This window comes from Saimiri boliviensis, chromosome 8 (genome assembly GCF_048565385.1).
Source record: "Saimiri boliviensis isolate mSaiBol1 chromosome 8, mSaiBol1.pri, whole genome shotgun sequence".
Classification (NCBI taxonomy): Eukaryota; Metazoa; Chordata; class Mammalia; order Primates; family Cebidae; genus Saimiri; species Saimiri boliviensis.
Genome location: NC_133456.1, coordinates 11,447,036 through 11,567,003, shown reverse-complemented (window position 1 = coordinate 11,567,003; position 119,968 = coordinate 11,447,036). Strand labels below are relative to the sequence as shown.

Sequence of the window (119,968 nt, the reverse complement as noted above, 5' to 3'; positions counted from 1 at the left end):
CAAGAACCAAATTGCTCAACAGTATGTATGTTTAGAGGGGTTAGACTCCTTTTTAAAATCCGGATATCTAACCTCCTACTTAAATCTGCTCTGATAGTGTCAGATCACCCCCATCCTCCATCCTCCCACCCCCAAGAAAAAGAAAAAATGCTCCTGTTAAATGAAGGCTCTTTAGGGGTAGGTGCTAGGTATACTCTTGGCTAGACTGATTCAGCTGAGAGTTTTGACCTTTTAAAGTGAAGTCCTTGTAGTCATATGGTTGACTTGAAGGGTGAGGTGGTATATGCATTTATGAGCTTTTCCTACCCCCCTGAAGAAACTTCATTGGCCTCCTGGTTACCTTGAAGAGAGTACCATCTATTTTAGTGAAAAAAACACATCTGTCACCTAGGACATGACATGGTTGCAGTTGGCAAGGGAAAAAAAATCTCATTTAGCTGTTTTAGAGTTGGTGGCATTCAGAATAGTCCCTCTTGAGAAAGAATTGTAACCAGATTCCCTTTATAAATGAGTTCCCCTCCCTTTCCCCACAAAGGACACATCCTGAAGCAGAAGGTCAGAGTGGGGAAGGAGAAACATAAAGGCTTTTACTTTGTGTAAGGATGGGGGACTGGGGAAAAAGTGAAGCAAAGCCCAAGGACTCCGTGCTAAGAGCAAAAGTAGGAGACAATCTCAGAACTGGGAGAGTTGTGTCTTCTGCTTTTTGAAGTAGACTATCACACTCAGGCAGCCTGTCAATGCTGAATGTTAGGACTTCTGTCTCTGCTGGAGACACGGCCTGGTGCAAGTCAGCGTTTAGTGTTTGACAGCTTTCTCAGCACTCCCTGACTCCGTTTACCTTTACTCCGCATCCCATTCTCTTACTGCCTATCTGAAGGATTGGATGGGCAGAGTATAGGTGGCGGTGGTTGGTCCTCCCCGTATGTTGTCCATTTAATTCCAGAGCACTGATTTTTCCGAAGTGTGCTCTGCCCTGGGAAAATGGACACATGCTCCTCACAATGGGAATAACTAATTACTTCTTTTCTTACAGAAAAAGTTGGTGATTCAAGGAAAGCACATTGCAATGCATTATAGTAATCCCAGACCTAAGTTTGAAGATTGGCTTTGTAACAAGGTAAGCATATGTTCTCAAATAGACAAAACTCCTTTAGGATATTGCTGTTTTTCTATTTATTTGACTGTCCAAACAAGCATATTAGTACTCAGTCACCAATAATATTCATGCTTTGTGACTTTCCTTGGGTCCTCCTACACTGGTACTAGATAATAGAACTAGAGGTTTTATTTATTAAGATGCATGGGCAGTCTTGCTAGGCATCGTGGCTCATGCCTGTAGTCCCAGCACTTTGGGAGGCCGAGGTGGGTGGATTGCTTGAGGCTAGGAGTTCAAGACCAGCCTGGCCAACATGGCAAAACCCCATCTCTACTAAAAATACAAAAATTAGCTGGTCATCGTGGTACATGTCTACAATTGGAGCTACTCAGAGGCTGAGGCACGAGAATCACTTGAACACAGGAGGCAGAGGTTGCAGTGAGCCGAGATCATGCCACTGCACTCTAGCCCGGGTGACAGAGTGAAATTCTGTCTCAAAAAAAAACCCAAGCCGGGCGCCGTGGCTCAAGCCTGTAATCCCAGCACTTTGGGAGGCCGAGGCGGGTGGATCACAAGGTCGAGAGATTGAGACCAACCTGGTCAATATGGTGAAACCCCGTCTCTACTAAAAATACAAAAAATTAGCTGGGCATGGTGGTGTGTGCCTGTAATCCCAGCTACTCAGGAGGCTGAGGCAGGAGACTTGCCTGAACCCAGGAGGCGAGGTTGCGGTGAGCCGAGATCGCGCCATTGCACTCCAGCCTGGGTAACAAGAGCGAAACTCCGTCTCAAAAAAAAAAACCCCAAAAAATGAAAAAGATACAGGTTCTAAGCCCAGTGATTAAGATTTTAGGTGTGTTTCATGTTACTGTTTATTGAATTCTAGAGCTCTCAATTTTTGGTGTCGTCTTTTAGCTGTATTAATCAAAATAGTTGAGAACCCTGCTAAAGTTATATACAATTTACCATTTTGAACTTGGATGTTGACATTGATATTTTTGAGAGTGCTCAGACTCTGTCCCCTGTCCCATAGGGAACTAGATAGTGGTTAATTTACCTTGTGTTTATATTTGTAGAATGGTCCGTATAGTGCTCTGTTGATAAAAGGAAAAACCTCACCAGTGACTTAACTGTAGAGTTTTCAAATGAACTGAACACTTTACTCGGCTTGATGAAAATGGGATTCTTCTTCAAAATACAACAAACTTTGTTTTTCGTGGGAGATTTTATAGTGTTAACATTCTGAATTTTTAGTTTATATCCCCATGTCTCAGCTACATAAGAATTTCTGCTTTTCTGTTAGTTACTGGGACCTACCCATGGCCCTATTGTTACTGTTACTAGAAAGCCTGGCCTAATGTGAGAAATAATTACAGATAAAACTTTTTTTTTTTTTCAGTGCTGCCTTAACAATTTCAGGAAAAGACTAAAATGCTTCCGATGTGGAGCAGACAAGTTTGGTAAGACTAGATTCAGCTGTTTGCAGTATGCATTAAAACCTGACTAATTGGGGCAGGGAGCAGTGGCTTATGCCTGTAATCCCACCACATTGCAAGACCAAGGTGGGAAGATCACTTGAGGACAGGAATTGAGTACCAGCCTGGCAAGAGATAGCAAGACCCTGCCTCTACAAAAAAAAAAAAAAATTTTTTTAAATTAGCTGGGTGTGGTGGCACACACCTGTAGTCCTAGCTACTTAGGAGGCTGAGGTGAGAGGATTACTTGAGCCCAGGAGTTCAAGGCTGCAGTGAGCTATGGTCATGCCACTGCACTCCAGCCTGGGCAACAAAGCAAGACCCTACCTCTAAAAAACAAAACAAAAATCAGATTAATAGGGCTGTTCACTGTGAGCTTGAGGAAAGTATAGATTTTAGTGTACTTAAGTAACTTGTCCGTTTTCTTTAAACCTTTTCCCTGAGATTAGGTAATGCTGCTCATGATTGTGAGAGCACAGAAAGTTCTTTTGTTTTCCAGAATTAAGTCTGCTCACCTGGTTTGCATTCTATGTCTGCCTTTCTTTAGTGCAGCGGAGTGTCAGTCACACTCTTGCACAGTTTTCACATTCTGCATTAACCGTGTCAGAGTTAATGAGGTTTTACTATAGGCACAAATGCTTAAAAAAGAAAAAAACTGATTGTTAGATGTGGTTAAAATAAAAACTTTGGCCGAGCACGGTGGCTCACGCCTGTAATCCCAGCACTTTGGGAGACCGAGGTGGGTGGATCACGAGGTCAAGAGATCGAGACCATCCTGGTCAACACGGTGAAACCCCGTCTCTACTAAAAATACAAAACATTAGCTGGGCATGGTGGTGTGTGCCTGTAATCCCAACTACTCAGGAGGCTGAGGCAGGAGAATTGCCTGAACCCAGGAGGCGGAGGTTGCGGTGAGCCGAGATTGCGCCATTGCACTCCAGCCTGGGTAACAAGAGCGAAACTCCGTCTCAAAAAAATAAAAATAAGCCGGGCGCGGTGGCTCAAGCCTGTAATCCCAGCACTTTGGGAGGCTGAGGCGGGTGGATCACGAGGTCGAGAGATCGAGACCATCTTGGTCAACATGGTGAAACCCCGTCTCTACTAAAGATACAAAAAAATTAGCTGGGCATGGTGGCACGTGCCTGTAATCCCAGCTACTCAGGAGGCTGAGGCAAGAGAATTGCCTGAGCCCAGGAGGCGGAGGTTGTGGTGAGCCGAGATCACGCCATTGCACTCCAGCCTGGGTAACAAGAGCGAAACTCCGTCTCAAAAAAAAAAAAAAAAAATAAATAAATAAATAAATAAATAAATAAATAAATAAAAATAAAAATAAAAAAATAAATAAAATAAAAATAAAAACTTTGGGGGGTTTTAATGTATTTCTTTGGTGAAAATACATTAGTTGTTTGTCTTTAATTGGATTACTTTCCCTTCTAGACTCTGAACAGGAAGTGCCTCCTGGAACCACAGAGTCGGTTCAGTCTGTGGATTACTACTGTGATAGTAAGTTCATATATGATTTTTTGGTCTTTATGTTAAAAATTTGCCTCACTTGGAAATTTCTGTTCTATTACCCTTTTTAAGGAACAGCAGCAGCTTCGGATTGTCCCATAAAAGATTGGGTTTTTAGAGTCTTTTCTGTGTCAGGGTGGAAAATACACTAGGAACACCACAAATGGATTTGTTTGTACTTGACCCTGTCTTGGAAAACATTGGTGATGGGAATGCATGGGTTATGTCATTTGTCTCATTTGCCCCTAGCAATCATTCTTCGGAACATAGCTCCGCACACTGTGGTGGATTCCATCATGACAGCACTGTCTCCTTATGCGTCCTTAGCAGTCAATAACATTCGCCTCATAAAAGACAAACAGACCCAGCAAAACAGAGGCTTCGCATTTGTGCAGCTGTCTTCTGCAATGGTGAGGTTCTCATCGATTCTTTCCTTTTTAAAAGAAACAGCTTTAAGAGGCAAATGTGGTTCATCCAGTTTTGAAACTATGTCTGAGGCTCCTGAAGCCCATAATGACAGTTTTTGCACTGCTACATTACAGGACTGATAACTTCAGTAAGTAATAAAAATAATGTGTATACCTATAGGCAGCTAATTGGCAGAATTTTTGAGCCACGTTTTAGTCCTTTGTACTTTTGTTTTTTGTTATTGTCCTTTTTTGAGATGGAGTCCTACTCTGTTGCCCAGGCTATAGTGCAGTGGTATGATCTTGCCTTACTGCAACTTGCACCCCTGGGGTTCAAGTGATTCTCCTGCCTCAGGCTCCCGAGTAGCTTGGATTACAGGTACCCACCACTAGGCCTGGCTAATTTTTGTATTTTTAGTAGAGATGAGGTTTCACCATTTTGCACAGCCTAGTCTCAAATGCCTGACCTCAGGTGATCCACCTGCTTCGGCCTTCCAAAGTGCTGGATGTACTTGGTTTTAAATTGGTTCAGCATTTTCTTTTGTGGTAGTACTGGTAACCTTCACATCCTAGAGGAAAGAGAGGTATTTCTTATTCTTGAGGTTTCATATCTGCAAACACAGTAAGGAATTAATTGCCTTTTGTTTGTTTGTTTGATAGAAAACTATTTCTTTGAATGGGATAGATGGTAGGGAGAGATTTTTAATTACAAAATTGTTTTTCTTGACATTCTTCTTTAGGATGCTTCTCAGCTGCTTCAAATATTACAGAGTCTTCATCCTCCTTTGAAAATTGATGGCAAAACTATTGGAGTTGACTTTGCAAAAAGTGCCAGAAAGTGAGTGGCATCATTGTCCTTATTTCAATCTACTGCATCTGCACATTTGTACAGCGTGCCAAGTGTACACCAAGCCTGTACCCCAAGTATATTGAGACACTGTGGTCCTCCGTGATTGCCAAGGCCGGGAGGGACACGTTTGTCGTCTTTTAGAGATTATTCCCTCCTGTCCTCTATAACCTGTTGATGAAGTTGCCTGAAATGGTTTCAGATCAGGAGAAAGCCAAGCATGGCAGATGGGTTGAGAACACATGCTTTGCAAACTGCAGCAGTGTAGTGCAAACCCATCTGGAAATAGTCCTTTCCTTCCAGAACAGCATGCTAGTAGCTTTGTGTATATAGTGCTTAATTCTAGTACCGTAAATTTCCCTTTTTTAGTATCATTGCACATCCAAAAAATGCTTTATTAGATGACAGGTTACAAAGTAGAACAGTGATACTACAGGGCCACTTTCTCACTCAGGAATTTCCCCAAGAAGAGCCTTACCCCTATGAAATGTGGCCTTGCTGGCTTTTGAAACCTGCCAAAGGGTGGAGCGAATCACTGTTTCTTTGGTGGTATAGGGGCACTAATTGTGGGAATACTGAGATAGAATCACATGATTGGACCTTTGTGGTTTCAGAGACTTGGTCCTCTCAGATGGTAACCGGGTCAGCGCCTTCTCTGTAGCTAGTACAGCCATTGCTGCTGCTCAGTGGTCATCCACCCAGGTAAGATGAAGGATCTTTTTGCTCAGGGTAGTGTGGTGGTGGTGCCCAGATTCATAGACATGACCTCTCCTGTGGTACTTGGAATACGATCTCTTTATTTAGTTTATTTATTTATTTTTTTGAGATGGAGTGTCACTCATCACCCAGGCTGGAGTACAATGGTACAATCTTGGCTTACCACAAGCTCCACCTCCCGGGTTCAAGTGACTCTCCTGTCTCAGCCAAGTAGCTGGGATTAGAGGCACATGCTACCACACCAGGCTAATTTTTGTATTTTTAGTAGAGACAGGGTTTCACCATGTTGGCCAGGCTGGTCTTAAACTCCTGACCTCAGGTGATCTTCCCATCTCGGCCTCCCAAAGTGGGATTACAGGTGTGAGCCACCGGGCCTGGCAGTATGAGTTTATTTTTAGGAAATTCTTCTGAGTTTTTTTTCCTCGATGTCCACTAAATTTGTCTTTGTCTCATTTTGATGTTTTATAGTCTCAAAGTGGCGAAGGAGGCAGTGTTGACTACAGTTATCTGCAGCCAGGTCAAGATGGCTATGCCCAATATGCTCAAGTAGGTAGATTTTAGCAGCATTTAACTTAGAGTCTTTCAGAGTGTGTCTGAGAGTAGCAGCTTAAATGGTGGACTTTTCTTCAGTACTCACAGGATTATCAGCAGTTTTATCAGCAACAAGCTGGAGGATTGGAATCTGATGCATCATCTACATCAGGTAGTAAACTTTGTCTCTCTCTTACCTTTGTTTAAGTACCTATGGTTGAAGAAGTATGACTAAATGTCTTAACTGGACCAAAAGCTACAAGTCCATTTCTCTAAATATAGGGGGCATAGCCGGGCACAGTGAATCATGAGGTCAGGAGTACAAGACCAGCCCGGTCAAGACGATGAAACCCCATCTCTACTAAAACTACAAAAATTAGCCAGGCGTGGTGGCAGGCGCCTGTAATCCTAGCTACTTGGGAGGCTGAGGCAGGAGAATTGCTTGAACCCAGACAGGAGAGGTTGCAGTGAGTTGAGATTGTGCCACTTACACTCCAGCCTAGGCGACAGAGTGAGACTCCCACTCTTTAAAAAAAAAAAAAAAAAAATGTAGGGGACATTTTCTTAGCCAGAATCCTTAACTTTGTATATCATATCTAGTAGAATTAAAAGAAAATGAAAATGTTACAGATTCCAGGATACGTAGGAACTGACATATATAATGACAAAAGGCTAGATTGGGCATTACAAATGAAGATGTTTGGCTTGGTGTTCAGTGCCTTGGCTCTCCCTAATCCATGTGTTTATCATCAGGCACGGCAGTGACCACCACCTCAGCGGCTGTAGTGTCTCAGAGTCCTCAGCTGTATAATCAAACGTCCAATCCACCTGGCTCTCCGGTAATCCTGTTGTCCTCTATACAGAACTCGTGGCTGATGGGGAAACTGTTTTTTGCTGTATGAGTATTACCCTTTCCTGTCATATGAGCCAGGATTGAGTAACATACACATTTCAACCTTATTTTTTTCTATCATCTTACAAATATTAGATAATTTTATATATATATATATGTGCATATATTTTTTAAATATAAAATTTCACCTGTGTATTTATACTTTCTGCATGCTTCAACTTGACCTTTAGAAAGAAAGTTGTCGCCGAGCATGGTGGCTCATGCCTGTAATCCCAGCACTTTGGGAGGCCGAGGCGGGCGGATCACAAGGTCAGGAGTTCAAGACCAGCCTGGCCAACATGGTGAAACCCCGTCTCTACTAAAAATAAAAAAATTAGCTGGGTGTGGTGGCACACACCTGTAATCCCAGCTACTTGGGAGGCTGAGGCAGGAGAATTGCTTGAACCTGGGAGACAGAGGTTGCAGTGAGCCAAGATTACACCACTGCAGTCCAGCCTGAGCAACAGAGCAAAACTCCGTCTTGAAAAAAAAAAAGAAAGTTGTCAACATGTGTTTTGCTGAGGGATTGCCTTAGATTATTGCTACAGTGTGTCCCAGGGGAGCCCTTCGTCCTGGATGATTGCAGTGATTTAGCTCTCTTGAAAGGCTTTACAGTTGAAATTATATTGAAGCTGCTGTTCTTTCCAGACTGAGGAAGCACAGCCTAGCACTAGCACAAGTACACAGGCCCCAGCCGCTTCCCCTACTGGTGTAGTTCCTGGTACCAAATATGGTAAGCCAAACCTCATGGGGCTGTTGACAGTTGGAAGGTCTTAGTTGTTGTCTTTGTTTAGTAAGAGTTCTCCCTTTGCGGGTATCAGAGGGACACTTGGGGATATGAGACGGAGAAGAAACATTAGGCCTGCTGCATCTTACTGACTTAGAATTTGAAATAAAGCCAGTTCTTACCTGGAATGACTGTGTACTGGATTTTGTTTTTGCAGCAGTACCTGACACGTCCACTTACCAGTATGATGAGTCTTCAGGATATTACTATGATCCGACAACAGGGCTCTATTATGACCCCAACTCGCAAGTAAATGCGCTGCTTTCCTCCTCAGTTTCACTAGAAGTATCTTAGTTTACTTAGTGCATTTATAGGGCATAAAATGAACTCTTTCCTGCAAAAGAATATATGACTGATTAGTTTTAACTTCTTCAAAGCCACTAAAATGGAATTTTTATTTGGAGAGTATGTTTTAATTTTAGGGTTAAAAATGTTTTGGGGTGACCGGGCGCGGTGGCTCAAGCCTGTAATCCCAGCACTTTGGGAGGCCGAGGGAGTTGGATCACGAGGTCAAGGGATCGAGACCATCCTAGTCAACATGGTGAAACCCCGTCTTTACTAAAAATACAAAAAAAATAGCTGGGCATGGTGGTGCATGCCTGTAATCCCAGCTACTCAGGAGGTTGAGGCAGGAGAATTGCCTGAACCCAGGAGGTGGAGGTTGCGGTGAGCCGAGATCACGCCATTGCACTCCAGCCTGGGTAACAAGAGTGAAACTCCGTCTCAAAAAAAAAAAAAAAAAAATGTTTTGGGGTATAATATACACATAGAGAAAAATACAAAACTGAAATGTGCAATTCTTTAAATGTTTACATGTATATACATTTGTGTATTACATATGTGTATATATCACCACTTATTCCCAGCCCACCTGGTCCTCCTGCCCATTGCTGGTCAGTATCCTCTTCAGTAACCACTATTTTGATTTGAATTGCCATAGATTATTTTGTCAAGTTACAATTTATGGGAAGACCTAGCTAGAAACTTTAAATTGTGGTTTTTCTCCCTATTAAATTTACTATTTTAGAGTGTACAAATCAGTGGCTTTTAGTGTATTCACAGAGTTGTGTAATCGTTACCACTGTCTACTTTCTCTCTTTTTTTTTTTTTTGAGACGGAGTTTCGCTCTTGCTTGTTACCCAGGCTGGAGTGCAATGGCACGATCTCGGCTCACCGCAACCTCTGCCTCCTGGGTTCAGGCAATTCTGCCTCAGCCTCCTGAGTAGCTGGGATTATAGGCACGCGCCACTATGCCCAGCTAATTTTTTGTATTTTTAGTAGAGACGGGGTTTCACCGTGTTGACCAGGATGGTCTCGATCTCTTGACCTCGTGATCCACCCGCCTCAGCCTCCCAAAGTGCTGGGATTACAGGCGTGAGCCACCGCGCCCAGCCCACCACTGTCTAATCTCACAACATTTTCATCACTCCAGGAAGAAACTCTACCTGTTAAGCAGTCACTACCCATTCTGTTCTCCCCTCCAGCAACAACTAATCTACTCTCTTTCTCTGTGGATTTGCCTGTTTTGTTTTATTTTTGTTTTTGAGATAGCATCTCGCTCTGTCGCCAGGCTGGAGTTCAGTAGCTTGATCTTGGCTCACTGCAACCTCCAACTCCCTGGTTCAAGCAATTTTTCTGCCTCAGCCTCCCAAGTAGCTGGGATTACAGATATGTGCCACGTAGCCCAGCTAATCTTTGTATTTTTAGTAGAGACAGGGATTCACCATGTTGGCCAGGATGGTCTTGAACTCCTGACTTTAAGTGATCCACCTGCTTCAGCCTCCAGAGTGCCAGGATTACAGGCATGAGCCACCACGCCCAGCTGTCCTTGACATTCCATATAAATGGAGTCAGACAATAGATGACCTTTTTTGTCCAGCATCATTTACTTTGCCTCCCTGTATATTCTTCAGGGTAGAATTTAGCAGATGTATGGAGTGATGTTTTTTTATTTTTGGTGGCATATGTAACTTTTAAAAGGGAAAACAAACAACTTTAACACTCCATAAATAACTATTTATGACCGGGAACTGTATATATAGAATAGTAAAATAAGTATTTTTAACAGGAACTTGGCATTAATAACTTGTGGTTTCTGAGAGATTGAAGTGTGAAGCTGTGTGCCACCTGCCTAAGCAGGCCAAGTCTCTGCATGCTTCTTCCACTTCTCTTGTTTTTGAAGTCTGGCCATTTATTTCCTTGTCAGTTCTCCTTGGTGGCCTTAGAAGTTGTGTCTATGGCCAGGCGTGGTGGCTCACGCCTGTAATTCCAACACTTTGAGAGGCCGAGGTGGGTGGATCATGAGGTCAAGATATCGAGACTAGCCTAACCAACATGGTGAAACCCCATCTCTACTAAAAATACAAAAATTAGCTGGATGTGGTGGCGCACACCTGTAGTCTCAGCTAGTTGAGAGGCTGAGGCAAGAGAATCGCTTGAACCCAGGCAGCAGAGGTCTCTGCACTTCAGCCTGGCTACAGAGTGAAAGGAAAAAAGTGTGTCCACCACCTTACCCAGAAAAGACAGACACTCTCCCCACTGGGCATGGTTTCTCATACTTGTAACCCCAGCACTTTGGGAGGCTGAGGTGGGCAGATCACCTGAAGTCAGGAGTTCGAGACCAACCTGACCAACATGGAGAAACCTTGTCTCTCCATACTAAAAATATAAAATTAGCTGGACATGGTAGTGCATGCCTGTAATCCCTGCTATATTTGGGAGGCTGCTGCAGGAGAATAGCTTTGAGCCCAGAATGCGGAGGTTGCAGTGAGCTGAGACATTACACTCCATCCTGGGCAACAAGAGCAAAACTCTGTCTCAAAAAAAAAAAAGGCACTGTCTCCTGGGTCCCTGTTAAGCAGATAGAATGAGTGACTGGAAAATAGAGGATATGTGACACCTTTCCTCTGCTGCAGTTTCTGCTAAGCTTGGGTTCCTTCACCAACACCTCCTTCCAGCTCCAGGCTAGTATTTACGCCCTGTATGCGGTTGCCTGGTATCCAAAGGATTCTACGTGGATGAGCCTGATGATGAGCTGTTGTCATGGCAGATGTGTGAATTCCATGACACGTCCACCTGTTCTGGCTGCCTCGTTTATGTAAACAGTCTGTGGAACAGAGTGAGATAAATTGGGTGCCTTCTAGCTAGGCCCAGGGATTAAATTAATGGGAACTAGACTTTTTTTATTTTTTTTTTTGAGACAGAGTCATACTCTGTTGCCCAGACTCACTGCCACCTCCATCTCTCAGGTTCAAACAATTCTTGCCTCAGCCTCCTGAGTAGCTGGAATTATAGGCATGCCGTAACGCCCAGGTAATTTTTGTATTTTTAGTAGAGATGGGTTTTCACCGTGTTGACCAGATTGGTCTCCAACTCCTGACCTCAGGTGATCTGCCCACCTCAGCTTCCCAAAGTGCTGGGATTACAGGCATGAGCCACTGCACCATGCTGGGAACTAGACTTTTTAAAGAAACCATATTCTATTTTTATTCTAGCAGTGTCACACCTCTTTGCTAGAGTTAAAAAAAAAAAAAAAAGAGAGAAGAAGGCTAAGTTCATCATCTTAGCCTATACCAGGTGTGCCAAGGGTCTTTCTGGGCAGGAAGTATCACTAGTCCACACATATTTTATCTTTTTTTTTTTTTTTTTTTTTTTTTTTGACAAAATATTTAGTTGACTGAAATAGCAGAAAGTCTGCATTGTTTTTGGTTTTTTGTTTTCTAGTACTACTATAATTCCTTAACCCAGCAGTACCTTTACTGGGATGGGGAGAAAGAGACCTACGTGCCAGCTGCAGAGTCAAGCTCCCACCAGCAGACAGGCCTACCTCCTGCAAAAGAGGGGAAGGAGAAGAAGGAGAAACCCAAGAGCAAAACCGCCCAGCAGGTCAGAACATGACCCATATTTCTCTCATTGAGGTATTTGGCTGAACTCTTGGTTTGGAGGTTATAGCATTTATGTCAGCATTATTTGCATTCTTAAAAATTGGGCTCATACTAAGTTCTTAGAGCATTTTGCAGTGTCTTATTGTTACCATTTCTTGACTGTCAGTTAGCCTATGCACTTAAGAAAAAAAGCCCTGGAAATCTCAAAGCCTTTCAAGCAGTATTCATGAATGACTTTGGTTACATGTGATAGCATCTAATGGAAGTATTTGTAGGTGGAAGTAAGAGTAGAAGGGGTTTGTTACAGGGCATGTAGTTGAGATAAGATCCTTAATGGCTCATTCTCATGGCACAGGGGATTAAATGTTTTTTGGTGGTGTTTGTCGTTTGACATTAGATCGCCAAAGACATGGAACGCTGGGCTAAGAGTTTGAATAAGCAGAAAGAAAACTTTAAAAATAGCTTTCAACCTGTCAATTCCTTGAGGGAAGAAGAAAGGAGAGAATCTGCTGCAGCAGACGCTGGCTTTGCTCTCTTTGAGAAGAAGGTAATAGCAGGAATGGCCACTACGTCATGTGATGGGAACTTACCTTAAACTTGAGGCTTATGACTTGTCCTCTGTTTCCCAGGGAGCCTTAGCAGAAAGGCAGCAGCTCATCCCAGAATTGGTACGAAACGGAGATGAGGAGAATCCCCTCAAAGTAAGGAAGTACCAACAGTGTTTTAAAGACCCTGTCTGTGGTTTGTGTCTCACGTTAAGGCTCAGCTGCATCTTAGCTAATATGATTCCTACTTAAAACCAAATGTGAATGGCCGGGCGCGGTGGCTCAAGCCTGTAATCCCAGCACTTTGGGAGGCCGAGGCGGGCGGGTGGATCACGAGGTCGAGAGATCGAGACCATCCTGGTCAACATGGTGAAACCCTGTCTCTACTAAAAATACAAAAAAATTAGCTGGGCATGGTGGCACGTGCCTGTAATCCCAGCTACTCAGGAGGCTGAGGAAGGAGAATTGCCTGAACCCGGGAGGCGGAGGTTGCGGTGAGCCGAGATCGCGCCATTGCACTCCAGCCTGGGTGACAAGAGCAAAACTCCGTCTCCAAAAGAAAAAGGAAAACCTAGTCACCCAGGAATCCATTTCTTAGCCTCCAAAAATGTTGGTACAGGAGGCTGTCAGGCCTACCACTCATGGACCTGACTGCTCCATGCAGTTGACAAAATGCGATTTAGTATTTGACATAACAGTAATGAGTATTCACTACCGTTTTGGATGAGGCATACTTTATGCAGTTACATAGCCATAGCCATCTTCCTATTGTACATTTCCAGTGACTTATTGTACATTTCCATTTTGTTCGCAGAGGGGTCTGGTTGCTGCTTACAGTGGTGACAGTGACAATGAGGAGGAGCTGGTAGAGAGACTTGAGAGTGAGGAAGAGAAGCTAGCTGACTGGAAGAAGATGGCCTGTCTGCTCTGCCGGCGCCAGTTCCCAAACAAAGATGCCCTAGTCAGGCACCAGCAACTCTCAGACCTTCACAAGGTGGCCATGCTTTTCTGAGCTGAACTGAGGGGGTGAGGGGAGGCAGTGAGACAATTTGAGTGCCCTAACAGTGCTGACAGTTCCATAAATACCTGCCATCGTATGATGGCCTTACAGAAATCGTTCCCAGTGATGGTGGAGGGAGTCTGGCAGCCCCACACACATCAGACTCTATAGTTTTTATGTGATTGTGTATTGGTTTGGGCTTCGGCTCTTAAAATACAATCATGTTACTAATGTTAGGACATTTCAGATTAAGATGGTCTGAGTCCTTACTGCATCTTTAAATTTTTTGTATAGCAAAACATGGACATCTACCGACGATCCAGGCTGAGCGAGCAGGAGCTGGAAGCCTTGGAGCTAAGGGAAAGAGAGGTGAATGGAAAACTCTGCCACTAGGAAGAGCATGTTGGGATAATCACCTTTAGCTTTTATTTCTAACATTTAGTTCCAGGTCCCAGGGGTAGGATAGAAGGATTTGTCACACCCTTATCATCTGACTGTTGTAGTTCATGTAGCCTAGACCCAGGCTCTGTGTGCCTTGTGAGCCTCACATTGTTCCTTCATCATGAAGCTGCACAAGGCAGAAGCACACTGCAGAGACTGCTCACAGGTCTTGAATGCCAGAGCTCACTGCTTAAATTCACTGGATTTTGTTGTGGAGAGAGGGTCTAGTTTGGCCTGGGCAGGGAAGCCTTCGTGGGCAGTGAAGGGGGCTTCAAATTAATCCCAGAGGACAGCAGGACATGAGGTTATTGAAAGGAAGGATGGGATATGAAAGGAATGGTGGGAAGAACATGGCCAGTAGATGTGGGAACAAAGGCAAGAGAGAAGCCTGTGACACAATAAATGGGCAGGCAGTTAATGCTGTGGTTGGGGCAGGCTGGCAGCCAGGTGGACAGGGATTTAAATGCAAATACAGGCCTGTGAGTTAAAAATGAGCAAATGGGTTAGAAATCTCCCACCCTGAGATAATTCTGAAGTGTCTGTAGTTAAGGCTTTTGCTTTTCTTCCCTGCCTCCCCCACCCCACCCATCCCACTATCTATGGTTCCACCTCCTCAGGGACTGCTAAACAGGTCTCTGGAAGCCTCCTTGATGTGGGAGTTACGCCTGTCCAAATGCTGAGGGGAGCAGGCAACTCCACCTTCTCCTTGGCAGACAGTACCCATGGCCCAGTGGGCTGGTTGAAGAGCTTGATTGGGGGGAGCGGGGGGAGCTAATTAAATAAAACTGCTTATTGGAGACAGTTCTACCCCTGCTTGCACACAATTCATATCTACAAACTTAACATTTTAGATATGATGAGGGGAACGAGGGAATTTGGTATTTCAGAGCAGTCTAAAAAAAGCATTCTCCAGATTTAAAAATAGAGGGGGGATAGTTTTGAAGAATAGTTGCATTAGATGGTTATAGGTTGAAGTCTGTGAACATTTCCAGCAGTGTTTTTTTCCCATGTAGATGAAATACCGAGACCGAGCTGCAGAAAGACGGGAGAAGTACGGCATTCCAGAACCTCCAGAGCCCAAGCGCAAGAAGCAGTTTGATGCCGGCACTGTGTATGTGATGTGCACATTTTCCAGTTCGTAAGCTGGGGCTCTGGCTATTTTAAGTAACTGTGTGTTTGCCACTGGCAGGAATTACGAACAGCCCACCAAAGATGGCATTGACCACAGTAACATAGGCAACAAGATGCTGCAGGCCATGGGCTGGCGGGAAGGCTCTGGTTTGGGACGAAAGTGTCAAGGCATTACCGCTCCCATTGAGGTAAGCAGTAGGGTCAGGCCTCGGTGTGTGCCAGACTTATAGGCTGGTTCCAGAGATGAGATCAGAGCACTTTTAGAGCCTGGGATCCAGAAGCAGCTTTACCTTAGCATTGCCAGTGAGTGGGATTCTTGTTCCCTCCAGTCTTCCTTTTAAGGAGGGAAGAATGGGTGCAGTACCCCTACTTGATTTTTCTGGCCCGATTTTTGGTATCTTTGGGTAAAACCCACTTCTAAAGATAGTATCTTTCTAGTTTCTTTGTTATAAACAGACCCTATCACTGAGAATGCTTACATCCTTAACGTCAGCATAGACCTACTTAGCTTTTTTTAAAAGGCACTATAATTTTTTTCTAAGTGATTTTGATTATGTATTTTTAAAAAAAACAACAAAATTTAGTAGGGTTTTCACAAATGATAAGAAATCCAGCCGGGCGCGGTGGCTCAAGCCTGTAATCCCAGCACTTTGGGAGGCCGAGGCGGGTGGATCACGAGGTCGAGAGATCGAGACCATCCTGGTCAACATGGTGAAACCCCATCTCTACTAAAAATATAAAAAATTAGGCCGGGCGCGGTGGCTCAAGCCTGTAATCCCAGCACTTTGGGAGGCCGAGGCGGGTGGATCACGAGGTCGAGAGATCGAGACCATCCTGGTCAACATGGTGAAACCCCGTCTCTACTAAAAATACAAAAAATTAGCTGGGCATGGCGGCACGTGCCTGTAATCCCAGCTACTCAGGAGGCTGAGGCAGGAGAATTGCCTGAACCCAGGAGGCGGAGGTTGCGGTGAGCCGAGATCGCGCCATTGCACTCCAGCCTGGGTAACAAGAGCGAAACTCCGTCTCAAAAAAAAAAAAATATATATATATATATATATATATATATAAAAAATTAGCTGGGCATGGTGGCGTGTGCCTGTAATCCCAGCTACTCAGGAGGCTGAGGCAGGAGAATTGCCTGAACCCAGGAGGCGGAGGTTGCGGTGAGCCGAGATCGCGCCATTGCACTCCAGCCTGGGTGACAAGAGCGAAACTCTGTCTCAAAAAAAAAAAAAAAAAAAATCCTTAACTTGGTCAGAGCCCAGATTGAGGCATCATATCCCAGGATCAAGAGGCCCCCTACCCACTGGCCTTCTAGGCAGGAGCTAACCTGTGATTGTCCCTGCTCTGTCCTGGGAGCACAGCTTAGGTCAGACTTGTAGACCATGTTCATCCTGTTTATCTGAGTTCTGCTGACATCAAGCTGTCCTGTGTAATCTGTGCCTGTAATTACCAGGCCTTCCCATGCTTCAGAAGAGTACTTTGGGGCCCTTTCCTAGGCATGAATGCTTGCTAAGCAGGCATTCAGGGGTGGGCGATTTGCTTCATCTGCCTGTATTCCATAGCCCATTTTATTCCTCCAGCCCTTACACTTGCTCCTGGTCTTTTCTGGAGAAATCCTTGTCTTCATATGCAGTTTCCTCTCTTCCATCTCCTGGTGGGTGGTCCTGCTGGGTAAGGAGTGGGTTTGGTGAGAGGTGGAGCGATCCATACCCTACCTGCCAGCTGACAGTCTCTGTGTTTCCCCAGGCTCAAGTTCGGCTAAAAGGAGCTGGCCTGGGAGCCAAAGGCAGCGCATATGGGTTGTCGGGCGCCGATTCCTACAAAGATGCTGTCCGGAAAGCCATGTTTGCCCGCTTCACTGAGATGGAGTGAGAGAGATGACAAGGAGCACAAGACGTGGTGCATCTCCTGAATTCGCTCTTACCGCCTGTCTCTCTAAGGGCATGCCTTGTGCTGTTAATAGATCTTAGGGAGAACCACTTCATTCTGCAGGGTTCTCCCTCCCACCTTAAAGAAGTTCCCATTATGTGGGTTGTCTGGTGAATGGCCTTCCTTCCCGCCAGAGAGCTTGTGAACAGACCTGAGAGGACAGTGGGTTTTTTTATACTTACGTGTACATAGTGTAATGTAGCGTGTTTACATGTGTAGCCTATGTTGTGTCCCTCAGCCCCTCACATTCCTAGGGGTTTGAGATGCCCTGGGTGGTATGTGACACCAGAGCCACCTCTGTCATTTGTTGTTGTGATGTCTTTTCTTGGCAAAAGCCTTGTGTATATTTGTATATTACACATTTGTACAGAATTTTGGAAGATTTTCAGTCTAGTTGCCAAATCTGGCTCCTTTACAAAAGAAATACCTTGAAAAATGGGTGTTCTGTGTCTCTTTATTCTCGGGTGGGTAGGTGGGTCAAGCATGTGTGAGCCTGGTGATGAAATCAGTTTATTACTTGCCCCCATTACCATGTTCAGATTTTTTTTTTTTAAGACAAGTTTTCAATTTGTTGTCCAGGCTGGAATGCAGTGGTGCGATCACCTCACTGCAACCGCCACCTCCAGGCTCACTCGATCCTCCCACTAAAGTGTTGTAAGTATCTGGGACCTACAAGCCCATACTACCGTGCTGACTTTAAAATTTTTTTGCAAAGATGGGGCCTCACTATGTTTCCCAGGCTGCTCATGGTATGTTCATAGTTTTAAGTTCAAGAGTTTAACATGTTTTAAAACTCTTTTTTTTTTTTTCTTTTTTTTTTTTTTTTTTTTTGAGACGGAGTTTCGCTCTTGTTACCCAGGCTGGAGTGCAATGGCGCGATCTCGGCTCACCGCAACCTCCGCCTCCTGGGCTCAGGCAATTCTCCTGCCTCAGCCTCCTGAGTAGCTGGGATTACAGGCACGTGCCACCATGCCCAGCTAATTTTTAGTATTTTTAGTAGAGACGGGGTTTCACCATGTTGACCAGGATGGTCTCGATCTCTCGACCTCGTGATCCACCCGCCTCGGCCTCCCAAAGTGCTGGGATTACAGGCTTGAGCCACCGCGCCCGGCTAAAACTCTTCATGGAAATCGTGGAAACTTAGTTTTTATACTAAGACCAAAGATAGCATGAGCACTTGTGCCTCTCCAGTTTTCACAGACTGTATTCCAGACATGCCAAAGTGGAGTTAACCACTGCACTGCTCTGCAGGGCAGATGCTCCTTGCTTTTGGCCATGATACAGATGATACCTGGTCCACCCTTTTGCTGCGTTCAGAATTAAGGTTATCTCCCCCTGGCAGCACTTCACTCACTTTCTCTTCTCAGCTGCTAAGGAGGTCCTGGGTACATTGCAGAGTTTTCTGTTTTGAATGATACTTCATCCTTGGTGCTCTTCCACAGGGCAGAAAACACCATTTTGACCCAGAAGATTATGCCTGATAAAGGCAGGAAATGTGCCTGGATCTCAGGCTGTTCTTGGGACCAGGTGATGTGATGGGGTGTTCACATTGCCTGTCTGGCCAAAATGAATGCTTGAGCTTCACAGATTGGGCATGCAGTTAGGGAGAGTGGCCTTTTCTCTGCAGTTTGCTTTTGAAGCTAGACTGGCTTTTGTGGGTGATCACATTTTCCTCTTCAGGCAGGCCTTTAAGGAATAGAAAATGCTCAAGAGGTGCTTTGAAAGCACAGGTCCTCACCCTGACCTATAGGGTGGTGCTTTGGAGAAGTTGAGCCTAATCACACAGCTCTGCTAAGTAGAGGTGAAGGCAAGTGCAGAAGCCCAAAGCCTGGATGTCTGGAGAGTAAGGCTTGGAAACCTCACAGATGACCTATGCGCCCAGAGCTGGAGTGGGGAGTGTGTCACAGATCTGGTCTATCAGAGTTGGAGAAGAAACCCAGCCTCACCTCCAGATCCCTTACAGCATCCGGGAGATGCTGGTGTTCCTCAAACCTGAGCAGCAGTCCTGAGTAGCCTAACTAGACCCTTTTGACAGCTGCCTGGAAAGCTCTTAATTACATGCACCCAGTTCAGCAAAGGCTGGGTGGAAGTGTCTTCCCTAGGGGAGCCACGGCCAGGCACTGGCAGGAGAGCCAGCTCTCCAGCAGCCTCAGATTGACTTCCCTGTTCCCAGAAGGGCACTTGAACCTATCCCCACACTGCTGGTCCCTACAATCAACTGTTGAAGCTGCTTAAGGTTCTCCCGTGTGTGTGCTGTGGACCACAGCATCTGTTGTGAACACCAGCGTGGTTTTTCCTATGAACATGAAACAGTTCCTGTGAACGTGAGGGTCTCAGCCAGCCCCTCAGAAATGGAGGCTCCCTTCTCTTGCCTGCTCCTCCACAGCCGCACCTGTTACCAACATACCTAGCCAGGTGACTGCAGCCTTCAACCTGCATCTAAACTGATGGCCCCAGTTCTTGAGGTTTGACAGGCTGTTATCTTGGGCCCAGGTATCCTGCAAGACCATATTTGGGTGATCCTTCTGGTTTGGAAGCACTAAGATCCCAAGCATCCCCCTGACTGACCCATCAGGGTTTACTCCAATCCCAAGCCCGGTTAAGTGTGCTGTGTACTGCCCACAGGGCCACCATCCCTCCTAGCCCTGTCTGACATGGGGGTGTTGTGAGAGTAGTGCAATCTTCTCAATCAGGGGAACCCAAATCCTGAATTTGAAAGGACTCTTACTGAATTAGAAGGAGCCTCCGCCGGGCGCGGTGGCTCAAGCCTGTAATCCCAGCACTTTGGGAGGCCGAGGCGGGTGGATCACGAGGTCGAGAGATCGAGACCATCGTGGTCAACATGGTGAAACCCCCGTCTCTACTAAAAATACAAAAAAATTAGCTGGGCATGGTGGCGCATGCCTGTAATCCCAGCTACTCAGGAGGCTGAGGCAGGAGAATTGCCTGAACCCAGGAGGCGGAGGTTGCGGTGAGCCGAGATCGCGCCATTGCACTCCAGCCTGGGCAACAAGAGCGAAACTCTGTCTCAAAAAAAAAAAAAAAAAGAAGGAGCCTCCAAGGGTTCCTAAATCCAGACTGCCCTTGGCCAGGACAGCTGCTACAATGTGCAGGGCTTTGAGGGCTGTCCAGGAGCAGCTGTCATGGCTGTGCATCAAACAAGTTTCAAAGCCCAGATGAGCAGCTCAGTCTGAGCTAAGCTCCCCAGGCATGCAGAGTCTGGCTGGGGGGTCTCAAGGACACCCGAAGCCCAGCCACCCTGATTCAGGATGGACGAATGCCCTCAGGGACAGGTGGGGTGTGGGGGGAGAATCCCCCTAGACCAAACCCTGGAGGGAAGGGTACTGTGCTGCTAGTGGCCACCAGGTGGCAGGACTCTATCATCTTTCCAGCCAGGCTGGTGTAGGTGGCAGTCCTGAGGTACCGGACGTTCCCAGGGGCTCTTTCCTTGTCTGTGGGACTCAAGGAGACCTGGCTAGAACTTCGGCCTTGAAACTCTGTGGAGTCAGGCAGGTGCCAAGTCTGCTTGCCTTGCAAGTTCCTGAGGGTCTCTGACCCCCACTGACTAGATGGTGAAGTCGTCCCCACAGTGCTCCACGGGGCAAGAGCCAGGCTGACCCTGTGCACAGTAGGCGCTGTCCTCTCTTAGCAATTCTTTCTGACCCAGGTAAATGATTTCTGCCGTCAACAAAGTGCATTTCTCCCTTTCCCCACCACGTTATTGACTCAGAAGCACAGTTGCTAGAGCATCAGACCCTCAGCTTCTATCCTTAACAGCCCAGGAGGAGTTGGAGCCCAGCTTGTCCAGGGCTCCCAGATGGAAGCAAGGGATGCCCATAGCCCCTTACCCAGCCTCGCAGAAGCTGGCAGGAGAGAGGTAGACTCATGGACTTGGGTTAAGGTCAGAACCCTATGGGGTGGGCCACACCTGGCCAGAAAGAACTTTCCGGCAGAAGGCATGAGCCAGGGGCAGGGCCCTCCCATCCTGTTTAGTCCAAGCTGCACTGCCATCCCATTTAAAGAGGAAACAGACTCAGCTGCTGCTGGACTGGGCTGCTGCTGGCAACTGCTACGCTGTCCCTGCTCTGGTGCAGTGGAGATGGGCCCCCGGTGCAGGTACAAGGTTGGGGTCCAGCAAGATGCACTCCACCCTTAGAGTGAGCTGGGCCTTGGGATGCCTCCCAGTGCCCTGGGGAGAAAGGAGACAGAGAGGGAGAGGCAGGAGAAGACAACCAGAGGCAAAGTGAGGCTTAGAGGATGCTGGAAAGAGGAGCTGGAAGTCTGCAGCAGCCACAAGAGTCTAGAAAAAGTTAAGAGGGAAAGATAATGTGGGGTGGGGCCGCCAGGTCTGGAGGAGTTGGTTCCGCTCTGCCCACAGCTGCTGAGAGAGGCCTCTGATCTTCCTGGGGTGAATTCTGCACACTGATTGGGGAAGCTGAGACAGGTGGCCAAGAGAGGAGGGGCTAGGGTGCCTGCTCTCATTCCCTGCTGCTTTTCTGTGCAACAGAGGCTCCAGGAACCCCTGGCTCTCAGCTCTGGGCAGCATCACCATCCTGAGTCTGGCCGGACAGGAGCTATTTGAGAATGATTGATGGATGCAATTAAGCCTCCCCCCACCATCCCTTAGCTTGAGTCTGGATCGGGGGCAGGTGCAGGTGTGGGAGCCCTGCCCAGCCTGTCCTGCAGGGTTGGGTTCAGCCCAGGGAGCCCAGGCCCAGCACAGCCCACCACCACTAAGGATACCAGCCTGCATCTGTAAGACCTGGAGTAAGGCAGGGGCAAGCCCAAATCCTGAGGGGCATCAGGGCTGGGGCTTCCTCTCCCTCTTACCCCTGACTCTTTGGCTGGGCTGAGGGGCCACCCTCAGCACTCATAAGCATGCCATGTGTGTGCATGCACACTCAGCACAGGTCAGGCTGCAGCAGGCAGCGTGCATGCTTCCCCAGCACCCTCAACATGTGTTGTGGCGTTACATCCAGACCCTGCAGACCCCCTCCCTGGTTGGTGTGTGAAGCACGCACACTTACTTGTGCATAATCTCAGCTGGCCACTGGCACATAGAACTGCACACACACGTCAGGCACAGAAACGAGCAACTGCGCAAGTGCAGCCTGGCTCCTGCCCAAGCAGGCAGGAATGAGGCGTTCTTGCTACCCCTGCGGAAGGAAACCTGGTCTGGCAGCCTGCTGCGAAGGGGGAGGGAGCCCCCAGGGCCACAGCATGGCAAAGCACAAGCTGCCACCCAGCAGGCACACCCTTGTGACACAATGTCATTCTGAGGCTGTCCCCTTGCCAGGTGGGTGGATCTTACGGTTGTCTACCCAGAGCAGGCTTCTGAGCTCACTGAATAGGTAGGTCCAAGTATGCCAGCCATGGCACAGCTCTCTGGCAGAGCTGGAGGAAGGGAAAACTGAGGAAGGGGCATTATGGTCTCTAAGACTGGCTCAAGGTTCAGTACCTTCCTTTCTAACACCTACAATCATACCTGCAGGGAAGACGGGGAGCAGAGGGAGCAGCCTTCTCAGACAGACTGGGAAACTGAGGAGCAGCAGCACGCCCATCTCATCCAAACCCAGGGCCCCACTCCCTGACCCAGTCATTTCCACGTGCTGGCATCCTATCCCACCTGAGACTTAGCTCTGCCATCCCCTCTGCCTGGAAGGCCCTAGGACCTGGGCCTGCCACCCTGCTCAGGCTAGGAGTGTCCAGAAGCAGCTGGGCTCCACCTCCTCCCTCCAACGTGAATCCCTCCAGGACTAGATGGATCTACCTTCCCCCCAGCACGTCGGCACCCGGCTTGGCTGGGCCTCTCTTATGGCCTCGAGCCCCAGCCTGAGCCCCTTAGCCTCTACCAGACAAACCGTGAGCAGCACGCACGCCCCAGCCGCCCCCACCCCCGGCCCCACCCCCACCCTGTAGATTTTTCTGGTTCTTATTAATGTAAATGAAATCTGCTCAGAGCGTCCTTAATGGAAAGCGTTCCTGGAATTTGTGCACACGTGGTGGGGAGGGGGGGAACACCCTGAGATTAACTCTTGTGCTGCCAGACCCAGACTAGTCAGGCTGTGGTGACCCTGGGGCTGGGGAGGGGACTGGTGGGGACCAGGACATTCACTCATCCCCTCCCAGAACTGTCCTGACAACATCAGGGGTGGCAGAGGCTCATCCATATTCTGCCCCCTGTCCTGGGCCCAGCTGGGCAGCTCCGGAAGTGCCTCAGAGCCTGAGGAAGGGGGTCTTGAAGGAAATGGGGAGCCCTGGATGGCCCTGATCAAGGAGGAGGCTGGCCAAAGACAGGGGCACAGGCTGGAGAGGCAGTTGACAGACTACGAATCTTGTCCTCATCTGACTCTACCCTGATTTGGGAGGGGGACCCAGGCAGACCCTGCCTCTCTGGACCACCCTACAAAGAGAAAGCCCAGCCTCTGAGATCCCCTCCCCTGGCCCCTGCCCACCACACTCCTGAAACAGATCTGCCAGGACGCTCATCTTCATGACTGTGGGACAAGAACAGGGAGTTTGAGGCCCAGGAGTGGATGCCCAGGGCTGCTGGCTGCAGGGGATGGGGGCGGAAGAGCCTAGCCTGCGCGGCTGTGTGCCCCCCCTGGCGTCCTCCCCACATCTGGATGCTTGTTCTGGCACAGCCCCCAGCCTGGCCCAGTGGAGCCGCAGCGGTGTTCTGCTGCCTCGTGGCCGGGACAGGGATGTCTACTTCGTTGGCGGGGGTAGGGAAGAGTTTAAGATTTCAATTTCTCCCAGGTGTGGCTCAGTCTGGAAGGTGCCTTGGGGAGGCTGGTTCAGGGGCCGGAACCTGGGGTGGAGGGGTGAGTGTGTGCAGAGTGGGAGAGGCGGCCTTAGAGGGGGGGTCTCAGGGAGGAAAAGGGGCTCAGAGTGGGAGGTCCCTGGGAGGAGGCAGGGGCTCTGTGAGGAGCAGGGGACTCAGGGAGAGGGGTTGGAGGTACAGGAGGCTTAGAGGGGGCTTAGGGGGCAGGAGCTCCAGGAGGAGGGCTGGAGGGGCAGGAGGTTTTGGGGGTTGGGAGCCGAGGGCTCAAGAAGAGGGATTGAGGACCAGGGGGCTTAGAGGAGGGTTGAGAGAAGGGGGCTTTGGGAAGGGTGTTGAAGGAGCAAAGAGTTTGTGGGGGTTGGGAGCAGGAGCTTGGGGAGGAGGTTGGAGGGAGAAGGGACTCAGAATGCGACTTACTTCACTGGGGGACAAGGAGCTGCCAGTCCTTCCACCCATACCGGTCAGGTGGCTGGGGGAGGGGCTCTGACCCACTTAGCTGCCTCTCCCCCAGGCTTCCACTAATGAGCGCTCTGGGCTTTGGGAGGCAGCCTTCCCCTCCAGGCTGTGCCTCAGGCTGAACAGCCCCTCATTATCTACTGGGGGTGTTCACTGGCTCAGACGCCCCCCCTTATCTTCAGCTGTGCTTGCCTGTGGCAGTGAGGAGGAGGCCCTAGGCCCCAAAATGCACCCTCTTTGCCCCTAGTTCCGCTGCTCCCCCAGGACTGAGGAGACAAAGGCTCCCAGATCCCTGCCATGTAGCTCAGCTCTGAGTAGAGCTTTGATTCCACCTGTGGGTCCCCCAGCATGCTGATGAGGGGGGGCTGTGGCGCGGTTCACAGGAGAGCTAGAACCCAGGCGCTGACAGGGCCCCGTGGGGAGTCTGCTCTGCCAATCCTTCCACAGGAGCACCTGCGATCAGGAGTCCCATTCCTCGAGGAAAGGAGCTCACGCAGGGTGAAGAGGGCTCCTCGATGTGTGGGGAGCACAGGTCTGAGGATGCAGAGTCGGGGCAGCACAGTTCTGGGAGGAAGGTGTGGGGTCAGAAAGGATGGTGGGAAAAGGGGAGAGGGCTGTGTGGGGTACAGCTTCTCATGGACACAGCCTTGCAGGGACAGACAGCCCATCTACAGGAGCGCAGCTCTGGGTGGGCGAAGTAGGGGGAGGAGAGTGCGGGCACCATCTGTGGGGAGGATCAGGGTGGGGAGCCTGGCTCTCGAGGATATCCTATGGGAGGACAATCCAGTGAGGAGCCCGCCTGTCTCCCACAGCCTTGGTCTCTCCAGACTCCTCCCCAACATTCCTGGGGTGCATGGGGAGGCTGGCTGGCTGGATTATGCCTAAGTCCCTGAGGCTTCCTCTGATTCTGTCCCGCTGTCCATCTGTCCTCCCTCCCCAAGGATCCCAAGGCCCAGGTGGCACTCTCTCTCACAGTCTCCTCATTAGGGATGGGCTTTGAGATCCTTCCGCAGCATCTGCCCCCACCCCCACCCCCACCGCCCAGCCAGCTGCAGGCCTGGCCCCTGGAGCCTGATAAATATTTATGATGAGATAAGCAGGATAGGCCAGGACCCAGCCCGAACCTTTGTCCTGGGAGCAGAAGACAGAGGCAGGACTTGAGCTTCCGGGGGCAGGCTGAGTCTCAGGGCTGTGGTAGGTCTCCTGGGCTCTACCTGGGAGGGGACTGGATGGGACAGGGCTCAGGAGCTGGGGGTGGCGAGGGGGCTGCCTGCTCTCAAGGTGCCACCCTGGCCAAGTCTGCTCCCCACCGGGCCCCTTGCCTGGCCTGTGGCAATGCTGCTGGCCCACTGCACGGCTGGGTCTGTCCGGACGAGGCCACCTGGCTTCTGGCTTTCTCTAGATCTTGGTGACTTTAGCAAGCTCCCAAACCACGACTACCCTGATCAGTGGGGCTGGAGCAGGGCTGGCAGGAGGGCCACCTTGGTATCCCTCGAATTGAGGCACTCCAGCCTCCTCTCCATAGGCCCCAGGGCTCTCCTGTTCCCAACCTAGGACAGGCTCCTGTGGGCTGGCCCACCTTCCCCTCCTTCGTCCCCCAGATGTCTCCCCTTCTAGGTGCCAGGACCGACCACAGGACAGTCTGAGCACTCCAAGAGCACGAGGCTGAGTGGCACTGCAGGGAGGGCAACGCCATCCTCGTGCTTGAGCATTAGTACATTCTGTGCCCCAGAGCTGGCCACACACTGGACCTTCATGAGGTTCGCTCCCAGGCCAGGGTGGGGTCACCTCTTAATAGTGTCACATGGGGAAGAGAGAGACCAGAGTGGAAATAAATACTGTACCCAAGGGCAGGCAGATCCTGCACTCGGCATCCCTGAGAGTGAGACAACCCTGTCCCGCAGTACGCATGGCTGAGAATCGCACCCGAGGAATACTCTAAGTACAGGGGAAGAAAGCAGCCAGCTTGGGGCAAACACGCATTGAGGGAAGGAGACGAGTCTGTCTCCCAGTCTAGGCCAGTGGAATGCGGGTAAACTTGAGTGCTCTCAGGACATAATATTGCACCTGGGTCATGGATGTATACATGTCATCTAGATAGTGATGAAATACGATATACTGGGCTGGGCATGTTGGCTCACTCCTGTAATCCTGGCACTTTGGGAGGCCAAGGCGGGTGGATCACCTGAGGTCAGGAGTTTGATACCAGCCTGGCCAACATGGTGCAACCCCGTCTCTACCAAAAATACAAAAAATTAGCCAGGTGTGGTGGTGCATGTTTGTAATTCCAGCTACTCAGGAAGCTGAGGCAGGAGAATCACTTAAACCGGGAGGTTGCAGTGAGCTGAGATCGAGCCACTGCACTCCAGCCTGGGCAAAAAGAGCAAAACTCCATCTGGGGTGGTGGAGGTGGGGGGAAGAAGAAATATGATATACCCAGGGCCCGAGTGAAAATTGCATGGGAGTGCTGAAAATAAGGTCTTGTATTAGGGGCATGGGTATATGCTGCACTTGGCACACATTGAATTCCTGCTGAAGTGAGGACAGCTGCTGAACCCAGCCGTGGGTTGGTGACACACATAGCAACAGTCCTCAGCCGGGGCTTTCAAAGCAGCCTGAAGCAAACCCAAAAGGGAATGTCATGGATGGTGAACCCAGTGAGCCTCTGGGCATTCCTGGACCAGGAGCTGGGGTCCAGGTAACTCATGGGGACACCCATGGATTCCAAATCTGCCCACAGGGTGCAGTCCTCACAAAGCATCTAACCCAGCTCTGCCAAGCAGTGCTCATGGCTGAGATGAGGAGGAGGGGCAGCCTAAAGGAGGCTCAGGGAGGAGGCCCTACCTCCCTCACCCTCTGGCTTAGGCAGCCTGGGAGCCGTCTGTTCAATCTCTCTGAGAGAACCTTCAGGTCCATTTGGTGCCAAGCAGAGCCAGCAGAGGTGCGTCCTCAGCTCTGAGGAACCTCTTGAGGTTCCAGGTGCTCCTGTGTGTTTAGATACAGGCCCGACTACTACAGCACGCCGTTTGTAGACTGTGGGACTGCAGGGGCTGCACCCCAGGTGGCATGGTCCTGGTGGGTGAGAAGGTGAGGGTGGAGACCGACACGGGCACCAACCAGGCCAGCCTGGCCTGGGGGCAGCTTGAGAGTCCCTGCTCTGCAGAGAAATCTCGGCCACCTTGGGGCAAGCAGTCCATTGAGGCTGGAGGGCCAGTACCAGACAGCATGGGCACTTTCCCTTTTGTTTGTTTTTTGTTTTTTGAGACGGAGTCTTGCTCTGTTGCCCAGGCTGGAGTGCAATGGCGTGATATTGGTTCACTGCAAACTCCGCCTCCCAGGTTCAAGTGATTCTCCTGCCTCAGCCTCCTAAGTAGCTGGGATTACAGGCACCCATCACCACAGCCAGCTAATTTTTGTATTTTTAGTAGAGACAGGGTTTCACCATGTTGGCCAGGCTGGTCTCAAACTCCTGACCTCAGGTAGTCACCTGCCTCTGCCTCTCAAAGTGCTGAGATTACAGGTCTGAGCCACCACACCTGGCTTGTGTGGGCACTGTCCACCTCCTTAAGGTCTCTGAGTGTGTGTGCCCTTGCGTGTGAGCTTGTGAGCTCGAGGCGTGGTCTGGGTGCATGAAGCCCCCACTCCCTTCTGGCATCAGGACCGCCCCCTACCTTGTATGGTAAATGTACCTGATAGCAATAGCTTAAGCGTACCCTGAGAATGACCCTGTTTGGAGATGCACCTGAATACGTGGTCTGACCTAGGGAATCAGGGAGTGGCCAACCCAGAGTTTTGTTCCTTGTCTATGAGGAACATTTGAGCCCCCATCCTGGCCTATGGAACAAGGCCTAAATGTTAGGTTAATTGAAGGTTACTAGGTGGAGGTCATGGGGAGGGATGTTAAGGAAAACGCTCTATAAACCGCATGCTGTTCAAAAGCAGTTGCAGTTTTCCTGTCCAGCCTACTGCTACTGGACTCTGTCCCCTGTATATAAGTCGCCAGTAAAACCTCATGTCGCCGGGCGCGGTGGCTCAAGCCTGTAATCCCAGCACTTTGGGAGGCCGAGGCAGGTGGATCACGAGGTCAAGAGATCAAGACCATCCTGGTCAACATGGTGAAACCCCGTCTCCACTAAAAATACAAAAAAGTAGCTGGGCATGGTGGCACATGCCTGTAATCCAAGCTACTCAGGAGGCTGAGGCAGAATTGCCTGAACCCAGGAGGCGGACGTTGCGGTGAGCCGAGATCGTGCCATTGCACTCCAGCCTGGGTAACAAGAGCGAAACTCCGTCTCAAAAAAAAACACAAAAACCTCATGTCTTTTTCTTTTTCTTTGAGACAGAGTCTTGCTCTGTTGCCCAGGCTGGAGTGCAGTGGCACAATCTTGGCTCACTGCAATCTCCACCATTCTCCTGCCTCAGGCTCCAGAATAGCTGGGATTACAGGTGCCCGCCACCATGCCTGGCTAATTTTTTGTACTTTTAGTAGAGATAAGGTTTCACCATGTTGGCCAGGCTGGTCTCAAACTCCTGACCTTAAGTGATCCACCTTCTTCAGCCTCCCAAAGTGCTGGGATTACAGGCGTGAGCCACCGCTCCCGGACTTTTTCAGCCTCTTGAATCTGCCTTCCCTATTGAGGTTGACAGGGGCTCAGCACGACATACCCCCAGCCTAAATCCAGCCTTAGTGGTTCCCTTTCCAGCTGCCTTTCAAGGGCCTTAGCACGACCAGGATGGCTTTTATGCCATGGGCAGTCAGGACCCTGCAATTTGTTAACCTGGTCTCATGGGGAGGCAAGATCTTGAAGGGGCAAACTAGGCTAGTCTCCTCCTTCATTGGCTGGGCCTAGCAGCTTGGGTGGGTGTAAGCCCCTTCTGGTCTCAGTCTTCCTACCTGTGATGGGGCGGTTGGGTTGGGGGAGCCCCTATCCAAGGTACTGACTTGCCCTTGGACTGAGGAAGCCCAGGCAGGAATGCCTCCTCCTCCCTTTCACCCATCAGTTCACAGCCTTCTGGGAAAGCAGGCCAAGCCGGCCTTTTGAGAGAGGGCAGGAGGCCCTAGAGTGCCTTGGGTTTGTTCTTACTTCTCCAGAGTCAGGCAGCATCTCCTTTTCGGTTCCTCTCCCTAGCCCAGGTAGCCCCTGGGTTTACCCAGCCCACCTAGGCAGCCCAGGAGGAAGCAGCCCACCTGAGGCTCCAGTATCCCCTTGGAATTCTTCTGCCCAGGCCAAGTTCTCAACAGAGGGGAACCTTGGGGGTGGTTCTGGGAATTTGGATTTTATTTGTATTAGTATTATTTTTTTGAGATGGGGTCTTGCTCTGTCACCCAGGCTGGAGTACAGTGGCACAAACAGGGGGTTCACTGCAGCCTTGACCTACTGGGCTCAAGCGAATCTCCCCACTCCCAAGTAGTTGGGACTATAGGCACACGCCACTGTGCCTGGCTCTTTTATTTTTTTTTTATTATTATTTTTTGAGATGGAATTTTGCTCTTGTTACCGAGACTGGAGTGCAATGGCACGATCTCGGCTCACCGCAATGTCCGCCTCCTGGGTTCAGGCAATTCTCCTGCCTCAACCTCCTGAGTAGCTGGGATTACAGGCACATGCCACCATGCCCAGCTAATTTTTTGTATTTTTAGTAGAGACAGAGTTTCACCATGTTGACCAGGATGGTCTTGATCTCTTGACCTCGTGATCCACCCGCCTCGGCCTCCCAAAGTGCTGGGATTACAGGCGTGAGCCACCACGCCTGGCCACCTGGCTTATTTTTTATATTTTTTGTAGGCATGGGGTTTCACTATGTTGCCCAAGCTGGTCTCAAACTCCTGGGCTCAAGCCATCCTCCTGACTTGGCCTCCCAAAGTGCTAGGATTACAGATGTGAGCCACCACACCCTGCTGGTATCTAGTGTTTTTTTGTTTGTTTGTTTGTTTTTGACACAGAGTCTTGCTGTATCACTCAGGCTGGGGTGCAGTGGTGTGATCTCAGCTCACTGCCACCTCTGCCTGCTACCTTCAAGCACTTCTCTTGCCTCAGCCTACTGAGTAGCTGGGACTATAGGGATGTGCCACCACTCTGGGCTAATTTTTTGTATTTTTGGTAGAGATGGGATTTCATCATGCTGGCCATGTTGGTCTCGAACTCCTGACCTCATGATCTGCCCACCTCCGCCTCCCAAAGTGCTGAGGTTACAAGCATTAGCCACTGTACCCAACCTAGAATCTAGATTTTAATAAGTCAGCTTGAAGCTGGCAAGCTGGGGGAGTGGTTGGGATACCCCAACCTCCTTTGCTGATTTCCTGCATGTGGGCATACATGTGAGCATGCAAGGAAACACACATATACACATGTGTGGGCTTACACACGCATGTACGTGCGCGCGCGCACACACACACACACACACACACACACACGCAGACACACAGCCACATCTCCAAGGGCACAGGCAGCCCATATCATCTCCAAACCTCAGAAACAGTAATGCATTAATGGAAGAGCCCAAGGCTGCAGGAGCCACGATGCTCCCAGGTGTGTCTAACAAGCATCTTGTGGCGTCACTGGGCAACCCAAGAGACTGACTCTGATGGTAGAATGTCAGGCCATGGGGCCAGTGAGCCTGAATGTCCAGCCTCTAGCATGGGGCCTGTGGGTGTGAGAGGGTCAGTTGGGATCCAGTGACTGCACAGGTCAGTCCTGATCCTGTCAAATATCACCTGTGGTTCTGGCTGCCAGGCTGTTTGGGGCTTCCTGAGAGTGTCCTCAGTAGTGGCAGAACAGGAGCCTTTCTGTTCCTCCCTGAGACCTCACACTAAATCAGGAGAAGGACAGATCTCCTCCAGCCCTGGAGGCTAGGTCCTTGGAAGAGATGACTGTTGCCTCGAGGAGCCACCTTGCAGGTATGTGTAGCCACCAGCCCGGTGTATACAGCAACCCTCTAGGTGTGTGTAGATGTCTTCAGAGTTTTACATGGAGCTGATCTCTGGCCATGCGCTGCTGCTGCTGCTGCTGCTGCTGCTTCTGCTTCTTCTTCTTCTTCTTCTTCTTCTTCTTCTTCTTCTTCTTCTTCTTCTTCTTCTTTCTTCCTCTTCTTCTCCTCTTCTTCTTTTTCTTTTTTGAGACAGATTTTCTCTCTTCTTGCCCAGGCTGGAGTGCAATGGTGTGATCTCAGCTCACTGCAACCTCTGCCTCCCGGTTCAAGTGATTCTTCTGCCCCAGCCTCCTGAGTGGCTGGGATTACAGGTGTGTACCACCACACCCAGCTAATTACAGGCACATGCCACCGTGCCCAGTATATTTTGTATATTTAGTAGAGATGGGGGTTTCACCATATTGGCCAGGCTGGTCTCGAACTCCTGACCTCAGGTGATCCACCGGCTTCTGCCTCCCACAGTGCTAAGATTACAGGCATGAGCCACCACACCCAGCCTGGTCATGTGCTCCTTCTTTCTCAAGACCATGACCAATGACACTGACTCCCAGCCTGTCACTCCCTGAGGTCAGGAGCTGAGTTCCACGGTTTCCAAGCTCCAGGCTCTGGCTAGTTAGGAGTCCAGTTAAGCAGACTCATGACTCTACCCTAGGCTTCCAGAATGGAGATGGTGCCAGATGGGTGGGAGCTAGGGGATTACTCCCAACAGTCCATTCTCCTGTGACTCTACCACCAGGGAGAATGGGCCCAGCCTGGCCTTCTGGCCCCCTGGAAAGGGAGGGGTAAAATTATCCCAGGCTGGATAGTTCCCCACCCCCAACTGTTCTATCCCAGCCCAGCCTCCTCCGTTAACCCCCTCCGGCCACATCCCAAATCCCCAATCCCAGCAGCAGACCTTGGTGTTTGCCTGTTGCCATGGTGATGGGATGCACCTTTCTGTTACTATGGCAACCAGCCAGGGGTTTTTAAAATTCAGTTGAAGTAATTTCCACCCCTCAATCCTCATCATCAGACACCTAGTTTCTTCTTTCTTCTCTGAATCTTAGAAGGGTGGTGGGAGGGGGCCTGTAGCCACCAGCCAGAGATGGAGGGTCAGACGGGCTGGTGGGAAGACTTGGGCCAGTTCCTCCCTGACTCCTCCACCCAGACTAGATACAGAATAGGACAGCTTCCTCCCCGTTCCCTCCCCAGGGCAGTATCTATGGGGAGAAAATGAGGGCTACACATCTCTTGACAGGGATAGGCCAGCACACCTGGGAGGCCCAGGTAAGGGTGCGGCCTGTGTGGCCCTGTGCCAGGAACAGGGAGAGTCAGCAGGGGTCCTCCCCATCCTCCCCACTGTGTCCTCAGGGCTCATCTGGGGATCTCGGGACAGTGGGGATCAGATCCTGGGACCACAGGGGACAGATGTTGTTTATGATGTGTCCGGTGCTAAGGAGCTTAGCTCAGTGGAACCCCAGGCCGATGGATTTGGACAGAGGGCCTCTGAGAAGGCTGGCGGGAAGGGGGGCGCACAGGCTCTCCAGTACCTCCCCTCCCCCCGCTGGAGCTCTCAGTCCCTGGGTGCCTGCTTCATGAAGTCTAGGCATTGTACGTTCATGAGGGTCAGCACCCCTCCCTGCCCCTACCTGCCTCCTCACTAGGAGAAGAGGAGCTGACAGCCTGGGACAGGCAGGTAGATGCATCCCCTGTCCCCCCACCACACCAGCAGAGCAGTCTGGGACTAGGGGCAATGGAGCCCTAGGTGCCATGCACTGCCCAGCCCTCATCAGCAGGTTAACTCTTCCCCTGCTTGACTTGTCTCTAGCAGGCAGATGCTCCCACAGGTGGGACCTCCCCCAGAGAAGAGGTTTTGAGGAGGGAGGATCTGGGAGAGTCCTGCAGCAAGGATGCCTCCCCACCTGCCCCCACCTCTGATCTGGGCCTGTCTTCCCATCCTACCCGTCAGCTGAGGAGGGGCCCTTCCATCTCAGGATGGACGCTGAGAGTTGCTGTAACTCTGGCAGCCCCACGCCTGGTACCCCAAAGCAAAGGACTACAGGGCCATCAGATGGATGTCAGAGCCAAAGGGAAGTCGCTTCTTGCCTCCCTGTCCCTTAGGCACAAGGGCCAAGACCCTATAACTGTAGCCAAGGAGTGGGGGTACAGATGAGCCAGCCAACCTTGGGAGGTGACAGAGAACCCCTGGGTGAGGTCCCGCCTATTCCCACTCCTCCTTGCCCAAGGCAGGGATGTCCCAAAGACCAGAAGGTTTGTTTGGGGTAAGCATTGCCCTCCCCAGTCTCTTTTACAGAACAGCAGCCCAGAGTTCACTCCACCTGGGGAAGGGGTCCCTACTACCTGACCACTGACACCCCACAAGGCCTTTACAAGGGTCCACAAGTGCCTGAACACCTGGGTCTGCAGCCCCATGTGCAAGATAATAGTCTGTGTTTGACACTTCTCATGAGTTATTATTCCTACCAGCCCTCTAGGCTCCACTGGCCCAGACAAAGCCACAGGGTTCTCCATGGCAGGCATCGCTAATTCTTTTCTGTCCTGCGGCCAGCTGGTGGGAAGGGTGAGGGAGGAGGTGTTACTGGGACCCCTGGTAAGAAGGTGATGGGGGCCAGGCTGGGGCAAGGATGGAGGAGTGCTGTGTCCACCCCCCACCCTCCACCTCCTGCTCACTGTTCTTTCTACCCTTGCTCCTCCCAAGCTCCCAAACCAGAGAAACCCCAGGCTAGGGCTGGGGAGGAGGGAGCCCATAGGTGAGAGTGGGGATGTCCTATGTAGGAAATCCTGGTCCTGAGCCTTCCCTCCCGACTCAGTGAGGGCTCCAGCAGCGGGGCAAGCAGAGGTTGGTGCTTATCTCCCAGGTCCCTCATAACCCTCTTGAGTTATGGAACCCAAGGAAGGAGGGTCCTTTCTCCCCTAGCAACCTGTGGCTCCCCAGCTCTCCAGAGGGCTCCCAATATCAGGGAACTGATCCTGAGCCACTCTACAGCTCCTCCAGTGCCTCCATGCTTGAGACCCTATGGCTGAAGTCCTGGGGGTCAGGGCTGCTGGGGGCTTCTCATGTGAGCAGCAGGTATCTGGTCAACCCCTCAGTGTGGTCTGCCTGTGCTTGGCATCGGCTAAAGCAACAGCCAGCAGGGCAGGCCCTTCAAGAAGGTTGGCTGGCCCCAGCAGGCTTGTGCAGCCACTTTAGCCCCTGTCCAGTCAGACAAGAAGTGCAGGTGAGAGAGGGACTGGAAGGGCAAGGCAGGGCTGATGCAAGTCCCTCTGCTGGGGCAGGAGAGAGGTCAGCAGGCTCGGAATTAAGGCAGCTTCATCCCAACACCTGATGGCTTAGATTCTGGCACTGCCTAGACTCCTGGCACCTTTAGGTTCCTCCTTTAGGGTCAGAGCCAACAGCCTGCCCTCTACATCCTGTATATCCATATCATGCGGGGCTCAGGCCTCAAACTCCTCCAGACCAGTGTCCCTGGACTAGCCTGATTCCTTAACATCAAGAAACAAGCCAGACGTGGTGGCTCACGCCTGTAATCCTAGCACTTTGGGAGGCCGAGGTGGGTGGATCACCTGAGGTCAGGAGTTCAAGACCAGCCTGGCTATCATGGAGAAACCCCATCTTTAAATAAATAAATAAACAAATAAATAAATAAATAAAATAAAGAAACTTGAATTGCTCTGTCTTAGTGGAGCAAGGTCCCTGGGGCTCCAGGATCAGGTATCAGGGCCCAGAGGCCTTCCTCTCAAGGAGGCATTTAAAAAAGAAGTGGAGGAAATGCCCACACTGTTTATAGCCTGTGTGATGTGTCAGCCCAAACCCAGGACATATGGCCTTGTCGGGAGGCCAGCCACCTGCTGGCCAAGACGTCAGCATCCCAGCTTTAGAGCTGGGAAACTCAAAGGTTCAGAAAGGACAGGAGATTTGTCCGAAATCCCACAGCTCATGATCTGCACAGCCTTGGGAGCTGGACAATGGGCCAGGGGGCAAGGCCTAACCAGAGCACAGGGAGAGGCACTGATTCAGGTCACCAAGGCAGAGATCTCCACCGCACAGATGGGTAGAATGGGCCTCCTGGTAGGGGAGCAAAGGCTGTGTGGAGCTGAGGCTTTCAGGGGATCTGTCTGCGTGGGTAGGGGTGGTTGCCAAGAGATGGGGTAGATATGCTGTACTGTCAGCTGCTTAGGCGACCCTGGTGCACAGCTGAGGAGGAGACCAGAGCTGGGAGTAGGGGGCTACTTGGGGGGCATTGAGGTGGACCTCACCGCTGGCTGACCAAGCTGAAGATGAACTGCCAAGAGGCTTCCTAGCACATCTGACAATACCCTTCTCCCTGAACTTCCTAGAGCAACCCCAGCCTCAACAGCCTGCCTTGGTCTCTTGAAACACTGATGGGCCACCCATCCTAGGTCTCTCAGGGACCTCTTTCCTTGCCCCCAGTCCTGTCTTCCGGAAGGATTCTGAGCTCCCTGCAGGCAGAAACCACATCTGGCCCATGTCCACCACCACCTGCCCCCACCCCCTCTCCCCAACCCCCCTACCCTGTAGGCCTGGGAAAGGGAGGGCCACACAGGACTTTCCATGAGGCAGTGTCTTCCATAGAGCTTTGGAAATGTACCTTGTGATCAGTCACTAGGTTGGGTGACTGAGCTGTTACCCAGGGTTGCCAGAATCTGGGGACCAAATGTGACTGCGCCAGAGGTGGTGGCTGTCCTCCCAGAGTTCAGAGTCTCTTGGAAAGGAGGACAAAGCAGATAAAGAGTGGTCCGACCTGTGATGGAAACCACAGGAGCTTTGAGAAGTCCCTGAGTTGAGCTAGCTAGGTCCAGGGCTCTCCAAGTGCAGCCCAGAGCAAGAGGCTCTACAAGGACCTCGGGGAGCCCCTCATGGCTGGAGCTGTCGAATCAGGCTTTCTCTGAGAGCTGGGCTCAGGGGAAGAGGTTGGGCAGGAGCTCAGAGCAGAGGTGCCAGGGCACTGCCCGTCCACCGTGGATAGTCTAGGAACGTGCGGCCAGGATTCGGCGGAGGCAGGGCCCTGGGTCACTGCCCATCAGGAATTTGCAGCACAGGCCCCCTGAGATCTCACTGGCAGCAGGCTCCATTCATCCTCCTGGAGACTGAGACTGCAGCCAGGGAGGGATCAGAGGACATTCAGGCCAGGAACGTTGGAGGAGCAGACTCGGGGGGTACTTGTCACCACAGCCCTGCCTGAACTCAGCTGTGTCACTTCCCAACAGGCACAGCACCGGTGTTGCCGTAGCAGGCACCCCATTCCCCGGGGGCCTGCCAGGGTGGCCCCACATGCCCTGCCCTGGCATACACCTGCCCCACCACCCACTCCTCCCAGACACAGTGTCAGTTCCCCCATATCTGGGTGGGGCAACCTGCATTTCAACAGCTGCCAAAAGGGACCCAGTGCCTTCTTTGGAAGTTATCTGCCCAGCTCAGGGTGACTGAAGTGACCATGGGGCTGAGGCCCTCGGTGGGATGGGACTGGAGAAGGTGAGGGAGGAAGCCCCTCAGCCCTGCCCTGGAGCTCACATGAACTCTTGCAGCCATCCATTGCCCCAGTCTTGCCTGATGACCACATGGACCTCTGAGCCCCCAGCCTCATGGCTGACCACTGCCTGCCCCCATTCAGCCAGGCTGAGGTTCTCCGGGGCCCTCCCCAGACAACCTGTCTCCTCTCCTGGCTCACAAGTCGCCTTTGCTTCCTACGGCCCTGCTTTCCCCACCACCACACTGACTGAGCCAAGCTGTTTCCCAGTGTCCCAGCACCCACCCCTGCCCCTATAGCAAGGACAGGCTGGCATACCAGGGGTGCACCGTGAACATCGTTATCCCTGGCAGTGATGCTCCAGGACGGGTGCTCCCAGGGATATGCCTGACCATCTGGGACCAGCTGTGCATCCTGCTTCTCTAGCCCTGGCTCCAGTCCCCCTGGCTTTGCCAGGCTCCGAAGGCCTGATCTAGACTCAGGGGCCCATCCGAGGCCCACACTCAGCTCAGCTGTCCCTGCCCTCGCTCACCTGGAGAATGAAGACCCTGGCATGTCCTCTCGCATCTGGAGTTGGCCTTGTCGGGGCCCTATAGTTGGGAGAGGAGCTAGGGCAGCCTGGCTAGGTCTCAGAGCTCTCTCTGCTGAGAAGTGGGGATGGCGTCCCCCATCTGTGGGGTCTGGGCCTCTGCTGGTCGGTGTTGACTTCAATGCCTCTCTCCTCTGCCTGACGTCAGTGCTGCCTGTGTCCTGACGGAGACTTTCAGCCAGCGCAGGGGGTGGGTTGTGGGGTCCTGCTGCTGGTAGAGCAGTGTGGAGCTCCTCCATGGCCTGAGGGCACACAGGGCTCTCTGACTGCACTCTTCCTGGTAGACCCTGTGCCAGTGGGGAGTGAGAGTGTGCCAGCCCCTCCCTCTGAGTACTCCAAATACACCCCTTGGAGAGTGAGAACGAACCCCTCAAAGTTCATTTCCCATTTCCTGTGGGTTGGGTCTCAACCTGACAGGCATCTTCTCTCACCTCCCGATCACCATTTCCCTCCACCCTTTCCCCTTTTCCCCCACCTAATCAGAATCTGCCCCCACCCCCACAGAGTGGCTTCCCCTCCTGGCTTCTCATCCCCCCTGCAGCGGGGAGGGGCCAGCATCCCCAGCCCCCTGCCTCCCTGCAGACCCTGTCTTCTCCCCTCTGCCCTTCAGGGAGTCCCCACCCCATCCTGAAGTGCCCCACCCTTCTGAGTCCCCCTCTCCAACCTGGGGTTCAGTGTCCCGGGGCCCCCACCCCCAGCAAACTTGGCTCCTTTCAGCTCCCCTCCCTTGCGGGCAGAGGCAGGGCGTTCAAGTCCATTTAATCTTGGCAGAATGCAATTTCCTGCTTCAGGGAGCTGGCGGGTTTAGGAGGCTTAATGAGGGGGGAGGGGGGAGACAGGGAAGAAGAGAGGCTGAGACGGGGCTGGGAGATGGAGACGGAGAGTCCCTGAGAGGGGTGGTTGAGGAAGTCTCAGGGATGCGTGTGTCTGGGGGTTGCCCCGGGGTCCTTGGGATCACACAGGGGTCAGCTCTTCCACGTCAGGCTCTCACTGGTAGGTCAGGGGCCCCTGGGTGAACCTCCCCAGCCCCTGCTCTGTACCGTGGGAAGGGGGGAATGGGAAGGGCCTCAAAGTAGTTCACTGTCGGCAAGTAGAGGGCTGGGGTAATGAGACGCGTGTCTGTGGGACGTGTGCCTCTATGGCCAAGGGGGTGGGAGGTGCAGGTCCCAGTGCGAAGGTTGGGGAGGGGTCCTGGAGAGAATGTGCAGCTGGGGGCACTGGGAGGACCGGACACTTTGGGTGGGTCCCACGGCAGGAGAGAGTGTGTAGCTGGCAGGTCCCAGACCCCCAGGTGGTAGAACGGGCAGCCAGGCTGGAATTTCAGCCCCAAATGGGATGCTTATCTGTGCACTGCTACCAAGGAGGCAGAGAAGATAGAGGACAAAGGGGCCTCTGAGCTGCCGGAAGCCCCACACCTGGTGGGGGTGGGGCAGCCCAGAGCCCTGTCTGACACCTGGAACACAGACAGCTCCTGGGGCAGACTGAAGCCTCTGCCCTGCAGCCTGCCTGAAACCCTGACTGCATCCCTACCCCTGTCCCCCAAAACTGGCTTTCCAGAGAAGCCCTTGGGGGAGCCGCAGCCCCTCTGGGGAGGGACCCCCAGGCAGGGCTTGGGGAGGGTTAGGAATGTCTCAGGACCACTCCCCAGCCCGCTCTTCCTTCTAGGAGTGCTTGTGCATGGGGGTTGGGAGAAAGGCTGGTGGAGCCCGGGGAGGCTAAAGCCCTCAGCTCCTTGGTACTCTGGGCACAGACTTCTCCCTCAGTGTCACCATTTATGAATAAGGGCACAAGGGCAGAGTCTCTGAGGAGTAACTCTGCCCCCTTGGAAGCCAACGGGCCCTGCCTCAGTGCAAGAACCCTCCATGGGTGTGTTTGAATGGCAGCCAGGAGTGCAGAGGAGGATGTTGGGAAGCTGGGGAGGGCTGAAAGTATGAGAGGGACCCCGCCTATGGCCTCAAGGCGCACCCGTTTACAACCCTCCTGAAAGCAGTATGTCCTGCAGATGGGATGTCCTGTCCCTCGGGGGAGGATGGGTCTCAGTTGGCCAACAGAGTCCTCACAGAGGCAGCAAAGGCTCCCCAGGCTGGCAGTCTCCAGCAGTGCCCAGCCCTAGCCCCTGGTTCTGAGCACCTCTGCTTCCCAGGGCCAGCTGCACCTGCCCGCCTGGCACTCCCAGCCAGGTCCTCCCCAAGGACTGTTCCAGGGCCCGCGGCTGCCCTCACTCTGGCTCTCTGCTGCTCCATCCAGCACCCCCGCCCTCATCCTTGGAAGAGCCAGGCCACGTGAAGCTCATGTGCAGCACTGCCTCTGCCCTCACCCCGTCACCTGTCGCTAGTAGTCGTGAAGCAGCCTGAGTCCTGTGCCAGACAGCACCACGCTCTGACCCCCAGGACACACCATGGCAGGGCACGCCTCCAGGCCCTCCCGCCGGCGGCTGTCACTCCTCCTTCTGGACAGGAATCCGTGATGCCTCCTTTAAGACTCAGCAGCAGGGTCACCTTCTGCAAGGCAGCCTTCCTTCAGTTGCCCTCTCAGCCCCAGGGCACCCTCTACACCCTGTCCCCTGACACCTCCCTGCTGACTCAGGGCTTCGTCTTCTTGCCCCACGGCTCCTGGTGCATAATTGTTTGCAGGAAGTGTGGGCTGGGGTCAGAGCTACTGAACTGTTGGGGTCAGAGCCAGAGTGGGAGAGCCAGAGTGAGGCTGGCCGTTTTTTTTTTTTGTTTTTTTTTTTTTTTGAGGCGGCATTTCTCTCTTGTTGCCCAGGCTGAAGTGCAATGGCATGATCTCAGCTCACTGCAACCTCCGCCTTCTGAGTTCAAGTGATTCTCCTCCCTCGGCCTCCCAAGTAGCTGGGACTATAGGCATGTGCCACCATGCCCAGCTAATTTTTTGTATTTTTTGGTAGAGACAGGGTTTCACCGTGTTAACCAGGATGATCTGGATCTCCTGACCTCGTGATCCACCCGCCTCGGCCTCTCAAAGTGTTGAGATTACAGGCATGAGCCACAGAGACTGGGGGCTGGCCTATTTAAGGAGGGAGAGAGGTGGGGGCCCAGGAGACCCAGGTGGGCTGCCATTCCCATGACAACCCACAACATGCTGGTCCCTCCTCCCCACACAGCAGCCCCCTGGAGGACAGTGAGGTTGTCTTTGCCCGTGTAGGGTCCAGTGGATATAACATGTGTGCTGGGCAGGCCACTGTGAGGGCCTGGATGCCAGAAGAGCAGAGGCAGTGGTGGAAGACAGAGTCAAGGCGGAGCAGCTGAGGACTGCCCCAACCTGAGGGGACTCTTCTATTGGATGAGAAGACAAATGCCCCCCAGTCTGCTGGGGCCGCAGCAGAGCAGTTCCACAGCCTTGTGCCCCAGTGATGGCATCTGCATCTCCCTGTCATCTGCTGGGGAGGACTGATGAGTCATAACAGAGATGACTCCGGGAGCCTGCGCCCAACGCACTAGATGCTGCTCCCGGCAATCTGTGGCAATCTGTGCTCGGTGGCTTGTTTGATCCTCTCGGCACCCCATGAGGAGAAACTTACTCTCATTTTACAGCTCAGGAAACTGGGGACAAGCGCATACCCATGGCGGGCGAGAGCCTCATGCAGCCCAGCCTCAAGCCGGGGTCCGTGATGGGGCCTGCAGGAGTCCTCCATGCACATGTATGCACATGCACCCCAGCGCCAGTCCCGTGACTGTCTCTCTCTCTTTCTTTCTCTGTCTTTCTTCCTTCTTCCTTTCCTTTTTTTTCTTTTTTTGAGATGGAGTCTCTGGCTGTCACCAGGCTGGAATACAATGGTGTGATCCTGGCTCACTGCAACCTCTGTCTCCCGAGTTCAAGTGAATTTCCTGCCTCAGCCTCCTGAGTAGGGGGATTATAGGCGCCCGCCACCATGCCCAGTTAATTTTCGCCTTTTTAGTAGAGACCATTTTGGCCAGGCTGGTCTTGAACTCCTGACCTCAAGTAATCTGCCTGCCTTGGCCTCCCAAAGTGCTGAGATTACAGGCGTGAACCACTGTACCTGGCCCCAGCCTCATGATTCTGATGTTTGGGTAGGTCGAGTGAGGCCCAGTGGGGTCTGAAGAGCTCTGTGGACAGCAAGGCTGGAGCCGTGGGGCTTCTATCACCGTCCAGGCGCCACACTTCTGAGGGGCTCAGGCTTCCCTAGATGCCAGGCCCTTTTCTGCCTGGAGTCTATCTCCCAGCTCTTAATAGGATTCTCCAAGGTGTGGGGTCTGGTTGAGGCCCAGGCTCTTAGGGACTCAAATTCCCCTAACTCTAGGCCATCAAAGTCTCCCATTCTGCCTTCCTGAAGTGGCTCCCACCCCTCGACTCTAGGCCTGCAGGCCTTGCCTACCACTACTCCAAGAAAATTTTGTTGAAATTTCAGACCAAATTGGAGTGGAGAAGTCAGCCTCTGTAGCCGGTGCCATCACAGGGTTGGGCAGACATGAGGTCTGCAGAATGAATGAATGACATCTGACCAAGACACAGCACATTTGAACCAGGCCGGAAGGACCAGGAGAGCCCCCCCCCCCATGGAGACAGGGAAAGGCATTCCTGGTGGGAGGATAGCTTAGGCAAAGGCTTGGGGGCAACATGGTAGAAGATGTGATGAGGGGCCCTCCAGAAACCATAGAGTGACCTAAGGGCTTCCAGGCAATCTGCTGCTCCAGAAACCCCCCTGCTGCCTCTGCCTGGGCCACAAAGCAGGCCAACTGTGCTTTGCTTGTTCTGACTCAGACCTTCCACATGACCCTTTCAGGGCCCCTGTTTTCCCTGTCAGGTGATACCTTTGTCTGAGGTCTGGCCTGTACAGGGTGAGGGGTCCCTGGCATGGGAAGATGTGGAGACCTCATCTTGAGGCCCTGTGGGGGCAGCATGGGTAGGATTGGGTTCTCTTGAGTCTAGGACCCACAGGCACGCAGACCTATCTTTCTTGGGGGGTGTCCTTGATCAGCAGGCGACACAGGGATCAGGAACTGCCACCTGCCCAGACAGCTGGAATGCCCAATGTTTCCGCCCCACAATGAGCCCCATTGTAAGAAAACTCTAGGAACAGCTAGGGGGATGTCCAGGTGTTCAAGACAGAATTTCCTCTCAACTCTGGCTGGTGGCAGGGCTCACATGTCTTGTGCCCCCACCCCAGCCCAGCCCATGTTTTCCTCTGAGGCCCCTTCCTTACCTGAAAGCCGCAGAGTGGTGAGGGTCCAGCCTAGACACTGAGCCAGAGATCTGAGTAGGTCAAGGCTCCAGCACTGGGTCCCCTCTCTGAATAACTACAATTCCAGCAAGAAACACCCGTGTTATTGAGAGAATAGGCCCCAGGCAGCCCTGCCTGGCCCCTCTCTGGAGAACTGGGCCCCCATAGTCTAGCCTAGGCCCAGCCAGACCCTTAGCTGGGAAACCTGGTTTCCTGAGGCTGTGGTCGATCCAGGGCCTTGGGTTGCTATCTAAGGGCCATCCCAGCAGGTTATGACTCCTCTTGGTCTGGGGTTCCCATGTCCTTGGCTATAGAGGATACTGACTGCTGGGTACACTCAGCTGGTGGGGCAGCTGGGGCAAGGGAAGGGTCAAGCCTAAGGCAGGCCACTCCCAGGGAGTGAAGGTGGGGCTGAGCCTGGTGATCTGTGAGACCTGTCCCTCAGGGGAATCTGGGAGTGGCAGATCAACCCTTCCCCCAGGCCTGGCTCCATCCTCAGAATCTAAGCACTGAGACTGAGGGGGTTGGCACAGAGGAGCTGAGTTTCTTCCTGGTCCCAACCACCCAGATTTCCACGTGTCTCCTCTTCCCTGGGCAGGAGCAGGGTGAACAGAGAGAAGAGGGGCACTGAGGACCACAGAGAGGAGTGGGGTGGGAAGAGGCTGGGCAACCGGGGCAGGAGGATGGTCCTGGGGGTGCTTTAAGAAAAGACAAGGCATGGCTGGGCGCGATGGCTCACACTTGTAATCCCAGCAGTTTGGGAGGCCAAGGTGGCAGAATACCTGAGGTCAGGAGTTCTAGTTCCAGCCTGGCCAACATGACGAAAACCTGTCTCTACTAAAAATACAAAAAATTAGCCAGGCGTGGTGGCAAACACCTGTAATCCCAGCTATTCAGGAAGCTGAGGCAGGAGAATTGCTTGAACCTGCAAGGTGGAGGTTGCAGTGAATCGAGGTCACCACACTGCACTCCAGCCTGATGACTGAGCGAGACTCTGTTTCAAAGAAAAAAGAAAAGAGGCCAGGTGCGGTGGCTCATGCCTGTAATCTCAGCAGTTTGGGAGGCCGAGGTGGGCAAATCACCTGAAGTCAGGAGTTTGAGACTAGCCTAACCAACATGGTGAAACCCTGTCTCTAATAAAAATACAAAAATTAGCTGGTCGTGGTGGCAGATGCCTGTAATCCCAGCTACTGGGGAGGCTGAGGCAAGAGAATCGCTTGAACCCAGAGGCAGAGGTTGCAGTGAGCCGAGATCACACCACTGCACTTCAGCTTGGGGAACAGAGTGAGACTCAGTCTCAGATAAAAAAAAAAAAAAAAAAGAAAAAAGAAAAGACAAAGCAGAGGGATTCGGGTATACTACAGGCCTCAGTTTCCCCTCAAGGACTGTGAGTGGTGGGGGAGGGCGGTTGCCTCCCTCTGTGGCAGCATTGCCCCTCTGTGCTCTCTACTGCGGTCCTGGGCAATCTGGACCTGTCCAGGGCCGGGCCAGCCAGGGCTGCTGCTTGAGCCCGGAGACTTCCTTGTGAGCTGTGACCATGACTAAGGTGGGGATGGGGGTGGTACACAGTAGGTGTGCAGGCAGGTTATGGCTGATTGAATGCATTCCTCTGGGTGGCAGGAACTAGGTTTCCCCTAGTTAGTCTGGGGGTGCTGGAGCCAGGCAAGACAGAGTGTGAAGTCTGGATTTATGCGTCTCCCCATGCAGCCCTCCCCAATCCCCTTCTCAACCCTCCTCTGTCGCTCATCCCTCCATCTAGGTTGGTCCCTGCTCCTTCTGGCGGCAAACACGAGCTTTGCAGAAACTTGTCCTCAGATTAAAGCTTAAACTACTGTCTCAAGAGAGGAGGGTGGGGAGGCCAACCCGGTGGGCCATGTGTCCAGGGTATATAGGAGCTAGGGAGGAGGCCTCTCTCCCCACCTCAGAATTCTAGGTCAGGCCCAGTGGATGGGCTTCCAGGGAAGGAGAAGGGAACCTGGCCAAGTCTGAAGGTACCCGGCCGCAGCAGCCCCCACGTTCTAGGCGATCCCTGGATACCCACAGCCTCCTCTCTGGCAACCCAGTAGCCAGGGGATCTTTTAAAACCTGAAATCAGACTATGGCGTGCCCCATCACCCTCAAGACAGCTCTTGTTCTTTCTTCTTTCAGAGGTTACACCCCAACATTCCAGGGGGTCCTAGCCTGGAATCCCCAACAAGGTCATCCAGGCCCTTACTCCTCAAGGCCTCGGTATTCCCCTCTATTAAATGGGTACACAATGATGTTCTGGCCAGGTGAGCCTGAGGCCTAATTCTTCCCAGGAGTTCACAGATAGCCAGTGGAGCCTCCAATCCCTGGGTGAAGGGTCAGAGGTCAGGAATGGCCAAGGCCCCCACTCTGCCCAGTTATGTTTGAAAATCAAATCCTAGGACAGACAGTCACCAAAACTTCAAGATAGGATCACAGGCTTGGCCTTATTGCCCTGCCAACCACAGCACAGGGAGCAAAAGGGTTCATCGTTCTAGGTGGAGTGCTTAGGAGCAGGCACCAGGCTGGCCAAGGCAGGTCTGGCTCCCACCCACCTGGCACTGGCCCTGCTTCCCCGACCCTCCTTCAAGGCACTGACGCTGTGTGCTGTAAAGAGGAGATTCTCTGGAGGGAGCAGTCCTCACTGGCCAGCCCCAGCACTGCTGTGCACAGAGGTCTTGCTGGTGAAGCCTCTCCAGCTCCTGGCTGGAGGAAGCTGGAGACCAAATAGGATGCTCTGGGCTCAGAACTCTGGTCTGGGTGCAGGGACAGAGATCTCATATCGCAACTCCTCCTTGGGCATAACCTGGAACCAGGCTTAGGGAGGAAGGCCAGGATGACAGGGTGCCCAGCGTCTGCCCACCAGCCCCTCCCCTGTTCTGAGGGGCTGCCTTCATCTGGGCCTCACTCCCCTGCTGGGAGTGAGGAACTAGGGAAGGCCACACCACCGCTGTCACGGAAGGGACATTCCCCAGTCATTTGGAATTAAGTAAGTCCAGATCCCAGCTTGCAGTCCTGGCTGCAGGACCCTCCTCAGGCCCCCCTCCAGGACTGTGGCCACATAGACACATGGAGGGAGTGTGTGCAGCAGATGCAGGCCTGGGAGGCAGCTGGAAACCTCCCAGGATCAGACCCTGTCACTGTCAGCTTTGTCAGGGAGCTGCCTGGGTCTCTCCTAGCCCTGAGGAACAACTCTGCCTAAGAGACTAGGCCCGCCCCTGGAGAGCTCACAGTTAAAGCTGCAATGCCTTTTAAGTTAAAGCGGAGTCTACTGTGAATCCTTGCTGCTCACTTAAGACGCTCTCTCCTCCGTGCACCTCTTCGGCAGCACGGGGAAACAGCAAGTGGGCGCTTCTCCATGCCCCATCCTCAGCTCCAGGCAAGGGTGAAAGGGGAAGGCAGCTCACAGCCCCATTAAGTATTCATTCAAGCCTCATCGAGTTATTTATTCAACACCTACAACTTGTCAGTCTCCATTCTGTGTGCTGGAGACGGAGCATAGATAAAACAGACAACGATCGCTGCATTCTTGGCTGGCAGTTTAGCATGAAAATAAGCAAATTATATCGTATGTTGGGATGGGAAAAAGAGAGGGAAGGTAAGAGAAGAAAAAGAGAGGGACAGTAAGGGGAGATGGAGACTGCTGGGGACGGTGGAGGTCAAGATGGGCAACGCTAAGGAGGTAATATCTGAAGGAGGGGAGGGAGAGGCCATGGAGGTGTCTGTGGGCCGGGCATCCAGGCCAAGGAAACAGTTGCTTCAGGCCCTGAGGCTGCAGTGTTCCTGGAGTGGGAGGAAGAGCGAGGAGGACACAAGTCAGAGAGGTGGGGAAGAGGTGGGTGGGGTGGGGCAGGGAGGGTGACGACCACTGCAAGGATTTGGCTTTATTATTTTTGATTTGTTTGAGTCTCACTCTGTGGCCCAGGCTGGAGTAGCCTCAGCCTCCAGAGTAGCAGCGGCCACAGTTACATAACATCACACTCAGCTAGTTTTTTGTAGTTTTTGTTTTGTTTTGTTTTTGAGCCGGAGTCTTACTCTGTAGCCCAGGCTGGAGTGCAGTGGTGCAGTCTTGGCTCACTGTAACCTCTGCCTCCCAGGTTCAAGCAATTCTTGTGCTTCAGCCTCCTGAGTAGCTGGGATTGATTGCAGGCATGTGCCACCACACCCAGCTAATTTTTGTACTTTTTGGTAGAGACGGGGTTTTACCATGTTGGCCAGGCTGCTCTTGAACTCCTGACTTCAGGTGATCTGCCTGCCTCGGCCTCCCAAAGTGCTGGGATTACAGGTGTGAGCCACTGTGCTAAGGATTTGGCTTTGACTCTCAAAAAGTAGGAGCCATGGAGAGCGACGAGGAAGAGGGGGCAGGACCTGGCTTCCATCTCAGCAGGGCCCCTCTACCAGCCCAGGAGGTGAGAAGTGGCCACCTGATATTTTATGTATTTTGAGGGTGAAGTTTAACATATTTGCTGATGGTTTGGGTGTGGATGAGAGAGAAAGAGAGAGTCAAGGCTGAAGGCTAGAGCCGCCCCCGCTGAGCTGAAGCAAGCTGGGAGGTTGCTAGTGTGGGCCCCTGTTTGAGGTCCTGATGCAAGGTGTGTTCCACACAGGCAGGGTCTCCTCACTAGGTCCTGTCTACCTCCCCTCACCACTTTCATGGCTCGGGCTGCCCAATCATTACTGACCTTGGGCCTAGGTACTCAGAGACAAAGCCCCCGCCAGTGCTCCCACCCCGATTCTTACAGGGGAGGCCTCTCCACAGCCAGATACAGCCTGAGCTCTAGGCCCAGGACTGGGCTCCCCAGTAGGGGCTGGGCAGGCCCAAGGGAGTGAGGGACGGCTGTCTGGCCTCTGTCTAAACAGGATGTACTCAGAGTGGCCAATGGTCACAGGTCACTTCGAAGCCAGCCGAGCTTAGGCCAACTCAACCCTACCTCCTTTACTGTCCAACACACACACAGACACACACAGACATACAGACACACATGCATAGACATGCAGAATGAGGGGTGTGGGGTAACAGGCAAGGATCTCAGTGCCCCCTGTCCCTTTCTCTACTACACGCTCTGAACTCACATGGAAGCAGTTGCTGATAGATTCATGTGGGGCCCACTGGGAGAACACAAAGAGGTCTGGGAACCCAGCGCAGGATCTTTCAGTGTCTGAAAAGGAGTGACAGACCTGCAGAGGCCCAAGGAAGCTCCTGACCCAGCTACGAGGACTGGCTTCCTGGGAGATGATGCCTGTCCAGAGGTCTGAAGGATCTGGAAGGATACAGGGAAGCCATTCCAGGTACAGGGGAACAGCATGTGCAAAGGCCCAGAGATGAGAGTGTAGAGCTCCTGGAAGAGGCTTGAGATGCCTGAGGGGCCCAGTGTGGGAGGAGGATGAAGAAGGGAGGCTGAGCCTGTGCCGAATGGGGCAGTGTCTATAGGTGAGGAGGCGGCCAGGGGCCCAGGCCTAGAGGAAACACAGGGTTTAGACTGGCAATGAAGTCCGGGAAGAACATTCATGGTAAAGAGAACAACAGCAGAGAAGGTTTGAAGACAGCTTTGGGGAGCAGCCAGGGAGGTGGGTCATTCCAGCTTTTGATTGGCTCAGAGCCAGCCCCTGGGGCAGGCCGGGCAGGAGACGGCTGAACACGGAAACTCATCCTGGCCCTGGGCCACAGTGAGTCCCTATGGCCTGCTCCCTCCGACCTCCGAGTGCTGCCCAACTGGCTGCCCCAAGTGCCTCCTCCCCAGCTCCCTTTCCAACACTCCCCACTCCCTGGGATCCAGTTCCGGGTGGGTGGGGGCTGGGCCAGAGAGCAGGCAGCAGCGCCTGGGGCCGGGGAGATGAGAAAACCAGAAAGGAGGAAACCTGAGCCAGCGACGCTGGAGCTGGGCGGGCCGGGGCCTGCTCAGCCTGCCAGGCCGGGGAACAGGTTCCCCCCTAAGCCTAGGGCAGGGGAGCAGGGGAGGGAGTGCCGCTGTGGCTGTCACCTTCATCCAGGGGGAATGGAGGGTCTCTGAGGCCCAGGCCCTCCAAGGCCAGCCTCCGTGTGTGGAGACCAGGAGGGCAGGCCCCAGTGCCCCGCCAGGCTTCCCTCTTCCCACCTGAGGTGAGCCAGGCTGCAGTTCAGTCCCCATGTGTCCTGGAAGAATGGGAAGGAAGAGAAACAGGCACAACCACTGCCAAAGTCCAGGCCAGGGTGAAGGGCAGGGAGTATTTGCGGGAGGAAGCCTTCAATGTTTTCCTGTCCCTGACTAGCACCATCATGCAGGTGGGGGCTGGGCCAATGACTTCCCAGCTGTAACCCTCACTGTTAGCTTGGTCACCCCTCAGAAGCTCCAGGAGGCCTCACCATGAGCCCAAGACCACTGAAGTCCACCCTGAAGCTGGGTCAGGTTGGGGAACCTCTGTCCTCCTGAATTCACCCAGATCCTCTTCCAGTAGCTGTTATGCAAGTGCAGTGTCTCCCAGGCACTCAGGGCCTGTTTCCCAGGCACTAGGAGCCCATCTGGGAAGGAGGAGGCTGCCCCAGGAGGGGATTCCAGAGGGGGATTCAGTTCGGGAGCTAGACCTTGCCTCATTTGTGTCTGCATACAGCCCTTCACCTATGTGACCAGACTAGCACCAGGGTGGGCCATGGGGGTGGCTGAATGAGACCCAGGCCTAAGATCTGAGCATCCTACCTGACAGGAGGAGGCCAGGCTGGTGGGAAGCCAGCCTGGCTGTCTCCCTTCAGATGACCCCACACGGCATCCTGGGTGGCTCTCAGCCAGGAGGAGAGAAGGATAGTGGGTGGCAGGGAGAGCACAGGGTGGGGGCAGCCAGTCCAGGGGAGCTGGGGGTAGGGCAGGGAGTTGATTCCCTAACTCTTGGCTTCTTGGCTGTGTTCCCTCTCCAATCTGGTGCTGCAGGGATTTGTTCTCTTATTCATTTGATAAAGACGCATGGAGTTCTGTGAGCACCACGTTGGATCCGAGCAGGCATCGCCAGCTCCTGAGCGCTATCAGGGTTGCAGGCCCTTGGCTCCACGTGGGCCCTGCAGCCTGGCTGTCCTCTCCCAGAGCTTTCTCACAGCCACTGAAAATGCCTTCTCCAGTCATCAGAGCCTGGTGGCTCCAGGCCTCTCCCCACTTCCCCACTCTCCTCCCTCTTCCTCAACTGTACAATGGGAATAACAGGGCCTGCTTCTCAGCCCAATTGTGAAGCACCTGGGGTGAATAACCACAAAACTTGCTGGCATGCGGAGCCTCCCAGCCTGGTATCCAGGGCTGGTTCCAAGGGGTCTCTGAACTCCTGAAATTGAAGACAAAATTGTGAAAAACTGTACACTATTCCCCTGAATAATATAATATACCTTGGAGATATGGTAGGTTTGGTTCCAGACCACCACAATAAAGCGAACATTGTAATAAAGCAACTCACAATTTTTTTTTGGTTTCCCAGTGCATATAAAAGCCTCGTGTTTACACTATACTGTAGTCTATTAAGTGTGCAATAGCATTATGTCTAAAAAATGTGCATACCTTAATTAAAAAATATTTTATTGCTAAAAAATGCTAACGAAGTGAACACATGCTGTTGGAAAAATGGTGCTGATAGACTTGCTCGACACAGGTTGCCACAAACCTTCAACTGCAAAAAAACACAATATCTGCAAAACGCAATAAACTACAATAAAATGAGGTCTGCCGATATGTATATGCACATACACACACGAACAGTAATAACAGCATATTATAATGATACAAAATGCTCAGCCCAGCACTGATGCAGAGCAAGGGCTCAGTGTGGATTCACTGCTGCAATAACAATTTTTTTTTGTATGATTGCTCAGCCCTCTCAAATTGCTTAGGAAGGAATTGGCATCCCACCCCATGTAGCCAGGCTCAGTTCTAGCTCTTTGCCCTCTTCATGGCTCCCATTCCCTGGACCCCTGCCATTGAAGGCCTCTGTGTGCTGGGTCTATTCTATGTGTCTAAATGGAGCTTCATGAACAGGTTAATTGAGCCTCTTTTCCTTCTCAACCTAGTACCCTAGAGTCTCTGGCAAGTCCTGACAGCCTTTCGTAGTGACCAGCATGATGCTGATGATGCTGGGGGTAGTGACAGAAGTGGCCAGGCTATGAGGGGACCGTGGAGGCTGTGAGAGGATGGAAGGGATGGTGTTGGAAGCTGTAGGGATGGTGGCCTAAGCCACACTGATGATGGTGGTGCAGTGGTGGTAAATGCAGGGGTGACCCTGGCACAGATGAGTGAGGATGAGGAGAGATGATTTTCACAGTGCTTTCTTTTTTTTTTCTTTTTTCAGCAGGTGAGTTGTTATACACTCCTTAGTGGATTCGACTTCCATGGCCACCATCCTGCTTTTTCTTTTTTTTTTTTTTTAATAGAGATGGGGTTTCACCATGTTGGTTAGGCTGATCTCGAACTCCTGACCTCATGTGATTCACCTGCCTCGGCCTCCCAAAGTGCTGGGATTACAGGCGTGAGCCACCGTGCCCGGCCTCTTTTTTTTTTGAGATGGAGTTTCACTCTTGTCGCCCAGGCCAGAGTGCAATGGTATGCTCTCAGCTAACTGCAAGCTCCCTTTCCTGGGTTCAAGTGAGTCTCCTGTCTCAGCCTCCTGAGTAGCTGGGATTACAGGTGACCACCACCATGCCCAGCTAATTTTTGCATTTTTAGTAAAGACAGGGTTTCACTATCTTGGCCAGGCTGGTCTCGAACTCCTGATCTTGTGATCCACCTGCCTCGGCCTCCCAAAGTTCTGGGATTACAGGTGTGAGCCATCGAGCCAGGCCTGTCATAGTGTTTTCAATGAGGCGTGACAAAGGGGAGAGGTGCAGGTGCTGTCACAGCAGCTTCATAAGCCCCAGGCTGGTGTTTGCTAACCTCAAATGCCCAGCCTCTGCTTGGAGCTTGAGGCAACACTCCAACTCCTGAGTCAGGAGACCCTCAGCAGGATCCCTAGTGCCTGCCCTACCGTGCACTTGCAGTCAACCAGTCAATGAGTCAGAGGAAGAGACATCTTTCTTTCTTTCTTTTTTTAAGATGGGGTTTCACCATCTTGGCCAAGCTGGTCTTGAACTCCTGACCTCAGGTGATCTACCCACCTCGGCCTCCCAAAGTGCTAGGATTACAGGCGTGAGCCACAGTGCCCGGCCTGAGAGAGATCATTTCCTGGAGGTCTTGCTGGCCACGAAGAGAAGGGGGAGGAGGAAGAGGGCAGAGAGGAGGAGTGAGAAGAAAAAGAGAAATGAGGAAGAGAAGAAAGAGCAGGAAGAAGGAGGAGGAGGGAGAAGAGAAAGAAAAGCATGGGATGGGGGAAGAGGAGGGAGAGGAGGAGAGGGCAGAGAAGGAAAAATCTAGGAGAAGGAAGGAGAAGGAGGAAAAGGAAGGAGATGGAAAAAAGGGAGAAGAGGAGAGAGAAAGAGGGAAAAGAGGGGAGAAGGAAGGAGAGGCAGAGGGAGAAGAGGAGGAGAAAGGGGAGGGAACAGAAGACGGAGGAAGGAGAGGACAAACGGCCAATGCCCCTAGGGGTCTCAGCAGAGTGTCTGGGGCAGGGCTGAGAAGTGGTCCTGGCTGGTGAGGCCCTGACCTTAGGAAGTTAGATTGGGCAGAGGGTCCTTTCCTGGGGTCAAGGTAGGCCCTTCTCAGTTGCTGAGCCCTTGGCTCATCACTAGGCCATTTGAAAGCGAGTGTCGCCTTGAGGAGAGAAGGTGCTGCCTCATCTGGCTTCTCTAGGATATGGAACTACAATGGGAGAGTCTGAGGAAGCTGCCGGCTCGAAACAGGGCTGGCGATTGAGGTGATCACCGGGAGTCGTTGAATGGTTGGAGAGAATTGTGTGCCTGGGCTGCCCAGACCTAGCCTAGGCTAGAGGCTGCGGCCCGCAGGAAGGTCTGGCGGTGCCAGCCGTCCCAGGGGCTGTACCGCCACCTGCTGAGCAGCCTGGGCAGTCAGGGGTCCTGCGCCGCGGGGCCCACGCACGGGACCAGGGGCGTGGCCGGCGGCGAGTGGGGATGTGGGACGCGGAAGGGGCTGCGCAGGTGAGCGCAGACTCATTGCTCCCCGGCGCGCCTGCCCTTCTCGCCAGGGAGTTGAGTGCCCGGGTAAACACCAGGCGCGATGTGTGCGGTGTATCCACAGAGACAAAGCCAGGGCGGGGCGGGGGCGCCGCCCGCGAAGCGGGGGCGGAGGCGCGGGGCGCAGATTAGCCTACCCCGGCGCGGGGTGCTCTCTGCCTGGGAACCCTGAGCCCGGCCCGCGGACAGGTGGAGCGGGGGCGGGGCGGTGGCTGGGCGGGTCCCGCCCCGGGGGTGGGGCTGGGCGGGCCGGGCGGGGCGGGGCTGCGCTATGCAAATGTAGCCCACGGGCGGCCAATTGCTGGCGCTCCCCGCGCGGCTCTGAGCGCCCCGTCCCGCCGGCGGCCGCGAGACCAGAGCGAGCGAACGAAGCGCGGCGGTCCGGAGAGCCCCGAGCGCAGCGCAAGGCCAGGGCACGCCGCGAGGAACCGTGCAACCCAGCGCGGCCGCCCGGCCCGGGTCCAGCAGCCAGGAGAGCGCAGCGCTTCGAAGCCGAGCGCGCGCCACCGCCCGCGCCCCGCGCTGGGGAATGCGCCCTCGGCGCGCCGGCCAGGGGGCGCCCGCAGCCCGCCACGGGGGAGGCGGCCTCGAGCGCCCCTGAGCCTTCCCATGGCCCGGGCTAGGGCCCGGGCCCTCGGCTGCTGACGCGCCCAAAGCCCGCGGAACCGGTTAAGCCGCAGCCGCGGCGCCAATCCCAGCTGAGGCGCAGCGGCGAGAGGTCGCGGGCAGGGCCATGGCCCCGGGGGGCCGCTAGCGCGGACCGGCCCAACGGGAGCCGCTCTGTGCCGCCGCCGCCGCCCGGGCGCCGAGACCCCGCCGCCGCGGAAGAGGTGAGTGCAGCGGGAACCGGGAGGGAGCGGGCAGGCGGCCGGGCCACCCCGCGATCCCTCTGGGACCCTCCGCACTGCAACTCCGCGGAAGTGTCCGGGGAGCGGGGCTCATCGAGCCGGGGGGCTGCCCGCGGACATAGAGACAAGACTAGGGTAGGATTCTTACCTGTCCTGGCGGCCCGGACCCCTTACCTCCCGGGCGGCGTGTGGATGTGTGGATGATGTGGCCTGCGGGGTCACCAGTGTGCAAAGCAACTTTTTCCTGCAAGGTTCTGGGTGGGTGCTCTCATACACCCCAACCTTAACGTTTCTGGAGCGGGAGTTCGGATCCCCCTTCTCCCGCCTCAGCTGTTTCTCCCATTAACGCCTCAGGCAGCGCTCTTCCCCGTAGGTGCGCCTGCCCTGCCTCAGTGTCCCTTATTGAGGACTGGTCAGCCGAAGGGAAGCACCATACTGGCAGTCCCCACATGGGGGGTCTCCCAGATCAGCAGGGTGGGAGGACTGCCAGTCCCGAGGCATTTCTCCTAGCATTGTGCCAGCTGCGTGACCCCCAGCTGCTACCTTGGGTTTGCTCTACAGAGTCCTGCCTGGATTAGGGGCATGGCTGTATGGAGGGTGTAGGTGAGCTTGGAGAGCCTGCAGTCGAGCCTTAGTTTGAACCAGGGGTCCCAGTGAAGTGAGCTTGCCCCAGCAGATGGGACAGGAGGGTATTAAAGTGGCCTAGGAATGAGGCAGTGCTGGCAGGAGTTGGCTGGAGCTGGGGCTGGGGGCCCCGCTGGATAAATAACTCCTAATTCTTGAGATAGCTGTGTTTTGTCACCAGCACATTACTGCTTAGGGGAGGTAATGGGGGAGGGGGAGTCGGGGGGCACCAATCAAAGACACCAGTATGTCCACCCTGAAGCTGGGCCAGGTTGGGGACTTCTGTCCTCCTCAGTTCACCCAGATCATCTCCCAGTAGTTATCCTAGTTGCAGAGAAAGGAAAACTGCACCCAGAGGTTGGGAGCCTCATGTCAGCCAGGGGGTTGGATGGAGCTGAGGGCTCTTCCCAGGCTACCCAGGGGGTGTGCCAGGACCTGTAGGGTATAGTGTCTAGGCAGGCGGGGGCACAGGCATGCCTACTCCTGCTGCTCCCCCCTCAGCTCCAAAGGAGCCAGGCCCGGAAGTGGGGAGGTGGGGGCCAGAGAGAAAGCAGGGGCCAGAGAGAAGGCGGTAGCCCAGCCTCAGCCCCTTGCTGCTCAGCATACCTTGGGGGGAGGATGGAGCCAGGCTCAGGTGACCTTGACTGGGAAACCCGGGCCACAAAAGGGGGGTTTCAGTCCCAGCTATGCTGGGGTGGCTCTGCTTCCTGGTCCTTGAGGTGTTGGGGGATGGGGAAGCTGAAGAGCCAAGAAGGAGTCGGAGCCCTTGTTGAAGAGGGGAGGGAATCTGAGGGGCTGGGGAGCGGGTGGGGTGCTGTTGATAATCTCCCCATGTTCCCCTACAGCCCTGTTCCTGCGTCCCTTCCATCCAGGCAGTCCTCAGTTCAGAGGAGCCAAGCTCCCTTCCTGGAGGCAGGCTGTCCACCCCCACCCCCAACTCCAAGTCTGGGAGGTCTGGATCCGGCTGGACAGTTTGACCACCTGGTCCCCTGTCCCACCCCAGGTGCCTCTGGACTCCTTCCTCTGGCCGCCCCTTTCCTGCACCCCTTGCCAGCCCCAGCTTCTCGTTTCTTTGTTCCGAGCGTCTCTCCTCTGTCCCTCCCTCTCTCCTCCCTCTCTCCTCCTCCCTCCCGCCTGCCTCCCTCCCTTGCTCCCTCCCACCAGCCTTCCTTCCCTCCTTCCCTGCTTTCCTCCTGGTGGGCTCCCAGGTGGCGGTGGCTGTTCCTCCTCTGTCTACCCACCTGGGCTTGGTGTGACTTGGGGGTTTTTCTGGGGCTGGGGCTGGGTGATAGTCATCTCAGGCCGGCGGAGGGGAAGGCACTGTGGGAATGCTCTCCCTTTCCCTCTCTGTCCATCTTCTCCTTTTCTTTCTTCCCTCTCCTTCTTTCCCCCACCTGCCAGGCTGCCAAAGAGGGAGCCTGGACTTGAGACTGAGGCCCCAGCAGACTTGAGCACCCCTCCATTTACCTCTTTAAAGGGCCAAAGCATTTGGATGGGAGGTCCCTGTAGAGGCCCAGTAGAAAGACTCCCCACCTGCCTGGACACACCTGACTCCAACCCTGTCCTTGGTGACACTGACTTCGTCACCGTGAACATGGATGAAGGAAAAAATGAGGTCATGGTGAGGGGGGAGGTAGGAGGCAGGTTGACACTGGCCCCCTGATCCATAGTATCGAAGCTTTCCAAGGGACTCAGCCTGCATCTTGCGCCAGGACAGTATCTCCCAGCTCCCCTGAGCCCCACCCCACTAGCAGGTCAAGTTCTTGAGCAAACTCATGCTTGTGAGGACGTGTGTGGGCCTGCAAGTGTGAACATGTGCATATCCACAACTGTTAGCAGGGGCCTCCCAGGTGCACCTTGAGGGTGACGGAGGCTGCACAGCCCTTTCTCCTACCTACCCCCCTTCTTGGACTCTGCCATTCAGTTAGCACTAGCTTTGTGTGGCTCAGACCTGGGGAGGGGCTGGTTCTGATTCCTCCCTCCCCCAGCCAGCTCCCAGGAGGGAGCATCTGTGATGGGGGATCTGGAAGGACCATGAGTGGTGTGCCAGGTCCTTAGGAGAGAACATTCACATAGAGGGCACCACATAAGGAGTGGGCCAGGAGGCTGAAGCTGTACTTCTTGTCTGAGGACATATGAGTGGTTTTCCTTGGCAGGAGAGGCAAGGGCTAGGGGAGGTGGGTCTAGTAGGGATGTCATCAGGGTCTGGTGAGTGGGGCCTAAGAGCCTGAGTCTTGCCTCAGCATTGAGCAGCCGTGGCAGGGGAGTCCCAGGCCATAGTACTGCCAACCCCCATCCCAGCATCCTAGAGATGGGCCTGGGCTCCTGCCTGCCATGGAAGAAGGGAGTGGACAGGGCAGATCTGGGGGTTGGGGCTTACATTTGCAGTCTCAATGCCCCACCCACAGTGCATCCGGCTGGGGGGGCGGGTGGTAGGAGTTGGCGCTGGTTTGTGCCGGGAGGGAGCAATATGTTCTGACAACTGGTGCTGGGCTGCGTTTACCCAACAGCCAGCCTGCCTGGGGAGACAATATTTGAAAAACACAGTATTGAAACTTGGACCTGCTGAGGATGTGGGGAGTTCTGAAGGGGACAACGCCACTGGCCCAGATCCAGCCCCAGGCCTGCTGGTCATCCCAGCTTCCCTTCTTTGCCCTCTAGAGGCAAAGCTGGAAGTTTTCCCTGGCAGGAAGTCCTTCTGCCTGTCTGACCTGGGTCTCTCCTGCTTTGATTTTAGTAAAAGTGGACCCTACTTTTCTCTGCCTTTCCTTTTCTGATTGCTGCTCCCTCCCTTCCATCTTGGGCTGTCTGCATGTGTCTCATTCATTCCTACACTCTTTCCCATGCTTTCCCTCTACTGCAGTAATCAGGTCCAGGTTTCTCTATACTGGGAGACCTGTGGCTAGAGCAGGCAGGGGTGCAACCCATCTGTTGCCCATTCTTCAAGGTGGGAAGGAGAAGGAGTATCCCACCTTGTTGGGCATGGATGCAGGGGAGAACACATGCTGGGAGCTGGAAAGGGACCTAAGATCATCTGGTTGGGCTGAGCCCTGTGAATGAAATTCAGCATGCAATGAGGGATGGGGTTTGAGTCTCTAGTAGCCCCGATCAGTTCTGGTAACCTCAGGCTGGAGCCCATTGGTAATGTCTCCCCGGACAAAGGCAGGCAAAGAATGTATAAAGTTTGCACACAGGGGCATTCATGGCCCAGGCTGAGGGTATAAGCATGGAGATACCCATAAACCTCTTTGTTCACCTTAGATAGAAACTGAACAGGGGAAATGTTGGTAGGGCAGGACTCCCCCATCTGCTTCACACATTCCAATCTTGGTTCCTGTTCCCAGGTGTCTAGAGAGTGGAGTCTGCTTCCTGGGCCCTAGGCCCCTCCCACAATGCTTGTCGCCGGTCTTCTCCTCTGGGCTTCCCTACTGACTGGGGCCTGGCCAGCCTTCCCCACCCAGGATCATGTCCCAGCCACGCCCCGGGTCAGGCTTTCATTCAAAGGTAAGAAACTGTCTTGTTCTTCCCCAGAAATCATCCTCTCTTTACAATAGCACTTGGCTTTACTGCGCAAGAGAGAGAGAGGGCAGATCAGGACAAAACCAGGACAAAGTGTACAGCCACATAGGTTGCTCTGGATGTGTGGGGGTGAAGGGGGACCGGGGAGGTGGTGACTTGCTGGGAAGGGCTGGAGAACTGAGCTACTTAGACACTTAGCAAAAGGGTCCAGAGTCTGGGCATCTTCCAGAGTCAGACTATATGTTCCTGGGCTGGGTGGCCTGGGGTCTATAAGGCATGTTTGTCTGTATGATAATTGGAGAGATGGCAATGTCACTCCTTCCAAACTTGCATCTGCTGCGGCCCCTTCTTGCCACTGCTATGCATCTGATCCTGCCCTGAGCAGCCCCTGGGGTGGAAGGTCAGGCAGTTGGGCAGACACTGGAGTCTCTGGAAGCTAAAAGAGCAGGACCTGCTCTCCTGGGGTGTGGGTGCTCGAGGAGCCTTCCTGTGGGTCTCCAACTGGGAAGGATTCCTAGAATCTGGGATGGCACTGTTGGCTGTGACTGGCAGGGAGGCCGCTGGCAGGTTCAGGCAGAGCACGTGCTGCTCTGAGGGCCTGAGCTGCTGAGCTCCAGTGAGTACTTTGATGGGAAGTTGTGGGGAAGTTTCAGGGATAGGCTGGGGTCTGCAGAGTGAAAGACTGGTCCCCTGCTCCATCACCTTTACTCTTAACACACTGGGCAGGTGCATGCACACAGTACACACGTGGGTGTACAAATGGCTCACTTGAGAGCCACTTCCTCAAGGGTGTGTGTGGTCTGAAGAGTCTACCCTGGGCCTGGGGTGAGGGGCAGTGGCCATGCTAGGACCTGGAGGACCTGGGGTCACTGGGAGTTCTCAGCCTTGACCCTCCTCTGGCCAGAGATAACTTCATCCAGCCGCCTGCCCTGGGTGGGGCCGACTCAGCCCAGGCTGGCCAGATTTCCGGGCAGCCATATTGGGGTGAAAAGCTGGGCTGACCTTTCCTTCCTTCAGCTTGGCTGAGGCCCAGCCTCCACCTCACCATGTCCCCCAGCAAGGCCCCTCCCCTGGCCTCGTCCCACCCCTGCCCCTTGATGGGAGAAGTAGGGGAGTAAGCTGCTGATCATTGGCTCTTCCCAGTCACCCAGCTCCTGGAATTTCTGAGGCTGTGCTTGGAAGGAGTCCCCTGCAGGGCCTGAGAAATGGGCCGAGAAGAGTTCATTGGTTTGGGCTGGAAAGCACACCCCTTCCCCGGATCTGGGAAGGTGAGATATTTATTCTGCTGATACCTCCACCCTTGCCTGGTGGAATTCTTCGGAGCAGATTAATAAATCTTGAAGGGGCCAGTTCCCCTGACACCCTCCCTGACCCAGAGTGCTGGCAGCAGGAGTAGAGTGGCTCCTTCCTTGACTGGGGAAAGGAGGGGTGGCTTGGTCTCCACACCCCTGGGACCTTGCGTCCACTCTGGGTATTGTTTTTGTCATCACGCATGCAAGCAAGCAGAAGGGACGAGACAGCGAGAGGTCTTCTGTGTGCTCCTTCTTTTTTTTTTTTTTTTTTTGAGACAGAGTTTCACTCTTGTTACCCAGGCTGGAGTGCAATCTCAGCTCACTGCAACCTCCGCCTCCTGCGCCTCCTGGGTTCAGGCAATTCTCCTGCCTCAGCCTCCTGAGTAGCTGGGATTACAGGCACATGCCACCATGCCCAGCTAATGTTTTGTATTTTTTTTTTTTTTTTTTGTATTTTTAATAGAGACGGGGTTTCACCATGTTGACCAGGATGGTCTTGATCTCTTGACCTCGTGATCCACCCGCCTCGGCCTCCCAAAGTGCTGGGATTACAGGCTTGAGCCACTGTGCCCAGCCTGTGTGCTCCTTCTAAATCTCCCTCGACCTCCAGGGGCAAAGGCTTTTATTCCTGTTTTCCAGAGAGAGAAACTGAGGCTCAGGCAAGGGCAGGGTCAAAGTCAGGCAGGAGGCAGAGACTAAGCCAGAAATAGAACCCTGGTGTTCTGGCCTTGCCGGCGCCCACATTGCATCGGGTCGATTCCCTCTCAATTAACTCTGAAGCTGACACCCGCAGTGACTAAAAGCTGAGCTCGCTGGCAGCCAGCCTGCGTGCTGCCTGCTGTGGTGGCCTAGGGTGGGGCTGCAGCGCGCCTGGGGCCACCCATCCCGGGGCCTCTGTGCCTTTGCACAGACAGGTTCCCCTGCCCTGAGTGACCCTCCCTGTCTGGCCTGGCCTCGTGTCCAAGTTTTGTGCTTAGACATCACTTCCTACTATATGCCAGGCCCTGTGTTGAGTGCTGGGGACTCTGTGGTGAACAAGTTGTGGGGGGTGCTCACAGTCAAGCTGGTGGAAAAAGCAATGGATACCCAGTTGGTCAGGGCCACCTGGGAGCCCAGCACCTACTGTGTGCACCTACTGTGTACCAGGCCCTGTGCATTCCCCTGCACTGGGTTGTCTCAGCCTGGTGATACACACATGAAGCGGCCCTCAGGGAGGAGCAGGCCCTCACCAAGTGTGTGTGGAGTGAGAATGGAGGCCAGCACCTCAAGAAACTGGGTTCCCACCATCTTCCTCCCAGGGTACACCTGGGTGGCACGGAGAGCGTCACTCTCAGAAGCACTGGTGATCCCTGTGGCTCCATGTCGTAGTTTTTTCATCTGTGCCTTGCATGGACATGGCAGTTGACACCCCAGGCCTCAGGGGCTCAGGCTGGGCACTCCCTGCCCTGCCCTGGGTCCTGCTGCAGTGGGGAGGTACCGGTTCCCGCCTGGGTAGGGCTGGACCTTCCAAGCTGGAGGTCCTGGCATAAGGGGCCACACTGCCCAGGGTAGATAAAGGAACAAAGGCAGGAACTGGGCCAGGCTTGAGTTTGCTGCCCTCCCATCCGCCTGGGCACCCCAGCCAGGTCTAGAGCCAGGAGGGTATGAGGGCCATGTGGCCTAGGATTCCCTCAGATTAGGTGGGCTCCTGTGGCCCATCTTCTGGGCTTCAGCAGCACAGCCAAGATCAGGCAGAAGTGAGGGTCAAATGGAGAAGATTTCCAGGAGCAGGTGAGGTGTTTGTTGATTACTCACTCTTGAGAGAGTGGAGCCTGGGGCTGGAGCGCCTGGACAGACCCTCCTTCCTTCACCCATCCGTGCTTGGACCTGGAGTCCCCTTTACCCCAGAATCACTGCCAAGCCTCAGATAAAAAACTCTTCCTTCCCCAACCGTGAGATGACCTAGGCTCTGGGGCACCACCTCCCTCTGTGGCGGCAGCAGGGAGGTGTGAGGGCCCTGCCAGGCCCTTTGTTCAGCCTGGGGAGTGTTTACTTTTTCCCAGGAAGCCACCCTATGACACACTGCTGTTGCCTGGGCTGGCTTTGGCCAGGGTTTGGGGCCAGGAGGTGTTTGGTGGGGTAGAAGGATCCTGTGATGACATGAGAGAGTTGTGCTGCTAGGGAAGCTGAGGCAGGAGTAGGGAGAGGGACCAGAAGGTCACCCTGCCAGGGGAGGTCAGGAAAGATGAACATAATCAAAATTGCAGTAGGGGCCCATGAGGATAACCAAGCAGTGGTCCCTCCAAGGCCTGAGGAGGATCTGCCTGGGTTTCCTGTAAGGATGGAGGCTTGCGGGGGCCCAGAGACTTTCCAGCTTACTCAGGAGCAGGGCTGAGATGGAGCCTGGCTCCGCATGATGCCTGAGCTGTCCCAGGACTGAGAGTGGAGGGCAGGGATGGTGGAGGTGCTGGAGACACAGACCCTTTGCATCATCTAGGAACAAGGGTCCAGCATCCTATAGTGCCGGCTTAGCCTTTCTAGCCTCGTTTCCCAAAGAAAGGGCTGGGGTTGCACTGTGCAGGCTCCCCATGCCGTCTGTCTGCTGAAGCAACAGAATTGGGGTTTGCTTTTTTCCAGGCTGTAAATTTGGCCCTCCATCACTATAGCCCTTCCACTGAGCAGGGTCCCTAGGAAGGCCTCTCACGTGAGAGATGGGAACACCATGGCCCAAGAGAGAAAAGGGCTCCTGTTCCAGAGCAGCCTGGAGTTTGGGCCCTCTGACTCCAGGAATACCTGGCTTGCTCAGAGGGGAGGGATGCTCTGCTGGTGAAGGGTGAATTGTTGGGTTCTGGTCACTCCCCGCCCACCCACTCGGCTGGACCTCTGAGCCTATAGGGCCAATGGCCCAGATCACTGCCACTGCCCACATCATTTGCATGTGGCATCAGAGGACCAAAGCTGCCAGATTTGGAGATGATGAGGTTGGCGGTTAGGAAGGGTCACAGCCTGTCAACTTTCCCCCAGGAGTTGGTGTGGGTCGAGGTGCCTGTAGCAAGCCTTGATGGGGCCTTAGCCCTCAGGCCTGGTGCAGGAGTTGGGGTGGGGTTGGAGAGCTAGAGGACCTGCTCTTGCCCCCTAGGGGCTCCTTGGTCAGCCAGAGCAAGGCATGGGGCTTCAGTGGGGATGAGGGGGAGAAGACCCAGTAGCTTTGAGGCCAGTGTGGCACCAGGGAGCTGGGTGGGGGTCAGATGGCTCTGGCAGCTACAGTGGGGGGTCAGAGCTCACAAGCCAGGGAGGGGTGAGTGTTCCAGGGAGGGGTGAGGGAGGAAGGAAGACCCAAAGCATGAACTTGAGCCCAGATCCCTTCAACCCAGATCTGGGGTTTCAGTTTTCTGGAAATGGGAGCTGCCTTACTCCTGAGAGAAGATACGGAAGTGGCCACTTTGGAGTTGGGAGGTTCTGGAAGCTGCCCATCCCCCTCCTGGCTAGGAATTGGCCTTTGGAGAGAATGGAGACAGGATCCTCGTGCTTGCCCGAGAACCTGCCTGACACCCTGCCTGGGCCAGACAGGTCAGGGGCTGGGGCTTTTAGTTGTGGCCTTCCAGGTCCAGTGGAGCTTCAGATGGGACCGCCACTGGCTGGGCCTCCGCAGCACAGGCCTTGTCTCTGGTTCCCTGGCATGATGCCCACCCTTCCCTCCCGAGCTCCAGCTTCCCTTGGCACTAAGCGAGGAGCTGGTGCATGCTCAAGGAGTAAATCATGTTCCTTGGCAGTCCCCGCTGCTTCGTAATCGTAAAGAATTTAAAGAGAAACCACCAAGATAAAAATCTCACCCTGGCCCATAAAGGCATCTTTCACCCTGCAGCTTGGGAGACAGTGAGCCTTGGCTGTCTGCACCTGTGTGTGTGCCCCTCTGGTCCCTGGACCCCTCCAGAGGTGGTAATAGCTCAGAAGGTGGGCTTAGGGCTATGGGTACCTGGTCCTTGACTCTTGAGAGACCTCCATCTCCTTACTCAGGAGAGTAGGGTGCTTACATTTGATGTAATGCAGAAGTGGTGGTGGTGGTTGAGCTGGCTGGTCCGGAAGGCAAAACCCAGTTCTACCAGTGTTAGCTGTGTGAGTTCAGCCAAGTGGCTTAGCCTCTCTGAGCCCTGGTTTCCCCTGTGTAAGGTGGGAATGGCAGTGGCCCTGTGGAAGCAGCATCGTGACAGCTCAGACTGTCTTGCTTGCATCCTGGCTGTGGGTAGACCTTGCTTGGTGAATGTCATTCTGTGTTCCCACTGCCTTTTCTGGAAAATGGGAGTAAGAATAATACTGGCCTCATTGTGTTGTCAGTAGGATTAATTGTGTGAGTATGGTCACTGTGGAGGAAGTCTCAGTCACCAGGAGCAGTCCTGATGCTGGTGGGCAGCTGAGGGTGGGTCCAGGGGCGTGCCCCAAGGAATCCCACACTGTCTCTTCATCCAGAATTCTAACTTTTGGTGGGGGAGGTGGTATTTGGAAAGGACTCCAGGAAGGACACTGAGCCTTGGGGGGTGGGTGGAGTATGGTCAGGAGGAAGAAAATTCTTACCATGGGTATCTGGGCAGGCTTCATGGAGGGGGCTGCATCTTGAGCAGGAGAGGGGAGATTGTGGGGAAGGGAAGAACCAGAGCACCAGAAGGGTGCATATGGTTTGGGGAAGAGGACAGGATGCTAGATGCAGTCTTGCTTTTGGGACAAGGATGTGGAGTTGTACTTTCTCTTTGTGGTTCTTAAGCTCTTTTTCCTCATGGCAGAGGTACTAAATATGTATCGTGGAAAAATTCCAGTGATTTGCATTTGGCGGGAGTGATGCCTTGGTAGTAGCTCCCCAGAGACTGGCTCCAAGGCCTGGTTGGGGTGCACAGTTGGCTGTAGTAACTCCTGTGAATGTTGCTCTGGCTCCTGTAGTGTGTGCTAGGGGTGACCAGACCTGGGCTGCTCACTCAGGCATCTGTAGGGCTGGGCAGCAAGCATGTTTGCCTGGCTCGACCTGGTGCTATCCTGGGAATCTGAGCCCTGCCTCAAGGAGCCCTGGGAACTTTGGAGAAGCAGAGAGGATTCCTGCTGCATTTTTCTTAGAAATAGCAAGAGGGCCTTTGCCAGAGGCCTGGATGCCAGAAGGCTATGGTCTGAATCCAAAGCCTAGCTCACGTGGGTGCCTGAGCTTGGCAGGCCTACAGCCCCCCACCCAGGCTGCTGGGTAGCCCCAGGGAGAGGGTGAAGGCCTCCTGGGCTCCAGTCCCTGACCATTGGTCCTGACCCAGTAAAGAATGGGGTCTTGGCAGTGGTTGCTGGCCTAGGATTGGGGGCTAGCCTGTAGGGGAGGGAGCGGGGCTCATCCAGGCTGATGGACTGGGCTGACTTCTGGCACTCTCAATGGGCAGAGGGGAGCACTGGCTATCTGGTGCATCTCTGCAGGGCAGAGACAGACCCAAAGCAACTGGCCCCTCCAGCAATCAGGAAGCCTCAGCTCCAGAGTCCCCTTCCCCCACTCTTCTCCCTTCCTTCCTCCCCCTACTCCCACTTGCCTCCACCCCTCCCTTTACCACCCCTCTTGGCTTCCTACCCAGACACGCTCTTTTCCTCGGACGGACGTCTCTGTGGCCAGCCAAGAGCCTTGTTCCTTCCCACTTGGGGCTCGGTGCTGATGCCCTTATTTTCCCCCGGCCAGAGTCCACTGCCTTAAGTGTCTGCTGTTCAGTGGCCTTCTAAGGGTCATATGATACAACTGGCAAAGTGGCTAGAATCTGGGGGCCCTTTGGGCTCCTGCAGCCCCAAGGCTGAGTGGGTAGCACTCCAGGGCGCCTCTCCCAGGGCTGCCTATGCTGCCATATGATCAGCGTCTTCCTGGCCCTGGGCCATGCAGAATGCTCACCACCTGCCCTTGGCTGGCTACTGGCCGAGTCCTGCTGGACTCCTAACCCGCCTCACTGCATCCTCCAAGGCTGACCCCAAGCATGCACCTGTCTGGCCTATGCCTCAGTTTCCCCATCATAATGTCAGGGAGGGGCTAAGACTCTTTGGAACATCCTGAGGATCTCTGGGTGGGTGATGAGAAGGGGCTGCAGGGACTGAAGGAATCCGAGAAGGCAGCAGAGATGGGGGCTGGGCCCAGGACAGGGGGAGGATCTTGACACCCAACAGCCTGTCGGTCCCATCCTGGCCTGTCCGTCTGGGTGATTTATCAGAGTAAATGAGCCATGGAGAGTTTGTTGTCTTTTGCAGTCATGGGGAGGAGGAGGTGGTGGAGGAAGGAGTGAGGGGTTTCCGGGCCAGGTCTGGAATGTGGGAGGAGGGGTGGGTCCCTGGGGGGCCTGTGAAACTGGATGGCCTCTCTGAATGGCCTTTTCATTCTCCCCACCTGAGAAATGGATCAGTGCAGCCCTCTGCTTCAAAATGAGCCCCTCTTCCCACCCCATTCACACTTCTTGGGGCACATTCCTGTATTATCTGCTGGTCTGGTTACCTCCTCCCACTTCCTGCTCAGGGCCAGGTCTCTTGACCACACTGTCCTTCCAAAGCTGAGCTGGAGCCCTGACCCGCCCAGCTGGTAAATGACCAAATGTGTTCTCACAGGCATCCATGCCCACTGCTAAGTTCCATGTAGGACTTCTAGGCCTTTGGAACTACCAGCCCAGGCCTAGGACGATCAGGTGCATGGGACCAAGGGGTAGGCAGGGGTCAGTGGAGGTGCCGAGGCCAGAGAGGGACAGAAGGTCAGAAGTCATTGGGTGTCCTGAGGGGATGAAGTGTGGATCCCCTGGTTCTGGGCTGGCGAGTCAGGGAGTGATCCTGCTGCTCTGTCACTTCTGGCTTTTCCTGGTTTGAGGATGATCTGGGCTCTCAGCCTGTCCTGTCCTGGGCGGAGTAGGTGAGCGCTGGAGCGGAACGGGCGTGGGAACAGCATGCCTGGACCTGCTGGCCCCAGCCCCTGCCCCCTACCCCCTGCCTCCAGCCTCCAGTTTCTGAAATGGGGTGGGGGGGCAGGAAGTGTACAGCGGCGTTTTGGCCCAGCTGTGCTCTTACTCCTGTGTGGTGTTTACTGAACAGCTGGGATGTTTACAGTAGCCCTTGAGAAGGGGCCCCTCATTCCAGGGGATTTCCCATTTTGAGGGTCCCACTAGGGCTCTTCTGACCTCACCAACTCCCTGCACCCCTTGGATAGATGTGTCAGGGATACAGGGACTGTAACCATCTCCACCCTTGCCAGGGCCAGTGGCACCTGCCCCCTGTACCCTCTTCTCTGGCCTTGGGTCTCTCTGCCCTGGAGAAGCCAACATTTCCCACCATATTTCCTAGAGTGGCAGCTCTAGGTGGTGAAATACGGTAACTGAGTCCCCAGTTCAGACATTTAAATTAAATTCAATCAGAGCAGTTATTGAATAAAAACACGCGGCATCATTTACATGTTAATTATGTTGAATGGACTACTAGACCATAATTAGTTGCTAATTGGGTAAGAGTGGCTGTAATTGGTTTTGTTGGCACCAACCTGGCTCACCTACCTGGGGAGAAATGGGGGTTGGTGTGAGTGCCTCCTAGGCAGGTCCTCTGGGTCTCCAATCTGGGAGGCCTGGCCAGGGATGGTATGGGGAGTAGATCTCAAGGGGCTTAGGGTCAGAGGAACCTGGAACCTTTCCCCAGGGAGCGGGCAGCTCAGGTCTGGCTTCTAGAGTTCCCATCCAGAGCATGGGGGGAAAAGGGACTGGGGGAGCCACCCCAGATCAGCAGTGACAGCCTCCCCGCCCAGCCCCATGTGGGACCTGCGATTGAACAAATGGTCAGTGCCCAAGAGTGGTTCTATGGGAGCACAAGGCAGGTGTCACTTGAGTGTGTCTCTGCACATGCTGGCCCCTGGGTTGGCCTGATTAGGGGTTGAGGTCTTGGCATTGGGGTATAAGTGGGTGTGCCAAGCAGGGGGAAAGTACGTGCAAAGGCATCTGGGTCACCCTGTCCCCTGCTTGGCTTGGCTGGGGTTCCCAAGGTTGCAGGTCTATGGCCAGGGGCTGAGGCCTTCCGGCTGGCCGCTCATTAAAAGAGGATTAGGCTGAGAGCCAAGGGGCCAGCCCAGTCCCCAGGCCTTCCTCAGGGGCCCCTCACAGCTTTGGGGGAGTGATAAAGGGCCTGGGGGCCACCCCTTCCTGGATCCCACGGGGGTGCCCAGTAGGAACCACCTGGGCCCTGCCACGCCTCCCATGGCCACTGCTACCATAGCCTTGGCCACCTCAGTTTCCCTCCTCAGAAGGTCGGGAAGTCTGTCTTTTCAGTGGATGAAACACTGACAAAGATCCAGGCTGGCGCCTCCCCTTGGCCCCCAGTCCCATCTCTCTTCAGCTTAGGGATTAGGGCTGCACTAGCTCACTAGAGGTCAGAGGTCTGAGCTAGGCTGCAGGGATCTGTCTATCACCCCCAGTCCCCAGCACTGCTGGGGGAGGTGATGCTGTCAGTCAGGGCCTGATGCTTTGTGGGGCTATAACAAAGGGGGTGGGCTACCCACCTCTGCTCCAAGAGGATCCCTCTTTTTGCAGCAGCTCCTGCCTCACTGGATGCAGACCTGACATCCTAGAGACCGGCAGCAATGGGTGGGGGCTGCCCACTTGGGGTCTGCGGGTGAGGGCTGTGGACACACCTCCTCAGTGCCTGTCCTCGACTACTCCCTCCTTTAAAATAAGGCGTCACCAGCTGTTTCCCAGAGATGAGGGACCAGGGACGCCCAGGACCCAGCGCCGTGTGCCCTGAGAAGGTCCTGCTCTGGACCTACGCCAGGCCGATCTGGCCAGGACCCCGAGTATCTGACAGCCATGAGAGTCCTGGAGGCCAGGAACGGCTGCGGAAATGAGGTATCTGATGCCAGAAAAGGCTCTTCCTTCCCGATGACGGGAAAATCCTTCCCGGATGCCACCCCTCCCAACCTGTGCTCAGCCTGGGTGAGAGCATGGGGGTGGGGAGCCTTTCCCAGGAGACAGCACCCAGGCACACCACCGTTCCTCCCCTCAAGGTCAAAGCTTATCCAGGCTGGAGTCCTGATCCCCACAGAACCCTTGATCGTTCCCAGCCCCTCCCTCAACATTGCCATGGCAGTCGGGGAGGCACGGTGCTCCTGCTGCCAGAGCTGGGCTTGGCACAAGTGGAGCAGACATGGGGACTGGCCTGAGGACATGACCAGGCTGGGTCTGCATCAGCCCTGCCCCTGCTGATGCCACCTCAGGTCCCAGGTTCCTTTGTTTCTTCTGTCCCAAATCCTTGTCCCTTAAGAGAGCTGGGGCCTGGTAGGATCTGGCCCCTGCTGACGGCAGGTTTTGGAGGAGGATACCCAGGGCTACTTGCCCACCCCCTGCTCCGATCTAGGTTTCTTGGAAGAATGAAGGCTCCCTGTTCCTTTGCTTCATGGTGGAGTGGGGAGCAGGGGACAGGACATCAGTTTTGCCTCTCACCCTGTGCCCTGGGGTGAGCAGCACTCTCTCTGGGTCTCAGTCTTCCTGTCTGTACCTGGGGGTGTAGGACTGTCTCAGGACCCCTTGTTTCAATTTTTTCCTATAATCTGGCATGAGTGGGGTAGAAGTCCAGCTGTGGGTTGAGAAAGCTAGAACCCTACACCAGCTTTGCTCTGGGACCCGGGGAAGTTCCCACCCCTCTCCACCTTGGTTCCCCTCTGGTAGGCTGGATTTGGATAAGTGATTTGGGATTAAGCTCTACTCCTGTGGGTTGGGATGGGATAGGGAAACACTGGACTTGGGAAGGCAGGAGCTGAGTCCACAGGAGGCCCCTTCCTACACCATAGCTCTCTCTGCTCTCCAATCCAGCAATAGGAAATGGGGTAGCTGGGGTGGGAGTGGGGGGTGGATGTCCTACAAGAGGTAGTGACACCTGGAAGCCTGCTTCCTTGGGAAAGGACTTGGGACCCTATCCCACTCTCCTGTCCCTGAAAGGCAGAGACCCCCATGAAGGATGGATTGGGGGAAGACCTAAGGAATGCCAGGCTGTGAGCCTCTCTCTGAGATCAGAATAGGAGTCCTATGTCAGAGTCACTGAGTGTCAGTACCAGAAGGACCTGAGAGATGGTCTAGACTGGAGAACGAGGCTCAGAGAGCCAGAGTGCCCCCAACTCGGGTCATGAAGCTCACCCAGAAACCCAAGCCACAGCCATGGATCCCTGACCCTGGGTCCCACCCCTTCCCCACGCTGCAGGGCTTCCTGGGGCTCCCCTCTCCCCCTACACTGTTTCCACAGTGACCAAAGCATCACATCCTGTGACATCAGAGCCATTGACGCCATATCCCGTGGCCACTGGGAGGGGTCCCGCAGGTCCTGAGTCATGTGCCCCATCCGTGGAGAGCAAGTCACCTTCCGGCCTTGGCCCTCCTGGAAGGCAGTCTCCCCCACCAGGACTGGCTTCCCCTGGGCTTCCCCCTCCTTAAGCCATGGACCTGGGTGGGAATCCCACCGCCATGCGCTCTGGCACGTCATGTCCCTTCCCTGTGCCCTGGGTTTTGTAAGCACAGGGCTTTGTGCACAGTGGGCGCTCGATGACTGAGCAAGGGGCTCCCTCCACGCCTACCTCCACCCAGGGGCAGACAGAGGGCAGGGGGCAGAGAGGGTCAAGGCCCGTCTCCTGCCCTCAAGCTGGGACTCAGTTTCCTCATCTTCTGAGGGTTCTCTACAGCCTTTCTCACAGAGGGAGCGGGAGCCTGGGAGTGCTGGGGCTTTGTGAGATAGTGGGGGCTCAGACTTGGGCCTTGGGCCTTGGGCTCTGGGAGTCGTGGCACACGGTTCAGATTATAGAGGCCTAAGGTTTGGCAAGGTGGAGGGTGAAGATTATGGCTGATTGGGTTCCTGGGGGCTTGATGGCTGAAACTTCCCCTACCCTGAGTACCTGTGTCTGAAGGTGCCCACTTGAGAGCCTCTGCCCCCTCCCCCTACTATTGCCCCCAAAGTGCCCCCTAGCCCAGGGGACAGGTAAGGGCATGACCAAACCATGCCCCCAGCCAGGGTATAAATAACCCCTGGCGGGCTGTCCCAGCCTGGGGGCGCTTCACTGGCAGCCCCACTTCCTCTCTGGCCACTTCCCAGCCCTGGGGGTGGGGGAATGTTTACTTTCCTGTTGTCACTGTGGGTGAGTGGCCAGGCGGGAGACTCCGAGTGGCCCAACAACAGGTGCAGGACAGGTGCCCGGGCTGCCCTGCCCAGGACTTCAGAGGCACCGCCGGACAGGCGGGTGAGGCCATCGCCAGGCAGGATTGGCCCTTTGATCCCTCGGCGTCCCTGCGTCCCAGTGGTTGGCCAAGGTCATCACCTGCATGTCCCTTGTCACTGCAGTCAGGGCTGGGCAGGGCAAGGTCTTTCCTTACCCACTAGTTTATCAGAGTGAGGTCCTGGGGCCAGACATGAGCTCTGGGTCAGCTGGTGGAACCCCCTGACTCCAGCCCATCTCTGCCCCATCTTCAGGCTGTGTCTAGGGCCTTGGATCCCAGCTGTTCTCCCCTTCCAGGTGCCTTGAGGCCTGGCCCTGGCCTCTCCCTTGATTGCCTCACCTGTGAAATGGGTTACCAGCTGGAGAGGGGAGATGGAACATGTGTGACCCCCTTGTTGAGTGCCTCATGTATGGCAGGACATGTGTGCACTGTGTGCATGCCTGTGCCATGTGTATATACATATGTGCTCTTCTGTGCACTGCTATCTTAAGCCCCCTATGTGTGTGAATATTCATCATCCTTATTACAATGTTCCTTCTTCTGCTGAGCTAAAGATAGCTGGGGGTGGGTGGAGAAGGGGCTTGCCAAGGGGACCCCTCGTCTCTCCTTCCCCTTGGAGGTGGGTTCCCAAGCTTCTGGGAGTCCTTTGTCTATCATTGGCTGAGCCCTCTCTTGTCCTTCATCCCTAGGAAGGGCTTTTCCCCAACATCCTGGGGTTGGAGGGCCAAGGCTGCTGGACTCATGCAGAAGGGAAACTGGAGGACCCTGTTGAACCCTGCCTTTAGTCCCAGGGTTGTAGCACCAGAGAGAGAGCCTCTTTCCCAGAAATGACTGTCCTGGCTCATTTAAGGTGGCCTGAGAGTTCCACCATTAGCAGCCTTGTGGGGTCAGGGGGAAGCTGGGGTCCCCAGGGCAGTGTGTCTAGCGGGGCTTTCGGGTCTTCTGGCTAACCTGCTTCAGACCAAGTGAGGACCTTGCTGTGCACCAGCTGTACTCCCTGCCTGGTGGGCAGCTGGGATAAGAACAGGGCATCCAGGCTCCATGCCAGAGTCTGCAGGCTGTCCCAGATATACCCGGCCACACCCCTATCTGCTCATTAACTCTTTTAAGCCCCTGTGTGAAGCTGGCCCCACCCTGAGCATGGGAGCATTAACTCCCACCTGAGCAAAAACTCTTTGATGGGCCGGGCGCAGTGGCTCAAGCCTGTAATCCCAGCACTTTGGGAGGCCGAGGCGGGTGGATCACGAGGTCGAGAGATCGAGACCATTCTGGTCAACATGGTGAAACCCCGTCTCTACTAAAAATACAAAAAACTAGCTGGGCGTGGTGGCGCGTGCCTGTTATCCCAGCTACTTAGGAGGCTGAGGCAGGAGAATTGCCTGAGCCCAGGAGGCGGAGGTTGCGGTGAGCCGAGATCGCGCCATTGCACTCCAGCCTGGGCAACAAGAGCGAAACTCTGTCTCAAAAAACAACAAAAAAAAACTCTTTGATGGTGTCACGTACCCTGGCCCGTACCCACTGCCCTTTCATTGGGAGCCAGAGACTAGCTAGGGCTGTCTGTGAATCGGGTTTAGCTTTGGGTGTGGTGCCTTCCCTGGCCTGCCTACCTGTCCCACTTTCTCCTCCCAGCCTATCAGGGACTGGAGAGGGAGCTGAGAAGGATCCAGGAAGGGAAGCTGGAGGTTTAAGACCACTGTGTGGGCTGAGTACAGTGGCTCATGCCTGTAATCCCAGCACTTTGGGAGGCCAAGGCAGGATCACTTGAGGTCAGGAGTTTGAGACCAGCCTGGCCAACATGGTAAAACCCCATCTCTACTAAAAATACAAAATCCCAGCTACTCAGGAGGCTGAGGCAGGAGAATCGCTTGAACCCAGCAGATGGAGGCTGCAGTGAGCCAGGATCTCAATACTGTATTCCAGCCTGGGTGACAGAGTGAGTGAGACTCCACCTCGAAAAAAGAAAAAAAGACCACTGTGTGGTAGGGGTCCTGAGGGGAACCTCAGGGCCTCAGTCTCCCCTTTGTCAGAGGGGGTATGGCTGGATGGTCTCCTAAAGGTCCTAATTGGTGCCCTGCCCTCCACCTGCAGAGTTGAAGGCCACAGGCACTGCCCATTTCTTCAACTTCCTGCTCAATACAACTGACTACCGAATCCTGCTCAAGGACGAGGACCACGACCGCATGTATGTGGGTAGCAAGGACTACGTGCTATCCCTGGACCTGCACGACATCAACCGCGAGCCCCTCATTGTAAGGGCTGTCCCTGATGTGGGGTGTGGGGTGGGCATGGAGGCCTAGGGTTTAGGGCATGCCCTGAAGGCTGCACCCTCTGACCCCTCTCTGCAGATCCACTGGGCAGCCTCCCAACAGCGAATTGAGGAGTGTGTGCTCTCAGGCAAGGATGGCAACGTGAGTTCAGTGGGGTCCACAGTGGGGAAGGGGGGCAGGTGACCCCCAGAGAGGGGGCAGGCCTGGCCAGGGCACCTACACATCCTTCGCTCTGGCCCCAGGGCGAGTGTGGGAACTTTGTCAGGCTCATCCAGCCCTGGAACCGAACACACCTGTATGTGTGCGGGACGGGTGCCTACAACCCCATGTGCACCTATGTGAACCGCGGCCGCCGCGCCCAGGTAAGCCCTGCCCATCCTGTCCCCGTGCTGCCCCCTGCTGGTGTCTGCATTCCAGGGTCCTGATGGGAGGAGGGGCTTCAGCCCCAGCCCAGCCACTTCCGAGCCTTGTGACCTTGGGTGAGTGACTTCTTTCACCTCAGTGAGCCTCAGTTTCTTTACTTGAAAATGGGGCTAACCGCTGCCTTTCTCACAGGTTGGTGCAAGGAGGAGGCAGTGAGCTAAAGCTCCCAAAGCTCCTAGCACCATGCCTGGCACATAGTAAGCACTCGCTCCATATGTGGCAACAGCTCTCTTGGCTATGCCTGTGGACCGTGCCCCTGTGGCTGAGCCAGAGGGCCTGGTGGGGGCCTTGAGACAGGAGGCTGGACACCTGGGTCAGCTTCTGCCATGTGGCCTGGGGGAGAGCTGCCTTCCTCCCCCAGGGCCAGGGGGTTGGGGGTAGCTGCCCCTTCCCCAGCTCTGCCCCTTCCTACCTGCTTCTGCCCTTTTCCATTTCCATGTGGGCATGTGTGTGAGCTGGTGTGAACTTGTAGGGCATGTGTGAGACTGACTGGACCTGAAGGGCACGTGTGTGTGGGTGTGTGCCAAGCCTATGTGTGTGTATATGCACATGCATAGATGTGCTCTGGGGGCCCATGTGCTCATGTGTGTTCCTGGCCTGTGTGGTGTGAGAAGCTGGCAGCCCGAGCCCGCTCCCCCAGCCCCTGCCACCCCCAGCTCTAACCCCTGTTCCTCATCTTCTCAGGCCACACCATGGACCCAGGCGCAGGTGGTCAGAGGCCGAGGCAGCAGAGCCACGGATGGTGCCCTCCGCCCAACACCCACAGCCCCACGCCAGGTGGGCCTCATCCCTCCAGGCCTTTGCCAGGCAGCACTGCCTCTGAGTGGAACTCACCCTGGGCCTGCACCTGAGGCCAGTCTCCCCAAGGCCTCTCCTATACCTCTGTGCCCACACCCTGTCCCCACCCCTTCCCCGGAAGTGCCCTCAGGCTCAGAAGGCGTGCCCAGCTGGACTCATGTCGGCCTCAGTGTGACCCCCATGGGCAAGAAATGAAGCCACCAGGTGGGGAAGACGGGAGCCCTGGGGACAGCCATGCCTTAGCCCCCAGAACGCATGTGTGTAGACACACAAGAGCATCCACCAGTGTGCATGTGGGCCCCCCTCACTCAGCACCCAGAGTGGAAAGCAGCACATGTGTGCAGTCTGATACCTTACTCCCAGGTGTTTGTGCCCCATGCCTTCCACGGTCATCTGGTGGACATAGGTGTCCTGCACACTCATGTGCTTGGGGCTGTCTTCTGCCGGGTGGTTATCTGTCCACTAGTCATGACCCAGGTCTGGGTTGGGAGAGCTGGGGCTGGGCAGGGGCGGGCAGGGAGGCAGGGGCTGCCAGTGAATGACAGAGCATGTTTGTCTGTGGTGGGGAGTGCAGAAATACAGGGTCATTCAGGTTCTGTGTGTGTGTGTCCATGGTGTGAGCCAGGGGTTCTGTGTGCTGGCAGTGATACGTTCAGAGCTGTGTGTGCACCCGTGTGTGCAGGAAGTCACGTGTGCAGAGTGTAACTGGAAGTAGGCCTGTGTGCACCTTCCCATCACCATCCTGCCACCTGGCTGCCACCTCCTCCTGCCTCTGTTCCTCTCCTTGCCCCTCTCCCTCCCTCTGCCTGCCTTTCTCCTGTGGCCTATGCGCTCACCCTGGTCCCAGTGCCTTTTCCAACCGTCCTCCTAGTATCTTGCAGGCTGGGCTGGGAAGCATGGGGGGCTTTGTGAATTTCATGTGGTCTGGGCTGGACTCCTCAACTCCTGGCTCCCTGGGGAGATATGGAGCCTGGGGGCTCTGCTGAGGGGCAGGAAAAAGGTCATGGCCCATTGGTCCATCCTGAGGACCACAGGTAGGGTACAAAGCCTGGGGATACAGTAACTTTAGAGCTCTCTGCCCTGGCCAGACCTGATGGCAAAGGACAGGACCCCAGACCCTTAACCAGTCACCCCTGCTCTGGCTAGGTCTGCAACCCCTTCTTGGCCCAAGACAGGCAGCCACAGCAAAGAGCTGTGCCTCTGTGGCCCAGGGGACCTTGGCTAGCATCTTTGTGAGCTATTTGGCATGGAGGGGCTTCAGCCCCTACAACCCCACTCCATGTCCACCTCACAGCCCCCAGGGCAGGGTCCCTTGAGACTTGATCCCCAGGTCTTCCCTAAGAACTGGGACTAGGAAGCACTTCCCTTGGAGCCCACAGCATGGCTCTGCCCTGGGAGACCTGGCTAGATGGAGTTTAAGCCCAAGAGCCCTGGGGAGAGAAAGGGGCGGGCTTGGGGTATTCCTGGGAGCTCATTCTTACTCTGGGAGCCTGGTGACCCTTATGCTTCCTGGCTGAGGGACTGGCCTGGACGGTGCTGAGTCCTGCTCTGCCCTGCAGGATTACATCTTCTACCTGGAGCCTGAGCGACTCGAGTCAGGGAAGGGCAAATGTCCGTACGACCCCAAGTTGGACACAGCGTCAGCCCTCATCAGTGAGTGCCCCCAACCCCAGCTCTATAGTCTCAATGTGTGGCCTCTGCCCTGGAAGAGGGGGCATGGCACCAACACTTACCCAAGGCCAGAGACGGTGACCAGGCTGTCCCTGAACTCCCCAATGGGCCCCACCTGGCAAGGGGAGAGGGTGCACGTCAGAGCCCATTGTGAGGTGAGGGTAGAGACTTGGTGGTATAAGCCTCTGCCTGGTCCCTTCGGATGGGGACCAAGGGAGCCAGGTCCTACCCTGAAACACAGTATGGTTCATGCAAAGTCCAGAACCCTCCTAATGACAGGCTTCCTAGAAGAAGATAAACCAAGTGCGTATCAGGGCTGGTTTGAGGGCCAGTCCCATAGCATGTTCTCGGTGTGTCTGGGAGGCTGGGAGAGCCCTGTAGGGAAGCACCAGTGGAGAGTTCTGGCCCATGTCCAGATGGGGAGAGCACGTTTCTGGTCTGGGTAGGTGTCTGGGAGAATTGGGGGCTGTTCTCTGAAGTGGGGTCCTGCCTGGGGTCTCAGGAGCAGGTGCTGCCCCTAATTGTAGGTTGGGTGAACCCATCACTGACCCTAGCCCATGCACACTGCCTGTTTTCTGATTGTTCAACACAGTCTGCCTCTCAGAGCAGCTGTTGGGCTCTGTGCTACCTCCAAGCCTGGGAAAGGCCCTGGGGTCAAGGGGCAGACATTATCCTGCCTCTATTGGCAAGTGAAAAGGTCCCAATCTGATGATAAAGCCCAAATCAGAGTCTGATGAGGAAAAACGGGGCCTGTCCTTGGTGGGGAGCCTCACATGTGGTGTGTTAGAGGCAGGAACATTGTTAAATTTTCGGGAAATTTTTGAGCCAGTTTTTTTTTTAGATGGAGTCTTGCTCTATCACTCAGGCTGGAGTGCAATGGTGGGATCTCAGCTCACTGTAGCCTCTACCTCCCGTGTTTAATCGATTCTCCTGCCTCAGCCTCCCGAGTAGCTGGGATTACAGGCATGCGCCACCATGCCCAGCTAAATTTGTATTTTTAGTAGAGATGGGATTTCTCCATGTTGGTCAGGCTGCTCTCTAACTCCCGACCTCAGGTGATCTACCTGCCTTGGCCTCCCAAAGTGCTAGGATAACAGGAGTGAGCCACCGCACCCAGCCGATCCAGTTGTTAGATACAAATATTGTTAAAAGTTTAGGCCAGGCGAAGTGGCTCATACCTGTAAATCTCAGTACTCTGGGAGGCCGAGGTGGGTGGATCACGAGGTCAGGAGTTTGAAACCAGCCTGGCCAACATGGTAAAACCCCATCTCTACTAAAAATGCAAAAATTAGCCAGGCGTGGTGGTGGGTGTCTATAATCCCAGCTACTCGGGAGGCTGAGGCAGGAGAATTACTTGAACCAAGGAGGTGGAGGTTGCAGTGAGCCGAGATTGCACCGTTGCACTCTAGCCTGGGTGACAAAGCAAAACTCCATCTCAGGAAAAAAAAAAAAAAAAAGAAGAAGAAGAGGCTGGGTACAGTGGCTCAAGCCTGTAATCCCAGCACTTTGGGAGGCCGAGGCGGGTGGATCATGAGGTCAAGAGATCGAGACCATCCTGGTCAACATGGTGAAACCCCGTCTCTACTAAAAATACAAAAAATTAGCTGGGCATGGTGGCACGTGCCTGTAATCCCAGCTACTCAGGAGGCTGAGGCAGGATAATTGCTTGAACCCAGGAGGCAGGGGTTGCAGTGAGCCGCAATCGCTCCATTGCACTCCAGCCTGGGTAACAAGAGCGAAACTCCGTCTCAAAAAAAAAAAAAAGAAAGAAAAAAACATTTGTCTCCTGATACACCTCCATCAGAGCTCTGATGGAGACCAAGTGCATTGTCAATGAGCAGTAATAGTTTGAAAGGGATCTTTTTTTCTGAGCAGTGGGTTTTAACAATGGGTTTAAAATATTCAGTAAACCAGCCATGCACAGTGGCTCACACCTGTAATCCTAGCACTTTGGGAGGCCGAGGTGGGTGGATCACTTGAGGTCAGAAGTTTGAGACGAACCTGGTCAACATGGTGGGACCCTGTCTCTACTAAAAATATAAAAATTAGCCGTGCATGGTGGCACATGCTTCTAATCCAAAGTATTTGGGAGGCTGAGGCAGGAGAATCATGTGAACCTGGGAGGAGGAGGTTATGGTGAGCTGAGATGGTGGCACTGCCTCCAGCCTGGGCAACAGAGGAAGATGAAAAGAAAGAGAGAGAGAGAGAGGAAGGGATGGAGACACAGCCTTCTCATGAAAGAAGATGCCATCTAGAATTTTCATGGCTAGCAAGTAGAAGTCAATGCCTGGCTTCAAAGCTTCAAAGGACAGGCAGACTCTCTTATTAAGGGCTAATGCAGCTGGTGGCTTTAAGTTGAAGCCATTGCCAGTGATCCACCCACCTCGGCCTCACTAAGTGCTAGGATTACAGGCCTGAGTCACTGGCCCTGACCAGGTTTTTTTGTCTACATTGAAAATCTTGTTTAGTGTAGCCACCTTTATCTGTGATCTTATCGAAATCTTCTGGAGAATTTGCTGCAGCTTCTCCATCAGCACTTGCTGCCTCACCTTACATGTTTATGTTCTGGAGATGGCTGCTTTCCTTAAACCTCATGAACCAGCCTCTGCTGGCTTCAAACCTTTCTTCAGCTTCCTCTCTTCTCTCAGCCTTTACAGAATCGAAGAGAGTTTGCTCTGGATTAGACTTTGGCTTAAAGAATGTTGTGGCTGGTCTGATGTTCCATCTAACCCAGTAAAACTTTCACCATATCAGTGATAAGGCTGTTTTACTTTCTTTTTCTTTTTTGAGACAGAGTTTCACTCTGTGGCCAGGCGCCAGGCTAGAGTGCAGTGGTACAATCTCGGCTCACTGCAACCTCCACCTCCCAGGTTCAAGCAATTCTCCTACCTCAGCCTCCCAAGTATCTGGGATTACAGGCGCACGCCACCACGCCCAGCTAATTTTTGTATTTTTTAGTAGAGACGGGGTTTCACCATGTTGGCCAGGATGGTTTCGATCTCTTGACCTCATGATCCGCTTGCCTTGGCCTCCCAAAGTGCTGGGATTACAGGTTTGAGCCACTGCACCCGGCCTGGCTGTTTCACTTTCTTAGCATTTGTGTGTTTATTAGAGTAGCCCTTTTAATTTCCTTCAAGAACTTTTTCTTTGCATTCACAACTTGGCTGTTTAGTGCTGGCCACCTAGTTTTGGACCTGTCTCAGCTTTCAACATGCCTTCTGCACTAAGTTTAATCATTTCTAGCTTTTTTTTTTTTTTTTTTTAGACAGAGTTTCACTCTGTCCCCCAGGCTGGAGTGAAGTGGTGCAATCTCAGCTCATTGCAACCTTCGCCCCGCGGGTTTAACTGATTCTCCTGCCTCAGCCTCCCAAGTAGCTGGGCCTACAGGCACCAGTTACCATGCCCAGCTAATTTTTGTATTTTTAGTAGAGTTTCTGCCATGTTGGCCAGGCTGGTCTCCTGACTTCAAGTGATCTACCTGCCTTGGCCTCCTAAAGTGCTAGGATTATAGGCATGAGCCACTGCGCCTGGCCCATTTCTAGCTTTTGACTTAAAGTGAGAGATATGTGACTCTTCCTTTCACTTGAACACTTAGAAGCCATTGTGGGATTATTAATTGTTCTAATTTTAATATTGCTGCATCCCAGAGAATAGAGAGGCCCAAGAAGAGAGAGAGAGAGAGAGAGATGGGGGAATGGCCAGTGAGTAGAGCAGTTAGAATACACACATTTATCGATTAAGTTTGCTGTTTTATATGGGTGAGGTTCATGGTGCCAAAACAATTGCAGTAGTAAAATCACAGATCACCATAACAGATAGTTTGAAATATTGCAAGAATCACCAAAATGTAAGCCAGGTGCAGTGGCTCAAGCCTGTAATTCAAGCACTTTGGGAGGCCGAGGCAGGTGGATCACCTGAGGTCAGGAGTTTGAGATCAGTCTGGCCAACATGGTGAAACCCTGTCTCTACTAAAAATACAAAAATTAGGCTAGGGATAGTGGCTCACACCTATAATCCATGTACTTTGGGAGCTGAGGTGGACGAATCACCTGAGGTCAGGAGTTCAAGACCAGCTTCATCAACATAGAGAAACCCTGTCTCGCTGGGTGCAGTGGCTCAAGCCTGTAATCCCAACACTTTGGGAGGCCGAGGTGGGTGGATCACGAGGTCAAGAGATCGAGACCATCCTGGTCAACAAGGTGAAACCCCGTCTCTTTTTTTTTTTTTTTTTTTTTTGAGACGGAGTTTCGCTCTTGTTACCCAGGCTGGAGTGCAATGGCGTGATCTCGTCTCACCGCAACCTCCGCCTCCTGGGTTCAGGCAATTCTCCTGCCTCAGCCTCCGGAGTAGCTGGGATTACAGGCACGCGCCACCATGCTCAGCTAATTTTTTGCACCATTAGTAGAGACGGGGTTTCACCATGTTGACCACCCGTCTCTACTAAAAATACAAAAAGTTAGCTGGGCATGGTGGTGCGTGCCTGTAATCCCAGCTACTCAGGAGGCTGAGGCAGGAGAATTGCCTGAACCCAGGAGGCGGAGGTTGCGGTGAGCCGGGATCGCGCCATTGCACTCCAGCCTGGGTAACGAGCGAAACTCCGTCTCTGTCTCTACTAAAAATACAAAATTAGCCAGGTGTGGTGGTGTATGCCTGTAATCCCAGCTACTTGGGAGGCTGAGGCAGGAAAATCATTTGAATCCAGGAGGCAGAGGTTGCAGTGAGCTGAGATTGCACCATTGCACTCCAGCCTGGGCAACAAGAGCAAAACTCCATCTCAAAAAAAAAAAAAGAAAAAATTAGTCAGACTTGGTGGCAGGTGCCTATAGTTCCAGCTACTCAGGTGGCTGAGGCAGGAGAACTGCTTGAGCCTGGGAGGTGGAGGTTGCAGTGAGCCGACATGGTGCCTGCCACTGCACTCTAGCTTGGGGGACAGAGCTAGACTTCATCTCAAAGGAAAAAAAAAATCACCAAAATGTGACACAGAGACACAAAGTTAAGTATATGCTGTTGCAGAAATGATGCTGACAGACTTGCTAGACACAGAGTTGCCATAAACCTTCTTCTGTAAAAATGTAGTCTTTGCAGCACACAAAGCCCAGTAAACTGAGGTGTTTGTATGCCTCCTCATTCTTTACTACATTGTATTGTTAGCTATGCTGTTTTTTTTTTAAGACAGTCTTGTTCTGTTGCTCAGGCTAGAGTGCAGTGGCGTGATCTGGGCTCACTGCAACCTCCGCCTCCCTGGTTCAAGCAATTCTCCTGCCTCAGCCTCCTGAGTAGCAGCTGGGACTACAGGCACCCACTACCATGCCCGGCTAATTTTTGTATTTTAGTAGAGGCAGGATATCACCACATTGGCCAGGCCGGTCTCAAACTCCTGACCTCAAATGATTCACCTGCCTCGGCCTCTAAAAGTGCTGGGATTACAGGCTTGAGCCACTGTGCCCGGCCTGTTAGCTGTGCTCTCGAGGTGATTTACATTTGTCATATCTGTGGGGTAGAAATACTGTACAGTGGTGTTGGCAGCTCTTCCCGACTCTGCTTTCAGTGACTTCAGGTTGGTAGCTTGAAATTAATCATAGTGGGAGTATTGACACCACAGAAATGGGTTATTGCTACTAATCAGAGCTGATAGTTGCTAATCCCAACCCTCCCAGAGCCAGTGGTGAAACACTGACCAGCACTCCACTGGAGATAGGATCATGCCCCAGGGAACCTGAGGAGGGGAGATAAGACCCTGTTCTGGAAGTCATCTGAGCTGTGCCCCAGCTCTAGCAAACAGCAGCCCCCTGACTGACCCACTGGCCCACCCACAGATGAGGAGCTCTATGCTGGTGTGTACATCGATTTTATGGGCACTGATGCAGCCATCTTCCGCACCCTCGGAAAGCAGACGGCCATGCGCACGGATCAGTACAACTCCCGGTGGCTGAACGGTAAGCGTGGCCCCAGGAGCCCTTCCGTGGCCATGTGTCTGGGATGCAGCAAGAAGGCTGTAAAGAAGCACACATTGGAGAATTGGGGAAATGTTTAGCCTGTGACTATCTGGGGCAGGAGTAGTTTCTTATCTGGAGAGGAGTTCTTATTTGGAGAGGGAGTTCTTGTACCTGGCTGGGGACTCTGCTGGAGAACAGGGGCACCATCAGAGCAGGGGCTTACCCAGCTGACCCCTGCCATGCAGACCCGTCGTTCATCCATGCTGAGCTCATTCCTGACAGCTCGGAGCGTAATGATGATAAGCTCTACTTCTTCTTCCGTGAGCGGTCGGCAGAGGCACCGCAGAGCCCCGCTGTGTACGCCCGCATCGGGCGCATCTGCCTGGTACGCATTGGCTGGGCCCCCAGGCTATTTCCTCCACCAGTTCTGGCTTCATCAGCCCTGCTCCAGCCAGGGCTTGGGGTCAAGAGCTGATCTGACCCGGCCTCTTGCCCCACCCCCCAGAATGATGACGGTGGTCACTGTTGCCTGGTTAACAAGTGGAGTACATTCCTGAAGGCTCGGCTTGTCTGCTCTGTGCCGGGCGAGGATGGCATTGAGACTCACTTCGATGAGCTCCGTGAGTGCAATGCAGTTCCAGCTCCATGTGGTCAGGACTGAGCTGGGGAAGCTGGTCTCAGTGGGGGTCAGGGGAGGCTTCGCTCCAGAGGTGGCCTGGAGTCAGAAGGATGGGCCAGAGGTAAGCTGGCCATGGTGGGACAAGATGAGCCCAGGCTAGGGTACTCTGGCTACAGCGAGAGGGATAGAGGCTGGGTGGGTGGTCAGGGTGCCTTTGGTGGGCCCCTCCCCTGCACAGGAGTGGGTGGGGTCTGGGGACTCCCACCCAAGGCACCCTCCAATACATTCTCCCTCTGTGTCCCCCAGAGGATGTGTTTGTCCAGCAGACCCTGGACGTGAGGAACCCTGTCATTTACGCTGTCTTTACCTCCTCTGGGTGAGGCTGGGGTTAGGGCCAGCAGTGGTAGGGTGTGGTGCCATTAGGGGATTATAACTCATGGAGGGCCCCAGCCCTGTGGCAAACTGTGCGGGGTAGTTTGGGGAGGGGCCCTGGGTGGAGGGTCCATCCCGCTCAGCAGCACCTGCCCTGCCCGCAGCTCCGTGTTCCGAGGCTCTGCCGTGTGTGTCTACTCCATGGCTGACATTCGCATGGTCTTTAACGGGCCCTTTGCCCACAAGGAAGGCCCCAACTACCAGTGGATGCCCTTCTCAGGGAAGATGCCCTACCCACGGCCGGGCACGGTAAGGACCCCGCTCATCCTGCTTCTCCCCTTCCTCCTCTTCTAAGAGGCCTCAGGTCAGGCCCTTTGCAACATGGGCCCCATCATCATGGCCCTCCCAGCCAGCGGGATAAGTGGGCTGTAATGTACACACAAACTGGCCTTCACACGCAGTGTCAGGCTCTGGAGGAGCCCAGCCAGGATTCTGGGACAAAGATGGTGGGCTGGGTGTGGTCGGCTGCTCCTTAGCTGATCCTCTGTGGGGCTCTTTAGGAGCCAAAGGTTGGAGGGAAGGGTCTTCCTGGTGGACGCTGGAGGTAAGCTGGAGGTCGACTCAGCTGAGGAACAGGAGGCAAAGAGTTGGAGAGGGGCAGGGCCAGGCCTCAGGCAGGGTCTCAGAGGTCACAGAGGTGTGTCACTTTATCTTGGTGTGACAGCTGATTTGGGAGTCTAAGCAGGAGAGCAGCGGATCTGATCCAGTGCAGTTCCCGCTCCATGTGGTCAGGACTGGGCTGGGGAAGCTGGTCTCAGCGGAGGTCAAGGGAGGCCTCCCTCCCCAGGTGACCTGGAGTTGGAAGGATGGGCCAGAGGTAAGCTGGCCATGGTGGGGGGCAGGCTGAGCCCAGGCTCGGGACAGCTTCAGGAAGGAGAGCGAGGCTGGTGCGTGATAAGGACATCGGAGCCTGCAGTCAGCTGTGCAAGAGGGAGACAGTTGAGATCCTAGGAACAGTCAGAGAGGAAGGAGATGACAGGGTGGCGAGGAGGATGTGGAAGGGAGTGGTCTGCTCGGCCAAATGCTGCCACAGGGTCATGACACACTAAGCCAGGGAGATGGCTGTGGCATTTGGCCACGTGGGACCTTGGCTGGAGCAGGACCTGCAGAGGTCAAGTGCAGGGCAGAAACCTGGAGAGGGGCTTTGGGGAGAGGAGCAGGTCAAGACGATGGGGACAGACAGTGCAGTGGCCTCTCCTGAAGCTAATGGCTCCAGCCTTCCTCGCCCGGGCAGCCTGGACTGATACTCGCCACCTGTCCACAGTGCCCTGGTGGAACCTTCACGCCTTCCATGAAGTCCACCAAGGACTATCCTGATGAGGTGATCAACTTCATGCGCAGCCACCCACTCATGTACCAGGCCGTGTACCCTCTGCAGCGGCGGCCCCTGGTGGTCCGCACAGGTGCTCCCTACCGCCTCACCACTGTCACCGTGGACCAGGTGGATGCAGCCGACGGGCGCTATGAGGTGCTTTTCCTGGGCACAGGTACCCGCTGCTGCTCCCGGCCTCTCCCACGCTGGGCCCCCAGGGTGCGGGGTGCAGATCCTTGGGGCTGGGGCTTGCCCTGCTAGGGCTTGCTGCAAGCTCATCAGAGTCACATCTTCATCCTCATCCTTTGGTCCCTTCTCCCTATTGCTGGGATAACAGAGGCTGGGGGTGAGAATACCCCATTCCCACTTCCATCCCCAGGGGCCCAGGAGAGCAGGGACACTGGGCATCTAGGACCTATGTATGGCAGGAAAGGGGTGGAGACAGATGGTAGACACCTCCAGGATACACAGGTCATCCACATGCTCATGTGTGCACGCACATGCCACAGTGCACCCACCACAGTTCCAGCAGCCCAGACACAGAATGGATGCTCCGGTGTCCTATTCTCAGCAGGGCCCAAAATCAGGGTCTGGGTTGGTGGGGGCAGACCCTGGCCATGACCCCCTATGTCCTGGGCCAGTCCTCTCTGACCTGGGGAAACCCTTCCACCTTGTCACAGAGCTCCTGCTCCAATGTCTTAGTGGGGTTTGGGCCCTGGTTGGGGAAGGGGCTGAGGCTGGTACCCCTTCCCCAGCATCCCCAGCCTCACTGAGGCACTGCCCGGCCTGTTCCAGACCGCGGGACAGTACAGAAGGTCATTGTGCTGCCCAAGGATGACCAGGAGATGGAAGAGCTCATGCTGGAGGAGGTGGAGGTCTTCAAGGTGGGTGTGACAATACCCGGTCTGACCTCCCCACCTTCACCCTCCCCAGTTTCAGCCTCAGACCCGAGACCTCTAGGTCAGGGCATGGAGGGGGGTCTCTGGAGTCCCAAGCTGATCTGTATCTCCATCTAGGACCCAGCACCTGTCAAGACCATGACCATCTCTTCCAAGAGGGTGAGTCTTTGGCAAGGTGGGCCAGGGATGGGGACAGGGCCTGCATGCCCTCAGGGTCATGCCCTTGGCACATGGATGGATAAACTGAGACATGGAACAGGGAAGAGGAGCCCAGTCCACCTGGATGTTGGTGGGGCTTGCTCTGGGACAGGGACTGACAAGGCCCTGTTCTTTGCCTCAGCAACAACTCTACGTGGCGTCGGCTGTGGGAGTCACACATCTGAGCCTGCACCGATGCCAGGCGTATGGGGCTGCCTGTGCTGACTGCTGCCTTGCCAGGGACCCTTACTGTGCCTGGGATGGCCAGGCCTGCTCCCGCTATACAGCATCCTCCAAGAGGTATGGACCCCTAGACACCTGGGATTTTAGCCCTATCCTAGGGGATTGGGGGTACATATGATATTACCCTGGGCCCTATCCTAGGGGATTGGGGGTACATATGATATTACCCTGGGGGAATCTTAAGGCTAAGACATCACTGCCCTGGGGAAAAAGGGCCCTGCCCTGGAGTCAGGGTGGCTACAGGGGCCTAGGGGCAGGCAAGCTTCCTGGGAGTACTCCTTCAGAGGCTATCCCCATCCAGGCGGAGCCGCCGGCAGGACGTCCGGCACGGAAACCCCATCAGGCAGTGCCGTGGGTTCAACTCCAATGGTGAGTGTGCTGGGCCTCACCGTGGGGTGCTGCTCATACTGCAGAGCCCCATGCAGCCCATGAAGCTGCTCACAGGGCCCCCACTGTAAGGGTGCTCTGATGGCTAAGGGGGGTGGGGGTTAATGGAGATGGGATGTTACTAGTTGTCCCCTTAAGGAATGGATGCTCAACACACAGCTCTGCATTGGTGAGTAGGTGCCCCTTGGTGCCTGCCTTGAAGCAGCCAGCAGGCTACCCAGAGGCGATGCTGCTTTTGCTCAACCTCTCTCGCTCTATAGCCAACAAGAATGCCGTGGAGTCTGTGCAGTACGGTGTGGCCGGCAGTGCGGCCTTCCTTGAGTGCCAGCCCCGCTCACCTCAAGCCACTGTTAAGTGGCTGTTCCAGCGAGATTCTGGTGACCGGCGCCGAGAGGTGAGTTCCTGTGTCCAGTGCTGCACCATGGATGTGGGAGTCCTTGTGGGCTGGTGAAACATAGAGGAATGGTCTGGAGCAACTCTCGTGCTGTGAAACCCCTCCCAGGCTCCCTTCCCTACATGTAAAACCTTTGAATGAAAATAGTTATGTGGAGCCGGGCACGGTGGCTCAAGCCTGTAATCCCAGCACTTTGGGAGGCCGAGGTGGGTGGATCACGAGGTCAAGAGATCGAGACCATCCTGGTCAACATGGTGAAACTCCGTCTCTACTAAAAATACAAAAAATTAACTGGGCATGGTGGCGTGTGCCTGTAATCCCAGCTACTCAGGAGGCTGAGGCAGGAGAATTGCCTGAACCCAGGAGGCGGAGGTTGCGGTGAGCCGAGATTGTGCCATTGCACTCCAGCCTGGGTAACAAAAGCGAAACTCTGTCTCAAAAAAAAAAAAAAAAAAAAAAAAATGAAAATAGTTATGTGGAAAACTCCATGAGACTAGCCTCATTATGTGGAAAGTGTTTCTAGATATGCCTCTTCACATGAAAATTCCATACGTAGCCGGGCGCGGTGGCTCAAGCCTGTAATCCCAGCACTTTGGGAGGCCGAGGCGGGTGGATCACAAGGTCAAGAGATCGAGACCATACTGGTCAACATGGTGAAACCCCGTCTCTACTAAAAATACAAAAAAATTAGCTGGGCATTGTGGCGCGTGCCTGTAATCCCAGCTACTCAGGAGGCTGAGGCAGGAGAATTGCCTGAACCTAGGAGGCGGAGGTTGCGGTGAGCCGAGATTGAGCCATTGCACTCCAGCCTGGGTAACAAGAGCGAAACTCCGTCTCAAAAAAAAAAAAAAAAAAAAAAGAAAATTCCATACGTATACCGCATTAGGGGTGTACCTCCTTCTACAAAAACATCATGTGGGTGAGCTCCAGTATATGGAAATTCTGTGGGGCCCTCATTTTATGGAAATCCCTACAGGTGTCCCTGTTTACATGGAAATTCTATGTGGTCTCCTAACTGGATATTCTCATTAAATGGAAAATCTGGCTGGGCATGGTGGCTCATACCTGTAACCCCAACATTTTGGGAAGCCAGGCAGGCAGATCACTTGAGGTCAGGAGTTAGAGACCAGCCTGGGCAACATGGTGAAACCCTTTCTCTACCAAAAATACAAAAATCAGCCATGGTAATGTGTGTGGTCCCAGCTACTCGGGAGGCTGAGGTGGGAGGATGGCTTAGGCCTGGGAGGCCGAAGCTGCAGTGAGTCAAGATTATTCAGCTGCACTCTAGGCTGGGTGCAGAGCCAGACCCTATCTCAAAAAAGAAAAAAGAAAAAAATTCTGTGTGTGCTTCAAACTCTTCTCATCGTACAGAACCTCCTATGGTCATCTCTCCTGAAATGGAGATCTGTACAGATGCCTTATTCAAATAGCTCTCATTGTGTGGAAACTATATGTGGGTTTTTCTGGCATACAGAAATTCCATATGGGTGCCTCTACACGGAATGGCCACAAAGGTGGTCAGATCTGGTCGCTGGCTAGGGCTGTGGGGTGGCCATAGAACCCCTGAACCCCCTCTCCTTGCCCCTGCAGATTCGTGCAGAGGACCGTTTCCTGCGCACAGAGCAGGGCTTGTTGCTGCGGGCCCTGCAGCTCAGTGATCGTGGCCTCTACTCCTGCACAGCCACGGAAAACAACTTCAAGCACGTTGTCACACGAGTGCAGCTGCATGTTCTGGGCCGGGACGCCGTCCATGCTGCCCTTTTCCCACCACTGGCTGTGAGCGCCCCGCCATCCCCAGGTGCAGGCCCCCCAACGCCTCCTTACCAGGAGCTGGCCCAGCTGCTGGCCCAGCCAGAAGTGGGCCTCATCCACCAGTACTGCCAGGGTTACTGGCGTCATGTGCTCCCCAGCCCCAGGGAGGCTCCAGGGGCACCCCGGCCTCCTGAGTCCCAGGACCAGAAAAAGCCCCGGAACCGCCGGCATCACCCTCCGGACACATGAGGCCAGCTGCCTGAGCCCTGCCATGGGCCAGCCTAGCCCTCGTCCCTTTTAATATAAAAGATATATATATATATATAAATATATATATATATATATATATATATATATATATATAAATATCTATATTCTATACATACCCTGCCCCTGCAAAGACAGTATTTATTGGTGGGTTGAATATAGCCTGCCTTAGCGGCAGCATCCTCCACAACTTAGACCCATGCTGGTCAGAGATGGCAGGAAACAGAGCCAGCCTAACCAGGCCCAGCCAGTTGGCGGGGCCAGGCCAGGACCACACCGTCCCCAGACTCAGCTGGAAGTCTACCTGCTCGACAGCCTCCGCCAAGATCTACAGGACACAGGACGGGAGCAAAGCAAGCCCTACTTGAATGGGGCTTGGACTGTCCACCTTTTTTGACATGTGTTGTCAGCCTGTGCTGTGGCATAGACATGGATGTGAGGACCACTTTGGAGACTGGGGTGGGCTCAGGTGCACTCAGAGAAGGGAAGAAGGGGCCATCACAGGATGCCAGCCTCTGCCTGGGTTGGGGTCACTCAGCCATGGCCAGCCCCTTCCCGGGTATTTATTCTCTATTTATTGGGGATAGGAGAAGAGGCATCCTGCCTGGGTGGGGCAGCTCCTTCAGCCCCTTCTCCCCTCCCCGCCTGGTCAGGGCAGGGCCACCCTTAGCTTTTCCTGTGCCACTTGGACTTGGAGGCTGGGAGCATAGCAGAGGGGCCAGGCCCAGGCAGGGCTCATGAGAGGCCCAGCCCTGAGGGGAGGGGGTCCGTGATGGAGGCCTGGGGCCAGTAGAGGCTCCCCAGGGTTCCCTTATGTCCACCACTTCAAGCGATGGGTGTAATTAGCTCTGGGGGGCAGTTGGGTAGATGGGTGGGGGCTCCCGGCAGCCTTCTGCTGCCCAGGCCATAGCCGCCTTTGGGTTCCATCTTGCTAATAAACACTGGCTCTGGGACTAGACTTTGGCTTCTCTCCTTGGTCGGGCGGGGGTGGTTTAGAGCCACATGTGGCGGGCCTGGGGAGCCAGGTAGGGGGCTGGGAAGGGAGTAGATTGGCCCCACTTTAAACAAACCCAACATGTAGAAACCACATTCAGTTTGAGAAACCCTTGGGCAGTGTAAAGGGCTACAGAGACCCCCCCAGAGCCCACTCACTCCTCAGGGTCAGGGAGGGTGGGTGGAGCCCAAGGGCTGAAAGTGGCACAAATGAAATGGCCTCACTCCTGGACAGATCCCCATCATCCAACAGGGTGGGTGTAGAAGCTGCCAGCCTGCGGTAGAAGCCAGCATCCAGTTCCCATGCATACTATTTAGAGACGGCTGTTAGTGCCAGGTGTCTGGGGCCCTGGCACCCCCTTCTGGTCTCTTGAGTCTGTGGCAGAGTTGAGTGCTAAAAGGCAGCCAGGTAGATACATGGGCACACATACATAAGCATGCACATGGGCACCCATGTACACCCAGGTATACATGCACAGATGTGTCAAATCATTGCTTGCTTGGTGCCAGTAAAAGACACATACACTCAGCACACAGAGCAGATATGCATGCCCACCAGAGTCCATTGGAAGCAGAAGGTCTGCTTAGAGCAACTCTAGCCCATGATTGAAGTGAATGCAATGACCACCATTTCCCTCTCTCTGGATTCCCTGCAGGGCATAAAATCCCAGTCCAGGCCAGGCATGGTGGCTCATGCCTGTAATCCCAGCACTTTGGGAGGTAGAGGCGAGTAAATCATGAGGTCAGAAGTTCGATACCAGCCTGGACAAGATGGTGAAACCCTGTCTCTACTTAAAAAAAATTACAAAAAGTAGCCAGGCATGGTGGCAGGTGCCTGTAGTTCCAGCTACTCAGGAGGCTGAGGCAGAGAATTGCTTGAACCCAGAAGGTGGAGGTTGCAGTGAGCCAAGATGGTGCCACTGCACTCAGCCTGGGTGACAGAGCAAGACTCTGTCTTTTTTTTTTTTTTTTTTTTTTGAGACGGAGTTTCGCTCTTGTTACCCAGGCTGGAGTGCAATGGTGCAATCTTGGCTCACCGCAACCTCCGCCTCCTGGGTTCAAGCAATTCTCTTGCCTCAGCCTCCTGAGTAGCTGGGATTACAGGCACGCACCACCATGCCCAGCTAATTTTTTGTATTTTTAGTAGAGACGGGGTTTCACCATGTTGACCAGGATGGTCTCGATCTCTTGACCTCGTGATCCACCCGCCTCGGCCTCCCAAAGTGCTGGGATTACAGGCTTGAGCCACCGCGCCCGGCCGACTCTGTCTTAAAAATAAAAAAAAAAATCCCAGTCCAGAATCACCCAGCCCTTCTTAACCTCTTCCTGCGGTGTGATGCTTTGAGCCTCTACTTCCTCATTGGTAAAATGAGGCTGGTGACATGGGCACCCATCCTCCAGGGCCAGTGTGAGCTTACAACAAGATAAGGAGTGGTGCTGATCCTGGTGCCTGGCAAGCGGCAGGTGGTCCAGGCATGCTTCTCCCAATTACGCCCTCTCGCTGCCAGCCCCACCTCCATCATCCTCACCCCCAGGGCTCAAGGATCTGTCTTCCCCTTTCTCAGCCCTGCTCCTACGAACATGTCTCCCTACTCCCAGGCAGAGGTAGGGCCTCTCCTTGTGGTGGGGCGGGGATGGGGTGGGGCAGGGGGGCAGGAGGACATCAGGGGTGCAGAGTCAGCTGTTGAGGGATTGGGGTTATGCCAGCCTGATTAGAAGGGTTGGCGGGGGGCTGAGCTGGATTCACCTGTCCTTGTCTCTCATTGGCTCTTGGACACCCCCAGCCCCCAAATCCCACTAAGCAGCCCCACCAGGGCCTGCACAGGTCCGTGGAGAGCCAGTTGATTGCAGGTCCTCCTGGGGCCAGAAGGGTGCCTGGGAGGCTGGGTTCTGGGGATCCCCTCCATCCAGAAGAACCACCTGCTCACTCTGTCCCTTCGCCTGCTGCTGGACCATGGGGGCTGGGGCCAGTGCTGAGGAGAAGCACTCCAGGGAGCTGGAAAAGAAGCTGAAAGAAGATGCTGAGAAGGATGCCCGAACCGTGAAGCTGCTGCTTCTGGGTAGGGGTGTGAGCCCAGGGGTGGGGCCATCGCCACCAGGTCATTGGTCTGGAGGCAGGCAGGCAGCCCTTCTGTGAAGCAAGTGTTCTTTGGGAAGCAGTGTGAGCCTGTCACAGGGTAGGGCACAGGGTGGGAGCCCTGGCCAAGCAAGGCCAGGCCTGACAGGTGGTGTCCTAGTCCCCCAAGGCTGGATATCCCACGAAGCCCCTCTCCAGATGGCTGGCTCTGCCTCAGGTGACCTACTCTCCCCAGAAGTGTGTGCCAACCACATTCTTGTACGGGTGTGTGTAAGGCTGACTATTCTGCAGCCTTTGGTTTGATGGGCCTGCTGGGCAGCCCTCGGAAACCAGGGGCCTCACTGGGAGCCCGTTATTGTGCTGCTCCTTTGGGAAGGGGATGGGCATAGTCCTGGGAGTGGGGAGCCTCTAGGACCATCCAGATCCAAAAAGAATGGCCCTCAGGTGCCAGAGGGCTGTGACTGGTAGACCTACAAAGCAGCCAGAGGGGCGGGCAGGTGCCGAGGCCCAGCAGGAGTAGATATAGCTGTGTCCAATGGACCATGGGTAGTGAGGAGAGATGGGGCTGATCCAGGCCTGCCTCAAGGTCACCGAACTCTCAAGGGGAAAGAGCAGCTTCAAAAGGGCCGGGCAGGCTCCACCCACGCTCCCCAGGGTCCGGTCAACCAGCTGGAGGTGGGTGAGGGACCAAGCCAGCCCCACTTCCTCCCAAGGCAGAGAGGCTAAGCCAGAAATCTCATTAACTATGCCCAACGCCCTCGCAGGGGCAGGCTCGGAAAGGATGTTAACTCTGCCCTCCCTTACCCAAAGGCGCTAATTCCCTCTGAGCCTCTAGGAGACACCCCCACCCCTTCAGGTGAAAAGCTAGGGGTTGACCCGCCTCAAATAACCCAGTGCACGCCGTACCAGAGGCTCCCACAAGGTGGCGGTGGCACTCCGGAATTTCTTCATTGTGTTCTTACAGCATAATGAAGGCTGCCTGGGCCGGGGTCTTGGGGCCTCCCCTGTCCCAGAACAGTTGATGTCGTTGATTCCCCTCGTTGGCTTCCTTTCTTCACTTTCCAAACATTTGCAAACCTTGTGCCGTCAGGGTGTTAGGACTTACTTTGGATGGGGAGGGAGGGACGTGTGACTACGGGGTGCGGGCTGTTGCCCAGGCCTCTTTGCTGCCTGTCCACCCAGCCAACTTGGGCTGGCCCCGTCCTCCCGGCCTCCTTGCGGGGGGCGGGGGGCAGGCTGTCAGCGCAGCTCTGAGGCACCGCCTCCCTTTCAGGTGCCGGTGAATCCGGGAAGAGCACCATCGTCAAGCAGATGAAGTGAGTGCCCCTGCCTGTCCTGAGGTCCCTCGGGCTGGGTCCTTCCCCACTTGCCCACGAGGGACTGACCCTCCTTGCCTCGACCCCAGGATTATTCACCAGGACGGGTACTCGCTGGAAGAGTGCCTCGAATTCATCGCCATCATCTACGGCAACACGTTGCAGTCCATCCTGGCCATCGTGCGCGCCATGACCACACTCAACATCCAGTACGGAGACTCTGCACGCCAGGTGTGCCAGGAGGCGGGCTGAGCGGGCTTCTGGGGACTCGAGGCGCGCGGCTGCACCCTTGTCCCTGGCCACCACCAGCCACTCTCACCCTGCCCCCAGGACGACGCCCGGAAGCTGATGCACATGGCGGACACCATCGAGGAGGGCACGATGCCCAAGGAGATGTCGGACATCATCCAGCGGCTGTGGAAGGACTCCGGTATCCAGGCCTGTTTTGAGCGCGCCTCAGAGTACCAGCTCAACGACTCGGCGGGCTAGTGAGCGCGCGGGCAGCGCGAGGTGCAGGGTGCGGGGGGCACCCTCCACGCCTCCCCACCCACCACGGCCCGGTCTCCCGCAGCTATCTCTCCGATCTGGAGCGCCTGGTAACCCCGGGCTACGTGCCCACCGAGCAAGACGTACTGCGCTCGCGAGTCAAGACTACCGGCATCATCGAGACGCAGTTCTCCTTCAAGGACCTCAACTTCCGGTACGACCCGCGTGCTAGCCTGGGAGGTCACAGCCCCAGGCCCGGTCTCGCCCCGGGGACCCTATCCCTGCTGTAGGCCCTGCCCCTTCCCGGATACCCCGCCAGCAAAAAGGGTGCTAGTCCCAGCGGAGAGCTCCCCGACCAGCACTGGGCGAGGGGATGCGTGGGGGCAAGCCCAGGGGGCCCGGGGCGTGGGTTCAGGCCCCCGCGGCCCCGCAGGATGTTCGATGTGGGCGGGCAGCGCTCTGAGCGCAAGAAGTGGATCCACTGCTTCGAGGGCGTGACCTGCATCATCTTCATCGCGGCGCTGAGCGCCTACGACATGGTGCTGGTGGAGGACGACGAAGTGGTGCGTGCCAGGCAGTGTCTGTGTTCCAGGGGCGAGGTGGAGCTGCTTGCCCCTGAAGGCAGAGACCGCGCGCTGGGCGGGGGGAGGGCCCGAGAGGGGAGGCCCGTGGGCGGCCTGAGGAGGCCGAGAGGCGCTCAGCAGTCCCACCTGGGGCAGTGCGGGACACCCTCTGCGAGCCAGCTGAGCGGGAAGCCCCGCGCGGCCGGGAGCCCAGAGAGCAGGGGCTGCGGGTCGGACGCGGCCCCTGGTGCCCGACAGCCACTGCCCTCCTCAGAACCGCATGCACGAGAGCCTGCACCTGTTCAACAGCATCTGCAACCATCGCTACTTCGCCACGACGTCCATCGTGCTCTTTCTCAACAAGAAGGACGTCTTCTCCGAGAAGATCAAGAAGGCGCACCTCAGCATCTGCTTCCCGGACTACGACGGTGAGACGCCCGTACGGCCGCCAGGCGGCGCCCCCGCCCCACGGTCGCGACACGCGCCGCCAGCGCGGGGAAGGAAGGGCTGGGCCGAGTGAGAGCTCCCGCCCCCGCAGGGCCCAACACCTACGAGGACGCCGGCAACTACATCAAGGTGCAGTTCCTCGAGCTCAACATGCGGCGCGACGTGAAGGAGATTTATTCCCACATGACGTGCGCCACCGACACGCAGAACGTCAAATTTGTCTTCGACGCTGTCACCGACATCATCATCAAGGAGAACCTCAAAGACTGCGGCCTCTTCTGAGGTGGGTCGCGGCCGTCTCCAGCGCCTCGCCTCAATATCCCTGCTCCGCCCCAGCCCCCCACTCCACGCCAACGCCCTGGCGCCTCACCTCCAAATTCCGGTGCCCACTGCCTCCAGGCTCCACCGCCAGAGGCCCCGCCCCACTCACACAAGTCCCACCCATTGAATTTCTTTTGGCCCCGCCCTAAGGCCTCAGGTGTCACAGCTTCCAGGGCCGCCCCCAATGCGCAATGCCTAAACCCATTTATTTTGTGTCTCAGGGATGCTGACTCGGTTTCCTTTGCTTTTCACAGCTGCCTGAATTCATGCTTGTCAGTTGCCCCGAGACCCGATAGCCCTAGCTGCCTTGCAGCCCCAGTCCTCAGGACCCTATCGGCCCCCAGAACTCCTGGGCCCCAGCCTGCCACCTCATCAAAGCCCTGAGCCCTGCTAGCTTTGAGGCCCGGACCCTCCTCCACACCTCCCACAGTCTCCCAGCGTCCTATGCCCCCAACCCCAGCCCTGCCCTTCACCGCCTGGCTGCACTGGCCTCCAGGACTCACAGCAGCCAGCCCTAGCTAGGATGGGCAGGACTTGGGTCAGCTGAAGTCTCCGTGACTCAGCAGTGCCCAACTGACCAATCTCCTGCAGCTCTCCTGCCCCTGGGGGCACCCGACTCACCTGGTGGGTCTGGGCTCAGCAAACAGACCTCCCTCCCAGCATTTCATCAAAGACAGGGGATATCCCTCCCACACACAGGCCAGCTGCTCACCCTACCACCTCCATGTGACAAGTTTGGCACCTCTCTACCCAGGACCAGTGACTGTCCCTCCCAGCACCCTCCAAAGGGTCCAGAGTCCAAGCTAGCTCTGGCCTGTGCAGTCCCCACATAAACAAATTAGTGGGGAGGGGGCAGATCTGGGGGTCCTTGGGTGCCAGAGTGAGACACAGCAGGACTCTTCCCCAAATACCAGGTTCAGAGCAACCCCCAGCCCCTCCTCCAGCAGGATTTGCTCATTGGACACCAGATCCTTGGATTGAGGTCCTTGGATGCCAGATCCACCTGCCGCTTCCCCACACACACATAGTACCCCCTGCTGACTGGACAACAGGATGGTCTGTTAAGGGAGGGTACTGTTGACACCAGCTATGGCCAATAACCGGACTGTCCTGAGGGGTGGCTGGGGACAGAGTCCAGCTCCCATCGATTAGCCCAGACAGAGGACTCAGGATAGGACAAAGGCCCTGGCTGTGCCCAAAAGGGTCTACCTCAGGTGAGGTTACAAGCAAGCCCAGGTGACCCTCTTGTCCCTGCCAGCAGCTTCTCTTCCTCCCTCCATTCAGGGTTCCCTGCAGGAGAAGCTGAGAGCCATGGCTGAACTATCAGGGACAAAGGCCCATGTCCCCACATCCCTGCTCCCTCCTTCTTCATCCAGCACCAAATCTTTGTTTATGCCCCCGGGCCAGGGCCTATGCTGCAGTTGGGGACAAGGAGCTTCCGTCTGGCAAGGCTGGGGCACAATTTACACTCCCTCAGCTAGACACACACACTCAGCAATAAACCTTTGCATCAAGCCCCAGCTGTCCTTTCTTGGTGGAGGGCTTAATTATCACAAGTCATGGGCATTTATTAAGTGCCCAGTGCTGGGCTGGGCATGAAGTGGGAAGATGGCCTCTCCCAGTAAGAAGTGCCTGGTCTGACAAGGTGAGGCATTCTTGGGAGTACGGGACCAATTCATGGCTCTTGACGGGGGTTGAGGAGAGAGGAGCTGCGGAAAAGTTTCACAGGGACAGTCTTGGATCAAGAGAGAATTTCAAGGTGGAGGCTCATTCTGGCAGGGACAGTAGGATATACCAACCCTAGAAACATGAGCTCAAAGCCACAGAAGTTCAGTGGAGCAAGAGCAGGGGAGGAGAGACGTGGACAGGTGCCCAAAGCCAGTTGGAGGTCCTGGGCTTTCTCAGAAGGTGATGGAGAGTCTTGAAAACCCTTGAAGCAGGAACATAATTGCAGGGCTGGGATTAGGGCGAGGCAAGTGAGGCACACTCACCTCGGGTGCAAAATTTAAGGAAATATCAAAAAATTTAGTAAGCAAGATAAATAATATTAGCATAATTTTTTTTTTTTTTTGAGATGGAGTTTCACTCTTGTTACCCAGGCTGGAGTGCAATGGCGCGATCTCGGCTCACCGCAACCTCCACCTCCTGGGTTCAGGCAATTCTCCTGCCTCAGCCTCCTGAGTAGCTGGGATCACAGGCATGCGCCACCATGCTCAGCTAATTTTTTGTATTTTTAGTAGAGACGGAGTTTCATCATGTTGACCAGGATGGTCTCAATCTCTTGACCTCGTGATCCACCCGCCTCGGCCTCCCAAAGTGCTGAGATTACAGGCTTGAGCCACCACGCCTGGCCCTATTAGCATAATATTTTAAAAAGTCAAAATGAATGCAAAACCCCAAAGAACAAAACATCAAAATCCAACAGAGGCATGCTAAGGCATACTGGGGTTTGGAGCAAAAGGAGACTATTTGTTGCTATGTATGTTTTCAGGGTTTTTTTTTTTGGTGCCAGTTTTAAAAATACTTGTATCAAAAAGTTTACTATCTTAACCACTTGCCAGTGTACAGTTTGGCGGTGTTAAGTACATTCATAATGTTATACAACCACCACAGCTGTTCATCTCCAGAACGCCTTTCCTCTTGTGAAACGGAAACTCTGTGCCTATGAAACAATAACCCCCCATCCCTACCTTCCCCCGGCTCCTGGTGCCCACCATTCTACTTTCTGTCTCTGTAAATGTGACTGCTCTAAGTGCCTCAGATGTGTGGATCCCTGTAGTCTTTGTCTTTTCGTGACTGGCTTATTTCACTTAGCATCGTGTCTTCAAGGTTTATCCCTGTGTAGCATGTGTCAAAATCTCCTTCCCTTTTTTTTTTCTAATTTATTTAATTTAATTAATTTATTCATTTGAGACGGAGTCTTGGTCTGTTGCCCAGGCTAGAGTGCAGTGACACAATCTCTGCTCACTGCAACTTCCACCTCCTGGGTTCAAGCAATTCTCCTGCCTCAGCCTCCCAAGTAGCTGGGATTACAGGTGCCCACCACCATGCCCAGCTAATTTTTGTGTTTTTAGTAGATACAGGGTTTCATCATGTTGACCAGGCTGGTCTCAAACTCCTGACCTCGTGATCTGCCCACATCATCCTCCCAAAGTGTTGGGATCACAGGCGTGAGCCACCACGCCCGGTCAGAATCTCCTTCCTTTTTAAGGCTGAATAACATTCCATTGTATATATTCCACATTTTGTTTATTCATTCATCTATTGATGAATGGTGCTTCTGCCTTTTGGTTGTGAATAATGCTGCTATGAACATGGGTGTACAAATATCTCTCCTACCACCAACCTCTGTTTTTTATTATTTTGGGTGTATACCCAGAAATGGAACTGGCAAATCATATGGTGAATCCTTTTTTTTTTTGAGACGGAGTCTCAGTCTGTCACCAGCCTGGAGTGCAGCGGCGCGATCCTGGCTCACTGCAACCTCCGCCTCCTGGGTTCAAGTGATTCTCCTGCCTCAGCCTCCCGAGTAGCTGGGACTATAGGCATATGTCACCATGCCCAGCTAATTTTTATATTTTTAGTAGAGACGGGGTTTCACCGTGTTGGTCAGGATGGTCTTCATCTCTCGACCTTGTGATCCGCCCACCTTGGCCTCCCAAAGAGCTGGGATTACAGGCTTGAGCTGCTGCGCCTGGCCTATTTTTAATATTTTTAGGAACAATTTCCATAGCAGCTGTACCATTTTACATTCCCACCAACAGTGCACAGGGGGTCCACCTTTCTCTACATCCTTGTGAACTCTTGTTATTTTCTGAGTTTTGTTTTGTTTTGTTTGAGCAGAGTCTCGTTCTGTCACCCAGGCTGGACTGCAGTGGTGCAATCTCAGCTAACTGCAAACTTCACCTCCCAGGTTCAAGCAATTCTCCTATCTCAGCTTCCTGAACAGCAGAGAGCACAGTGGCATGACACCACACCCGGCTAATTTTTATTTATTTATTTATTTTTGAGATGGAGTTTCACCCTCATTGCCCAGGCTGGAGTACAATGGCACATTCTCAGCTCACGGCAAGCTCCTTCCTCCTGGGTTCAAGTGATTCTCCTGCTTCAGCCTCCCGAGCAGCTGGGATTACAGGCATGGGCTACCATGCCCCACTAATTTTGTATTTTTAGTAGAGACAGGGTTTATTTATTTATTTATTTATTTACTCCAATAGAACCCAAGGGGTTTCTCCATGTTGATCAGGCTGGTCTCAAACTCCTGACCTCAGGTGATCCGCCTGCCTCGGCCTCTCAGAGTGCTCGGATTACAGGTGTGAGCCACTGCATCCAGCCGCAATTTTTGTATTTTTAGTAGAGACGAGGTTTCACCGTATTGGTTAGGCTGATCTCGAACTCCTGACCTCAGGTGATCCACGTGCCTCAGCCTCCCAAAGTGCTGGGATTACAGGTGTGAGCCACTGCGCCCAGCCTTTTTTTTTTTTTTTAATAGTAGTATCTTACGGTAGTTTTGATTTGCATTTTCCTACTACTTAGTGATGTTGAATAGCTTTTCCTGTGCTTATCAGCCATCTGTATATCTTCTTTGGAGAAATGTCTATTCAAGTTGTTTGCCCATTTTTGAATTGACTTATTTTAATGTTGTTGAATCTTAGAGGTTTTCTACATATTCTGGAGAATAATTCCTTATCAGAGATAGGATTTGCATTTTTTTTCTCATTCTATGGGTTGCCTTTTAAACTGTTTTATGTATTTTAAATGGTTAACTTTTTCCCAGAATATTAAATAGTTGAAAAACTTGAAAAAGTAGGTATGTTAAAAGTCACTTTATTTTAAGGTTAAATATTTTATTTATAACTTAAACAGAATTTCTTATAATTCTATTTTCCTGGCTTTAATGTAGACAAAAGTCACCAATAATATTTTCAAATTCGGATTTTTGAAAAAATAATTATTAAAAATTTTCATTAAGGCTGGGCACAGTAGTTCATGCCTATAATCCCAGCACTTTGGGAGGCTGAGGGGGAAGGATTACCTGAGGTCAGGAGTTCGAGACCAGCCTGGCCAACATGGTGAAACCCCATCTCTATTAAAAACAGAAAAATTAGCCAGGCGTGGTGGCACACACCTGTAGTTCCAGCTACTTGGGAGGCTGAGGCAAGCGAATTGCTGGAGGCTGGAGGCAGATTGCGGTGAGATTGTGCCAATGCACTGGGCAACAGAGGAAGACTCTGTCTCAAAAAAAATTTTTTTTCATTAAAACATGTATATAGGGGGACATATTTTTCATGGGAGCCAGTGTGAGTGTGGAGGAGGAGAGGAATGGGACTGGGGTCCCCATGAGACATAGGTTATGTCTCCGTTATCCGATAGGACCTAGGGCTGCAAGGCAAGAGGCTCAGTGACAGGGGTTGGGGTCTGAATGGTTGACCAAGCACAGGCAACGCCCCCACCAAGCTGGTATTGTGGAGGGTTGTTAGATGGGCTGAGTTTGCAGGACCAGCAGTGCTTAGGGGAGATGCCCAGGAGGCTGACTTATACTCAGTGCTGGGCAGAAAGCTGAGTGTAGGTGGCATCCTCAATGTCCAGATGGTGGGGAGCTATGAGCCTGTGGGAGGCTGGAGAGGGGAGCGTGCAGGCACCCAGGCTGAACACCGGAAGAATACTGGATGGGGCTGGAAGCCCCATGACCATGTGGGCAGTGATATCGGCGCTGCTCAGAAGCCTGGGCATCGCAGGGATTCTGGCCAGTGGTGCAAGACCCTGCTGAGTGCTGTTGGCCCGGCTGAGCCGCGGCTGTTCATCTCTACTAAGGACCCACTCCCCATGCAGTTTGCTAAAGTGAGGTGGGACATGGATAGTGACAGAGGGAGGTAGTGGGCACAGGATAGGAGGCCTTGAGGAGCTGGAAGTGTTAGGTTTGAGAGGGAGGAAGCATCAGGAGAGGTGACCTATGTTGCCTTCCCCATAGCTGCCTTGTCTTGGCAGAAAGGTCATGCGCTCCCCGGCCTTCCTGGGCAAGGAACAGAAGAGCCCCAACATGCAGGAGCTGGACCCCGCCCTCCAGGGAGTCCGTCGCACACGTGGTTCTGACCCTGGGGCCTGGGATTCAGGGCCAGTACTCCTGGATCCTGTGAGCTGGGGATGTTGCCTAGCCATGGCCAGCAAGTGTGGAGGGGCCTTGAGTGTCCCAGCCTGAAACCTGTTTGGCCCTGCTTACCACACCAGTGTAATTATACCCTAAGGAGCAGGATCAATGGGTACCTGATGCCTGATTCACAGTCCAGGGCAGAGGATCAGAGAACACTGGCCCAGAGTCAGCATAGTGGCCACACCCCAGTCTTATAGGTCGGGGGGCATTTACTGTGGGCACCTCCAGCCACCACCATCCATGACCTACAACCTCAAGGTGCCCCTGAGGGCCCCCACAGCCTTCAGCTCTGGCTCTGGCGGGACTAGCCTGGCCCGGCCACCTACCAGAGATTAGACAAGCCTGGTGGACGGTTAATGCCGCTGACGTCAGGGCCTGGCTGGGTGGCCACTGGGGGTTTAGGCCCTCCCCGCAGGCAGTAGCACAGTCCATGTGACCAGGGCTCATTAAGCCGCTTCAGTGGCCAGAGAAGCTGGGGGCCAGATCTCAGGAGAGAGGGCAGGCATGTCAGAGCTGTGGGGACCAGGCCTTAGCCATGAGGTCACCAGCTCTGGGGGCCCAGGTTGGGGAACAGCTGGGTAGGGGGATTGCCTATGTGTCCCCTCCATACTTCTACACCCTGTCTTGTGACACTAAAGCCCTGTTCATACCCAAAGAGGAGGCTTGCAGGCACCAAACTGAGCAAAGCAGAGTCAGCAGCTGGGATGTGGGTACACAGCCCTGAAGTGTGGGGGTGAGAACCACCTTTTCCTACGAGGGTTTCAAAACCCCAATCATGAGCCCAGAAGCAGCATGCTGCCCTGCACACAGCCCTCTGCCCACTAGGGCTAGCCTGACACCCATGTTCCTTGCCCTCTGGCCCAGCTGCTTTCTCCATCCAGAGTGCCCTTCCCTCCCCACCCTGGCGTGTGCCTTTCCTCCTCTTGCAGAGCAAGGAGGGCTGCTCCATCAGGCTCTCCTTGACCTGTGCCCTCCAACCTGGCAGGCGCTTTCCCATTGAGATCACCTGGAGATAGCACTTGGAGACACTCGGGCTGGGGCTGGGGCTGTGTGGGTAAGGTGGCAAGAGCAGTAAGTGTTGGACTAGCTGGCTCTTCATTGTGTCTCAGGCAGGGTTCACAGAGGTGATCTATGCGGGTGAAGAAGGACAAGTAGGAGTTTGCCAAGGAGGTGGGACAGGATAGGGAACCTTCAGCCCTGGGAAGCACGAGGGCAGAGGCACAGGAGCATGAAGGCTGGCGAGTTCTGCGAACAGCGGGAATGTGTACAGTGTGGCCAGCTGGGCTGAGGGGAGGTGGAGAGGCCTGCTGGGAGCAGGTGGGGGGATATGAGGGAGGCCAGCCAGGTGTCGGGGCAGGAGTTGCAGGGGGTCAGAGGAGTCAGAGGGCACAGATGCTGGGCTCTGGAAGGGCCCGGTTGGAGGCAAAGATGGGACAACACTGTTGGAGACAGTCTTGGGGCACTGTGTGGACAGTGTGTCAGCAGAGGTGGTGGCATGGTGAGAAGAGATGGCCTAGCTGGAGGCTGAGAGTTCATGACTAGAGAGGGAGGAGGAGAGCCAAGGGCTGTCGGGGCCCTGGAAGGAGGATCTGAGCAGTCCTGAAACCCTGAGTTCTGCTTCACAGGTCTGGCAGACCCTCTCGGGCCTGGGTTTGAGTTTGTGGTTATGGGGCAGTGGAGGTGGGGGCTGGGCTGAAGCCTGGGATAAAGCTTCCCCTATCCTCCACCCCATGAGGCTGCCCCCAACCCTGGGGTTGCTTGGATGGACATTCTCTCCAGCCTCTGGGAGAAGGCGACCAGCAGCTCTCAGAGCCACATCCTAGCTGTCCAGCTGTCCAGCCACCACAGGCTGGGCTGGGAGATTCGGCAGGTGGCGGGAAAGGCCTCTGAGCTGTGTTTGCCCTGGCTGGGGCCCAGGCCTAGCAACAACAAACAGTCAGCCCCTCCCCCAGCCTGGCCACAACTGGCCTGACCCAGGGACCCCACATCATACCCAACTCTGGGCCTCCCACAGCAGCCCAGCCCAGCCAGCCCCTGCTTCCTCCAGTCTGGATTGAGGACCCCAACACCCACATGCCAGGTGACCTTGAGCCAGCCCTGGCCCCTCCGGAACTGCCAGTAGGAGCCACCAGCCCTTGGCAAATGGCTCCTGTGAGCATCCAGGGTGTCTGCAGGTGGGAGGGTAAGAGGTGGAAGGCAGGCCTGAGGCCCTAGTCAGCACCTCTTCTATATGGCTCTGTCCCAAGGCAGAACCATCCCCTTTTGGAGGGTGGGAGTCAAGGTGAGCTCTGATCTGGGGATGGTATCAGTCCAGACCAGGAGGGAAAGGCAGCCCTTTCCCATTTTTCAGCTACCAGCAGGGCAGAAGTTCCAGTGGCTTGAGGTTTTCAAGGGTTGCCACCATCCCAATGCTTTTCTCTCTAGCCCTGCCAGCCAGAGCTGAGCCCCCTGCCTGGGCTCACAGCTTCCCTTTCACCCATTCCCCCAGCCATTGGAATGGGTGAAGGGGAAAAAAGACAGCCATTTCCGTGTGACAGAGGGAAACTGAGGTATGCCAGGGCTTGGCTGTGGTGATTCTGTGAGTCAGCAGGAGAGAATCCTGGAGTCCTGACTCCTAGCCCAGGGCAGAGGAGGGGTCGGGCATGTCCTCTAAAGGCATTCCCCCATACTGGGAAGCAGGGCAGGCATGACACAGAGAAGACCAGCTTGGATAGGAACAGCAGAGGACATGAGATTAATCGGATCAGAAGCAAGGGGCACAGCTGTTCTGGGAACCCCCCCAGTTCACCCCGAAGCTCAGTGTCTTCCCCCAGCTTCCCAGTGGCTGAACCTGGGACCTTAACACCCACCACCCGCCTCTGAGCACCAGGACCCTGTGTGGAGAGTAGGCAGGGGTGAGATAGGAGCCCCCAGCCAAGAATGGGGCCATCCTAAAACCCCTGTCCCCAGGGCACCAAATCCCAGGCCCCTTCTTGTGGGCAGGCAGACTTTGAAATAAGGACGGGGGTCATGGTCGGGGGCCCCACGTGAGGCTCAAGCTAGCCAAGCCTCGCTTTATGCCTGACCTCACTGCCCCTGCCCTCTCTGTTCCAGCCTCAGCCTCCTCTGAATATCTGGGGTGGAAACAGAATTGATACAAGAAGCCCTCCCACCCCCATCCCCACCCCACCCCTGGTTGGGAAAAGGAAAGCAGGTAGAAGAGGCATTCTGACACTCAGTGCCTGAAAGTCCCCCCATTCAAGCATCTCTCACTGAGGCTATGCACTGTCAGTCCTCTTGGCTGAAGCTTCCCTTCTGGCTTTGGGGGTTGTGGGCAGAGCGTTTCAGGGGTTAAGGTGACACCCACAGACCTCAGAGAGAATCGGCTTTGGACTGAAGCATTCCGCCCACAAGACTCAACGGAGCCCCTCCTGAAGCTCTGCTCTCCCACTTAGGGGATCCTTAGAGCGCCGGCCGCCCCTTTGCTCCCGGCCCGCCCCGGGCCCCGCCACTTCCCGACCAGCCCCTCCTCCCGCGGGCCGCCAGGGATTGGCGGGCGGGGGGCGGGCCGGGGGCGGGGCCGGGCGCCCTTCATCCCCCGTCGCTGTTGTCGCTGTTGCAGCCCTGAGTTCAGCCGGGAGCAGAGCGGACCTCACGGCCCGAGCGGAGCGCCGCGCGTGCCCAACCGTGAGGCCAGGTACCGCTTCGGGAGTTCACCCACCCGCCCAAGGGCATGGGTGGGCCGAGCCCTACTGTTCCCTCTCCTGCCCATAGCCGAACTCTGGGAAGCTCCCCTCTCCCGTCCTGACCCGGGCAGGAGAGCCAAAGCCCCGCGCGCTCCAGGCGCTGGTCTTGGGGAACCGCCAGTCGGGACTCAGCGGGGAGCTTGAGCAGGGCGCTAGGTGTACCGGGAGGGACACGTCGTCCACTTAGGCCTCTTGGCAGGACGGGGAGGTACGAAGGGTCGGCGGCACCCAGGGCTGGGACCACAGGACGTCTTGTTGGTGGCTCAGGCGGCACACCACAGGCTTCCTGAGGCAGGGCCCACAGGGGAGACTGGAGAAGGCTTGAGGGGGCACTCAAGAGGGGCCTGGACTACTCCCTGGAGCGCTGCCCCGACGGGCGCTTGACAGGCAGAGCTGCCCGGCTGGCACGCTGGGAATCCGGGTATATTTATCCCGGCTGCGTTGGAAAAGGGCTTGGGGGCAGATCGGGCCTGGCCGCCTGAGGGGCCGCGGGGTACATGCTGGTCCCAGAGCTAGTGCCATTTGCAGCAGAGCCAGCGGGCACGGCGGGCCCAGGGTGCGCGTGGCTCCCTGACCTGAGGCCAGGGCGCCCTGCGAGCTCCTCCCCACCTGGCGCAGGGTAGGGTGTAAGGCAGAGCCAGCGCAGCGCAGGGCAGAGAGAAGGAACCAAGACTTGGTTTGCAAGAGCCCGCCTCTACCCGTTTGGCCCCTTCGATTGGCCACAGCGAATGCGTGCGTTTGTTTACTCCCGGGTAGGGGGAGGCTGGGGCGGGACCTGTGGGGACCCGCCCTTTTTCCCCCACAGGGACCTGAGTCCTGAGTCTGGGTATGAGCTCCTGAACATGTCTGAGAAAGACTAAGTCAAAGGCTCTTAAGCCCTAGGGAACATCATGGAGGACATCCCACTCATGCCCATCCTTCCTTGATCCTGCCAACCCTGTCCTTTCCTCCATGACCGACTCCAGCTACGGAGCTACCCTTGGAAAAGGCCTGTGGACCCTCCACCCCTTCCTGTTCTGTAAAAGGTCTGGTATGGGGCTCATTTCCTTCTGGAAAGGAAGAAATCCTCAGGCCTCTCAGTCTGGAGGCTAGAAAGCTAAAGAGACCCAAGGATGGTTCCATTTTGAATGAGGGAAATTTGGCACAGCCATGGTACCCTTCCTGCAAGAAGCATTGCTGGCGGCAGGGACCAGGACTGGAAGAAGCCAAGCCTGGCACATCTCTGAGAGGGCTGGAATGACTGAAACCAGAAATGGGAATCTGATTTCTTGATGTTGGGAGCAGGGGGCTGAATCTCTGGGGAAGGTGGGAGTGTGTATCTCAGAATTTTGTTCTGCCTGGGTCCATAGGACCCATGTCTTCACTGGCTTCTCAAGCCACTCTTCCTCATGTGCTGGTTCTTTTGGCCCATGTCACAAATGGTCCCCACACCAGTCCAGGGCTCCAGGTTACCAGACCATGACAACTGGTTTCTCCTGTCCTTGTGCCACTGCCCTAGCAAGTAGCCTCGGAGCCCTGGACAGATGGAGAAACTGAGGCACAACAAGACTGGCTGGGTGGTTCATGGTCTCTGAGTTGGATCAGGGAAGGATTTTAAGCTGAACTGAACACACTCTGGAAGTCTGGGCTGGGTGTGAGGACAAGCAATCAGTTTGAGAGGAAAACACGTTTGGAGGGACATGGCTCGGGGTGGGCCACCAGGGAGCCCAGTTTTGGCATCTCTGTGGACAGAAAGCTGAGGTGGAATGCACAGTCTATAGTACAAGTGGGACCCGGTGGGAGAATATTCTAGTGCAGACATGGCCAGGGACCAGGCCTCACTTGGAGCAGGTAAGAGGGCTTGCAAGGGCCTCAAATGCATTCCATTCATTTATTTTTTTGTTTTGTTTTTTTCATTTTTTGACATGGGGTCTCACTCTGTTGCCCAGGCTGGAGTGCAGTGGCACAATCTCGTCTCACTGCAACCTCTGCCTCCCAGGCTCAAGCAATTCTCCCATCTCAGCTTTCTGAGTAGCTGGGAACTTAGGTGTGCAACACCAATCCTGGATAATTTTTTTTGTATTTTTGGTAGAGACAGGGTTTCACCATGTTGTCCAGACTGGTCTCAGACCCCTGAGTTCAAGCAGTCTGCCTGCCTTGGCCTCCCAAAGTGCTGGAATTACAAGTGTAAGCCACGGTGCCCAGCCATTCCATTCATTTAACATTTGCTGAGCACCTACTGTGCGCCCTGTGTACGCTGTCTAGTGAGTGAAGGGTAGGCCTTTGACTCTGGGTGGTAGGACAGACATAGAAGAACAGGGTGGGGCTCCAGAGGACCAGGCGGGGCTTCTGGGGGCCAAAGGGAAGGACCAGCTGCTGGGGCAGGAGGGGCTTTCCGGCCAGTGGCCTGGGGTGGCTTGGTTTTGAATTTCCGCTCCGCGGGCCACGTCCTGTACACAGCCTCCCAGCCAGCACGTCTGCACACGTGCAGGGCTGCTAAGAATGGGGGTCACTCCGACTGTCCATCATCTTTTTCATTGCTCAGGTAGACAAGTCCCGTGTGCTGGAGCTTTCCAGTTGGGCCTGGCTTTGTGGTCCTAGTGGGCTCAGCCCCACCTTCTGGGTGTTATAGCAGCTGGGAGTAGGGGCATAACCTGCTCTGTGGGGACCTGGAGGCGCAGCAGCAGCCTTTTTGTGGGGTCCTCCAGGGCTCTGCCTGGCCATCTCTGCAGTGCCCATTGGGCCCACTGCCCCCTCACCTGGACCCCCTGGCTCCTTCTCCCCTTCTCCCTCTTTCTGGGGCTCTCTTTTTCTTCAGCTGTCTCTTTTTTATTTTTTATTTTTGAGACAGGGTCTTGCTCTGTCTCCCAGGCTGAGGTCCAGTGGCGCAATCTTGGCTTACTGCAGCTTCTGCCTCCCAGGTTCAAGCGATTCTCCTCCCTCAGCCTCCTGAGTAGCTGGGATTACAGGCACCCACTACAATGCTCAGCTAATTTTTGTATTTTTAGTAGAGATGGGGTTTCACAATGTTGGCCAGGCTGGTCTTGAACTCCTGGCCTCGGGTGATCCACCCACCTCAGCCTCCCAAAGTGGTGGGATTACAGGCGTGAGCCACCACGCCCGGCCTTGCAGCTGTCTCTTCCTCCATTTGGCCATCTCTGACTGGGCACTCACCCTGTTCCTCACCTCCCTGGTTGTCTCTGTAGCTCTCTGTGTCCCTGTCTGAATGCCTGTCTGCCTATCTGCATCTGACTTTTGTCTGTGTGTTTTTCTGTCTGTCCCTCTGTGTGCATCTGCATTTCCCTGTCTCCCTGGGCCTCTGCGTCTCTGTCTGTCTGTCTGTCTCTCTGTATGGATCAGTATGCATGGACACACGGAGCTAATGTTTTCTCTCCCTGTTCGCTCCCTGTCTATCTCTCTTCCCACCCACTGCCTCTTCTTCCTGATGTTGGATGTCACCCCTCCTCCAGGCCGACCTTGACTTTAGCCCCCCATCGGACTCTCTGACAAGTCCAGAACTGCCTGAGGCCTGTGCTCCAGCTTTCTTTGGGGCCAGAAGTCCGGCTGTCCAAATATTTGGTCTCCTCCAGGGAATTCCGGGTCAGCAGGGAAGAGAATGGGCTGGCTGGCGCAGGGTCTCCCCTGCCCCTGGGGGGCCACAGTCACGTGATGTCCTGTCCTTTGCCTCAGCTGGGCCTCAGGCTGCACGTCCTTCTCAGCAGGCTGGCAATGGGGAAGGTGGGGGCTGCTGCTGCTCTAGCCCACTTGTGAACCAAGAGCTTCTGGCTACAACCTCTAGCAGGGGCAGCCTGAGCAAGGAGGGTCCAGGGCTGGGTGGGAAGGGAGGCCGAGGTGCCTAAGGTTAGGCCCAACTACAAGTATCTGTTAGAAAATGTACCCAGCCACAGGAAAGTCTACCTTCCGGCCCCAGCTGGGCCTCTCAGATCCTCCTAGACACCTCCGGATGCCCAGAACACAGACATAGACCTGAGATCCCAGGGCCAGGGAGCTGAGGGATGAGGGATTGACGTGGCCAGTAGATCAGTTCTCTGGGCCACCTGGCTTCCCCTGGATGTGCCCCCTTCTGCATGTCACCTCTTCAGTATTAGCCCAGTGTTGTCCACACACTGGCCACTTGCATTGTTGTGTTGTTGAGGAGGATGTGGCAGATGGCGGACTGGAATCTACCGGGATCAAAATCTAGAGACGTGGGTCTGGAGGAGGGTAAAATGTGTCTTTTCCCTGTTCTAACACCCTCCTCCCACTTGCTCTGTCCATAGACCCCTGACCCCAGCAATCAGATACCACTGATTCCTGTGGCTGTGCCCTGAGAACATACAGTCCAAATGTCTCCATTGGATCTGGTTTCCTCCCTTACTAACGGCTTGTCCTTGGAGAGGGGATCTTCCCTCTGAAGCCTGGAGGAGCAGGTGGACAGAGGGGTAGCTGTCCAGTTGGGTACCAGACTTAGGAGGTGGGCACCCTGTCTCAGCCAAGGAAGGGAGTGGTAAAAATGAGCTGAGCTGGAACTGGGGGCAGCCCTCACCCCTGAGCCCCCAGGGATAATCACGATGGACCCTTAAGCCAGGCCAGCTGTCTCTCCTCTAGATCTTGGCTAAGGTTAGAAAGCCTGGGTCTTAGCAGTAAGCTCCAGGGGGTCTCTGCCTCCGCTGGTGCAAGTGGCCACCAAGGAAAGAAGAGTGTGAAGGCCTCCCTGTCACCAGCTCACTACTGCGGACCCAGACCCATTTATGTTCCTGAGCATGGGGAAGGAAAGGTATGCTCAGAATCCTGGGAACTCCAAGGAACTTGAACCCTGGACAGAGAGCTGTGCTTCCTATAGCTGCTTGCATCAGCAGTCCTGAAGTGTCCTGGATTCCTGGGCCTCAAAATCTTTAATTAGCCAAACTCAACACCCACCGAGGTGTGCCTGATGAATTCTCACCCAGTGATGTGCGCGTGGGTGGGTGTTACCTACTGCACCACCCCTGTGGCTCCTGGCCCCTCCTGGCCCTTATCTCCCAGGAAAGCAAATAGGTCCCAGGGCAATGGCCTAGGCCGTTGATTTACTGCCCAGACTCACGCTACATCCATGAAAGATGCCATTTTGATGACCTGCCCAAGGTCACTATGATCTCCCCATCCTATCGCCTGGCTACTCTCTGAGCATCCATGGCCTACCCTGGGCAGGAAGTCCTTGGGGAGGCTCCTCACTCATCCCCAGCTTTGGCCAAGCCTCATGGGACCCCATAGAGGACGGCGGTGGAGGGAAACACTGAGGTTCTGAGTGGAGGAGTACCCTGCCCCTAGTCACATGGTGAGGCAGGGCCAAGCCCAGTACTAGAGGAGCTACTCTGGGCTTCCACCACAGGGGATCAGGCTCTGCTGGCAGGCTTTTTTATGCGGGGGCAGTTCTCAGAGTTTACCCTGACTCCCTGATACAAAGGAGCCTGGGAGGCCATGGGCCAAGGGGTAGGAGCTGTCAGAAATGGGCCGGCAGCCTCAGGGAATGGCTAGGGGCTGCATGCCAGGCTAACACTAATCCTCACCCTGGCCCCTCAGCCCTCCTCCCTGCCCTGGACCGAAGTCCAGACTCCTAGACCTGGCCTTTACGGCTCTATCAGGTTTGTCTGTAGCCACAGAACCTTCCTTCCATCTTCACAGCCTGCCTTGTACTGCACCCCAGGGCCTCTGCCTATGCTGTGCTCTCTGCCTGGTGCACTCTTTCCTGTGTGACGCCCCAGGGTGCCTACTGGAATTTTAGGATTGGCTTCATCACCTCCTTCAGGAAGTCTTCCTTGAGGCTCCCTGTCCTCTTTTTTGAGGCCCAGCACTCTGTGGCTCACACTTAGTTGCAGCAGGAGCCATAGGGTAGTGATGAGGGTACTATTTGGGGGATTTGTCTCTTCCAGGCTGGAGGTCACTTGAGGAGAGATATTCTATATCCCTTCTGGGATGTCAGGCCCCAGCCCAAGACCCAGAAATGACTGGTCATGATTGAGTAATAGCCACCAGGCCCCAAGGGTCTAGGCCCAGCTCCTGCAGGGGAGATGGGGAACCTGGAGCTCAGACCTCAGACACCTCCTTCGGCCCATGCCACGGACTGTGGTCTCCCTGGAGGCAGCGCCTGGCTGCTAAGGAAGGATATTAGGGCGGAGAAGGGTGCTTTGTCCAGGTTGCCAGGTCAGCACACTCTGAGGGCCTGTCCCAGCCTGCCCAGGGTAGGGGGCCGAGACAGGGCAGCCCCAGCTGAACGAGGGGTGGAGCGGGGGGACTCTGGAGTAGCTCTGGATGCCAGCACCGGCATCTCCATACCCAGCTGGGACCTTGGAGGGATGCTGATGGCAAGGCTTAGGGCAGGGGCATGAGGACAGGCAGATCTAGGGAACTCTGGGAACGGGGAGAGGATTCAAGAAATGATGCTAACATTGTTTTGGTCCTGAGTGGGTGGGGCTTGGAGGAGAGGAGGTAGGACACTGGCATCAGAAGGAGAGGCAGGTTTGGGGGATGCAGGAGTGCAAGTATGGGATCTCCAGGGCCCAGGTGCCAAAATCTGAACTCTGGCCTGGGGCTGCCTGGGACAATGCAGGGAGGGAGTCCTCTGACCAGAGAGGCCAGAGGCTGCTATGACCTCTGCTGCCTCTGGGGACACCAGGCCTGAGGTCTGAGCCCAGCCTCTCCTGTTCACCCCCAGCCTTGAGTGCCACTTTTGAGTTCCCCAGTGCTCCAGATTCAAGGGCAGACCTGAGACCATCAGGGGCCAGAGTAGGGATGGGGGATTCAGGGCAGAATTCAGGGTTTCCCAGCAGAGAGAGCACCAAAGCTTCAGGACCTGGCTCTGCCTGTCCTGCCTGGCAGGGCTGCCCGCTCCCTGGTCTCCACTCTGGCCTCATCTCTCCTGCTGGCCAGGCTGGCCTTCGGGGTGTCCTTACGGAACCTGGGGGCACTATGCCCAGCCACCTCTGGTATGAAGTAGGCAATTCCTGGACCCAGTGATGGGAGAGGGGCCAGTAAGTTGTCTGGGCAGTGGGCAGGGGTGGTGGGGGAAGGGGAGCTGGTTCCTTTGAGGCCCAGCAGAGCCAAGCACTGAAAGAAGAGAAAGGAGACTGATCTGGTAACCCAGGCTCCTCTACAGCTGGCCAAGGGCCTGAGCTCCTGGCCTGGGGCCCTAGGAAACGGGGGTCTGTTCAGAGGGTCCACTCCTGGACAGTGGGCCCCTGAGGGTTGGTAGGGGGTTCCCTGCCTGGCAGTGGAGGAAAGACTTGGAAGAAAACATGGCCCTGAGGCCAGGAGTGTGTGGAGGGTGAAGCATGTGTGGCACAGAGAACCGGCCCTGGAGCACCCATTTCCTGGAAGGCCCCCCGAGGGCCCTTTGCCACAGCCAGGCGGGAAGGGCCCAGGTGTCCAGCCACCCAGCACCGCCTCAGGCATCCTGGCTCCGGGGAGGGGTGACAGCCTCTGCGCCTGCCGTTCCCAGCGCCAGCTCTTAGCCCACAGAGGGTTCTTTGTTCTGGCTGCCAGCAGTGCCCGCCGGACAGCTGGGAACAGGGCCCATAGCCCTCACCCTCTCCCGAGGCCTCCAGCCATCGGGCAGTGCCATTCTAGGTTGGCCAGGAGGTCCCTGGACACGGGGCCAGTGTAGGAAACCATCTCCCAGTACTAATGTCAAGGAGGGGAAGTCTGTCCTGGGTACATACCCAGAGTGAAGTCTGGGGGCCTGAGACTGAACATCTGGGGATGCTGGTGCCACTGGGCTCTGAACTTGGGTCATCCAGATGACGCTCACTTCACAGATGGTGAAACCGAGACGCCAAGGTCTTGCCTGGACTGGTGTGCATGTAAGAGGTGCATTGTGTACTGGCTAGTGTGTCCCATCAGAACGTCCTGGGAACTCAGGTGTCCAACCTGGACTCCCCCAATGGCAGATCTCAGGGAGGCAGCAGGCAGAGTTGCATGTGTGGGTATGTCCCAAGTGGGCTGGAGGCGTGCTATGGCTGCAGGCCTCATGTGGGAGGCTGGGCCATAGGCCCAAGTAATGGGGCTAACCAGAGGGACCTGGCTGCTCTGCAGACGTCTGACTGTTGGTGTGAGACCAGTGCTCCTGGTGGTGTGCCCTGAGCCATGGAGGCGCCTTTGCAGACAGAGATGGTGGAACTAGTGCCCAACGGGAAACACTCAGAGGGGCTGCTCCCAGTCATCACCCCCATGGCATGCAACCAGAGGTGAGTACAAGAGGGACCCAGTGGTGGCTCAAGACAGGGCAGGGGTAACAGAGCAAAGGGCTAGAGCAGAGCCACCCACCCTGACCTGTGCCTGCAGGGTCGAGGACCCCACACGGAGCTGTATTGAGGGCAAGAGTTTCCTACAGAAAAGTCCCAGCAAGGAGCCAACCTTCACCGACGTGAGTGGGGCAGCAATGGGTTGTAGGGGGACACTGTGGGGTGCTTAGATGCAGTAATGAAGTGGTCTCTGGCAGCAGTGGGAGGCTGAGGGACAGTCAGGGGACACCACGATACCCCTGTGCCTTGCTGACTCCTCCCACCCCTCCCCATCCCACTCTGGTGCCTGCAGTTTGAGGGGAAGACATCGTTCGGGATGTCAGTGTTCAACCTCAGCAACGCCATCATGGGCAGCGGCATCCTGGGACTCGCCTATGCCATGGCCAATACGGGCATTATCCTTTTCCTGTGAGTGCCCTCAGAGAACCTTCTAAAGATAGGGGCCCTAAGCAAGCCACCGACCATGACCTCCTGGGACCTGCCAGTTCCCTGTCCCAGTGCTCAGGCTGCAATGGGTGGGCACTTCTTATACTAACAAACCACGGCTGAAAAAAATCTCTACAGCCAAACAAATATACCTCACTGCCCAGTAAACCCACTGAGGTCACAACACAGGCTGGCCTTACAGGCCAGAGACTGTCCTTCTGTCACCTTACACGTGATGGCCAAGCCCCACAGCCAGGCCTTGTGTGGGCACACGTGTCCTTTGCCTGGGGGCTCTGCCCTGAAGCCAGGATGGAAAACATGTTTGTTCCAAGGACTTGAGAGAAGGAGGTGCTTAGAGGGCAGTCACAGGGGCACTCTTGACTCACAGGGTGCCTTCTGGGGTGTGTCCCACACTGGATCAAACGAGGTGGTGTTCATCACCCCTGGGGCCTGCTGAGCTTGCATCCATACCTGTTGGGAGTCCACATACCCAGGTCACAGACCCTCCACCCCCCAGCCTCCCAGAGCCCCTCACTCTCTGTCAGCAAGGGGAGCCCCAGGTGGCCTCTTTTTCTTTCATCTTCCCATGTGCCCCCAGGTTCCTGTTGACAGCTGTCGCCTTGCTCTCCAGCTACTCCATCCACCTGCTACTCAAGTCCTCAGGGGTCGTGGGTGAGTTTCACGCCAGCCTGGAATGGGTGGGAGCTGGTGGGTAAACGGGCAAACTCCTGACTTCTTGACCCTGCTCCCATAGGCATCCGTGCCTATGAGCAGCTGGGCTACCGTGCCTTTGGAACCCCAGGAAAGTTGGCAGCGGCCTTGGCCATCACACTGCAGAACATCGGAGGTGAGAGCAGTGGGCAGGGGCAGGCAGTTAGTGAGTGGACAGCTCCAAAAGCTAGCTGGTTGGGCTGATCCCAGCGCCTGCCTGCCCTCTCCCCACAGCCATGTCCAGCTATCTGTACATCATCAAGTCTGAGCTGCCACTTGTCATACAGACTTTCCTGAATCTGGAGGAGAAAACCTCGTGAGCCCTGGGGTGGGGAGGGGAGGGGTGAGGTGCAGTGAGGAGGGGTGGGGTGGGCTGGGGCTGGGTGAGGGTGGGGGGCCCAGGCGTGGCTAGTTGGAGAGACAAGACAGAGCAGACAAGTGGCTGCTGGAGGGGGAGTTGCCAGCAGAGCCAGCATTCAGTCCACACTCACTTGGGAAGCACCTAGGGGTCCCCCTGCCTCCGGAAGGGACATGTGCAGCTGAGGAAGTCAGGCCCCTCCTCACCCCGGACTCAGAGTGTGAGCGTGGAAGTCTTAGGCTTAGCTCTAAGCACCTACTATTCCTGACCATGGGGTTGCCCTCCCACCAAGAGATTAAGCCCAGGTGTCCCAGTTGCCTATCACTTTAGCCAGCATTGACTGGGCATCAAACATATTTTGTGGGACAGAAGAGACACAGCCAGGCCCTGCTCTTGACATCCCCCGCCCCTCGAGCAACCAAAGGGACTGGGAGGTTGAGAGCAGCTCTGGAAAGAGGGAGAACTGGTATTCTGGCCCTGGGCCTTTCCCAAGAAGTTGGCTTCAGGGCCTGCCTTTAAGGACGGTCCTGGCCCTTATCCCCTTGTTCCCTTGTGCCCCCTATCCATTCCTGGTGGGCAGAGGAGGGGGCAGGATGAGGCAAGGCCCAGATGCCAGAAGGAACCGCAAGGGGCTCCGGTTATTGCAAGCGCCTGGAACTCCTGTGGAAAACACCACCTCCCTCTAGAGCCAGCTCCCTTTCTCCCACACACCTCCCTCCAAAGGCTGGGCCCAGGCCTGTGTGTCCTGAGAGAAGCAACAGCAGTACCTATAATCGAGAAGGTCTCAAGCATGAGCTGTGTGCCAGGCTGGAACCTTAGTTCTCACATCATCCTGAAGGAGAGTGCCGAGGGCACACCCATTTTGCAGATGGGGAAAGTAAGACTCAGAGCTGTTGACATTCTTCAGATGTCACTCAGTGGCACCACTGGTGACTCCAGCAGAGGGAGGCAGGAGCCCCATCCCAGGCTGAATGGATTCTGACCCTGGCTTCCCACTGCCGTCCCTGCAGGGACTGGTACATGAATGGGAACTACCTGGTGATCCTTGTCTCTGTCATTGTCATCCTGCCCCTGGCACTGATGCGGCAGCTTGGTGAGTGTGGCAGGGTCAGGGCCTTGGAGGGGATGTTGGAGGCGCACACGGGAGGACCCCCGATCTCACAGTGCCCCTCCACTCTGCAGGCTACCTGGGCTACTCCAGTGGCTTCTCTCTCAGCTGCATGGTGTTCTTCCTAATTGCAGTGAGTCACCCCTCCATGTTAACCGAGAAAGGGGGTGGCGGGTCTCCCAGGGGAGTTCCCTGTCAGCAGGAGGGGGCAGGTCTCTTTGGGAAGCCTGGGCCAGAAGGCAGTTCCACCAGTCCTGATCTAGATGTGGCTTCATGGTGACTTCCCAGGCAGCCTGCCTGGCTCCGACACCCTCATCCCTCCCCACTCCAGGTCATCTACAAAAAGTTCCACGTGCCCTGCCCACTGCCCCCCAACTTCAGCAACACCACGGGCAACTTCAGCCATGTGGAGGTCATGGAGGAGAAGGTGCAGCTGCAGGTCGAGCCTGAGGCTGCAGCCTTCTGCACCCCCAGCTACTTCACACTCAACTCACAGGTTCCAACAGGCCAGGGCGGGGTGGGGGCCTGGTGACAGTGGGGGACTGCCTTGACACAGCCCCGTGTTTCCCCAGACAGCATACACCATCCCTATCATGGCCTTCGCCTTTGTCTGCCACCCCGAGGTGCTGCCCATCTATACCGAGCTCAAGGAGTAGGTGTCTGGCTGGGAGCAGGGGCAAGGCTGCCGTGAGCTGGTCTGGGGAGAATGGATGTGGTCCTAAATGTAGGGGGGTGGGGTGATGGAAGCCAAGTCACTTTATCTAAGATCTTGTGGCAGCCATGAGAGGCAATTAGGGGCAAGAAAGAGACTCCATTGGCTGCTAAATGGTGAAAGTATGGTGCCAGAGAGACCTGGGGGCACATGGGGTCTCCCAATGTGACCCAGCTTGTCACCAACACCTGTCCCCCACTTCCCCACAGCCCTTCTAAGAAGAAGATGCAGCACATCTCCAACCTGTCCATCGCCGTCATGTATGTCATGTACTTCCTGGCTGCCCTCTTCGGCTACCTCTCCTTCTACGGTATGGCTGCACAGATGGGCAGAGGCTGAGGCCAGGCTAGGGGGAAGGGGCTGGTTATGGCCATGGTGCCCTGCATACCGAGGTGTGTGGTGCCTGTCTGTGCCCTGCCATGGTGGAGATGAGTCTGCACGCCAATCCCCACAGGGTCAGGGTCCCCCAGGCAGCTCAGATCCCACCTCCTTCCTGGGGCCACCTGCTGACCACCCTCCCTGCCTGCCACAGACGGGGTGGAGTCGGAGCTGCTGCACACCTACAGCAAGGTGGACCCGTTCGACGTGCTGATCCTGTGCGTGCGCGTGGCCGTGCTGACAGCAGTCACGCTCACAGTGCCCATCGTTCTGTTCCCGGTGAGCTGGTGGGCAGATGGCCAGACCAGTGGCGGGAGGGACTGTTGGGGACAACAGGCTGATGATTCTTCCAACCTGTCCCCCAGGTGCGCCGCGCCATCCAGCAGATGCTATTTCCAAACCAGGAGTTCAGCTGGCTGCGGCACGTGGTCATTGCCTTTAGCCTGCTCACTTGTATCAACCTGCTGGTCATCTTTGCTCCCAACATCCTGGGCATCTTTGGAGTCATTGGTGAGGGTCTGGCCCTGCTATGGACATAGGGTGTTCCCCAGAGAAGTTCACCTCTGCAAATCCTAGCAGATCCTGAGCTTACACCTATATTAACTGCAGTGGCCCATGTGCACAGTTTGGTCTCCCACCTGAGCTTTTGTCCGTAGGCGATTCTAATCCCTCTTCAGGGCTCAGAACCACTGAGTTAGTCCTCCTTCCTGGAGTACAGGGGTGGACTCCAGGATTAGAGTCCTCCCCGAAGGAGCTGACTGGGTCTTATCCACATTTCACATGTGAGGAAACTAAAGTTCAGAGTGGCTAAAGGAGCAGCAGAGCCACACAGCTGGTGAATAGGAGCCTAGAGCTTGATTCAGCCCCAGGACGCTGTATCCACTGCCTCAGTCCAGATGGGGCTCTCAGTTGGTAGAGCAGACAATTCTGAAATATCTTTGGGGTGACCCAACTCAGAGGACTAACAAACTCTGCCAGGACTGACAGACCTGGGGATTCAGTATCATGGATATCACAGACAGTACTCTTGGTTCTCTATGTCTGATATCCAACCCAAAATGCATTAAGCAGAAAGGAATCCACTGGCTCAGATAACAGAGAAGCCTTAGCCGGGCGCGGTGGCTCAAGCCTGTAATCCCAGCACTTTGGGAGGCCAAGGCGGGTGGATCACGAGGTCGAGAGATCGAGACCATCCTGGTCAACATGGTGAAACCCCGTCTCTACTAAAAATACAAAAAATTAGCTGGGCGTGGTGGCGCGTGCCTGTAATCCCAGCTACTCAGGAGGCTGAGGCAGGAGAATTGCCTGAGCCCAGGAGGCGGAGGTTGCAGTGAGCCGAGATCGCGCCATTGCACTCCAGCCTGGGTAACAAGAGCGAAACTCCGTCTCAAAAAAAAAACAAAAAAAAACAGAGAAGCCTTCAAGTATAGCTGTATCCTGGAGCCCAATACCCTTAAGCCCTCATCTCTCTCCATCTCTTGACTTGCCTTTCCTCATTGCTAGCTTCATTGGCTGACATTCTTCTGACACCGACATTAACAGCCTTCCATCCTTGTGGATGGAGATCTAGGGGGAGAGGCTGGTGGGCTTCCCAGAATCAAGCAGAACTCTCCAATGGTCTCAACATGAAACTCCCTGAACAAGGAATGTCTGATCTCGTTGAAGAGTCCACCCTCGAACCTTAGTCAGTAGGTGAATATGAGCCAGCAGTGGCCATGTCTTGTTCTTTGCAGGTGCCACATCTGCCCCGTGCCTCATCTTCATCTTCCCTGCCATCTTCTACTTCCGAATCATGCCCACGGAGAAGGAGCCTGCAAGATCCACCCCCAAAATCTTGGTGCGAGGGGCCTGGAGGCCAGTGGACTGGTATGGGGCTGAGGGAGCTGCCCTGACCTCGGACCTGACCCTGACTTCTGATCCTGCAGGCCCTGTGTTTTGCCGTGCTTGGCTTCTTGCTGATGACCATGAGCTTGAGCTTCATCATCATTGACTGGGCCTCAGGGACCAGCCGGCATGGAGGAAACCACTAGGATGACCCTCATCCTGTTCTGTCTACTCACCCCAGCAGCCCTGCCCAGACTCTCCAGCTCCTGCTCCCAACCAGTGGCCAGTCAGGGGAGGAGAAAGACGCGATTAACACCGTGGCATTCAGCCAGGCCCCATGTCCTTCTGTGGAAGGTTTTTGTTCAAGAGCCAGGACCAAGGCCTTTGGGCCACTACCCCGCTGGGCTCCAGAGCTGTAGGGTCTTCCTGAACTGGGAGCAGGGTGGGGCTGTCACCTTAGATCCTGCCCAATCCCCTCATTCCCTCCTTGTACAGATGCATACACTGGGGCTCAGCAGCTGCCTCCTGAGGGGACACAGCCTGTAGGGACAAACAGAGCTGGGATCCGGCCTGCGGCCATCCCCCTACCCTGCTGCTAGACCTCGATCTGCTTCCTCGGGCCTCATCTCCCCCAGCCCACTTGTTTTCCCCCCTTTTCAGACACTTGGGCCCTTAGATACTCTTCTCCCATCCCCTACACAGGATGATACCCTCCCATACCCCATAGCTGGGGCCAGCAGGTTCTGCTGAGAGTGGGCTGGTGTAGGTACCCCCAAGAGACCCCTGCCTTGTCCCTTCACCAGTCCTGGGGAGGCTGGGACTCCCCCTGCCACAAGCCTGGGCCATAGCTCACATTCCATTGCTGAGAGAAGAGAGAGGCCGAGACCCAGAGTGGCCTGCCCCCGGGAGCCAAAGACCCCAGTGGCCACACTGGGACAGGGTAGGGAGGCTGGCAGCCCTCTTTTATAAATATTATACATAAGACTAGCTGTGTTTTATATTCTTGGTCTCCATGGTCCCTGAATTCCTGGAAAGTAAGGCAGGGGCCAGAACATGGACAGTGACGGAGGCCCCCCATCTTGTCTGGGATGAGGGTGGGAATAGGGCAAGTCCACCACTCACCCCACCCCCTGCCTCCCAAACTAACCAGTGGCACACTCAGACCCAGCTCTGGGCCTGGGCCAGACTCAGCACAGACCTGCTTTCTCACGGGGTGAGGTGGGGAAGAATTAATGAGGCCCCAGGAAGTGGGACAGAGAGAGGCCTCCGGAAGGAGGCAACGTGAGGTGCATCCCCAGCAGCTTCAGAGAAGGTCTGAGCTGGGGGCAGCTGAGCCCTGAGAGAGTCCTAGGAAGGGCCCCCTGCCCTCCCCTGGCTCCCAGGCTGCCATTTCTACTCTCTGTTCATGCCCTGAGTCTGGGGACAAAAGTCCAGGAATCCTGTGCCCTGTTGGGCTGATCTTTTTATTAACAGTAAAATGTACTAAGAATAAAGGGAGATAGCAGTCCCTGTGTGAGGAGCCCCAAATGGCAAAGGGAGGCAGGAGTCCAAGGTAGGGCAAGGGCTGCAAGGAGGCAGGACAGCCCCAGGTGCCCTGGTCACAGTGGGACTGGGAAGCTGCCCACTGCCTTGGGCAGGACTGAACCAGCTGGGATCCAGTGGGATGGAGCTGCCCAGGCCTTGGCACCAAATCCTCATTAGGAGAGACCCTGAACCAGGCTAGGCCACCGGGGAAAGGGCAGCAGGAAAGATCCAGTTTGAATTTGCAAGGCAGCTGCCAGCTCGGGAAAACCCTGAAGAAAGAACTTCCTCAAGCTGGTGGCTGCTAGGCCCACAGCAGTGCCAGCTGAGCAGAGGGGAGCTTCCTGAGTCCTGTTCCCAACAGGCCCAGGCGCCTGACTCTAGTCTGGGGACTCACCCAGGAGCCCTATGGCCCCAGGAAAGAGCTGGACATTGGCCTAGAGGTGGATACAGCGCAGGGTGTTCTGATGAGAGGGGCTGCCATCTAGAGGTCTCAATGGGGCCATAGCGCTGCCTGGAACCCTTGGCTCTTGGGCACTGGGGGCAATAACAGGCAAGTCCATCCTGCAGGCAGACCCAGGGGTCTTTTCTTACACTCCCCGCAAAGAAGGCTACAGGTCAGAGCAGCAGCAGGACACCAGGCCCCTGCTTCAGGCCCCTCAGATCAAGGGGATGTGCTAATGGTAGCACCCCGCCGCACACGCGCACGCGCGCACGCACACACACACACACACACACACACACACAACTGGGGTGGGGGAGGACCCTGGGCCCTGACCCCAAGAGGC

General features: G+C 54.8%; 4 protein-coding genes across 7 annotated transcripts in view; all 4 read left to right on the top strand.

Annotated features, from left to right (window-relative positions):
- The window catches only part of RBM5 (RNA binding motif protein 5), a 37,681-nt gene extending 20,045 nt beyond the window's left edge, over positions 1-17,636 (top strand). The window contains exons 7-25 of one of the 2 annotated variants that reach the window (XM_003936642.3): positions 1,034-1,117; positions 2,496-2,556; positions 4,009-4,074; positions 4,333-4,493; positions 5,231-5,328; positions 5,952-6,039; positions 6,523-6,600; positions 6,685-6,757; positions 7,339-7,424; positions 8,126-8,210; positions 8,422-8,513; positions 11,988-12,149; positions 12,546-12,695; positions 12,778-12,849; positions 13,508-13,687; positions 13,988-14,062; positions 15,148-15,245; positions 15,324-15,453; positions 17,018-17,636. In XM_003936642.3, coding sequence (XP_003936691.1) covers positions 1,034-1,117; positions 2,496-2,556; positions 4,009-4,074; positions 4,333-4,493; positions 5,231-5,328; positions 5,952-6,039; positions 6,523-6,600; positions 6,685-6,757; positions 7,339-7,424; positions 8,126-8,210; positions 8,422-8,513; positions 11,988-12,149; positions 12,546-12,695; positions 12,778-12,849; positions 13,508-13,687; positions 13,988-14,062; positions 15,148-15,245; positions 15,324-15,453; positions 17,018-17,143 — 1,965 coding nt within the window. In that variant the 3' untranslated portion in view covers positions 17,144-17,636. The remainder of the gene's footprint in view (positions 1-1,033; positions 1,118-2,495; positions 2,557-4,008; positions 4,075-4,332; positions 4,494-5,230; positions 5,329-5,951; positions 6,040-6,522; positions 6,601-6,684; positions 6,758-7,338; positions 7,425-8,125; positions 8,211-8,421; positions 8,514-11,987; positions 12,150-12,545; positions 12,696-12,777; positions 12,850-13,507; positions 13,688-13,987; positions 14,063-15,147; positions 15,246-15,323; positions 15,454-17,017) is intronic. The other variant, XM_010347134.3, reaches the window with a different exon arrangement.
- Positions 17,637-53,020: 35,384 nt separating this feature from the next.
- SEMA3F (semaphorin 3F) lies at positions 53,021-88,763 on the top strand. 2 transcript variants are annotated; one of them, XM_003936641.4, is made up of 19 exons: positions 53,021-53,559; positions 57,546-57,705; positions 72,296-72,456; positions 72,553-72,615; positions 72,717-72,836; positions 73,582-73,674; positions 75,255-75,348; positions 81,183-81,302; positions 81,548-81,687; positions 81,808-81,922; positions 82,228-82,297; positions 82,458-82,602; positions 83,618-83,840; positions 84,461-84,549; positions 84,682-84,723; positions 84,905-85,062; positions 85,307-85,374; positions 85,653-85,786; positions 87,377-88,763. In XM_003936641.4, the coding sequence occupies exons 2-19, from the start codon at positions 57,594-57,596 to the stop codon at positions 87,785-87,787; spliced, it is 2,358 nt and encodes a 785-aa protein (XP_003936690.1). In that variant the 5' UTR covers positions 53,021-53,559; positions 57,546-57,593; the 3' UTR covers positions 87,788-88,763. The 2 variants fall into 2 exon arrangements, with proteins under 2 accessions (XP_003936690.1, XP_010345435.1); XM_010347133.3 differs by lacking the exon at positions 73,582-73,674.
- A 1,694-nt stretch (positions 88,764-90,457) lies between these two features.
- Positions 90,458-94,337, top strand: GNAT1 (G protein subunit alpha transducin 1). The gene is made up of 9 exons (XM_003936644.3): positions 90,458-90,858; positions 92,149-92,191; positions 92,281-92,422; positions 92,522-92,679; positions 92,763-92,891; positions 93,111-93,240; positions 93,515-93,668; positions 93,779-93,970; positions 94,263-94,337. Exons 1-8 carry the CDS (start codon positions 90,753-90,755, stop codon positions 93,967-93,969), a joined length of 1,053 nt encoding a protein of 350 aa, XP_003936693.1. The 5' UTR covers positions 90,458-90,752; the 3' UTR covers position 93,970; positions 94,263-94,337.
- A 9,388-nt stretch (positions 94,338-103,725) lies between these two features.
- Positions 103,726-118,643, top strand: SLC38A3 (solute carrier family 38 member 3). Of its 2 annotated transcripts, XM_074403814.1 has the most exons (17): positions 103,742-103,835; positions 111,657-111,824; positions 111,934-112,085; positions 112,183-112,264; positions 112,435-112,550; positions 113,167-113,240; positions 113,323-113,415; positions 113,514-113,595; positions 114,648-114,730; positions 114,820-114,878; positions 115,077-115,241; positions 115,318-115,397; positions 115,667-115,767; positions 115,990-116,114; positions 116,201-116,345; positions 117,569-117,672; positions 117,761-118,643. In XM_074403814.1, exons 3-17 carry the CDS (start codon positions 111,985-111,987, stop codon positions 117,863-117,865), a joined length of 1,515 nt encoding a protein of 504 aa, XP_074259915.1. In that variant the 5' UTR covers positions 103,742-103,835; positions 111,657-111,824; positions 111,934-111,984; the 3' UTR covers positions 117,866-118,643. The 2 variants fall into 2 exon arrangements, with proteins under 2 accessions (XP_003936692.1, XP_074259915.1); XM_003936643.4 differs by lacking the exon at positions 111,657-111,824 and having other exon boundaries at positions 103,726-103,835.
- The last annotated feature ends 1,325 nt before the right edge of the window (positions 118,644-119,968 follow it).

Coding starts and splice junctions, on each gene's coding strand:
- SLC38A3 (XM_003936643.4), top strand. CDS start 111,985: ATGGAGGCGCCTTTGCAGACAGAGATGGTGGAACTAGTGCCCAACGGG. Junction 114,731..114,819: donor GGCACTGATGCGGCAGCTTG/GTGAGTGTGGCA, acceptor TCCACTCTGCAG/GCTACCTGGGCTACTCCAGT. Junction 116,115..116,200: donor TGCCCATCGTTCTGTTCCCG/GTGAGCTGGTGG, acceptor CCTGTCCCCCAG/GTGCGCCGCGCCATCCAGCA.
- SEMA3F (XM_003936641.4), top strand. CDS start 57,594: ATGCTTGTCGCCGGTCTTCTCCTCTGGGCTTCCCTACTGACTGGGGCC. Junction 72,616..72,716: donor TCTCAGGCAAGGATGGCAAC/GTGAGTTCAGTG, acceptor CTCTGGCCCCAG/GGCGAGTGTGGGAACTTTGT. Junction 81,688..81,807: donor GCATCGGGCGCATCTGCCTG/GTACGCATTGGC, acceptor CCCACCCCCCAG/AATGATGACGGTGGTCACTG.
- GNAT1 (XM_003936644.3), top strand. CDS start 90,753: ATGGGGGCTGGGGCCAGTGCTGAGGAGAAGCACTCCAGGGAGCTGGAA. Junction 93,241..93,514: donor TGGTGGAGGACGACGAAGTG/GTGCGTGCCAGG, acceptor TGCCCTCCTCAG/AACCGCATGCACGAGAGCCT. Junction 93,669..93,778: donor CTGCTTCCCGGACTACGACG/GTGAGACGCCCG, acceptor CCGCCCCCGCAG/GGCCCAACACCTACGAGGAC.